The sequence below is a fragment of the Tubulanus polymorphus genome, chromosome 6 (assembly GCF_964204645.1).
Source record: "Tubulanus polymorphus chromosome 6, tnTubPoly1.2, whole genome shotgun sequence".
Taxonomy (NCBI): domain Eukaryota; kingdom Metazoa; phylum Nemertea; class Palaeonemertea; order Tubulaniformes; family Tubulanidae; genus Tubulanus; species Tubulanus polymorphus.
In genome coordinates, this window is record NC_134030.1 from 19,383,046 (window position 1) to 19,527,224 (window position 144,179).

The 144,179-nt window shown below is 40.0% G+C and overlaps 4 protein-coding genes and 1 pseudogene across 8 annotated transcripts; 2 read left to right on the forward strand and 3 right to left on the reverse strand.

Moving 5' to 3' along the window:
* Positions 1-23,840: 23,840 nt before the first annotated feature.
* Positions 23,841-33,295, reverse strand: LOC141906997 (FAST kinase domain-containing protein 4-like). The gene is made up of 7 exons (XM_074796521.1): positions 33,200-33,295; positions 28,379-29,726; positions 27,149-27,282; positions 26,436-26,553; positions 25,689-25,764; positions 24,901-25,015; positions 23,841-24,718 (listed from the first exon to the last, which is right to left on the reverse strand). The coding sequence occupies exons 2-7, from the start codon at positions 29,712-29,714 to the stop codon at positions 24,623-24,625; spliced, it is 1,875 nt and encodes a 624-aa protein (XP_074652622.1). The 5' UTR covers positions 29,715-29,726; positions 33,200-33,295; the 3' UTR covers positions 23,841-24,622.
* Positions 33,296-37,778: 4,483 nt separating this feature from the next.
* LOC141907450 (uncharacterized) lies at positions 37,779-41,411 on the reverse strand. 4 transcript variants are annotated; one of them, XM_074797096.1, is made up of 6 exons: positions 41,254-41,406; positions 40,268-40,372; positions 39,694-39,807; positions 39,282-39,411; positions 38,570-38,652; positions 37,779-38,039 (listed from the first exon to the last, which is right to left on the reverse strand). In XM_074797096.1, the coding sequence occupies exons 2-6, from the start codon at positions 40,368-40,370 to the stop codon at positions 37,831-37,833; spliced, it is 639 nt and encodes a 212-aa protein (XP_074653197.1). In that variant the 5' UTR covers positions 40,371-40,372; positions 41,254-41,406; the 3' UTR covers positions 37,779-37,830. The 4 variants fall into 4 exon arrangements, with proteins under 4 accessions (XP_074653197.1, XP_074653196.1, XP_074653199.1 ...); XM_074797095.1 differs by having other exon boundaries at positions 37,786-38,039; positions 40,268-40,410; positions 41,254-41,411; XM_074797098.1 differs by lacking the exon at positions 39,694-39,807 and having other exon boundaries at positions 37,786-38,039; positions 41,254-41,405.
* An 8,786-nt stretch (positions 41,412-50,197) lies between these two features.
* On the reverse strand, positions 50,198-116,758 carry LOC141907422 (uncharacterized). 2 transcript variants are annotated; one of them, XM_074797061.1, is made up of 6 exons: positions 116,591-116,758; positions 74,696-74,846; positions 63,088-63,268; positions 61,171-61,236; positions 59,876-59,941; positions 50,198-51,501 (listed from the first exon to the last, which is right to left on the reverse strand). In XM_074797061.1, exons 2-6 carry the CDS (start codon positions 74,828-74,830, stop codon positions 51,494-51,496), a joined length of 456 nt encoding a protein of 151 aa, XP_074653162.1. In that variant the 5' UTR covers positions 74,831-74,846; positions 116,591-116,758; the 3' UTR covers positions 50,198-51,493. The 2 variants fall into 2 exon arrangements, with proteins under 2 accessions (XP_074653162.1, XP_074653161.1); XM_074797060.1 differs by lacking the exon at positions 50,198-51,501 and adding an exon at positions 52,101-52,267.
* Positions 116,759-130,913: 14,155 nt separating this feature from the next.
* Positions 130,914-134,124, forward strand: LOC141907611 (uncharacterized). Its single transcript, XM_074797310.1, has 4 exons — positions 130,914-131,043; positions 131,414-131,700; positions 132,215-132,440; positions 133,661-134,124. Exons 1-4 carry the CDS (start codon positions 131,007-131,009, stop codon positions 133,897-133,899), a joined length of 789 nt encoding a protein of 262 aa, XP_074653411.1. The 5' UTR covers positions 130,914-131,006; the 3' UTR covers positions 133,900-134,124.
* Positions 134,125-141,354: 7,230 nt separating this feature from the next.
* Positions 141,355-141,499, forward strand: LOC141907921 (U4 spliceosomal RNA; annotated as a pseudogene).
* The last annotated feature ends 2,680 nt before the right edge of the window (positions 141,500-144,179 follow it).

The following is a 144,179-nucleotide window of genomic DNA, read 5'->3' on the forward strand; positions in this document are numbered from 1 at the left end:
AAATTGATCTATGAATCAGTTTTCTAAACACTTACAGAAAAGCAGACGCAGTTTAGGTGTATCGTGTATCACAAACTCTCACTCAGTATTTGACACCAAGTCGGGGTATAATTTCACCCGCTCCAACTTTACCACAAAAAGAGACAAAGTCTACTGTAATTCACAACTTCTCAATCTTGACAAAAACTCAGGTAAAATTTGTCTCAACTTGATGGCAGTAAGAGACAGATACTATATCGTTTAGTAGAATCCACTTCATTCGGATCATTTGGGACCAACAAAATTCATCTGGTTTACGCTAATTCTGGATTAAAGTCTAAATTTTCTGTAAAAAAGTGAACTGCAAATATTGTCCGGATTAGGCCAAAATCTGGATTGAACTGATCCGGCTTAAGCGGGTTTGACTGTATTTTATTAACTCTTGGTATTTAGCACTAATTCGGTGCTTACAAACCACGTATTCATTGCATCTAAATACAACTATTCTATTACAGCTATTCTCATGATGAATATATTCTCCTGGCGTTCATAGACATCTCAAAGTAAGTTACAACATCAGATATATCCTAATAGAATAATCGCACTCAGACGTGGTGAATGGATTCTAAAGCAAAAACCCACTATGTTTTAATCAAAAGTTTTGTGTAAAGCGGGTGACGACAAATCCAAAATTCTAATCAAACTACTAAAACAATTCTATATCAGCCACTTGTCCACGTAGCCATAAAAAACCGTTTAAAAATGATAAAACCGTCAATCTTTATTCATATTTCACTACAATGAAGTCGATGGATGCTCGATCGAAATGCCACGCTTAACGGAGAGAATAAATGCAAAGACAATTGCGAAGATCACAAACCATAGAAATAAAGGCCTAACAATGGAAGTCACAATTCAAATAAAGCTGCAGGTTGCAACTTTGACAGAGACAGAACGGCTTTCACAATGAATCGATTCAGAGCTTGGTAAATATTCGTCGCCGATGAAGAAGATTTTAAAACAAAATCTACCCATTTTGAACGGGAACAGTTGTTTCTACATATGCAGTTGCCACACAATGACTTCACACATAAATCCATTTGAGTTTTGCTCACGCCAAGATTTGCTGGTACAATAGATTCGTAGAGGCTCGGGTTGGTTTTGTTCATGTCTGAATAAATATTATTCACTACGTAAAATGTATAAAATATTTAGATTTCTGAAGGGAAGATGTAGTGTCGCAGTGTGGAGAAACAGTGACGTTTTACAAGCTACAAATTGAAGGTAAGTGCATCGACTATAGGAGTTAGTTTCATCGTTGACAGCTCCAAAGATTTGGGGTCAGTGTAAAAGGACTGCGTCAGTTCCATAGACTGCCAGTCAGTTACATAATATAAAGAGTCAGTTTCACAGACGAGAAGTCCGTTCCATGGGGACTAGGTGCCGGATAAACAGACAACGAGGCAGTTTCAGAGACTAACGGCCGGTTTTATTGACTCTAAAATTCAGTTTCATAGACTAAACGGCCAGTTTCATAGACCGTTCCAATATGTCACATAATTCAGAAACATAGATATTTCATCCATCTCTTTCAGACCGACAGTTTGTGTGTAAAGATGAAGTTGTTTTGTTTGATGGTCTTGTCGTCTGTCGTGTGCGGCGTTGCACTCGCGGATGAAAGATACAGTAAACGATATTATCCGGGTAGTTATCACCCCGGTAGCTGTGGCGTATCCAGAGAGAAGGTAAATCTTTTTCCTGCATACAATTTGATTGTCTTCACGACTGAGTTGGGGATTTCGTTTCTGGCCATGTTGACGATTGTGTTATTCAGTTCCAATAAAGCGGTGATGAACACAAACCGTGTAGGCGACTCAGGGAGCATCTCAAAACTTCTATAGTTCCGTCAATTGGAATAACCGTCTAATTGGTTTTAAATTCCCACCGGTTTGAATAGACACATGCCAGAGTTGGAACATATTGATTTTCTAATGAGATACCACAGACAAAGATAAGACGAGTGTATCTAACGAGTGTATTTCGATCATAACTTTTAATTGAAAATAGATTAGCAAAATTACAAGTGAAAACCTATTAAACTCTAATAGACTTTATAAACTAAGTCAAATATAGCTAAAATGCCAAAAGCATCTAAAAGAGAGACGTTAAATCAACTACGTGTAATATATATATATATACCACCCCCTTCCGCGATTTTTTCTAATTGAAATAACTATCGAAATGTTGAGATGCTCCCTTAGATATTTTTGAAAAAGATTTTGAATTAGACTAGTGACTAGGCTAATGGGTTCAATGGTCCAAGGCCCAATAGTAGGCAATTATTATTTTGGCCCTAGGCAAATCTATATTTACAAACTCTGGTTGATCTTTTTGGTTCATATGGAGACTATTGGTTTTTTGTTCAATGAATACCACAAATCTAACACTTTTATCGATTAATATTCATGTTGTACTTGCACATTCTCAAAAAAACACAAAACAATCCTCAATTGCCGCAGCAGATCACACAATCGTCATTCTCCTATTGCATTATTGTTTCATTCATTTTTAGCATATAATCAAAAGGGAAGCAGGAATGCTATGGAGTCGCGTCATTGATAAATTCCTAGAGGTTTTATCCTGCGACGATGGGTTAATTCTGCAGGACATCGGTCACGCTCTACGCGATATCTTGCACCAGGATAGATTCGACATGAAATTATGCAAGGTTTTCACGCATTATTTTAGAGATCCAAATGTGATTAAACACATTCCTCAGATGCTAAAGAATGGTGTGCATGAGCTGGAAAAAGAATATGAAAAGTTAAAGGAGAGTGAAAGGGGCAACAAGAATCAAGAAGGCACCGGGAAGCAAGGAGGTTCTGAGGAACTAGGAGGCACCGGGGTCCTTGGCGGGAACGGGGCCGCAGGAGGTAACGGAGGTCTAGGAGGCATCAGGTTCGGGGCCGCAGGAGGTGACGGGGGTCTAGGAGGCACAGGAGCCAGTGGTGGAGCAGTGCCATAGAAACATCATATCAACAAAATAAGAGCTGCTAAAACTGGAAGTCAAACAAAATTTAGCTCGACAATTCGAAAAAAAATAATCGTTTGCAATATGAATTGAGAAATAAATAGTCATATAGTTAGAAATTAACATTTTCTTAAATCAATATTGAGAAACGCTTCAGTTGAGATGCAGAGATTTTAAACGAGGAATACGAATCAAAACGAGTTTGTAGTTTTTCAGCGTGTACCTGCAACCTTCCAGGTCGCATAATTCTAGCTATTCAGCAAAACAATCACGACTGGTCTTGGTGTTGAGCTCATCATCGATCCAAATCCTGATATCTACGTGTATATATCTAATATCCTGCAGTGGTCAAATTCCAGCTACTGGGCCCATTACCTCTTGAAATATACGGTATCTACACGTCTGTCCTTGTCTGCCTCTGATTTCCGGGTCTGTTCTGAGGCGTACACAAAAGTCGTGGATCTCCTTTTGAATTTGTTTTATATTTGGATCCGATGGCCTACAGCGAATTACACGTATTTAGATCCGGCGATTATCGTTATTTGAATGTCTACATCGTCGGTAAAGTTCGCTAAATTTCGCGAAATCGGAAGAAAATGACGGCGAAACAATGCGAATTAGATTCGAAGAACGCTATTCGTTTGACTGTAGCCGTTTCAGTTATATTGTTGGTATTCGAACTGCCCAGTTCGTTTCAAAGCTATAAAAGATTTATCGGACTTTTCGTCGATTTGCCGAAAATGCCGTATCACGGAGCGACGAAAAGTGTGGAGAGATTTTCGTCGAGTTATTTCCGATTGCCGACTCGTCGGCGAACTTTGTTATTTATTGTTTGGTGCATGATCGGTTTAGACATACGGCAAAAACATTGATAAATATAGTATGCACAGGAGTGCCATAGGTTCGAATACATACAGGCGCTAGTCATTACTGAGAAATAGTTGACCGTGTGAATAACATATTAAAAAGATAGAAATAGGAAATGATTAAATAGACATATTCTATATACTGTATGGTATAATATGCACCTGCCGTCTGAAGTCAAAAATATAATAATAATAATAATAATAATGATAATGTTTTATTTACGAATTAAATTACAATTTAAATTAGTAGGAATTAGTACAAAATATTGTCAAATAGGACGTTGGACGACAGTTGAAGTTAAAATTAACTTATTACCTGAGAGGCCTAGTCGCCCACACACTCACATTCACGCCCCATTCATACATACAAGTTACATGACAAAAACATTCAACATAGAAAATATGATAATTCCAGGATATTCAGTATATTAGATTGATCAATTAGAAGTACATAATTTCATCTAAACATATTGGGAAATGAGATAATTTTTTACAGTATTTGCAAAAGACGAGATAGAATGACATAATTTCAGATTTTTCTGCACAGAGTTCCAGAGTTTTGGGCCTTTGTGGATTATTGTAAATTGCCTATAATCATGCTTTGCGAAAGTTACATCTAATTCCTTACATCGACGTGTATTGTGGTTGTGTTTAACTTTGTTTGTAAATAAATTATTGTATCGCTTAGGAAGTAGGTCATTTATAGATTTAAACATGAAGTGTAGAACTTGTTGATTATTGATATCGAATATTGTGACTTGTTTCGTAGATTTGAAGAATGGTCCTGAATGTTCTAGGTAATGTTTCTTATTTCTTATGCGCATACCTTTTTCAGTAGGGTATAGAGATTATTTAGTCTTGAGGGGTAGCTGTTAGCCCAGACGATATTACAGTATTGTATGTGAGGTAATGCTAATGATTGATATATTGTTTTTAAGGTGTAATTAGGAAGTTTATGTTTTAGTATGCTAAGGATAAAAAGTATTCTGCGAAATTTAATTTCAACTTGATGTATGTGGTGTTCCCATGTGATTTTGTCGTCAATTATAACGCCTAAAAATTTGGCCGCTGTCACCTTTTTTATTGTTTCATCATCAATGTTTAGTTTAATGGTCTTCGTTATTTTGATTCTTCCCGAAAATAATAAAAGGTTGGTCTTATCGATATTCAGAGATAGTCTATTTGCGGAGAGCCACTTGCTTACTAATTTTAATTCATAGTTCATTTCGGTTTCGAGGGTTTTGGGACATCTATTACTGTGCATTAAACTTGTGTCGTCTGCAAAAAGGATGAAGTCTAGGATTTTCGATGATTCTGTGATATCATTGATATATATCAAAAATAAAAGTGGCCCTAGGATTGATCCTTGTGGTATTCCCGTTTTAATGGCTTTGAAATCCGATAATGCTGAGTTTATGTTAGTTAATTGATATCTATCTGTTAGATAATTCCTAAACCATGCATTTGTGATACCTCTGATCCCATAATGATTTCATTTAAACAATAAAATCGAATGATCTATTGTATCAAAGGCCTTTTTAAGATCAAGTAGAATAAGCGCTGTAATTTTTCCATCTTCCAGGTTTTTAGTGATTTTGTCTAGTAATGTTATCAATGCTAAATCTGTAGAATACTTTTTTCGAAGGCAAAATTGTTTGTCGGAGAGAATCGCATCACAGAAGTTTGAGAGTCGATTATGAGTTTTTCTAGAATTTTGGAAATAGAGGGGAGAATTGAGATAGGACGATAATTTTTTGCTTCGCATGTGTCACCTGATTTAAAGATAGGTACAACTCTCGCCGTTTTGAGTTTACTAGGAACAGCTCCACAATTGAATGACCTGTTGAAAATATGGCATTAAGGGTCTACGATTTCTGGTATAACATATTTGATAATTTTCATGGGTATACCATCTGTGCCAGCAGTGTTTGTACTAGACTTAAGGGAGACGAGCAGTTTAAAAGAGAGTTGACAGTTTCTACATCGTAGTATTTGCACGGATTATCATCCGTTATAAATTCATCTATTGAATTAGGCATTTATTTGTAGTTAGTTAACAATGAATTCAATTAACAATTACGATGGATTGAGATTCAATTTTTAGTTTTCTTTTCACTCGGCTTATCGGCAGAAGTTGTAGTCTCTGATAGTGACCTTCTTCTGGTGCCGCTAAATATTCAGTTAGATCGATTGCAGCACCTAACGTGGCGATAGAGAAATTAATCATCGATCTTTTGTTAGATGTCTATTTAAACTATAGCGCGGAAATGTATATTGTCTTAGATCAACTCGACAATTCAATCAGTATCGAACGACGGAAGAGAAAATCATCAATTTCAACAAATGAAGCTCGCTTGTGGTAAGTTTCTAAATTGATCTATGAATCAGTTTTCTAAACACTTACAGAAAAGCAGACGCAGTTTAGGTGTATCGTGTATCACAAACTCTCACTCAGTATTTGACACCAAGTCGGGGTATAATTTCACCCGCTCCAACTTTACCACAAAAAGAGACAAAGTCTACTGTAATTCACAACTTCTCAATCTTGACAAAAAACTCGGGTAAAATTTGCCTCAACTTGATGGCAGTAAGAGACAGATACTATATCGTTTAGTAGAATCCACTTCATTCGGATCATTTGGGACCAACAAAATTCATCTGGTTTACGCTAATTCTGGATTAAAGTCTAAATTTTCTGTATAAAAGTAAACTGCAAATATTGTCCGGATTAGGCCAAAATCTGGATTGAATCGATCCGGCTTAAGCGGGTTTGATTGCATTTTATTAACTCTTGGTATTTAGCACTAATTCGGTGCTTACAAACCACGAATTCATCGCACAACTATTCTATTACAGCTATTCTGATGATGAATCTAATTCTCCTGGCGTTCATAGACATCTCAAAGTAAGTTACAACATCAGATATATCCTAATAGAATAATCACACTCAGACGTGGTGAATGGATTCTAAAGCAAAAACCCACTATGTTTTAATCAAAAGTTTTGTGTAAAGCGGGTGACGACAAATCCAAAATTCTAATCAAACTACTAAAACAATTCTATATCAGCCACTTGTCCACGTAGCCATAAAAAACCGTTTAAAAATGATAAAACCGTCAATCTTTATTCATATTTCACTACAATGAAGTCGATGTATGCTCGATCGAAATGCCACGCTTAACGGATAGAATAAATGCAAAGACAATTGCGAAGATCACAAACTATAGAAATAAAAGCCTAACAATGGAAGTCACAATTCAAATAAAGCTGCAGGTTGCAACTTTGACAGAGACAGAACAGCTTTCAAAATGAATCGATTCAGAGCTTGGTAAATATTCGTCCCCGATGAAGAAGATTTTTAAAAAATCTACCCATTTTGAACGGGAACAGTTGTTTCTACATTTGCAGTTGCCACACAATGACTTCTCACATAAATTCATGTTAGTTTTTTTTCACGCCAAGATTTGCTAGTACAATAGATTCATAGAGGTTCGTGTTGGTTTTGTTCACGTCTGAATAAATATCATTCACTACGTAAAATGTTTAAAATATTTAGATTTCTGAAGGGAATATGTAGTGTCGCAGTGTGGAGAAACAGTGACGTTTTACAAGCTACAAAATAGAAGGTAAGTGCATCGACTATAGGAGTTAGTTTCATCGTGGACTCTGCGAACAGTTTTCAGAATTTGCGATTCCAAGGATCATGGATCAGTTTTAGAAGGCGACGAGTCACAGTTCCAAAGATTTGGGGTCAGTGTAAAAGGACTGCGTCAGTTCCATAGACTGCCAGTCAGTTACATAGTATTAAGAGTCAGTTTCACAGACGAGAAGTCCGTTCCATGGGGACTAGGTGCCGGATAAACAGACAACGAGGCAGTTTCAATGACTAACGGCCGGTTTTATTGACTCTAAAATTCAGTTTCATAGACTACAGGGCCAGTTTCATAAACCGTTTCAATATGTCACATATTAATTCAGAAACATAGATATTTCATCTATCTCTTTCAGACCGAAGGTTTGTGTGTAAAGATGAAGTTGTTTTGTTTGATGGTCTTGTCGTCTGTCGTGTGCGGCGTTGCACTCGCGGATGAAAAATACAGTAAACGATATTATCCGGGTAGTTATCACCCCGGTAGCTGTGGCATATCCAGAGAGAAGGTAAATCTTTTTCCTGCATACAATTTGATTGTCTTCACAACTGAGTTGGGGATTTTGTTTCTGGCCATGTTGGCGATTGTGTTATTCAGTTTCAATGAAGCGGCGATGAACACACATCGTGTAGGCGTCTTAGGGAGCATATCAAAATTTCTATGGTTCCATCAATTAGAATCACTGTCTTATTGGATGTAACCCTATATTTGAAACTGCAATTCAGTTCAATGTTATCTTGCACCGCAATAGATCGATAGTTCGGCAGTCATGATGAATCCACAGGAGGCCTTAACCCTTTAACCGGCAATCGCTAGCGACCGATTTGAATAGACCAGCTATAGTGAATAGAATAGAAAAGTTTTGATTTCAGTGAAGCATTCTAACTCATTTTCCTATCAGCAGATGGCGACACCAGACGGCATACGATGTCTAACAAGGCAGGAAAGTGATATATCATACATTTGACATGTAGAAGGGGGTATGGAAACCACGTGTCACGTGGGTCAGATTTCCAAAATTGAGAATATCGTTAGTAGTAATTGCCAATGCACTAAAGACGTTCTCTAGTGAGTTTGGCTGATATTTTGGACATAGTTATGAAAGATTCTGATGATTTCAACTTGATGTATGTGGTGTTCCCATGTGATTTTGTCGTCAATTATAACGCCTAAAAATGTGGCCGCTGTCACCTTTTTTATTGCTTCATCATCAATGTATAGTTTAATGGTCTTCGTTATTTTGATTCTTCCCGAAAATAATAAAAGGTTGGTCTTATCGAGATTCAGAGATAGTCTATTTGCGGAGAGCCACTTGCTTACTAATTTTAATTCATAGTTCATTTCGGTTTCGAGGGTTTTGGGACATCTATTACTGTGCATTAAACTTGTGTCGTCTGCAAAAAGGATGAAGTCTAGGATTTTCGATGATTCTGTGATATATATATATATATATATATATATATATATATATATATATATATATATATATATATATATATATATATATATATATATATATATATATATATATATATATATATATATACATATATATATATATATATATATATATATATATATATATATATATATATATATATATACATATATATATATATATATATATATATATATATATATATATATATATATATATATATATATATATATATATATATATATATATATATATATATATATATATATATATACATTCTCCTATTGCTTTTTTCATTCATTTTTAGTTTGTAATTAAAAGGGCTGCACTAGAACTCGGGAGTCGCATCATTGATAAATTCCTAGAGGTTGTATCCTGCGACGATGGGTTAATTCTGCAGAAAATCGGTTACGCTCTAAACGCGATGATCTCGTACCGTTATAGATTCGACATGAAATTATGCAAGGTTTTCACGCATTATCTTAAAGATCCAAATGTGATTAATCGCATTCCTCAGTGGCTGATGTATGGTATGCATGGGCTGGAAATAGAATATGCACGGTTAAAGAAGAGTAAAGGGGGAAACAAGAATCGAGGAGGCACCGGGAAGCAAGATGGCATGCCAGATCTTGGAGGCACCGGGAGGCAAGGAGGTTCCGAGGACCTAGGAGGCACCGGGGAGCAAGGAGGTTCCGAGGACCTAGGAGGCACCGGGGTGCAAGGAGGTTCCGAGGACCTGGGAGGCACCGGGGTGCAAGGAGGTTCCGAGGACCTGGGAGGCACCGGGGTGCAAGGAGGTTCCGAGGACCTAGGAGGCACCGGGGTGCAAGGAGGTTCCGAGGACCTTGGCGGAAACGGGGCCGCAGGAGGTGATGGGGGTCTAGGAGGCACCGGGGACCATGGCGGGAACGGGGCCGCAGGAGGCATCGGGTTCGGCCGCAGGAGGTGATGGGGGTCTAGGAGGCACAGGAGCCAGTGGAGGAGCAGTGCCGCCATAGAAACATCATTTCAACAAAATTAGAGCTACTAAAACTGGAAGTCAAACAAAATTGAGCTCGACAATTCGAAAAAAAATTTTCGTTTGCAATACGAATTGAGAAATAAATAATCATATAGTTAGAAATTAACATTTTCTTAAATCAATATTGAGAAACGCTTCAGTTGAGATGCAGAGATTTTAAACGAGGAATACGAATCGAAACGAGTTTGTAGTTTTTCAGCGTGTACCTGCAACCTTCCAGGTCGCATAATTCTAGCTATTCAGCAAAACAATCACGACTGGTCTTGGTGTTGAGCTCATCATCGATCCAAATCCTGATATCTACGTGTATATATCTAATATCCTGCAGTGGTCAAATTCCAGCTACTGGGCCCATTACCTCTTGAAATATACGGTATCTACACGTCTGTCCTCGTCTACCTCTGATTTCCGGGTCTGTTCTGAGGCGTACACAAAAGGCGTGGATCTCCTTTTGAATTTGTTTTATATTTGGATCCAATGGCCTACAGCGTATTTGGATCCGGCGATTAGAAAAGTTCTACCGTTCACGATTATCGTTATTTGAATGTCTACATCGTCGGTAAAGTTCGCTAAATTTCGCGAAATCAGAAGATAATGACGGCGAAAGAATGCGAATTAGATTCGATGAACGCTATTCGTTTGACTGTAGCCGTTTCAGTTATATTGTTGGTATTCGAACTGCCCAGTTCGTTTCAAAGCTATAAAAGATTTATCGGACTTTTCGTCGATTTGCCGAAAATACCGTATCACGGAGCGACGAAAAATATAGAGAGATTTTTCGTCGAGTTATTTCCGATTGCCGACTCGTCGGCGAACTTTGTTATTTATTGTTTGGTGCATGATCGGTTTAGACATACGGCAAAAACATTGATAAATATAGTATGCACAAGAGAACCATAGGTTCGAATTCATACTGGTGCTAGTCAATACTTAGAAATAGTTGATCATTTTAATGTGAATAACATATGAAATAGATAGAAATAGGAATTGATTAGATAGACATATTCTACAACTCTATGGTATAATATGCACCTGCCGTCTGAAGTCAAAAATATTCAGCTTCGGGCGACGCTAGATATTCAGTTAGATCGATTGCCGCACCTGTCATAACGTGGCGATAGAGAAATTAATAATCGATCTTTTGTTAGATATCTATTTAAACTATAGTGCGGAAATATATATTGTCTGAGATCAACTCGACAATTCAATCAGTATCGAACGACAGAAGAGAAAACCATCAATTTCAACATGAAGATCGCTTGCGGTAAGTTTCTAACTCTCCGATGAATATTTCAACACCGAAAGCAGAATCTACTGTATTTCAAAAACTCTTCCTCAGTATTTGACACCAACTCGGTTTAGAATTGTGGTTAGTTTCTGAATTTTTCTATGAATCAGTTTTCTAAAAACTTACAGAAAAGCAGACGCAGTTTAGGTGTATCGTGTATCACAAACTCTCACTAAGTATTTGACACCAAGTCGGAGTATAATTTCACCCGCTCCAACTTTACCACAAAAAGAGACAAAGTCTACTGTAATTCACAACTTCTCTATCTTGACAAAAAGACTCGGGTAAAATTTGTCTCAACTTGATGGCAGTAAAAAGCAGATACTATTGTACAGTAGAATCCACTTAATTCGGATCATTTGGGACCAACAAAATTCATCTGGTTTACGCTAATTCTGGATTAAAGTCTAAATGTTCTGTATAATAGTGAACTGCAAATATTGTCCGGATTAGGTCAAAATCTGGATTGAATCGATCCGGCTTAAGCGGGTTTGACTGCATTTTATTAACTCTTGGTATTTAGCACTAATTCGGTGCTTACAAACCACGTATTCATCGCACAACTATTCTATTACAGCTATTCTGACGATGAATCTAATTCTCCTGGCGTTCATAGACATCTCAAAGTAAGTTACAACATCAGATATATCCTAATAGAATAATTACAATCAGACGTGGTGAATGGATTCTAAAGCAAAAACCCACTACGTTTTAATCAAAAGTTTTTTTTAAAAATCGAAAATTTATTACATCAAAAAACAAACTAAAAGAACTCACGACGTTTCGATCTCAACCTAGAGATCATCGTCAGGTGTGAGATCGAAACAGGTCGTGTTCGTTTAATTCTTTGATTAATATATTCTCGAATTTTAAATTGACTTTTAATTTGTACATAGTGACTGGGTATTGTCAGATATATCTAATTCGAGAAAGGGTAAAACGCAAAAAGGGCTAGCTACCCCGTGGGCCATTAAGGTATGAACCGATGCACAATGTTAGAAACTGCTGTTTAGCTACTCGTCGCACCATCGAGAAATAAAGCAAAATACATTGATTGATTATTGACCCTGATTTGCCATAAGTTTTTAATGAAGTTCTTTTCGTTACGCGTAACCCTTTCGAAAACTGAAATATTCGCGTCTCGGGGAGTTTAGCCATGTATCACACTGTTTCAGGATCGCTTGTAACGCTGATGATTGTCTGTATGTTCCTGAACATGAATGCATCAAAGCTGAGAGGAAATGTCAGCTTGGGCAATACTGCTGCACTAGTCATAATAATGTAAATCCGGAAGGTGAAACAATGGTAAAATCATGCCCATGCTCAGAAGCCCATTCCTATTATTGCCCTCCAAGGAAACCCGGCAAGTGAAGCATTACTACGTATCTTCTCTCTTATAAATTTCATCGCGTGATTCTTGTAAATTCTATTCTATGAAATTCTTATCGTCTTTTTCCTCCCTAAATTGGTTTATATTGCTTCCGAATCCGGCAAGTCGCATTAGCACTGCATTTCGATACTTTAGTGAGATCCGCGCAAGAACATCAGAGAATTTCGATTTCAATTCGATCGGACTTTTGAAACCGAATTTAGATTCGTATATCATATGGGTTATTAGGCATTTATCCGTTTAATAGTTAAAATCTCGTAGCGTTAGAAGAATTAATCTTATATATCATTTCTGCTGTGGATTCTTTCATCACCAAATCATATATACATGTACAACCTAATCTAAAATCAACGGGTCATCGAGTTCCTCTGTTCTAGGGTTATATGTACTCTCAATTGAAATTGTAACAATTTCCTAAACTTTGGATCCAGATCTAAATCAAGAACGATGAAGATTGATTTATGATTTTAGATTGTGGTCTATGGTATTATAAACATAATTATTACACAACCACACCACTAAAGTTAAACACAAATCAGCGACCATTTCTAGTAATGAATTTATGTACAATTTTCTGCACGTTATTTGTGTTAATAATTCTAAGATTTTGTAACGAATAAAATTCGAAGTTCAACGATGAAATCACGAAAGTTTTTATTAGATTCTGTTTTTGTTTTGCTGCTGGTTGATCGGAATCAAATACGAACAAAGTAAACGGTCAAAGGCAGTTCAATGATCATTAAATCATCGGAACGGTTCAAGCGTAGAATCCGGTTAAGTAGTTTCAGGACGAATCACGTAGTTATATTCATCCGCAGTACAGTGTATATTCGCAGCTGACTAGACTAGGCGACTGCGTGACTGGACGACTGGATGACCTTGGCCAGTTGCTCAAAACTTGATGTAAGTTAACCGGCCGATAAATACCATAGTAACAATGAACTTTCAATTGTCACTATGTCAACTATCCACTGGTTAACTCTAACCAACTTTTGAGCAACCGGTCTCTGGAGATGGATGACTGGGTGACTGGACGAGTGGATGACTAGGCCATACCGACCACACTCTCTGTTTCATGAAAATGTAGCAGCTCATACCAAGACAACGAGTAAGTTTTCTAGGTACTAACTGCTATTTGAAAATGTGTATCAGTTTTCATTATTGGCTTCACTATTATCTATTCATAACTGTGTGTCACACCCTGCTCTACGTGCGATGTTTTGTTCCGTAATTTCGTTAATAATCGGTTTATCTTTAAATACTATGCCTCAATTTGTTCAGTAAAGAATTTGCATTCAGAAATAAACTTTTTGCTAAAGTTGTTTTTGTTTTCATTTATGAGCGATAGTTTACTCAGCATACGCTCGCGTAATGCTGAAAAATCCGCACCGCGGACGCTCGGAAACGTTACAGTGACGTCATCACCTGCTCATTAACATATCAAAATACAGTAGGTGGCGCCACGTGACGGGCCGCGAAACCCGTTTTTCAGAATTACGCGAGCGTATGCTAGGTAAACTATCGCCGATAGATGAAAACACAAACAATCTTATACCAATTCATAATTTATTTCTGAATGCAAATTCCTTACTAAACAAATCGATGCCTAATATTCAGAGATTATTTTATTATTAACGAAATTAAGGACCAAAACGTCGCACGAAGAGAGGTGTGACAGACAGTAGTAGATTTGAATGATTTTATGGAGAAAATATATACGTAACAGAAATCATAAGGAGGTTGCTTAAAACATAGCCTTACCTGAGGTTTTCTTTCCTTGAACGTCTTCACCAGTAAAGGGCGCTACAGCTTTTAAAAATTGATCGCAGAGTTGACGATGTTTTAACAAGCCCGTAGCCAGGGGGTTTCGTCCGTTCGAACGAACGCCCCATTTAGAATGTTGCCCTTCATGATTTCGGTAATTTCTTAGCCTATGTAACCGGTTCAGAGGCACCACTTGAGATCGAGTGTAGGCTACATCCTACCGGCGACTCAGCGGGCAGGCCATTCGTTTATAATGTTTACAGTAACACATATGGCTCACACTAGGCTCACACAGTTGACGAATCAAAAAAACTTTGTTCATATTTCTTTGATAACATTTTCATCATAGTATTCTTTTAAATTACAATTCGGAGATTCTATAGATGTTTTTTTAAGAATATTGCTCCAGCAATTACAAAAAATACAAAAAATAATTTTCAAATTCACTACTCACCTTACGTCGGCGAAACAACTACATGCAATGTTCAATGATGTAGGGACCTCTTTGGCCTTCATGCGAATACATTACGTTGAGTATATTTAGATAGAAAAGCTATGACGAAAATATTCGCGGGATAACGCCCAAGACGAATGTAGTTAGCAAACATTTTAAACAATCCAGAGTTACTTACAGGCCCGTACCCGGGGAGGGGGGTGCGTTGGGTGCTTTGAGGATTAAGTACATTTTTTTCAGTGACATTCTTATGTGAAATATTCTAAAATCTGGCCAGATATGCATCTAAAACGTTTCCATTTTCAAAATGTTCTTCCCAAAACCCCCCTGTGGGGCTTCGCATCTGCGTCGCTCGCAGTCGCCACCCAACGCAATCAAATAAGTTCCACCCTCTCTAAATTCGCACCCAGCCATAAGAGAGGCTGCGTACGGGCCTGACTTACTGCATAAATTAGTTGTGAATAAATTTCATCATTACATTGTTGTTTTGATTGTGTGTGGAATAGCTACAGAATTCTGTTTTCAAGCATAGCCTTGGATACTGAACATGCAAATGTGCCCTTTTTTATAATCTAAGAACACCCCTTTCAAAATCCTGGCTACGGGCTCGTTTAGCGTGGAAACTGAACTAAACGCATACGATTCCTTCTTGCCAACGCTCGATATTAGCGACATACGCTATTCGACTTTTACTCTCCGATAGAAATGAGAAGTCGTTACCGCGATTGTAGATTAACAGGAACTTGGAGTGTAAAAAGAAACCAAAACGGCAAAACGTGATCACGGTTTTTCGTAAGTTGATGAGTACTACGTCGTGGATGCGAATCATTACTACTACTAATTTTAGTAGAACTTCGCCGTAAAGACGACAGTAATAGACATAGCTAACATCGACGAATATCTATTCTTCGGAATATTTGTATTTTGTAAGTGTGTTATTGGTTTTCGTAGAGTAGCCGTGTTAACCAGGTTTTGAAATAAGTAACGAGACGAGTAGTACTGTATAGGTTAACTATTTATTTTGACGCACGATTTTTCGCTTCTAATGAATAGAAGCTTCATCAGGTGAATGAGTCTATACAGTAGGCCTACTACTCGTCTCGTTACTGGTTTTCGTAGAATAACTTGAACTGTTTCGCATTTTACTCTCTAGAGAGGGCGTTATTTTCGGAGTATACAAACGTAACGTTCAACATTGTCCGAGTGCGACATAATCGATAATTTGTGAGTGAAAAAAGAAAGCGGGAGAAAGTGCTTAATCCTTATCAGGCCTCCAGAACAACCTACAGGACCGTTCATGAAATCAACCTCTGGACATATATGCCACTAGCAAAACTCGATGAGAAAATTCGTAGAGGAGCCGTGTTGACCGGGTGTTGAATAAAATAGAACCAGACGATTAGTGCGATATAGCTAATATAACTAATTTATTTGATGCACCAGCACCAATCCAGAGATATGAACGAAATAAAAAATCAAACGGGGGAAAATAGGGACAAAAAATTCAACAATGCGGACCCGGCGGGTACCCAAAAAATGGCGCCTGTAAACTGTGAAAAGGCTTATTGTGAAATTCATTTCACAAGTTTGCAACAATTGGACACCGATAACTGCCCAATTTTCGCCAAAATAACAGAAAGACAAATAATTTCACAGCATAGAATTTACTAGAATTACACGATAAACTTAATACGGACGAAATAGCATATTTACAGGAGTTCAGCCAATATGAAAAAAAATTTCGTTTCGTAATAAACTTCACTTGCCATGTGGCACTCTCAGAGGGCAATATCTGTCAGCTGGGCAAGGTTCGGATAAGACATAGCGATTATTGTTACGGTCGACTTTATTGTATTGAGTGCAGCAGTGTTCCCCCTCCGTACATTGCCGTCCAGCTAGGAGGCATCTACTTTGCTCAACCCACTCACATTGTCCGGCGTCACAAGCGATCCTGAAACAAAGTGATACAATGGTTTAACTACCCGAGACGCGAATATTTCAATTTTCGAAAGGGTTACGCGTAACGTAAAGAACTTCATTAAAAACGTGTGGCAAATCAGGGGTCTATAATCAATCAATGTATTTTGCCTCGTTTCTCGATGGTGCGACGAGTAGCTAAATTGTCTAATATTCTGTATGAGTTTTTACCTTAATGGCGCACAGGGCAGCTAGGCCATGTTTTACTTCTTCCCTTTCCCGAATTAGATATATCTGATGATAAGATAGCAGCCTACTATGTACAAAATTAAAGTCTATTTTAAGAAACGAGATCTTACACCTGAGGTTGGATCGAAACATCGTGCTCTTGTGATTTTTTTTTTGATTAACTGAATTCTCTAATTCTAAATAAGATTTTTTAATTTGTACATAGTGGCTTTCTTTTTATCCGTTCACCACGTCTGACTGTGGTTATTCTACTAAGATGTATCTGATGTTCTAACTTACTTTGAGATGTCTATGAACGCCAGGAGAATGATATTCATCATGAGAAGGGCTGTAATGGAATAGTTGTATCTAGATGCAATGACTACATGCATTGTAAGCACCGAGTAAGTGTCAAATACCAAGTCAGAGTTAGTAAATGAATGAATACAGTCAAACCCGCTGAATCCGGAACGGTTTAATCCAGATTTTGGCCTAATCCTAATAACACTGTCACCCTGATATAAGTTGCATATTCTATAATCATATATATCTACAATTTCATATCGAATGGTTCATGATATTTCATATCTCTTACTACATGGAAATGCTTAACAATAATAATAATAATATTAATAATGGAAATAACTTATGAATATAGTATCAATATGTGCTTTAATCGTAATCAACATGTGACATTACTCAATATGTTTTCATAGTAATTAGCTCTTGTCAGCGCTAATCAATAATTATTTAACGTCTTTCAAATATATCACTAGGTGTTAGTTTGTGAGTCCTGATGTCTACAACTTGTCTGATACATAGTTCTCACATTATACTCATGATTCTGTATATAAAGACTGTGTAAAGTTTTGATAATCATTCTCATTCCGGGATGCAATAAAGATTGTACATAAAAGGTTTAACTGCCTCGTTGTTCCTGATGGATGGAATCCTGTACCGCTGGTGTAAATGCTAGTTCCCCAGCCAGCCTGCCGATACAACTAGCCGGTTACAATACCTGCAGTCCTTTTGTTCACTTATATACAGAAAATGACTTTTAATCCAGATTCGTGAATTACAGTAGACATTGTCTCTCTCTGTGGTAAAGTTGGAGCGGGTGAAATTATACCACGACTTGGTGTCAAATACTGAGTGAGAGTTTGTGATACACGATAGACCTAAACTGCGTCTGCTTTTCTGTAAGTGTTTAGAAAACTGATTCATAGAAAAATTCAGAAACTTACCACAAGCGAGCTTCATGTTGAAATTGATGGTTCTCTCTTCCGTCGTTTGATACTGATTGAATTGTCGAGTTGATCTCAAACAATATACATTTCCGCACTATAGACATCTAACAAAAGATCAATGATTAATTTCTCTATCGCCACGTGATGACAGGTGCAGCAATCGATCTAACTGAATATGTAGCGGCACCCGAAGCTGAATATTTTTGACTTCACACGGCAGGTGCATATCATATCACAGAGCCGCAGAAAATATCTATATATTTCATATGTTATTCACAGTAATATGATCAATTATTTCTCAGTATTGTTACCCCTTTATAGAAATTGATATTCACTTATGAAATAATGGAAAATAATCGGAAATAATGGAAACAACAGGAAGAGGTAACCAGATATACTCTCAATCACTCATTCGCACTCCAACTACACCGGCAGGTGGTTTTTGAAACAATATATGCTACAATGCAAAGTGAAAACTCTAAGTTATCTAAACATTACTGTAATGGGCGTTTATAGATACAGTTTCTGAAGTCTTCGAATATTTTATTATGATAATTTAGAAATGATGGAACTGTGCGCATAAACGCCCCTTAAAGAAATGTTTAAAGATAACTTCGAGTTTTCACACTATATTCCATTGTAGCGTATTTTGTTTCAAAAAGCACCTGCTGCAATTGGCGTACTGTGAGTGAGTGATTGAGAGTATGTGGTTACCTGTCTTCTTCTTGTTACCATTATCTTCAAACATTTTCCATAAGCGAATATCAATTTCTATAAGGTGGTTATGTTGGGTAGTAGTTTAACAGTTAATAAATGTAAGGAAGCTGGAGTTTATGACCGGTGTTGCTATTATCAGACAAACCTGCGTTGATATTTGCGTAACTGATGAAAATAAATAGTTATGTAAAATAAACATGTCTGGGAAATGACGTAAGTATCCGCGTAGGAAAACCCAATATGGCGTGGCAATGAGCTCTGGCGAGTGCAATAGATATTTTTATAATATTGTGATGTGTAGGTACGTAAAAACTCCATACGTGGGTTGGTGGAATGTTGTGACGAATGAATGCGTCATATACCAAACCATGTGAGGTAAAGGGGCTGCACACATTACTAACCGGCAAGCGATATAAAAAGGGAGGGTTTTTAGTTTAGAAGAGAAGAGGGTTTGGTAGTTTTAGAGAGAAACAAATCTCAGTTAAGCATTGGGAAGAGATTGTAGTCAGAAGGAAAGAAAAGCAAGAACTGTTTAGATAGAATGTATATATCCGGTTAAGAAAAAATAAAGATGGATAGATAAACTAAAGACGTCGTTCGAGTTGTTTTACAAAAAGGATCAATGAGATCTATTCCAACAACACAAGTATGAAGATTTACCAACACTGCACACAACACTGGTAGACATTTGGTGGAAACACCACAATAACAGTAACAATACTGAGGAATACCTGATGTTATCAATGTGAATAAAATATGAAATAGATAGACATATTCTACAGTTCTGATATGATATACACCTACCAACTGAGGTAAAGATATTCTTCCTAACGCTAGATAGCCGATCGGCTCGTGCACCTGTCATAAACGTGGCAATAGAGAAATTAATCATCGATCTTTTGTTAGATGTCTATTTAATTAAACTATAGTGCGAAAATATATATTGTCTGACTCTCGACAATTCAATCAGTATCAAACGACAGAAAAGAAAACCATCAATTTCAACATGAACATCGCTTGCGGTTAGGTTCTTAATTATTCTATGATTATTTCGATCAGTTTCTAAACTCTTACAGAAAAGCAGATGCAGTTTAGGCTTCTGTACTTCACAAACTCTCACTCAGTTTTTGACACCAACTCCGGGTAGAATTCCATCCGCTCCACCTTAACCGCAGTAAGGCTATGCCAAAGATATCCTGTTTCTCGGGTGGGGCAATCACCAACATGGGTAGGTAGGTAGGTAGGTAGGGGATTTTTTTCTTTTTATAGAAAATAAAATTTGGGGTAAACTTTCGAAAATGGGTAGGTCACCGTAAATACATTTACTAGACTAATTTTTTAGGAATGAATATGATTAGCAGCCAGTAGATCATCATAATAAAACGGAAGTTGGGGTGTTTGTACAATTAACTATTCAAAAAACTAAATTTTGAACATATTTACATATTTCACGGAATTCCTGGAATTTTACAATCCACGGTCGCCATCAATGTCTTATTAAGCTCAGCTGTACCATTTCCAGAATCAAATTGCTAAATCCGATGTAATAAAATATATTTCACGATGTTGATCTCAGTGCCAACATCATGATTGGATTAAAAAGAAAAAAATACGAGAATGGAGAGTTTGGTAGTCGGTCGGCCACGTATATATTTTTGAAATATCGGGGCGGTCGGGCCGAGAAACAGGGTTTTCTTTTTGGAGTGGCCCAAGAGACAAAGTCTACTGTATTTCACAACTTCTCACTCTTGACAAAAAACGCGGGTAGAATTCGTCTGGACTTGACGGAAGTAGAGAGTCAGATACTGTTGTACAATAGAATCCACCCAATTCGGATCATTTGGGACCAACAATATTCATCTGGTTTACGCTAATTCCGGATTTAAAGGTCATTTTTGTATACAAGAGAACAAATGGACTGCAAATATTGTCCGGATAAGGCCAGAATCTGGATTAAACCGATCCGGATTCAGCGGGTTTGACTGTATTCATTCATTTACTAACTCTGACTTGGTATTTGACACTAACTCGGTGCTTACTATCCATGTAGTCATTGGCATCAAGATACAACTATTCTATTACAGCTATTCTGATGATGAATCTCATTCTCCTGGCGTTCATAGACATCCTCTAAGTAGAATAACCACATTAAACGTGATGGATGAATCAAAACCCACTCTGTACGAATCAAAAGTTTTCTTTAAAAACAAGACTTTGTAAAGACGTATCGACCCAACCTCAGGTTTAAGATCGAAACGTAGTGTTCTTTTGATTTATTGATTAGACAAATTCTCGATTTAGCCTTTCAATTTGGACAAAGTGGGTATTTATCTAATTATCAGATATATCAAATTCGAACAAGGGTAAAAGCAAAAAGAATGGCCTAGCTGCCCCGTGGCCGTTAAGGTATGAACCGATGCACAATGTTAGAAACTGCAATTTAGCTATTACTCGCACCATCGAGAAACAAAACAAAATACATTGATTGATTGTAGACCCTTGATTTGCCATAAGTGTTTAATGAACTTCTTTACGTAACGCATAACCCTTTCGAAAAATGAAATATTCGCGTCTCGGGGAGTTAAACCATTGTATCACTCTGTTTCAGGATCGCTTGTAACGCCGGAGAATGTGTGTGGATTGAGGAGAATGAATGCATCAAATCCAGGAAATCCTGTGCTGACGAGGAATACTGCTGCACTAATGAAAATAGGAACAATACCAGCGGGTCACGCGATGTCCGGTCCTGCCCATGCCCACCGATCAAAAGCTGCCCAAGTTTTAGACCATTACCTACACTATTGATACTTAACCGAGGCAAATAAAGTATATTTACATGTCTCTTGCAATTCACATTAGCGTCGCGTTTCAACAGTTGCGTTTCATGTACAAACATCAGAGAATTTCAATTCAAATCGATCGGACCTTTGAAACTGAATTTAGATCTCATATACATATCAGTGGTAGGCTGAGACATCTCCGTTTTATAGTCAAAGTCTCGTAACGTGATAGAAGAATTAATCTCATACATAATTTCTATCGTGAGATTGTTTTTTTTACCAAATCATGTAAAATCCAATTTAAAATCTACGGGTCACAAGTTCCACTGTTCTGAGGTTACACGTACATATTCATTTAGTTTGGATGACTACGTTTTGGTAGTTTGTTGGTGAAATGCAGGCCCGTAGTCTGCCATCTCTAGGAAAGTTGAATTGGTGCCCACGCAAATGTCAGGTGCTAACAGTACTCGCGCAGAAATGTTTTCATGATCAGATGCGAGGAGAAGCCATTTCGCTTCCAGTATATTCGGGGTGAACATTTTGCTTATTTTTCTTATCATTTGGCCGCAAATCAAGTTCGATCGTGAAAGCGTGACCATATTCCGAATGAAAAGGAACGAAAAAGCGTTACCTAGCTTTCAGAACGGGACATTTTCGGGCACGGGTCCGAGTATAGGGTATATTCTCAAGAACTTTACCAGTTTGCTCAATATCTACAGGAGGTCCTACACCGGGAACAGATGTTAGAAAGTAAATTAGCAATGTTACAACGCCTTGTTCAAAATACTCAGGAAGCGTCGGAGACAGGTTGGCAGGCTTTAATAGATGAAGATCGACTCTTGACACGGTTAGAGGTGTTAGAAAGTCAACTGCAAGTTTATGCAAATAACCAAACCGAAGATAACTTACGACAAGAATTAGTAGCTTTACAAGATGATAAACATACGTACGAAACAACAGCCAAGGAGTCGTTACGGAAAGTATTACAAGCGAATGATAGAAGCCGTACGGAAACTATCCGATCTTGAACAATCATTAAGCAATACCGAAGTTACCAATGATTGAACCTTTCAAAATCGATGCTACAATTTCTTTAATGAAAATGAAAATCCAGTTCGAGTTCTACTCCCATTTTGAACGTTCATGTTTTGCGGTCATTCCAGTCCTCTATCGGCCCATTACCAAATATCTATTGGGTGTCCAATGGGCTACTACTAAATTGAGAAGCCACTTAAAATCCTAACTATCATTGGGTGCCATTGGGATTGGGGTCGATTTCTAAGTGTTACTACTAACTGTCTGTCATCCTTTCGCTTCGTGCGACGTTTTGTTCCTTACTTTCGTTGTGTACACGATTGATCTATATTATGTATCAATTTGTTCAGTAAGGAATTTGCATTCAGAAATGAATTGGCATAAATTTGTTTCTGCTTTTCATCATCCTCGCTTGCCAGGGGTCCGGTATCGCTCGCACTCGCTTCCACCAGCCCCCTGGCCTCACGAAGCATGATTTCATTACTGGCGCTGTTGCGCATGACGTCATTTATCGATTTGCGAAATACTTCCTTGTTCGATAAAACGTTCGCTGATTGGTCCATTTAACGGGAAAACCAACAGAAGCCTAATGTTGTTTGTTACAGGCGCTATGATTGGTACGACCTGATTCTGGTCGGCTAGTAACGACTCCAACGACTCGTGAGGTCAATGGGGTTCGGGGAACAGTTTTAGCGTAGTGGGTTCGAATCCCTTGACGGGTGAAGATGGCTTTTCATCTACGAGCGATTGTTTACCTCGTATACGCTCCCGTAGTCGAAAACAGCTTCGCGGTCCGTATAGTGGCGCCGCCTGTTATGCTAATGAATGGGTGATGTCATCATATGGTGACGTTTCCGAACAGTGGCCAGGGTTTGTGTAGACGCCGTCTACGCTTGGCGATACCGCACGCCGGACGGAAACTCACACCATTACAAGCCCTCGTCGCAAACCCTTCATAGGTATATGAATGAACGGAATCAAAGACACGAAATGCGGAAACGACGCTTGGTTGAATGAATTGTTTTTATTTGCAAAACTAACAACATATTCCTTTACTTAGTTTAAGCTTCATTCACAGGTTTAACTTCGAAGGCTGCAGCGTTTAAATACACGGTTTTACATTAAGGCCACGTAGAACATGTACTTTACTATTTGGCACTTTAATTCCCGTGCAGTTTGTATCAAACGAAGCACATTATATTCAAATCATCGCATCTACATATTGTAAAATTACGATTTCAAAATCAGGGATGACCCTACCCCATCTCACGCAACATATGTGATGGGAGTAAGGGATAACGCTAGAATTAAAACTTTTTACAAGAGGCTTGCCTTAATAATCGACTCATTAACAAAAACATCACTATCATTATTTCGTCCCATTTGTCATTTCTATGAAATATATACATATATATAAATAGATCTTGCACTCATCTCACATGAAATGTGTTTTCATCTAAGCAGAATCAGACCTTTCTGTAATGAAGCTGCCTTAATTCCCAGTGCCCGGTGTTTGTAGTTATTTTCAATCAAAGATGTCTCTGGTGAAGTCCTGAACACATGTAACACATGTGAGGTGTTGACGATCACGTTCGCAATTTGAATGCATCAAAATCTTCATCAATACCAATATCAAAACGGAACTGGACACATAGCTTGAATCTACTTTACGTATTCATCAAATATTTTATTCTCAGCGCAAATTTACAAAGCTTCAAAATAAGCTTTTTAACTGTACAATATACATTAAACCAGTGGCTAAACTTGGCAGCGATTTAAATATACGTTAAACAAAACTAACAGAAATCGTGTCCAATTCATTCGCAGTTCTTGATACGATTTTTGATTTTCTCTTCCAAATATTGAACTTGTTTCACGACCGTGTTCATCTCTTTGAATTCAAAGTACGGGATCTGAAATATAGAGGGCGACGTGATAGGAGACGAAAAACAAGTTCTACACATCGGAAAATATAACTACGTCGTCTACATTTGTTTCTCATACCCGGGTTACGCGTCTACGCCACGCACGCGACACACCGGTTCAATGCCATCCTCCCTCGGCAGGGATTCGACAACGACCTTGACCTACTTACCTCGATAACCTTGTAACCCTCTTTCGCGAGCAGACGCGACGTCAGATCGTGCAGTCCGATTGGGTGATGCGTTTTCCACGTCAGATCGGGGAATTCGTAAACTCGAATCGCCAATCTATCAGATATGAAAAAGATGATATATCGATGTTGTAATGAAGGTGCGATGGCCCTGAGCGCTCACCATCAAATTTTAAGCGTAAAAAAAATCATTGAACTTAATATGAATTAATTTGGATTAGAATCGAATGCGCTGTTATGAGATAGATGGCATTGGTAGTCGATAGAATAAAACGTTATCAGCGTGTATTGCTGAAGATGATAGATCATTGATTAACGCAATCATCCGCCAAATTGATAGGCCTATTCATACGCCAATTCCATCATAATAAGTACATTTTGACAAGCGCTCATTTTGCACAATCTAATGATGACCCTGATGACGTTTATCATTTAAGTTAACATGGTGAAGTAAGTTTTTCTGGTGGAAGACTTGAGTTTATCTTAGTAAACCATTTAATTCCATGGAATCTGTGTGTATAAAAACTAGACCAAAAACCTAAAAATTTTCTAATTGTCGATTTCTCAAATTTCAAGTTTTCAAGGACTTATGCTCAAATTCAAGGATATTCAAGGACCTTGAAAAATATTTTTGGTTTAGGAGTTTTCTAGGAATCAAGGAGTTGTAGGGACCCTGCTTAATGTGAGTAGTAAACAGTGTGATTTTGGGCAGTTCAGAAGGGCTGAATGAAGGAATTATGGTAGCTACCAGGTAGCTCTTCGATTAGTACCTGTGATGCTGATTACTCGTCGTCTGTTCTGTTAATGGCTGAGGCTCTCCACTGTCGTTTACAAGCATTTCGGCATCTACAAAATAATGTTATCTTTAACTTAAAATTTAGGGTACGAAAAATCTGTTAGATTTATCATCATTGCAACCAATATGAAACTCAAGTTTGTTATATCTGAGTCCACAATGGACCCGGAGCCAAATTTTAATTCAATTACCTTCATACTTGAGAATTACACTAACTTTAGGGTGCTATTTTGAGTTTCAGCCATGAAATTTTTTTTGGGCCACTTTTTTCGCAAAAATTGTATGGCAGGTTCTATGTACCAGTACATTGCTTCTCAATGTCAAGAATCTATGGAATTTCGATTTAAATGTCAAAGTCCTAAACCATGCTCAGTGTCTTAACTACACCTAAAACCGTCATTCTAGTATGTAACTGACTAGATGCAATGGTCAAAGAATTGAGAATTTTTTTAAAATTTGAACTGAGAAATTAGGTCACAGAAGTTAGTGACCCAATAGATGGCGTCACAATATTGTACAGAATACTGTGCACTGGGTCTCAGCGGTGTAAAATATCATTTCTAAAATGGTACACAGGACTGTACGCGGGGTCCGTAGAGGATATCTGATGAATTGTAAAGGCATATCCGAGACCAAACAAACCAACACATTTCAAATTGGTTGATTAAAGCAACCCACTTCAAGACGCCAGAAAAATAAAATGTTTGAAGGATACACTGACCTATATAACAAGCGCAAGTTGACATCACTCCAGACTTCAAATATTTATCAATAGGAGCTATATTCGATAAAGCTTTTACAACTAGATTCGTTAAATAGCGAGTCGTTCTAACTGGAACCTGAAAAACAAAAAAACGGAAAATACATATCGCAGTTGTACAGGTACATAATGATTCAAACCCAACGCATTCCTACAGGAATTAGTACGGCATCACAGGACAAACATGAATCCCTTGCAATCGGCGAGTCACCCTCCTCTGCAGACGACAGAGATTTGATCCCGATGACATTGTGAGATTCTACCGCGTTCCCCCGTCTCAGGGATTCGAACCTGATAGCGTTGTGAGACTCTGCCACGGTCCTTCTCGCAGGGATTTGATCCTGATGACATAGTGAGACTCTGCAATTTCCTCCTTCACTGGGATCTGAACCAATGTGATGCTCTCCATGGCTGGGTGACCACCTTCAGTCCTGAGCGGGGAGTAACTATTATGAACTGACCTCCGTATTTTTGGCCATGACAACATTAACAATTTTCCTAATCCTTTCTTTTGTTTGTTTTGTAATCGATGCAGAAGCTTTGAAAATATTTCCGGGGTTTCCGCGATCCCATCATAACTGGTTCACCTATTCAAATTTATATACACATCCAAGCCTAAAAGGTTTCGGACTCCTCTTTCCGAAGTCCTTGATTCGCCCCGCAGAATTATTTACCTGTAATTGAGAAGCCTCGATGAAATCTTTCGACAGTTTAGCACCGGTGTAGTCCGATTGTAACATGTGAGCGGCACAGTTGATGTTGTGCAGTTTTAAACGATGCGATGTCGCCTGATGCGATTCGCAGCTTCCTAAAAATAACAAACAGCGAAAATTAATAACAACAAATAAACAGCGAAAATTATTGATTTTCACAGGTACTCATACAGCGGAACCTCGTTACAGCGATCGTCACACGACCAGATAAAATGTTCGTTATAACCAATAGTTCTTAACCGTTTCAGTGCGTCTACACCGCCGTGCGGTGTATGAATCGGTGATGGATTTTGCTAGTACACCGCACCGCGGTGTATTGATTTAATTAGTAATTAGTAATTATCTCTATTGAAAGATGGCAACACCTGTCAAACATAGTGAAATATTAGTAACTAATGATACACTGCGCCGCGGTGTAGACGCACTATAGTGGTATTCTCGTTATTCAACACACTAGGGTGGAATTTTTCCAAATTTCTGAATCATCTCCAGCGCTATAGGGTATTGATTAGTCAGCACTGAAAGGGTTAATTATATCCAGTATGAAATTGATTTAGTCAATTTTAGGGACGAAATTCGACGGTTGTTATATCCGATAAATTGTTAGTTCGTTATAACAAGGTTCCACTGTATTCAGTTTTACGATTCACTCTTGAATCGCTTTGATGTGGTTTATTCGGCTCATCATTTATCGATTAAAGACTTCAACCGTTTTTGATTAACATATATTCGAACTAATGACTTTAGATGACATCGTGAGACTCTGCCACATTCATCCCTCGCAGAGATTTGGATTTGATGGCATCGCGAGACTCTGCAACATTCCTCCCCTCAAAGAAACTCGAACCTGACGACATCGCCAGACTCATTCCTCCCTCACAGCATCGGACTCGCACGGCAGGGATTCTATTTTCTCTAACTCGGTTCTCCACACTTTCCTTGCTTTGATCAAGGTGATCTCTCCCGGCGGGGAGGGGTGCATCCTCTCCGCCAGGGATTCGAACCTGATGGCATCGAGATTGCCACGGTACGAAACCCTGCCACACTAGACCGAGTGTGCAGCTTCGACGATGTCATTATTAGCCAATCAGATAAGCCGTTTTACTTAAGCCCGGATTTTTCCGGCATTTGTAGTAATCGCCTGATGTACCGACCCATGAATGTTGCACCCAAAAACTTCGAATTACTTACCGTCTTCGAGAAGTTGCGATATGAATTGCGAATCCAGTACGGAGTTGATATCTCGATTACTCGCGATCCCGAGCACGACTTTCGACCAGACGACCGACAGCCACAGTCTCGGGTCGGCCATACCCGAACACCGATCAGTCAGTTCGTTCAACGTCGCCGCGTCATCCGGTTTGAAATTCAAATTCGCCAACGTCAACAGCATCGCGGCGACGTCGCGTTCCGACAGCTCGTCGGCGCGCGACGCCAAAAACTCGACGTACGCCTCGAGCAGGCGCTCGTCGCGCCAACGCAGCACGCTGAACGACGTCATCAGCCGCGTGACGACGGCCACCGAGGCGGCGCGCGTCGTCAGCGAGTCGGCGACCGTGCGCGACACCTTCTCGAACAGATTCTCGTCGTACAGTTTGAACAACGCGCACGCGTACATCAGATTCTGCAGCTGAACCGGGTTCAAGTTCACCGGGAACCGGTTCATGTGGTAGAGCAACGCGCGCAGCAGCGGCGTGTTGCGCGTGCGCTTCTTCGCGAGTATGTAGACGACGCGGTAGAGGTCCTTCCAGCCCATGCGGTCGGCGACGTCCAACGCGCGTTCCTCGAGCTTCGCCATCAACGCGCGATCGTCGAGCCCGAATCGGTACATGAGCGTGACGATGTCGCGCGGGTTCGCGATCTCCGCCCAGCGTCGGTCGAGCGTTTTCAGCGCGGCGTCGTAGACGCGACGTCGCGTCGGCGTCGTACGAGCGTCGCGGTGTGCGTCCAACGCCTGCACGAACAGCGTCGGCGCGACGCGCGGCAGCAGCCACAGCACGTGCTGTTCCAACGATTCGATCAGGTAGTCGTCGCGCGACGGGAACAACTCGAGCAGACTCTTCAACGCGCGCATCACCAACGCGGCGTCCAGGTCGACGACCGAGCGGTCAACGACGGCGGCAAGCGTCTCGTAGTTCGGCGACCGCGTGATCGCGTCGATGGCCGCCGCGTCCAGACTGCCGGTGCGCTTGAAATCGACCAGTCGTTCGAACGTGAGGACGACATCGCCGACCGACAGCTCGCCGACGAGCGCGGCGAACAGTTCGCTCGGCGTTCGAGCCGCGCGAATCTTCTCTTCGATTCCGTCAGTGACCGCGAATTTGTAGCCGAGGCTCTTCGTCGATAAAATCGCAGGCGCAGGCGACGACAACGCGGCTTCCGCCGACAGATCTTCCGTTAAGCCGACCAGCGGACGGACTTGCGTCGGACCGGCGGAGTAAAATGACACGGGCGTCGTTTTGGCGCGGTAGAAGCCAATGGCGCCACGGCGGACCTGACGCCCTCCGAGCGACAACAGTCGTATCATACCAAACTCAGTCTGTAATCGATAAAAAAAACATTAGATCTCATCAATTTAGAAACGTCGCTCCCTCGAACCTTAATCGGTCTAATTGTAACTTAGCCCAAGCAACAAGCAATGAGCCAAAATCTTTGTATCGTCAGATCCCCATCTGACCTACGACCAGCCTAAATCTACCCTAGAATCCTTACCTGACATCTAAATCTACCCTCAAATCCTCCTCTAACCTCTCATCTGCCTAAATCTACCCCCAAAACCTTATCAAACCTCTCACCTGCCTAAATCTACCCTCAAATCCTCATCTGACCTCTCACCTACCTATATCTATTCTCGAAACCTCATCAAACCTCTCACCTGCCTAAATCTACCCTCAAATCCTCATCTGACCTCTAACCAGCCTAAATCTACCCTCAAATCCTCATCTAACCTCTCACCTGCCTTAATCTACCTTCAAAACCTCATCAAACCTCTATCCTGCCTAAATCTACCCTCAAATCCTCATCTAACCTTTCACCTGCCTAAATCTACCCTCAAATCCTCATCTTACCTTTCACCTGCCTAAATCTACCCTCAAATCCTCATCTTACCTTTCACCTGCCTAAATCTACCCTCAAATCCTCATCTGACCTCTCACCTGCCTAGATCTACCCTCAAATCCTCATCGAACCTCTCACCTGCCTAAATCTACCCTCAAATCCTCATCGAACCTCTCACCTGCCTAAATCAACCCTCAAAACCTCATCAAACCTCTCACCTGCCTAAATCTACCATCAAATCCTTATCAAACCTCTCACCTGCCTAAATCTACCATCAAATCCTCATCAAACCTCTCACCTGCCTAAATCTACCATCAAATCCTCATCAAACCTCTCACCTACCTAAATCTACCCTCAAATCCCCATCGAACCTCACCTGCCTAAATCTACCCTCAAAATCTCATCAAACCTCTCACCTGCCTAAATCTACCCTCAAATCCTCATCGAACCTCTCACCTGCCTAAATCTACCATCAAATCTTTGTTGGTAAGCTTTGATAATGCCGTGGATTGTGAAAATATCCAATCATGAAACAACAGCTAAGCTCAAATTGACTTAGACACAATCATCTCGTTGGAACAATCGGCGATTTTTTTCATCGGGAACCTTTTCTGCAACAGACCTAGTTACTGTCTGTCACGGCTGCTCTCTGTGCTACGTCTTGGTCCGTAATTTCGTTAATAATCTGTTTATCTACCTTTATTACGCATCAATTTGTTCAGTGATGAATTTGCATTCAGAAATAAACAAAAAATTTTACAAATTTTACTAAAGTTGTTTTTGTTTTCATCACAACTGTTCCAGGCCGGGGTTCAACTACTGTCTGTCACACATGCTCTTCGTGCGACGTTTTGGTCCGTAATTTCCTTAACTATCGGTTTATCTGTAAATATTATGCATCAATTTGTTCAGTAAGGAATTTGCATTCAGAAATAAATCATGAATTGGCATAGATTTGTTTGTGTTTTCATCCATCAGCGATAGTTTACCTAGCATACGCTACCGTAGTCCTGAAAAACGGCTTTCGCGGCCAGTCGCGTGGCGCCACCTACTGTATTTTGATATGTTAATGAGCAGGTGATGACGTCGCTGTAACGTTTCCGAGCGTCCGCAGAGCTGATTTTTCAGCATTACGCGAGCGTATGCTGAGTAAACTATCGCTCATAAATGAAAACAAAAACAACTTAAGCAGAGATTGTGGTTTATTTCTGAATGCAAATTCCTCACTGAACAAATTGATGCGTAATAAAGGTAGATAAACCGATTATTAACGAAATTAAAGAACAAAATGTCACACGGAGAGCAGGTGTGCCTGTGAATGAATGAATGTGCAATCGACAGGTTTTTAGGCTTATATCTATTTCAACCTGACTTGAGAGCATTTCGGGTGGCCTAGCTCACTAAGTTTTGGTAGTACATACCTGATAAAGGTCTTAATAGGACCAGAAAGGACAGGCAATCGACCTAAATCATCATTTTTTAATCCATTTGAAACTGTGTTGAAGGATATCCAAAAAGTCTTCACTGAAAGGGGTTAAATGAAGAGAAGTGACTCCATGATTTGAAAGTTTAACAATATGTTTTCATGCCTACGTACCAAACTTCAGTTGGTAGGCATGGAGACATATTGTTAAACTTTCAAATCATGGAGTCTCTTTTCTCTCAGGAACCCCTCTCAATGCACAGGGGTTTGGCGATGGGCTTGGATTTTATTTCCGGGTTGTTGATAATCTCGCGAGAATGGCGCTTAATATGAACTGCGAATAAATTCAAAATATCACGGAAATACCTTGTGTTTATATTGTTTATTTATCCGCTATAAAGTTCTGATAAACAATTGGTCGTTAAGAATCATTATCAGACGGTCGTCACGCTTTACTATATAAAATCACAAGGGATGAAATGCCAGGCCTCCGCTGTACTTAAATTTTCAGCCAGAAAGTTGGGACAGTCACGTGACATTCTGATGACGTCATCGCATTTAAAACTTCAACACGAAAAGTTAACATATTCACAGACCGATATCAATTGTCAGATTATGATTCATATGAAATAAATAACTTATAAGTAATAAATTATGACGAAATATATAATTCATAGTAAAAAAATGCATTTGAATGTAAGTTATTCTCAAATATTTTTCGTATCATAGTTTCCATCTTATATGCTTCAGGTTCGCGTTCAGTCAAATAAGAAGCGTTAAGTCACGTGACTGTCCCAACTTTCTGGCTGGCACAACTCTGAAGGCGTTTCATCCCTTGTTCTTTTATATAGTAGCGTGACGACCGTCTGATAATGATTCTTAACGACCAATTGTTTATCGAAACTATATAGCGGATAAATAAACAATATAAACACAAGGTATTTCCGTGATATTTTGAATTTATTCGCAGTTCATATTAAGCGCCATTCTCGCGAGATTATCAACAACCCGGAAATAAAATCCAAGCCCATCGCCAAACCCCTGTGTCTCAATGCATACTTTTTGGATATCCTTCAATACAGTTTCAAATGGATTAAAAAATGATGATTTAGGTCGACTGCCAATGCATTCTGGCCCTAATAAGACTTTAATCAGGTATGTACCACCAAAACTGACTGAGCTAGGCCACCCGAAATGCTCTCAAGTGAGGTTGAAATAGACATAGGCTAGGCTAGTGGGCGGTCGTAGGCTATGACTTCAACAAACAATTAGTCAAAACAATTAAAAGGTCCTTGTATAAATTAAGGGTAAAAGTGCAGATCCGCACCTCTCGTGATTGATGCAATCTACAGAATGACAGAATCCAGGCTAAAATCTTTCTAGTGAAGATATCCTAAAATTAACAGTGGCAATGTACTGAATTGCTGAATTTTGAATCTGAAACAATGATATTTAATGTAGTTGATTGAACCGTTTACGCGGAGATTTGTAGATCTGCACTTTTACCACATTCGCTGACATCAAACACTAACCTTAGTTCGATATCTTACAATGATAGGACGCGTATTTTAGTGGGATTTGCAGGTCGCTAATTTTTTAATGCGGCTAGGGGTTTCCCAAGGTGTCTAGCGACGTCATTTAGGGATTCCCGGAACGGAATTCGGCACCGGTCCTGAAGTCCGTATCGACGTCTCAACGAGCGGGCCAGGTTCGAACCCCGAAAAAGTTTCACACCATATATTATAGTAGAACGCGGTTTAGAACCTGGTCATAATAATTAGCTTCAAGTTTAAGTTCAAGTTCAAATTTATTTCACAGAAAGCATGACAGGCTATTTACACAGGTTGAGAGAAAACAAACAATAAAATTTACAATTAAAAAAAGCATAATTATAAAAAGAAATATAGCCGCAAAGCAGCGGATAACGGCCGGAATGAGTGAATGGTGGCGCATGTACGAGGAGGGTCCTCTGATAGCCCGGCCCATGTGGTCTACACCGGGACTATTCATGATTATTGAATAATTTATCCGTTGAAGCTTAACGCACACGGCACCAAAAAAACGTTTTTTCCTTGTGAAAAAAAAACGTTTTCGCTGTTTTTTGCTATGCCGTGTGCGGGGGAGGCGAAACACAAAACGCCGAGCTGAAAAACGTTTTTCGCGAAACAAGCACTGCTTGATTTGCGAATAACGTATTGTGTAGTCGAAAACGTTTTTCGTCCCGTGTGCGTTGGTTTTATCTTTGCGGGCAAAACGTTTTACGAACGTTTTGTGAAAACGTGTTTTCTGTTTCAGCGAAACAAATGTTTTGCCGTGTGCGTTGGGCTATCGTTTACATACAGATTAAAAACAATCAGTGATATTCATTCCTCCTCCCGGTTTCGAATCCGTAATAATACAGACAATTAACTACGTAACAAACAAGATTAATCTTGTATGGTAATGTAATGTAATGGTATATGGGAGGGCGGTAAATCTGGGGAGTTTTACTATGTATTTATATTTGAGGAAACCTGGTAAAATGAAACTCGTAACTCTTCTGTTGATATAGTGTTTTCAGTAGCGAAACTGTGCGTTCACGGTTTTGATTGGCCCAGAGATGATGAGAAGCTCAGAGAAACATGCAGCAAAGCGTGTGCTCCGATAAGGAGACCCGCGAACAGTGCATTGAGGATTGCCACTACGCGGTGACAGCCCAACGTGTATGCAAGAAACATGAACACTCTGTCGATGCTTTAGTCGCCTGCGCCGGGTTCCTTATGGCTAGGAGGTTTGATGATGCGAGCTATGAAATGGCCTCGAAACAATAGATTGACTTGGATTTGCCAGAGAAATAATATGCTAGGAATAAAGATATTATGGTGAAAAATATAATCATAGCAATTAGTTCGATTATTCTTTTAATGCTGCAGAGTTTACTCTGAATAAGTATCAGTAATTACGGGGTCCGAACCCGGGACACCCCTGTACATCCTCTATTCAACATCAGGACCACTCGGAATCAGTATCAGTAATTACTGGGTTCGAACCCGGGACACCCCTGTACATTCTCTATTCAGAATCAGGACCACTTTGAATAGGTGTCAGTAATTACTGGGTTCGAACCCGGGACACCCCTGTACATCCGCTATTCAGCATCGGTACCACTCTGAATCAGTGTCAGTGGCCTGACCTCTGAATGATTTATCTGATATTTTATCATCAGACAAAGCGAAGTGCTACAAGAAGGCAATGTTTCGACTCATGAAATCCAATTTTAGAAATTGCTTTGAAAAAGAGAAGGAAAGAACTGGACCATCAATATTCATCTGATATAGGATTAGGGATAATCCGACTTACGACTTACGACTTTACTGTATATTCCATGTAAACTAATCATTATCGTGGGATTCAAATCGATATTTACATCTGAGTCTGTGCTATTTCACAATCTCAGTACATGTACTACTTATGAAACTTCGCGTTACCAAGGTGAACAATGATACATAGTTACATCCCCTGTTTGAATACGTAAAACTATCCGGAGTCGAACCCCCGATAGAAAGGCATGAACTATTCCATCGAAACATGACCAAATATCGTGTAGACTGTGGATCGATTAGATATTTAAACCGCGCACACTGCGCGCGTGACCCGTCATTTGAAAAACATATTACCATCTTGAAGTTTAATACGTTAATTTTCGAATTTATGCGGACTTCAAACAAATATTGAAACTAATTGTAAACAGTTGAGCGCTCACTAATCCTCGACTGATGACCGAGCCAGTAATAGTTTCAAACCAGCTCGCCTGAAATTGGAATTTGTTATGCTGTAAAGGAGGAAGTTAGCGCACGAATCTACCACGGTCAGTCCGATACCCGTTTTCCGTACAACCATTCCATATTCGTATTTGTAGTTCACTTTTATATAGCCCCTAGAAATGAATAGGTGAATGATAAACACCGACTCGCAAACGATGTAATTAGTCACAACAGTTATAACCATTCTCAACACTCTTTTCTCTATCGAACTCGATTCCGTTCGTTTTTCAGTTTTTTGCGCCGATTGCAGCATCTTACCTCGTGACTTACGTTTGACAAGGAGATTCACGATTAAGGCCGTGTTTGTTATACAAAGGAATATCATCGGAATCAAAACCCCGAATATGAAATCGGGCCCGTTAACGGTCGTCTCGATCCATTTCAGAAGCACTGAGAGTAATTCCGGAAAATGCTGAGTGGAATCTTTTTGTTCATACTTATAGTCGGTCCCGATTCGCCGCATGGTTTTGCAAAAAGGATAGTCGATCTGGGGATGAGTTGAGGAAAGTACATGGCTACTGAACCGAGGTGTATCATCGCTAACCACAAGTTGACGACTTTGCTCGTCCAAAAAACACGTGATTTCAAAGGAAACAATACAATTACAAACCTCTCAAAACTCAACAAGAAAACACACCAGTTCCGAGTGAAAAGAAATATGTAATAACATCCGTGAGAAACTTCAACAAATGCCCTTCCGAAATACCAGTCATCCACACGAAAAACAATATCTCCTAGAAGTCGGTAAATATGAATGGTCCTAAGCGGGTACATGACAAATACAGAAAACGAGTACAGAACATCATTGACGGCAACCGCTTTTACTAAGTAATAAGAACGACTTTTCATCGTGTTCAAAATTACGAGGGTAAAACTGTTGAATAGTATACTGAAAATCGTTGCCGGTCCGAAGAAATATATGTACGCAAATACGCTGAACTTAAAATCCCATCTGATCGCTCTCTGTTTCCATTTCTCGCAATCAGTCAACTCAACGACTGCACCGGTCGTGTTTAGCATTGTGTGTTCAGCGATCCTGTACGAGTTGAAGAGGGAGAGAGAGAATGGCTTGTATATCAACGTTTTGACGCCATCCACCGTACGTACCAATTACCATACTGGTAATTAATCGTGTTATAGATACATCGAGACCATCAGTAAACTCTGCCGTGTTTACCATACAATCTTTAAAATCACATTTCATAATTCTAGCGTTGCTCACTCGACACAAAATGAAAGACACAATTAAGTATGACTTTTTTTCAGGAACGACATACATTTCCATCATGTTATAATAACTCTTCGATTGTTAATAGTTTAGTTTACAGCAGCTTTTTCACCGTTGTAGTTTTCAGTGGTTCATGTGATAGCGATTTAATTAAGGTCCTATTGGAAAATAGAGTAGAGGTTCTGGATAAATGAGGATATATGAACATTAGTAAATTGTCCTAGTTTATAATACCCCAAGCACGTAATCTGGCTTTTTCTATAATTGATGTATAAAATAAATATGATTAATGTTAAAACCTTCCAATCGTTTCACGAGATTTTTTAGCAACAATCAATGTTGATTCAAATGAAGCCCTTGGGCTTGGTGCTGCTTTGTTTATTTCGTCGTTATTTCTACCATGAGTTTTTTCGAATAAATGATATTCACTTTTATCCGTGCCGACTAAGTTGGAGGCCCATGAATTGAAATGCTCTCAAATGCAAATGTGATGATATTTTTCAAAATAGAAGTACATTTTTTGCTCATTCGTTTGTTTATTTGCTTATTCACTCATTCAGAACTGTTTGTTTCCCAATTCTACACGGTTGACACGGTTCAGTAATAGTCCTCGGAGTAATCCGTAAGAATAGCCTTCGGAGTAGTCCGTACGAATCGTCGTAACTTTGAAGCAAACTCATAGATCAACTGCCCTCACCGGACAAATTTTCTATAATTATTGATAACATCTGAGACATTTGCATTCGTCGAACCGCCATCTTGATGTCCGATTCTGTTCGTTTAGCCAGTACATCTCGAACACTGGCCGGAGTACTCCGCAGAGTGAAACGAGCAGACTACTGGTAGTACTAAACACCGACCAAAACCGTCCAATACAGACCAAAAACCGTCCAATACCGAGACACCGACCAAAATCCTCCCAGCCGATTAAAATCACTGGTCACACTGTACATTTCTTTTGAAAAGAGAACGACAAATCGGGACATCATCCTTTCATCAGATATAAGCGATTACGCCGATCCGACTTTATTAACTCGTCTAGGTTAACACGCTGGCCGCTCTTCTACGAATCAACTCTTAAGAAAAGCACTTTTGCGGAGACTAAAATAACTATTTCATTTATTGGATTCATTCAGTTATTTTTATTTGCGCAAACTTTTTCCAAAACGTCTAATTGTCCTATGTTAACACCCGTTCCGGTGTCTATATTACCGCGCCTATCCGAACAGAAGCACTCCGACCCCTTGCATTTGGTCGATTTGTAATCCCCGTCATCTCTGCAGTCGAACAGTAGACCCACCATTCCGGTCAAACAAAATGAAAATTTTGCCCTGGCACAAACTGAAACAAAAAACAAACTTAAAGGGGATATGTCAGGATATTTGAAAGAAAATTATATGGGGTCAGGAGGATTTTATACCCTAACAATGTATAATAGAAAAAAGTAGAAATATCTCCTACGGCACCGGAGTGTATCGTTAACATTAGCCGATTCAGATCAGCCTCGGATTACTAAGTATTGTAAATAGTACGAATTTGTATTGAAATAACGTTGTAACGTTATGTTTTCAAGCTGAACATTTGATACATTGTTTCAAATTTCTGTTGAGCTTAAAGTTGACCTAGTCGGCCCGGCTGCCTTTCCAACTCTTACTTTCTTTTCAAAATCATCGAGCTAACAATAACAGACCCGGCAGTTATAGAAATGAACTGATTACAAATTGTATTGCAGTTTACACGAACTGACGTCGGCCGATTGGGAGGAACGAGGTATTTGTTTAGCTTAAAACGCTTGTATTTTCTGTTTTTCGTAGTTGATCGTAAATACACATTTTCCTCAGTAAAACTGAGGAATACCAGCACTCACTTACCGCAGCTGCTTTTAAGACGCTCGCTATGAGGGAATTGATACTCGGGCATCTTCAGGGAGGTTCCCGGCGTCAAACAGTAGCAACTGAATTGAAGAAATACTTCGTCAATAGAATAGAGGTGTTTCAAGATTCGTTTACTCGGGGATTTTTGAATGCAGAGGGCTGTTGCTCTGCGATGGCTTAGATTTTAGACGATTCGGGAGAGCTAGGCGACAATTGGTCTTTTATATCCCTAACGTAGCATCCAATCTTAAGAGAAACTCCTAGACAACTTTTAAGCTGCTGCAACTGTGTATTTGGGGCCGGATTCTCAAACTTAAAGACCAGGGGCCGGTTGCATAGTCATGGCTTAGATTTAAGACTGGTCTAAGACCAACTCAGTTCTATAGCTAATCTAACAATTCAAGACCGGTTTTAAGATTTAAGACCACTTTTGGACTTAAGTCACGACTGTGCAACTGGCCCCAGGCGCCGGTTTTATAGACTGGTATTAACTTTAACCCGGTTGAGTTAGCCCCCGGGTTAAAGTTGATACCAGTCTATAAAACCGGCCCCCGTATTTTATGAATAATAGCCAGGGGCCCAGATTTCGAATTGGCTAATAATGATATCATCTAAGCTGCTGCCATTCAGGCAGAGTCTGATCGTCCCTTGACAGATTCCTGTGTTGCCATCAGGTTCGAATCCCCGCCCAGATGGGATGGGTACGTGCCTGCGATTTCCACCCGATGTATTCGTCGAGTCACACGTGTAATTTGCGCTAGTAACGCCATCTTTTAACGTTGCCGGTGACTGCACTCGCGCAGTAACGTTAGCGCCGCATCTCTCGTTTTTCTTCTCATCTAAAAAAGAAAAACGTTTTTTTTTCAGGGTAAAATGCATATTCAAATAGGATTAACAACACTAATTTCTATTGGCTTTAGCTTATGTACCAACTCCCATTGATCCCATCGACTTCGATTGTAAACTAGAAAAAAAATCGACAGATTGTCGAATGCCAAAACAACTGCTAGCGACACCTACTAGATAAGTGCCCTAACCGAAAATCCTGGATTGCGTGCTCGTACACCGAAAGGGGTAAACGCTCGGACAGCATCTCCACGCGACCTCGAATTGATACGCACCTATTAACAGAAGTCGATTGCAGGTCGTATCGACCGGGTCACAATAAAGATCATCCCCACATATAGGCGGCGCTGACGCCTGGAGCTCAGTCCCAAATGGAGAACAGTGGTCGCCTAGAATATTTCATCAAGTAAGTCGAATTACGTTTTCATAGAATGATCCTCTATAGGATGAGTAACCCTATCATCATATCGCGCAGTGATTTTGATATCCAAGTAACGTTCGGAATAACAAATGGCCATCTCCACACTGCCCCCATATGACGTCATCAAACTTCCCTATTTAATGATTATGATTGGCTATACGTATTACAATGCTGCTCAAAGCGCTTTAAAGATGATGAAATAATCCCTTAGAACTGAAACGAATGGAAGGAAGAGAGTTCGTGTGCTAGCGAAAACCGATTGGCTAATTCAAATTAGTTTAGCTAGTTTAGCTTGACATTTTGTCTAGAGAAGATGACACCCCCAAATTCTTCCCATATGAGGATGTAATAGAATTACCATAATTCTGATCTCTTATATATTTCTTTCTCAAAATTCATGAATTATTCTACGAATGAACTTGACCTACCCAGCTGAGCTTGCGTTGGTGTGGTTCCCTTGACGTCACTTGCGGACAACGATATCATCACCAAAATTAATGAGGCAATCATTGGCGTTTGTAAGGAATCCATCACTATAGTTAATTAGGATAGAAACCAGAGTCAGGGAGGCCTGGAACATAGATCATATGCATGATTACTGCAAGTACCCATGGACACAATTCATGCAGATGTTATATGTCGCTACATCCGCTCTGGATGGGTCGAATTTAGGGAATGCTCAAATATAAGCAAAGAAGGAACGTGGCAGGGTATCACGGTGCTATCCATTGTCACAATCCCTGTGAGGGAGGTACATGGCGCTGTCTCGCGATGTTATCAGGTTCAAATCCCTACAAGGAGGAACGTGGCAGAGCCTTACGCCAGTTGCAAATTCCTGCGAAAAGGAAATGCGACGGCAGAGTGTCTACATATTCAAATAATCAAAATGTGACGTATAGATTTGCGGACTTTCACCATGTTCAAGCAGTCAATATGTGATGTAGTTTTGTAATGGTTATTTCGGTTCGATAGAAACGACAGTAGGACAAACTCCGTGCGTCCGTTTTCGACCGATATAACATTTGAATAGAAAAAGAATATTCAATCAAAGAGGCAGGGGCAGGTTTAGGTTGGAGGAAAGGGGGTCACCTCACACAAAGAACACTTCTAGCCGTGGCGGGAGTCCCGGTTGTAACTGTCTGGGGTCTACATTTTTAAAATTTAGGTTACATTTTTGCAATGTTATCGTGTATAAAGGAATACTTAATATATCAAGTCGGGTGAAATATATCACTTGTGATTTTCTAAAGGTCACCTTGCTCAGAAGGTGGTTGAGTGGATGTGAGAACCCCCCCCCCCCCCACCCACTTGCACGGCTTACCCTCTAAAAATCTGTTCGAGTATAAATACATGTATATGCCTATGGTTCGATCGGATGAGTATCAAATATCATCCTTTAATTCTAAAGGCCTACCTTCGAATCGTATTAAGTTGAAAATACCGATCGTTCGTCGAATTCCTTCATTGCGTCGTGTTCTTCGAAGTCACGAGATTTTATCCGATATGCTTATTGTGTCGCATCGCAGAACGCCAGCGCGTCGCTCTGCTATACATAAATTAATAAGTATTTTCTGTACGTTATAACAGATGTCACATCCATTCAGCATATATGTGCATGTATAATATAGATTATCAATACTCTCGCCCGCGCCTGTTTTGTTTGTATCAGTGTTGAGTTGAGTAGTCAGTGCTCGGCTGAGCCGCGGTAGATTCGAAGCAGTTCAAAATCCTTTAACCCGATTTCTTTTGTGTGTATCCGCCCTCTCTATCTCTCCCCCGCTTCCCAAATCCCTTTCAGTATATCGACATGACCTTTTCTACACAACCCACTATTCCATCTGTTATTCCTTTTCCTTCCGTATCTCCCCCTCCCATTTCTACACTCCTATACACCGACACCCGTGCCCTATTTTCTCTTTCAGTCATCCTATACCGACGCTACAGTGGCACTGGAGGATTCCTTGACGAGCGAGAATCCTCGAGTTTTCGATAGTAGTAACTCAGTTTTAACAAAACCCCGGCCCAGTTTTTTTATGACTACTCAACTCCCCCTACCCTCATCTGGCCTTGGATAATTTCAGTTCAAATCACTAAACTGCTACTCACCACGCGCGCTGTCTTTCACGCCGCCATTTCAATTTGAATCCTTCAAACATCCTTGATATTAAAAAACAACCCAAAGTGAATTCATTAAAACAGGCTTAGATGCATGTAGATCCCCCAATAGTATATTTTGTAAATAGCTGATGAAAATTTTTTCAGTATGGCCCGAATCAGCCACCATACAATGGTTTAAGTGTTATTTAGTCAATTTTTGATTTTGTACTTTTTCGTAAAATTTTTCCTCCGTTACTATGTTGTTTTAATGGTTTCCAGCTAGCTTTTTTGCGGCCTTTGAAATAAAAAGAAAAAAAACATTTCACAGCTGCTAGCCGCCATTTTGTTAGGGTATTTTAGTTCAGTATTGTTCGGTAATCTTTTTCTCTTTTTGAAAAAAACTATTTTTTAACGATAGGTTACGATTTTGTGAATATGGTTGCAGTGTAAATAATTCGTATTCGTATTCGTGCGGCCCGCACGCTAAGCACCGCTCAACCCGTCACCACGCACGCTGTCTTCCGCCACACCACGATCTCTCTTCTTTCCGCACACATATTTCAATTAACCGATCTCATATATTAACCGACACAGATCAAAGCGCAGATTTATTTGTTGAGTTGATGTCAAGCGCCTTTTAATTCGCAATCAAACCACTTCAAACGCGACACTCGACTTTCCCGCGGATATCTCCGCGAAAGCGGGGCCCGGGTTGTGTATGCATTCGTCGTTCGTCGCGTTCCTTTCATCTGCGCTACGGAAAAAATGCCGGAGATTTATAGCGAAAATCCTCGGATTTATAGCTAAGCATTAAACGCGAGTCGAGAGACACTGTATCGATATACATATATAGCAAAGACTCGACCTGTTTGAAATGGGAAATGTCACCTCCAAACAAATAAATAAGCGCGACAAAAATATGATACTTTTTGACGCCGTAAAAACCATCATCAATAAAGCCTGGGTCGGTTGCAAAGTCATGGCTCGGGCTTAAGACCAGTCTTAGACCAAAGTTTATAGCCCATCTAACAACTTAAGACCAGTCTTAAGGTTTTAGACAATTTTTGGACTTAAGCCTCAACTAAAGAACCAGCCCCTAGGGGCCGGTTGCATAGTCGTGGCATAGACCAAGGCCAGTCTTATATAGCCCATCTAACATTTTAAGACCAGTCTTAAGATTTGAGACCACTTTTGGACTTAAGTCACGACTGCGCGACTGGCCCCTGGCTTCCACGAGCGGTTTCCAGGTAGCTTTTTCCTGCTGCGCCATTTTGTGAAACATTAGTCGAAGTTAGAAATAATAGTGTTTTACAGGTTCTGCCCAATGAACGAATGGTGTAGATGTCACTAGCAGATAGCCAGTATTGAGAAATGAAAATTATTACATGAAAAAACGCCAGAACATTGAAAACGTGACCTATGTCCGGAAGAATAATAGTAAACGCTACGTCCGATAGATGGCACTTAAGTATCCATGGAGCATCGCCTGAAACTTCAATATATCGTTGGTACATAAAAACATGGGGTAAAACATCAACCGATCACACCAGTGTTATTAAACACGTTTATGCACAGGTAGGATTTTTCATATGCCGTATCCCGGTAATGTATGATACCCCTTTGCGACATCATCGCTCATGAAAATACGTACCCATTGGGAGCTGATTATGATTCATACAATTACAGCCTTAGTTCATTAATTCGTCGATTCCTCTAAAATTTACCACCTAGCTCTTCGTTCAGTTAGAAATTGGTTAACGGGTGTCCGGATGACGTATGCGTATCTCCTAGTGCTAAGCGGATCGGAATCGCAAGGTGCTGGATTCGTTTTCAAGTTCATATCGCATTTTCCTCGAAAGTAATAACGCAGGGCTTTTAATTGGACTTAATTATCGGGACTTTCCTCTTGCGTCAGCGTTACCCCCGGTGCAGGATCTACCAAAAGATTAAAACGTTGTGTAATCCATGCTTGGAGATTAGTATATAATTATATGAGCTGTTAATAATTTGGACATTTATCGCTTTCGAGGAACACGCAATAAGAACTCGAAAACAAGTTGACCTTGAATGCAATAAGAACTTGACCTTGAATTCAAGTTGACCGGCAACCAGAAAACAACTTGAAAACAATCGATTTTCTCGATCGAATGTAGAATCATAATAGCTCGATTTCGATGTTGATTTTCACGTGTTACTGGAATAGTTAAGTTGGCCTTCTGTAGTACATAAATGTGATGTTTGATTAGTTCTTCCATTACGAGGACGACGGAGCCAAAATCCACACAAGACGATTCGTTTAAAAACCGGAGCTAGCTCGACTAGAGTGCAAAAATTAGATTTATTATTTCGCATGAGTATACGTTATTTAGCCAATTTTCGAAGAGTATAGATAAAGAAATAAATATATGAAATATGGCTGCAAAGCAGCGATAACGGGTTTTCTGGATGCATGTGATCGAAAGGAAAAATTAATTACCGGGTATTCGATGGAAAAATAGAATGAGATGATTTGGATATTATCGGAGCAATCCTCTTTTTGGTTGAATGGTCTAACCCCAGTATAGTCCCCCGTGATTTGGAAATTCTCGGAGCCCTCCTTTATTTACTTACTAAATGACGTCACAAACTGTTATTTCGCCGGTGCTTGTTGTCTAACAATTCAATTCAATTGTTTATTTACAGTAACCTAATAAGTAATTTTAAGTTTCAAATAGGATGGAAAGTACATTCAGGCAATCTGTTGGTTCAGAGAGACCGTTATTACAGTATCAATTTATACATTTCGTTTCGAAGCTGTCAGTTGCCGAATCTGAATGAAGATGAATTTTATTTGACGAAATCGGCGGAAAATATATAATAATAATAATCAACAGAATTTCAAGAGGGTTTTCGATGAAAGTCAGAAAACTCTAATAAAAAACTAAACCCCTCGATGTAATGGTTGTTAAGGTGTTATATTATTAAGATGTATATTCTTGGAACTGTTTTGAGTCATATACAGAATTTTGGACTGCTGTTGAAATGATGACGTTCTTCAACTAGGGGTAAGAGGCTGTGGACATCGGACCATCGCTGGTTCGTACGAAACTCCCGAACCGCACGCCCCCACGCGAAAAGCTATTTTCTTGTAAGTCGGTGTCTTTATGCAGGCGGCTTGGAATCTATCTATCGTACATATAGCTGGTAGATCTTAAAATCCCGTTTTTGGACGGCTGGCAAATGTGAAACACTCGGAGTGTTTAGAGAGGGTTAACGCGTATCCGTCGTCGAAAGTGCTCTCGGTGTAAGACGATAAGACCTCGCTGTTAAGTCGTCTTGTGCGCGGCGGCTATTTCAATAGACACAACTCTCCACGCCGCTCAACACCAGTAAAACACGTTAATAGTTCCATCGATCAATACGCGCTCAGAAACACACACACACACACACGCATGGACACATTAAAGTGAATGCGCGATTGTCAGAGACATTTTTTTCCTCACTCACGATTTCTCTAAAAAAAAAAACGTTACCTGCTGCTCAAATGAGTCCCCAGAAAATGGCCATTCCGCATTCCACCGAAGATTTCGCTTGTGGCAAGTGTGGATCCACCGGAGGGGGCGCTGCTGTATGGTATGGGATATGGTTCTGGTCCAGACTGAGGGGGTTGCAATGAGGAATTCAAGCCTTGTAGCCAGGCCAAGAGGGCGTATGGAGGCTGAGAGGGGAGGGTGCAGGCTCTGAGAGCATATTTCCATCGGCTTAGGAGTGGGGCTAAGGGAATGGGTTTTACAAGGCCAGGATATTAGGCCAGGCGGAAGGGTGCTTTGGTCCTCGGCTAACGACATGGTTCAGGTTCACGCTTAACGGATTGTTTGAGATACCTAATCTTTAGGGTCCACGGTGAGTAGCCTACCGGGGTCGAGGTATGATGTGGTGGCGCTAGAAAAAGGGATAAACCCAGGCTGTTGGAACTGTTCCAGTCTTTATTGGTTGGATGAATATGGCTCCAGTCTTTATGGGTTGGTTTAGAGATCCGGCGGAGGGAAAGGAAATAGCAGAGCTTTGAATGCATCGCTAAAAATCGGCGGCGAATTTTTCGTGTAATCACGCGCTTTCGCTAGGAAGCCACCAGTTTTCCGTGTGGAGTCTGCACTTAACAAACAGATAAACAAGAAACTAACAGAGCGACGCACAGACTAAGAGGATTTCGCGGATACTCCTTGACGCGGTCGACAAAGACGAGAAATTCGGTCTTCGGGTGTTTTTAAAAACCGAATTTACGGAAGGGCTTTTAGGCCCACGCGCGTCGTAGTAATACGATGATCTATATAGCGGGGCTACTTCGCAAATAAGGATGGGTTGCCGAGTCGAGAGGCGCGCATAACCGCATCCCAATACATTAGTCTGATAAACCGTTTTAGATTAGTCATTACGCAGACAGTAATCAATCAATTTAGTCCGCGCTTGCAGGTTACGCTAAAGCATATCGGGACGCATTTTCCGAAGAAAGCAGACACCTCTAAGAGGAACTTTTCAAACGGACTTTATAGTGATTGCATAATAAATAGACATAAAGAGCCCGTGTCGAATTAAGCCATCGTAACCGTGAAAATGGGTGCAGAGCCAACTCACTACGGATCCGACACGACCGTGAAATAAAGTCCATGATAAAACCCGTACATTTTTTTCAATACCCTCAACCCGCTAAGCGCCACGCAGGGCATTATAATTTGGTTCGCTGTTTCTTTTTTCCCAATGCGGGAGAGACCGGAGAAGAACCTTCGACCAAGAAACCCTGTCGGCACCAGGGTTAGAACTCTGAATTGATGAGACCAGCGATGAATTGATGAAACTCGTATATTATCTGTGAATCAAACTCGGTTCTCCCATCTCGGATATTCATCTACGTCTTATATTATGTGTGCACAGTTTGGTTCCAGTTTCGTGCGAGTTCAAACGCGGTTCGCCGCGCGCGTGTTTGTTCGAAGGGTCACGGTCGCGTGACCTATTTTATAGTCGCCTCGAAGCGGCGTCGTGTAGGCCTTTAATTACATCCGGTCTGCCGCCATTATAAAATCGAAACGCGATCGCGAAACGGCGTCTACCCTGCAGCTCCCTCCACCGATTCGTAGAAACTAAACGCTTGTTATTTGTTCTCGAAAAGATTTTTCCAAACCGAGTATCTCATTATAAGTGCTGTTTTCTTCGGATGTCAATCGTCGAAACAAATTCGCTAAATGGCGTTTAAAGTTTCATGCACCGGTGACTTAAATCCTCCTGGGAGCTTGGGAAGTGAAAAACACGGAATTGAGGAGTCGAATATTAAAAAAGAAAACTTTTGAGGCGTTTCCCATTTGATGTATACAGTAAACAGTATACTGTAAATTGTATTACGTTTTCATGGACACAAATAATTATGCAAAATTATGGATCCGCACTGCAGTTGTGTAGATCTAAGATGTCTCCGTACCAGGTTCCACAGCGTTGCGGGTGTATAATTCGCTTCTGAATCCAGTGCGCCGCGAGTAAGTTTAAATTGACACTTTTAAAGCCAGTTCGATCCGATGGAAATGTCAACCGTCTTGATTTCGGCTCGGAGCATAGTAATCAACTTTCTATTTCGGCCAAAAAGAATATATGTTCTGTTTCTGGTCAGGTCCTTCTGCACAAAATGATGCGGTTTTTTTCAAATCCTACATTTGACTATCGAATGTGATGGATTAGTCGACAGGGACAGATCCGAACGAACGTATAGTAGCCGGCCCTTTCAAAATTGATATCGATATCAACATGCTTTTGGTTTTCGTTTACAATCAGATAAAAGATGAATTGCTGGACTAAACTTCCGCGTTTGACGACATCGGTGACTAGATGGCGCTAGCGCACGGTGCGTGAATTTTGGAGCCGACTTTTGTTTCCGAAAAAAAAATTTCGAAACGGCGTTTCTAGATCGACGTGCGTGCTGAATAGAAACAGAATACATTTTTTGTTTGGCCTTATGTCAGCACAATATACATCAGACTGAAAAACCCCTCAAAACACATCTGAATCAGAAGGTTATTTTAAAGAACTTGAATAGATACATGGCAAGTCGCGGTACTAGGGGTGACAATCGTTTTCTATCTTGACACTATTTCCTCATGGATGTATCCGGTAACCGCGTTACCAATTACTTCGTGATATAACTACATGGATTTGACATTTAGATGTCGGTGCTCCATTTATCCGCATCTCGAATTTCTTAATAATCTCATGTAGATTGTATCAATCGGGAGAAGGGAACCACCCCTCAAGACGTCAAGTAACGAAGTCTGGACGGCGCTCAGTTCTCGGAAGTGTGCGGATAAAAATGTTTAATGTCTGCTACTTCATTACAATTAATTCCTAGCTGAAGCACTGAAAACATGTGAAGTGTGGAGGATCAGTTTTTAAAGATGCCCTGATAAAATGTCTAATATCTGGTGTTTGTAGTTCATTTTCAATTAAAAATGTCTCAGGCGAAGTTCTGAATACATTTGAAGTGTGGACGATCAGTTTTTAAAGATGCGCTGGTGAAATGTCTAATATCTGGTGTTTGTAGTTCATTTTCAATAGAAAATGTCTCAGGTGAAGCACTGAACACATGTGAAGTGTGGACGATCATTTTTGAAAGTTTGCTGATAAAATGTCTGTCTGGTGTTTGTAGTTCATTTTCAATTAAAAATGTCTCAGGTGAAGCACTGAACACATGTGAAGTGTGGACGATCATTTTTGAAAGTTTGCTGATAAAACGTCCAAGGCTAAACAAAAATGATACCTTGTTTCTCCGCTGTGGTCGGGTCATTTTTGTAAAATATGATGAAAATTGTAATCAGTTCATTTCTATAGCGGCCGGTTTCTTGTGGTAAAATTGATCACAATTCAAAAAAAAGTAATGTATAGGGTAGATAGGCAACCGGCCGGGTCAACTCAGCAGAGCGGAGAAACAAAATATCACTTTTTAGCCTAATGTCTGGTATTTGTAGTTTATTTTCATTTAAACATGTCTCAGGTGAAGTACTGAACACGTGAAGTGTGGACGATCAGTTTTGAACTGTTTGCCGGAGTGATTAAGGTTTTGCAGGTTTTTATGAGTGATTAAGGTTTTCGTTTTTCGATTTCGACATTATAGGTTATACGTGCACATACGCATGCATAACGCTTATTGAAAGGTCATTTCAACCATTACTCGCCGAAGCTATGTGTGAATGAGGTTAAAATCTGATATTTCATAAAATGGGGAATCGGTACAAACCACATCACACTCAGTTTAGAAAATACGTAGTAAAAATTAGTTCATTTTCAATGAACTTTGAACTGGATTTTTAGGCTCCCTAATGGAAATATCGCCAAATAAGTCATCGAATTGTTATACGACTGACGTTTCCAATAAAGTGTATATGGTATAGTTTTATTAGAAATTTATTTACTAATCAGAAAAGTTGACTCGAATTTAATTGTAATGTAGAATAAATTGAAGCGCGGTAACCGAATAACCACTAGCGAACCTAGCGGATCCTCGCCTGCCGTACTTGGAATCCTCGATTGCCACAGTTAGTAGCGGTGCCGGCACCCCATTGTGCAAATTCAATCACAATTTCACGCTAGTTCTGTTTGATTCTTTTTGGTCTTGAGGTATTTAGATACCGGCATAAATGGAGAAATAGATGTAAAATCACTGTCACTTGTCCATAACAACACAGGACACTGGCTGTATAGATTAGCTCTCCAGAGGCCTCGGGAACGAGTCCCTGACTTCCCATTGAGGATATCCTTTTTGTCGAGAGAAAGATTATCAAAACTTGCAAAGTAATTGACGCTTGTCTTCCCTGAAACTGCATATCTGTGGATGTATTTCTTCAAGAATTTCCTATACCCGTCCCTGCCCTATGGACCCAGTTTCATAAAAAGGATTAACTCCTGAATCGATTTAAGATAAAGTGAATTGATGAAGAAATAAAAGTCTAACTTTTTGTAAAACTGAAACCTGAAGGCTTCAGGCTACGGACTTTTGCTGCCAAACACCAACAGACCAGATTTTATATGAAATATACCTTTTATTTTGAAATTTTCATCGATATTCACAGAAACATAGATTCCTATAGAGAAAGTAAAAACGACTTTTGTTCGAAAGATCGGGAACAGATTATGTTAGATACAACTATGTATGTAATATGTATATATATATATTTATATATACATATATATATATATTTTTCAAATTTAAACAAAATGAAAACTTTTCAAATTTAATGCAAACCTCATTCGACACTTATTGTTCTCAATATTACATATTTCTATTTTCCAACCTCTAAAATAAAGTCCCTCAGTCAAACAGGACACATACGGCGATGATATATATATATTTATAGATGTTGTTTCGCGGAGAGTTCCGACGTTTTTCCGAGTTCTCTTGTTGGTTATCAACACCGTTCAGCCTTAAGAGAACTCGCCATAAGTAATATCAACAGGCATCCAGCGATGGGGTACAGGCAACTGTGGCAAGTGAGCAGTCACTAGGTGTCGCCAGCCGAAATAAATCAATCTTGAACATTTCAATGAAAAACGTATGCACTTTTCGTATCTCTGTCCTAACATATCAAATATCGATAAGAACTATGCAAATCTTCGGGTAGAAAATTATAATTGAAAATGAATCATTTTTCGAGACTCATAATCAAGTTGTAAGTTTAGAAATCTAGGGCCAGGTGCTCATAAGTTGGTTAAAGATAACCGGCGGATAAATACCATAGCAACAATGATATTTCAATTGTCACTATGTCAACCATCCACTGGTTAACTGTAACCAACTTTTGAGCAACCTGACATCAACGGTTAGAATTTAAATGTAACTGTTCTAACCGTCTGTTTCATCGCGCCATCTGGCGGCATAGTCGGTACCACTTAGTTGAATGGGTAACCGGAACTAAACAGATGGCGCCATGAAACACTGGGTCAGACGTAGTGAAAACCAGTTCATTTTCGATGAAATTGGAACTTGTTTTTTAGGCTTACAAATCTGAAAACTATCAAACAGTTCATGATCGAATAGATATAAGATTCACTTTCTTGCTTAGCTCAATTAGTTTACGGTTCTTGCAGATGACGTCGAGATTTGATTTACTTATGTGAAATATCAACTCGAATTTGATTGAAACGTTGAAGAAAATTGAAGCGCGGTAACCGGATAATTACCAGCGACACCTTGCGGAACACTCACTTGCCACATAATCGAGGCCGGTACCCCGTTCTTTTATTATCCGAGAAAGTAAAAACTGCTATGCGAAATATCGGATGCTGTATTAAATCCATTGAACGTGTTTTAGCGTCGACGAATCCGCTTCCGATTTTTGTCTTGTTTCTTTTTAATTAAGGCGAATTCGCTATATTGCGAAATTATCAGCCGAGAAATACCATCGTTGAAAAAAAAAATAAAGCGTATCGATTTTTTTCGACGAAGATCAGGTTGCTATCGTCGAAATGAGTTGCATTGTTGTCGACTATCCCCTGGCAGACGAACGAAACGTGCAAGTTAAGTTCAAGGTCGTCCGCGTTGCTTACATTTCTGAAAAACACAAAAACAGAAACCGTTGAATGAAAATACAGTTGATTATCCATTTCGAAAAGTAAAGTTATTCGAGCAGCTATAAGCTCGGATTAACAGGACACACGAACGCGTCGAGTTGTGAGATACCGGTATACACCACCAGATGGCGTGAATAACCGAAAGTGTTCAGATTTTATAACGGGTCCATAATCCAGAATTTAGATTATTGCTCGCCCCTCGAAAACAATCTCAAACATAAATATCGTCACCAAATCCTAGAACGATAAATGCAATTTATAACACGGTTTTTGGAGTAGTTTTCATCGATTTACTTCGCGAAGAAACATTGAATCGATTATAATCTGCAAAATACGTCGACAACTGAGTGTATACCAGCGACACCTAGAGTCTCATTTACCATAAGTAGAATCCTTCAATTTTTCGCAGTAGTTGGAGTCCTACTGCACAGTAGCGACAGTTGATGGATCCTTACTTGCCACAAGTGGAATCCTCCATCCATTCTTCCGCAGTAGTTGGTCCTGCTGCCTACTAGCGTCGCCTTCCGGATCCTCACTTGCTGCGAGTAGAGACCTTGATCCCCAAAACAGCCGTCCTATTGCCCTAATGGATCCTCGCACGTGCGCCCAGGATTCCAGGAGTCGACAACGCGCAGTTGGATGTTTACTACTGCGGCAATCGAGGATTTCATTTGTGGCAAATCAGGAAACACCAGGTGTCGCTTGTAGTTACTCGGTCTTCCACGCCACATCTAGTAGGAATACCACTAAGATGAAATCATAAAGAGATAACTTCTGTTGTAAGGCTAAACAAAAATGATACCTTGTTTCTCCGCAGCGGCCGGGTCATTTTTGTAAAATATGATAAAATTTATAGACAGTTCATTTCTATAGCGGCCGGGTCTGTTATGGTAAAATTGGTCACGATTTTAAAAAAAGTAATGTATAGGGCAGCTAGGCGGCCGGCCGGGTCAACATTTAAGCTCAGCAGAGCGGAGAAACAAGGTATCAATTTTTTTAGCCTAAGCATGCCAGATACTGTTGTATTCACAAATATCTGTATTTATCGCGGATAGATTTCGAACAGCAGTTTCCTCGTAATCTTCTACGATATTTTACGTTTTACGTAACTTTTCAGGATTTCAGTTCAAACAAGCCTTGATTTTATTCCGAAACCGCGAGTGTTATTTTACAAGATAATGTGTCAAACACATTGTTGCAATTGTTTCTAAAATAAACAAAGAAACTATAGCGGGATAGCTGACGCCACGTGGCCTCGAGATTAACGGTTAACGGTACCGATAAAAAAGTTGCGATCCCAATCATTCGCCTGCCGGTTCAGAATGAATGAATGATTGTTTGAATGAAATAGAACCGACATTTCCAATTATGTACTTCGATTTAAACAAACTGTTGTAAACCCGACCGCCGATCACACAACAATATCTGTACTTCGATTTCCGTTTCAAAATCAAACCCCCTGTTTCGCTCCCGGCAGGTGTGGTGGGTTTGTAAGGGACACCAAAATAAAAAAATTCAAACAAAATTTTTCAACCAAATTACTAACAGGGTCAATCCCTATTTCAAGACCAAAAAGCTGCGATACGGCAATGTACCAATTAATATTGCCGATCAGTAACCGAGTCTAAAACTGCTATCGCGTCTCGTGGGCGAAAACCGTTCCAGCTTCTTGAATTAAACGCAAGCTATTCGAGAAGCAATGAGAACTTCTCCCTCAATATGAAACATAGTACGGTTTTCATTCGTTCGCAAAACACATTTCGAAAGATGATTCCTCGAGTGACCTTCGATGATCGCGGAAACAGGACTCGTTTTCAAAGCGACGATTATTTCGACGTCTCACCTATTACTTGCAACCTGAACCTATAGATATGAAGGCTTAACGCCGGTTATATATTTCCGCAGGGGGAGGGGATTAGCCAGTCGACGAATGTTTTCATATTTGATAAGCTTCTTTCCTCGGGTGTGTTTTATATTGCACTCAGAAAAACAATAGACAAAAGGTTTGCATTCGGTTTTTTGAATAAAATGACTTTTCCGAACGCCCGTCAAGGCTGGTCAGTCGCTTGCCGGTTCAGTTCAGTCGGACGATTATCAAAACGAACCAGAACCGAATTTACCGATTTTGTGCTTCGATGAAAACAAAACATTATGTTGATCAACTATATGTGTACTTACATTTCTGGTTTCGAAACCAAACACCCTATTTCGATACCGGCAGGTATGCTGGGTTTGTAAGGGACACCGAATAAAAAAAAATCAAACGAAATCTACCAGGATCGACCCTAACCCTATTTTGCGATAGAAAAATACTAACTAGCTGACTGAAAGTCAGAAAAAGTCAAAGATTTCGGTTGTATACGTCTCCTCGGTATAGAATAAAACTCAACAAATTCTAGATTGGAGTAATATCCATGGTTTTAAGGAATGCTGTAAAAATCTAAACGCGAGCGAATCTTCCAAATAAGTAAAACATGTTCCGGGTATTGTTTGTTTCAGAAATGTTCCAGAGAATCATTAACTAATTTTTCGCTAAAAATCATCATCAATTTTCACAGTTAAATGGAAAAAATATCATTTTCAATTATCTGTATCAAAATTGTGTGGAATATGTACAGTTAAGAAAACAAAAATTTTATCGAAATGTTAACCGATAAATGATACGCAGAAATTGGGTAAACCTGTTTAATTCCGACGTATTCCGCGCCGATTTTTGAATAGATTTTTTATCAGGATATGCGCAACGCGCCGAGGACGCTGTCAGTTGGATAATGTCACGGAAAGATGAGAATCAAATTTCTTTTTCAACGAAATTCGTAAAACCTTACGAGCAGATTGCGAAGACGCGTCTTCAAACAAGAGCGGAGTAAATTTCCAACATTTCCGACGTGGCAAAAAACACCCCGCTCGTGAAACTTTATGTGAATGCCGAATGCGGGCGGCTCCGATTACATTAAGGGGACTGGAGGTGACGACGAAACAGGTTTTTATCAAACAAAACTAAATATACGGATACTTATATTCTACACCAACATTGTTTGAATTATTCAGCATTACCGAGAATTCGAAAACGTTCGTTCGTAGAGGTGGGCGTGCAGCACTTTCGTATCGGGTGACTTGATCAAGGGGTCTGGCACTAACCTCAAAGGCATAAAAATGATTCATGAAGTGAAAATAGGTGCAACTGATTTAGCGGTGGAAATATGTCGTTTTACGTTTTTGTTGTATCTCTTAGTGATCTTTCGAACTGACAAACTTCGTTAAACATTTGTAGGTTGAACTGGTAGACTTCAAAAGTACTTTTAAGTTCACGATTGATAGAACACTATATCCGTGTTGACGCGATGTGGAGAGAATCCCACAATTATAACGAAAAAGTCCGAAAATGAAACTTCGAGATAGTAGTTTATTTCAACGTTTCGACTATATCCTAATAGTCATCTTCAGGAATAATGATTCCTGAAGATGACTATTATTCCTGAAGATGACTATTAGGATATAGTCGAAACGTTGAAATAAACTACTATCTCGAAGTTTCATTTTCGGACTTTTTCGTTATAATTGTGGGATTCTCTCCACATACTTTTAAGTTGTATGCGATTAGAACGCGTAACCTCGGGGTGGGTTATACATATATAGAGCTATGTTGTAATTAGAGAACTCTAAGTGGTTTTAGAAATTAAAATTCCGAAGTATCTCTCACCGATTGGTTGGTTGAAATGATGAACTTAGCGAATTACTTTCCAATGATTCATCAACTAATGAAGTACTAAGCATGTGATTCGTGAATTTCATAAACTGAAGTACCTTTAAGTCATTCGTCGGTTAGACTTGCAAATTCCGTAAGTGTTTCAAGTGTATTGTGATTTTACATATCATATACTACACTTCCGGTTACTGCCAGTAGGTTGAACTGAAGTAAACTTTTGGCGGTAAAGGTCCTGCAAGTGATTCGTCGGTTAAATAAGTGTACTTCTAATTGAATGGTGGTTTTAAGGGTTTGAACTAGTAATTTGCAGAGTACTTCTTTTTAAAGTTTTCGGGGAGTATAACTGATATCCTGCTGTTGAAGGACTTTTAGTTAATTCGTAGCCAAGCGATAAAAGGGTTCAATTTGCAAAAAGAATAATGAACTAGTTTTGAGCGAATCTCGGGATGGACTGACGAGATTAGAATATTGCAACTAAGCTATACTGAAATGAACACAATTCGTTCAGCCCCCGTAAAAACGAAAACATCTGTAACTGGGTCATGTGGAGCGTTTGAAAAATTTCTACCTGAAAATTAATTCTGCGACCTTTAAACTCCCCCCCTCTCTCTCTCTCTCTCTCTCTCTCTCTCTCTCTCTCTCTCTCTCTCTCTCTCGAGATTAAACGAAAAAATCTATACAACAACAAGTGTTTTGTAAAGCATCGCGGGGGGATTAAAATAAACCGTGTGTACGGCGTAATCTGCTTACGTCAGGGGAGTTAGTAAACAAATCAAAAACTTCGTGCGTCAATAACTTTTAAATCATCACCGCTTAGGAAAATACTATTACTAATGATAATGATGATACTAACTATAATGACAATAGTCATATATGATTTAGCGCAGGTATCCAAACTAAGAGTCTGTTCAAGTGCACTCCAGATTTGGTATTATTACCCCTAGCCTATAACTCTGTTTATGCATCATTCATCTCTCCCTGGGGAGAAGTTACATCCAAGCAGCTGCTAAGTGACAGGTTGTTTACCAGGTTCGAATCCCTGCGACGGGGGTATGTGGCAAAGTCTCACGATGTCATCAGGTTCAACTCCCTGCGAGGGAGGAACGCGGCAGAGTCTCACGATGTCATCAGGTTCGAATCCCTGCGAGGGAGGAATGTGGGAGAGTCTCACGACGTCATCAGGTTCAACTCCCTGCGAGGGAGGAACGCGGCAGAGTCTCACGATGTCATCAGGTTCAACTCCCTGCGAGGGAGGAACGCGGCAGAGTCTCACGATGTCATCAGGTTCAACTCCCTGCGAGGGAGGAACGCGGCAGAGTCTCACGATGTCATCAGGTTCAACTCCCTGCGAGGGAGGAACGCGGCAGAGTCTCACGATGTCATCAGGTTCAACTCCCTGCGAGGGAGGAACGCGGCAGAGTCTCACGATGTCATCAGGTTCAACTCCCTGCACGAGAGGAACGTGGCAGAGTCTCACGATGTCATCAGGTTCAACTCCCTGCACGAGAGGAACGTGGCAGAGTCTCACGATGTTAACAGGTCCGAATCCTTGCGAGGCTGAGTCGTCCAGGGCGTTCATCCTATCAAAATGCAATACTTCACGCTTGTGCGTCGTCGGTCGGTGGCAATCCTAAGCAATCCTGGGCAGTAAGGTAGATTTTTCTATGGCAAGAAAGTGTGTTACAGACTCTTAAGAATATTATCTTCATTTTTTCTTAGTCATCGGGTTCGAATCCTGATTAATACACACAAGATCGCGTGTTGTTTATCGCGAGTTCCGATTAGCAATGTTCCGGCTGGCTAGTCAAAGCTCAGACGATCGGAACCGATCGATCCTCGCTTGCCGCAGCTAGCAGCCACAGAATCGATGTAAGCTTATGCGAAAAAAAACTAATTATTGTAAAGCTACGAAAAGAAATCGGACTATCTGTTTTTCCTATCGGATAAACGGCCAAATATCTACGGGCTCGAGAGCTCCCTTATTTCATCGTTCACTTGGCAACGATAATCCGTGAGCTCCGATCGATTTTCAGAAATCGGCAGGTGATTTCAAGATGATTGCTATGAAATCTTTCCGCGTGCGTGACGATCGAATAGTTGACGTAAAGAAGGTTTATATCAATATGCAGTCAGAACCCGATATATATATTTACAATGTTATTCTACTAATCTATTACCATCTAGAAAACACATACGTATTGCCTCCATGACTTCAGGATACTTTTATCAGCGCACTTTCAAAATTTGATCGTTCATACTTAGTTCAGAACTTCGCCCGGGACATTTTTAGTTGAAAATGAACTATAAACACCAGACATTAGACATTTTATCAGCGAATCATCGAAAACTAATCGTCCACTCTTCGCATGTGTTCAGTGCTTCACGTGAGACATTTTTAATTGAAAATGAACTACAAACACCAGACATTAGACATTGAAGACATTGACACAAGCAAATTATCGAAAACTGGCCATCCAAACTTCACAAGTGTTCACAACTTCATCTGAGACATTCGTGATTGAAAATGAACTACAAACACCATTAGACATTTTATCAGCACACTTTTGAAAACTGATCGTCTACGTAGGGACACTGCAAGTCACGTGACCGGAATTAAAAAGGAGTTTGAATTCCCTATGTCAGGCTAGGATGACAAGCTTCATTGCAGTTTCACAAAACATATATCCCTAATCTCCTATCAAAAACTATAATTCCAGTGGTGCCATCTAGCGGGGAAGTGGGAGGTTATATGCGATCAACAAGGTGGGCGGACGAGTGATTTGATGTTCGGTCTCGGAGAATTAATCAAAATAAATCCCTCCTTTGTAAGATTAGCGGTCGCGTTTCCAATGGCTTCAGCGAATTAATGAATCCATTAATTTTTGCTGGATACGCTTTTTAAACGCGGCGTCGCCGGCGACGGCCGGGGGTCTTCAATCCATTGATGTCACAATTCAGAAATATTCCAGGTTGACTAATGGCCTACGTTTTAAGACTACGTTTTAAGTCGGTTTGTCGGAATCATTTGAAATTAAGACATTTATCATAAGCGAAATGCACCGATATTTTAGTTTTGAGTTCAGATTTGTCGGAGTCGGTCGTCCGCACCCGGCAGGCCTGTAGTGAGGGAAACGCGAGGGCGGATTCATTTTTAGTTGGGCCAAACTGAACGGGGGTATGTGGCGAGGCCTTCTCCGAAAGGAAAGAAATCTTTGAGAATATCCTTTCTGGAACAAAATGAGGCGGGACCCTCGTAGAGGTCATCTATCAGGCCGAGGATAAATTAATGTTCCCGTTGTTCGAATACCTGAGGTCGTGTACGTATCGGATGTTGAACAGATCCAAAGAGAGATTGAAAATATTAGATTTTACGTAACGATTCGATCATACTCATCAACCTAAAAATATGACGAAACATATGAAATGTATATAGCGAGAAAAGCTGTGCTTTAAATGGCAAGGTCACTTCGGCTGTAGCTGGAGATTTCTTGAGTTTCGAGGCCCAAGCAAGACGTTTTATGACTGTTTGGAGCTACCTGGTCTGATAAATGACACCTACGCATCGAGGTTACTTCTCTTCTCTCGCAACCTAGGAGAAACTGAGGGTACCTGACAAAAGATGACCAGTCGCGAGGCCTTAGTATTGTAGCTCTAAAGTTTTTTTCCGCTCTTTCGACCCAGGAGCAGCGTCATTTAGTCCCAGAAGAGACCATTGATACAATACCATTTACGATACTGGCGCATTCATTCACGGCATATCGTCGTAAATTAATCTTCCACAGATTTCGATTTACTTAAGGATGGAAATTTGGACTAATAACATGTTGGTGAATCTTCTGAATTAACGTCGCCGAGAAAACGGACTTTTTTCTCGGCAACGGGATGATCATCTTTTCACGAAGTTGTTGTCAACAGTTTTTCTTACTGTGAATTAATTCGGATGAAACCGATCGTCTGGCGGCTCGGAAAATGACGTCATATCCATAAATAATGTTTCGAGAGCGAGACATGCTCCAAACCGCCCACCATCCCCCGTACGGCCAAAAAAAAAATCGAGCACAATATGGCTGACTCATGCCAAAGTTAAATCAGTCCAACTTCGATTATCTGACTTCATTAGGAATCACAGGTATCTTTAGACCACGACGAGTCTATGATGTAACAACTAAATACCAGTCTAACCTTATTTTTGGTTCTATAACCAAACTGATATTGAGACCAGTCCATGCTTATTTTGGCTCAATAGCTAATCTAACAACTTAAGTCCAACCAGTCCTAGATAATTTTGGTTCTATGTGTTATCTAACAACATAAGACCAGTTCCAGTTCATTTTGCTTTTATGAACACTTAAAACTAGTCTATGCTCATTGCTATTCTATGACCTATCTATCAAATTATTACTAAATCTTTTATATTTCATCACAATTTCAAGTTTAAAGTGGAAATAGATAGTTAAAATAACTTAGGATAAGGAGTTCATTTTAATTGAATAGAGTGAGAGGTTCCCCTCGTCGACTACTGACATCCTGAGTTGTTGTTAGATTGGCCAGAGTCTAACCGCTGATTAATTTTCAACCCAAACTTACGAGACCGAAGAGAACTCACGAAACATTATACGAATTGTCGATAGTCTGTTTAACTTACCTACAGAGGAACGTTTTCCGCGTAGAGCGTGGAATCCCGTCGGGGTTCGTTTTTCCGACAATATTTCTACAATTAGAAACAGCGTAAACACGATAAGATTATAGAATTTCAAACGTTCTCTATAAGACTCGGAGAGGAGCCGTGTTAACCGGGCGTAGAGTGAAAACAACAAGACGAAAAGTACTTTAATGGTGAACTATTTAAATGAGGACTTCGTGTCACCGGCTATCCCGCTAGATGGCGTGCGTAACAGTGCGACAACCCCGTCAAAATCTAGTTCATTTTGAATGAACATTCATCTAGATTTTTAGCCTCCGTCGTCAGAAATTAGGCAAATCACTCCTCTTGATAAACACAGATGATCTTAGGGTTCATATTTAAGGTGGTTTTTAACAAATCATCATTCAAGGAATTTGGGAAATTATGGATAGACTTTAATCTAATACGAGAAGAAATCCGGGAGTTGTTGTTTGAGCGCACACTAGCGAACCTGGTGAATCCTCGCTGCATCCTCGCTTGCCACAAGTGGAATCCTCGATTGCCACGGTCGAACGTAGAGTCCCCATGAAAGCTCGAGCTTTCACTACTAGTGTATACTAGCTTCATCGGGTAAATGAATGAGTGACTTGATGAAGCTGATGAAACTTCTTTACTACATTAGTAGCGAAAGCTCGTGCTCCACATAAAATAACTAACTTTAGCACTACACATCTCCGAATCTCTGTATTCAAACATATCCAAAACAGATTTAGAATGTGAAAAAGCCTAGAGGGGCGGATCCATGAGCCATATCCCATTGTATTCCAGATTCAAAAGGGCCCTTAATTATTCTATACCTTCAGTACACTGAGTGACAGGGAATCATCTGATGTCATAGATCTATGATCTATAGATGATCTTTTTTTTTTTTCTTTCTATAAATTCTCTTTGTTTTGTTTCTTTATCTTGTTATCTTTGTTTGTTTGTTTTTTGTCTTGTTTTGTTCGTTTTTTCTTCTCTATTATAACTCAGGAGGGCGGTACATAACACAAGCACCGAGCTTCCTTGTACCGTCCTCGCTGGTTTGTTCTTAAAATACATTCTATATTTACATCATTGTAACAATACAAATGTACGTATTATATAACCTATTGTATGAATATATAATGTAAAAACAATCGCAGTAAGTAAAGTTATTACTAATAAATAGGGCACCTCCAGTATGTAAAATTATGAGGGGATTCGATAGATGTTGAAGACACCGTCGCCATATTTTCTAGGAAGGCAAAATCTATCTTGAATATCTTGAATATTACCTTGTGAAGCACGCTTTCCTCTAACTGCATAAAAACCATTTGGAGGCTGCCGTTTGACTGCATTTGCTGTAAAATATTAAAACGAACGCATGTTTAAAATGATAGTTGTTTTCACAGCGAAATTTCGCTATGAGCAACTTCAGGGCGCCAAAAAAAATATGTTCGTTATAGCCGATAGTTTCCTAGACAGCGGAACCTCGTTACAACGAACTCCAGGGGCCAGTTGCAGAGTCGTGACTTAAGTCCAAAAGTGGTCTTAAATTTTAAGACTGGTCTTAGGTAGTTGGATTGGCTATAAAACTTAGTTGGTCTTAGACTGGTCTTAAGTCTAGGCCATGACTATGCAACCGGCCCCAGGACACCAGAAAATCTGTTCGTTATAACCGATAGACTTTTTAGACTGTGGAATAACCCCGTTGGAACTAACATCAGGGTATCAGAAAATATGTTCGTTTTAACTGACTGTTCTATCAGCGGAACCTCGTTACAACGAACTTCAACGATCTGCTTTGATTTTTTTTTCTACACAAAAATGTTTATAATTAACAAAGTATATAAGATTTACAATATGGTATTTAGACAATACAATCTGGTTAAAACGAACCTTAGGGCACAAGGTAATCTCTCCATTATTATAACCGATATTGTTGATCAGACAATATATTGTTCCTAGGGCTTTATTTAATCTTCCTACATCGGGTTTTCTACGCAGTCAGCTTTAGCCGAAACATTATGATAAAAGTAAATGGCTAAAAAATTGATAAGTTAAAATTTTTATTACGGACATCAAGGCACCAGAAAATAGATATAAACCTATTTATTCTACATCTGTGGCCACATGGCGGAAATTGAAAATTGATGTTCATCCCACGTGGGGAAAGAAATACGATAGTTTGCAAGTCGTGTTTCTGGTAGACTTCCAGAGATAGAGTTTCAATTTTTCAACTTAATCGCCGCGGTGTCTGGCTGATTCTAGTTCCCGGGAGCCGGTTACATTTCACTTCACTTCTCTTCGAAATTTGTCAATTTACACGTAAACCCAAGGGCTGCTTTTATGTTTGGTCTTGAATTCACTGTGACGTTAAAAGAGGACCTGAAGTGTTTGAACATCGCACTACTTTGACCAGACTTTATTGTATAGAAATCTGTTGTTTAGAAATCTTGTTCATTGTTTCGTATAAGTCCCGTTGGGTCTGATTCTAAAACTAAGTTCACCAACTCAATTTAGCTCAGAAATCCCTTTATAGAAGTTTAGTAGGTTTTTTCGCCTAGTTCATGGAGTTTTAAGATTTAGCCATTCCTCGAGAATTAAGCCCAGATTAAACGTTAGTTTTTCCAGATATCCCCCCGAACTAGGGTTTTAGTCTCCATAAACCCCTAGAATTCGCTGTTTCAATCGCTCTTCTCATAGAGCCCGTTATCTCACCTTTCCATCGAGGTCAAGTCATCCTCTTCCCCGATAATCCCAGTTTTCACAACCCTAAGAGCGCTGAATTTCCCATACACAATGCCCAAACAGCTCGAGATTTAGTTTTTTCTGTAACTCTTATTTTAATTAGGTCCTTTCTAACCCACACCTTTTATTATTATTATTATTATTATTATTATTATTATTATTATTATTATTATTATTATCATCATTATTATCATTATCATTATTATTATCATTATGATAACTATTATTATTGATGTAATAATTATCATTGTCATTATCATTAACTTTTTTCAGGGCATCGGCAGCTTCTATGAGTTCAGCCACTAGGCTTGTCGATGTCCTCTCTTTGCATTGATTGCCATTATTATTATGTTAATTAATCAATATGTTATTTATAATGCTTAGCTAAATAAAGATAATTATATTATATTCTACCCCTACGGTTCAGTTTCAATCCGAGAATTATACCATTTCTAACTTACGTCGGTTGTAATCACTGCCGTGTTTGAGTTCCATTAGTCTCGTCAGTTCGTTAAGTACGAGTAGATTTTTGTTTTTGTCGTTACTGAAAGCGGATGACCGATCGATCGTCTCTTCAGATGAGCCACTTCTGTCCCGTTCAACGGGCGAAATGTCAGCGTTGAATATCGAGCTTAACATCTCCTGTAACAAAACAATACGATGCAAAAGATGAGCGCCTCGTAGCTTTGAGAAATCAATGGCTGCGGTAATAATGCAGCTTTTTCATCGGCTGTTCAGGATTTCAGACTCATCTAGCTGAAAACAATACTACAGTCACCAGACATTAGACATTTTATCAGCACACTTTCAAAAACTGATCGTCCACACTTCACATGTGTTCAGTACTTCACCTGAGACATTTCTAATTGAAAATGAACTACAAACACCAGACATTAGACATTTTATCAGCACACTTTCAAACAATGAACATCCACACTTCACATGCGTTCGGAATATCGCCTGATGCATTTTCAATAGAAATTGAACAGGCATTATAAATCATATCGGTGCACTTTCAAAAACTACTCATCCATAAGTTCAGAACTTCACCCGAGACATTTTTGATCGAAAATGAATTATAGACACGAGACATTAGACATTTCATCAGCTCAATTCAAGGATTTTACCAGCGTCCATAGCATGTATATGAATATCCAAACCTAATGATAAAATCAGTCCATCTAGCGGATGAATAGGTTAGTAGGTCAGTCATCTGTTAGGTGACCTTGCCCATACTCCAAGGTTTTCATTGTCACCACACGATAGGAGAAGCTGTTCCTATAAGTAAGTTCTAGGTGAATTTGAGATATTTTCGGAGGGCTTCAATTTGCCCCCAATACATGTAAAATCGCTGCTTTCATACAGGTATTCCTTTAGATTCGAATCTTGTTTAGTATAAGCCGCCAGAAAACGCTACTTTGCGGCCATATTTAATATGAAAGATTGACATCGGATCACATCCTGCTCGCGAACCTGTACCGAAAGACAAAAAATCAATAGAGATCGTCGAATTTGAAAATATCATATTAATACATTGATGAATATATGAGCTCTGCCTCATGGCTATATTCGTGGCCATATATCGGTATTGGTATTTTGGATATATTCTTCAAAACGATTTTTGAAGAAGACTTATTTAACCAGTCGATTTTGCGGCTTCTTTCAATAACGATAGTTAGAAATATCATCTTGATTTAGAAAGCTCGCTTATTGGAACGCTGCCCATTGCCGTTTTCAGTGCGTAGGTAGATTGGCACAAAACTTTCATGGCACTCGGACGCCTTTTCATGTAATTGATTCTTCTCAGATTCTGTTCTACATCTTTTATTTCTCGAAGAATTATGTAGCACCAGACATAATAGATATTTTATCAACACACTTTCAAAAACTGGTCGTCCACACTTCACCTGAGACATTTCTAATTGAAAATGAACTACAAACACCAGATATTAGACATTTATCAGCACACTTTCAAAAACTGATCGTCCACACTTCACATGTGTTCAGTGCTTCACCTGAAACATTTCTAATTGAAAATGAACTACAAACACCAGGCATTAGACATTTTATCAGCGCACTTTCAAAAACTGATCGTCCACCCTTCACACGTGTTCAGTGCTTCACCTGAGACATTTTAATCGAAAATGCCAGCACCAGACATTAGACATTTAATCAGCTCACTTTAATTCGAGAATCACTTTCGACTTTAATTTTCATTAATAATATCAGATTTTCTATATCGTCGTCACGACACAGGCCAGGTTTCATCAATGAGAGATGATACAAATTACAGGCAATTCATTAACAACAATTGGCATAAAGGATGACTAGAAAGTATCTCAGTAGTTATTATGAATAAATGAATAGCAATGTCAATCAAAAGTTAAGCTGATACAATCGCATTCGCCAGAAGCGTACTAGATTACAGAGACGACGACGTCTTCTATAGGGTTCACTACTGCGGGTAACCGAACATCTCAAAAAGCAATTACGTCATAGATCTCATTTTGTGATGAGTATAATCAGTTAATTTAGCAGAAACGCTAAAAGGTTGGCTGCGTTCCCATTTCAAAAATGAAAGTTATCCTCGAGTTTCTTGATAACACGATCGGTGAAATAAAAGCGAGATGGTTTTTTTTCAAAAATAAATATTTACACCGTATTTAGGCTAATCCGATGCCTGGGCGTTGTGTCACAAAAGACACGGCGAACTGGGGCCGCTGTGACGGATCCTGCGAGTGCAATTTCGCGGTCGCTTCCTAATGAAATTGAACGCTATTCTATTTTTCACACGTCGCGGGCAATATTTGCGGAGATAATGGATTAGAAGTTCTTCACAGACACAGGCGCACACACCTGAGTTGATATCGAAAAAATCTTCCCTCGACATCGGCGAACCAATTCCGGAGAGAGCGCGCACGCAAACCCGGCTCCGTGCCTGCAACGAGCTTGTCGGCGTTTATTTCATCTCAAACTTTTAGAGGAACCTCAGTAATCTAATCGAAATGTTCATTCGCTCGAATGAAAGTAGATAACTGATAAAATTGCAAACATAGCATCCCTCGTATTTTTATTTCTTTTTTATACATAAAAAGCGTGCATTAAAATAAGTGATTCGTTTCGTCGACGTCTCGCGAGTAATTTTCGTTTTACGACCGATCGGCGACCGGTTGGTCGTTCGCTGCAGTTAAAACACGAACTCGACGCCCGACGAAGCGACGGCGCCGTTTTGTGTCAAATCATCATCAGACGTTCGGTCGAATAAAACCAATCTACAATTCAAACCGAGACGCGTAATTCGATTTCTTCTTCAACTGTTTATTTCGTGGCGTTTATGAAAATTCAATCAACGAAATGTCAACTCGAATTATCAGCAATTATTCGCCTTTTCCACGGTTGGAATTTTGATAATGGTCGGTGCTTTAAAAAAGTTCAGACCAGTCGCGATAATGATAGTAATAGCAATAATAACAATGCTGATGATGAATAAAGATTCAGTGTTGTAGCGATCACGGGTTTTCTGCACATTTCACATTCGAATCGAAGGAAATGATATTGTAAAAGTTAATATCGTCTGGCATTCGAACCCGATATCGTAATTGGAGGAAATTGAGAAAGTTACGGAAATTGATGCGTGATCTGGGTATCTCGGAGCCATCCTCTTTCTCTGGCACGTAAACGGCGCCACAAAGAAACGATCTAGCTACGCCCGATTTCCTTCAGCAATTAATGCGTACCACACTATTACTTTATCTAAACAACGACTTTAAAATAGCATGGACAGCACATACATAAAATCTACTGGGCTTGGAAAAACTGATGTATTTCTGTCATAACTTTTCATCAGCTTTTTAGTAGTCGAATGATGGGTGAGAGATCTTTTTTTACGTTAACTGGAAAGGGGAAATAATATACACGGGAAAATAACAATATGGGTTTTTTTGCGGGATCGCTAATAAAGATTTCGGCCAGTCTCTCCGCAGGCACGTTATTCATTACAGAATAGAGCATAAACATCGTCAATTCAATTCAACATTCATTCTACACAACCATGCATTATACATTTAGTTATGACACCATTTCAACTATAAGCCATCTAACAAAGCCTCATAAAGTAGAGGCCGAACCTTCTCTCTAAGTGTCTGAATATAAGGTCAGTAAGTGTATTCCTCGTGAAATTAAAAAAATTTAAGATCCATAGAAGCTAAAACAGTACAAATCTCATTTTCTAATGAGTAATATATATTCATTAAGCGAACGTTTTCGGGAGTTACATTATCTCCTCTTCGGGCATAGCGCAAGTGATTAAATTTACATATCATACTGGTACTTATATAGAATAAGACGAAGCTATTTACAAACGATTTCAAATTACTGAGTGACAAGATAATTACAATTCAAAGATAATTAATTACACACACAATCTAAATTACTGAGTGACGATATTTGACTAGTAGTTAATTATCTAAAAACATTGAGAATGAATCCTGACCCGTGTTCGAATAGTTGTTGATTAAGGGAGGGCTGTTGAGTTTCGATAAAAAGTGCTTCTCTAATTTTGCAATCTAAATCAGAAGATCCTTTATCTAAAATTTTGATATTCTTTTCGCTAAACGAGACCTGACAGTCACGGCAATTTGACGGATGTTGGCCAATTGCTGAAGTCTAAATATATATTACTCATTAGAAAATGAAATTTGTATTGTTTTTGCTTCTATGGACCTTAAATTATCTAGACTATCTAGCTGAGATCTAATTAAAAAAATGGTTTGGATACCGAGCCTTGACTGTGCAGCAGGGCCCTCAAACATTTGGATACCGAGCCTTGACTGTGCAGCAGGGCCCTCAAACGAAATGTGTCGAAAAAAATAAACAAATATGTATGTTTTGATGAACAAAAACTCAACCATTCGAAGTCATTTGTTCTTTTGAAAGCGGAAATGCACACAAGACGTCAACGACGTCTTTCAAATGTCTGGCAACGACATATATTTCATCATCAATGAAAAAAACCAAGACAAAGTTACTGCACTCAACGACTAGAATAGAGTCTATTTTTAATCCACATGTTCAGAAAATGATCTCGGTAACGTTTTTAAGCTCGTCTCGGGTTGCAATCCCGCACCGTAGCATTCAAATTACGTAGTCGGCCGAGTTTTGAATAATTAATCAAAACGGCTGAAGTTAACGATTAAATATATGCGTATGTATTCAGAATGTGCGTGATTTATTAAAATCTTCCCCGCTGTAAACGGACGCCGATTCAACTGAAAGCGCTGCTCGGTGTCTGCTCGGTCCGTGTTTTCTACGGACTATTATTCATATATCGTCAATTTTTGGCTGCATAAATGAATGGTTACGACAAAACTCACGCACGCACGCATGCACGCACGCACGCACACATACACGCACCGTGGGTTAAATGCCAGCCTATAAAACTGGGCCCGGATGGCCCCATTCTTGAACTATTCAGAAAATTTACATCTTTACACTCGACCTAGTTTCCTCATCGCGGGCCTAGTTTCCTCATCGCGGGCCTAGTTTCCTCATCGCGGGCCTAGTCGCCTCATCGCGGGCATTCTAATCCGATGGGGTCGCGGGACAATGCGTCATCCCGCCCTCGCAGGGATTCGAAACTACCGCGAGACTCTGCCGCGTGCCTCGTTAGCGGGCATTTGAAAACTGATGACATCGCGAGACTCTGCCACGTTCCTCCCACACAGGGATTCGAACCTAATGACATCGAAAGACTCTGTCACGTTGGGTAACATGGTAAGTCAACTTGAGCGGAACCACTCCTCTTAAGGTCGAAAGCTAAAAACAGCGTTTAAAGCGAAGCCCTTTCAAACATCACACGATTCTAAATGTTAAACGCTCTTTTTAGATTGTTGCGATTTCCTTTAATCACAAAACATTGAACAACGCGGATCGTCCCAGCAGTTTAGTTATTTGCCTTTGAAATTCGGAAAACAGGAACGCGATGATTAATACATCGACTTGGCCAAACCGAGTTTATCCGGAGCCGCTCACTTGGGAAACGAAAGATCACCCTTCAGCGCAATTAATTTTAGGAGTTATCCTTTGATATAAAAAGCGGTTCATATAACCGTTTTTGAAGTCAATTGGACCAATCATAACTCGCGTGTTGACTTGTTTATCTGAACGTAACTGATTTTGATCAACTACCGCGCGATGAACTCGGTCTGAAGAATATTCGCGTCGATACAAACTGCGACCGTACATCGACGACTTTTAAAAACGCGCTTAACAAGGTGACAAAATATCTTAGTTTTTTCGCCGAACGAAATGAATTATGATCTTTTCGTTCTAACGGAATGTTTTTCGCGTCTTTTGTAGAGACGAACGTTTATTTCCGAGAAAAAAAACCCATTTCGCAAAAAGAAAACATGTCACATATTTGGATCCAAGGAATCAAGTATTTTCAGCTTGTAACCTCTCCTGTCGGAATAACTCAAACCTTGTACCCAGTTCCAAGTTATGAGTTAGAGTTAACTCTGAGATAAAGTTAGTTCATTTTCAATGAGTTTACTCAGAGTTAAATCTTAATTCAGAACAGTGTAGTGTGAAACTGGGCCCAGGGGCCGGTTGCATAGTCGTGGCTTAGACTTAAGACCAGTCTAAGACCAACTTAGTTCTATAGCCGATCTAACAACTTAAGACCAGTCTTAAGATTTAAAGACCCCTTTTGGACTTAAGTCACGACTGTGGAACTGGCCCCAGGTGTACAGAAAAAGCCCGTGACGACCGTATAGGCGACTAGCGATTGGTCCATTAACCTTGTCGAGAATACAGTACGTTCCATTTTAGGAAAAAGAACAGGAACTCCCAGGGCAGAGGCTAGGGGTGGGGTGTAACATTTGAGAGAAGTGATTTAAAAATGATACGCACTCGTGCGATTCTGTCTGCCGGATGATGGAAGGTCATTATCGACGTTGACAAAACCTGGCAAATTCATCATTTATTCAGATTATAGAAATAGACTGCGCTTATTATCGATGACGTGTAGAAATTGTAGGCTAATTCTCTCTGAGTTTGCAGCGTTGACTGGTGGAGAGGGAGAGGTAGAGGTAGAGGTAGAGGTAGAGGGAGAGGTAGAGGTAGAGGGAGAGGGAGAGGGAGAGGGAGAGGGAGAGGGAGAGGGAGAGGGAGAGGGAGAGGGAGACGGAGACGGAGAGGGAGAGGGAGAGAGAGAGGAAGAGGGAGAGAGACAGGGAGAGGGGCAGGGAGGGACAGGAAGAGGGACAGGGACAGGGACAGAGAGAGGCCCAGGGACTGGGATGGGAACGGGACAGGGACAGGGAGGGACAGGGACAGAGGCAGAGAGAGGGACAGGGACCGGGACAGGGACGGGACAGGGACACGGACAGAGACAGGAACAGGGACAGGGACTGGCAGAGGCCAAGGGGAGAGTCAGCGCCTAGCTATCCAACACGACAGTTTGTTCCACGCGAAAATAAGAATTAGCTCATTTTCATCTTTTTTTTCACCGCCATAGTTTTCTTATTAAACTGAAGAACCCCAAAACACTATCACACGCGAAGCCTTTCAACAGATATCAGATATTTTACTCATCTTTAGTCGGTTTCGGATGCCGTTTTCGTTGATACTTGATTCACGAGTACAAACGAGAAACAAGAAACGTTCATACGATTTTGACTGAAATGTCAAACGAACTGAAGGACTGAGGAACGAGTTAACAACTAAACTAGCTACACCTGGTGAATCGGGCAGATTTTCGAAATTTGAAATGCGAAAAACGGCTAACGATAACTGACCGAACTTCGACTGCCAGAGAAGTAATCCTGAATTTACATTTACTTATGCACACCATCCACTGGTCTTGTTAACCTTCATTTCAAATTAATTCTAATATTTTCATCATTTTTCCTAAGATTTGCTCCGATTCGTTTTGATTCGGTGTCCAAATACAAGCCTGCGCCACACCTACCGGCAGCGAAACTGAATGGGACGAGGCGCTGCGGGTAACCAACGATATCATAATAGAACGATAACCACACTCAAACGTGGTGAACGGATAATAAGATAAAAACCCACTATCTACAGATTAAAAGAATCTAAAAACAAGAATTTATTTATTCAATCTAAAATACATAGAGTACACAACGTTTCGATCTCATCCTAGAGATCATCGTCAGGTGTGACAACGCACCTGACGATGATCTCTAGGGTGAGATCGAAACGTCGTGGCTTATATATATTTTAGATTGAATAGAAAAATTGTTGTTTTTAAATTCTTTTAATATGTAGATAGTGGATTATTATCTTATCAACGATATCAGAAACTGGAAATAACGTTTCGCGGGCCTTTGTCCCAATGTCGGACAGAGCTGGCGAGCGATGAACTAAACCTAGTGACGTCACCGTTTTCGCCGACTTCCTAATACGGGCATGTTATTGTTTCGTTGTTCCGTTCGGGGAATCGGATATAAACTGAAAATTAATTCATTTCGTCTCCCCTGAGACGAACGCAATTTGGCGGCGCGAATATCGATAACATTTTAATAACCGACTTTTTATGACATTTTTTACGGCGAAAAAGATATATTGACGGACAGCTGAAATTTATCGTACTAATTACGAATTTAATTGCTCTGACAATCGTAGAAATGACGGATACATTCTGCGCGTACTCAACCATGACTTGGGAATAATGAATAATTAATTTCCTTTTGGTTTGGAATAGAATTTTGATAATGAATTTTGAAGTGTTTTCAATTCTATCATTCTCACTTAGGATGTCGGGTACTAGAATGTTTGGGAGTAACTACAGGTTTGCCGCCAGGTGGCGTGATGATCATTCCGCAGTGTTATGGTGTAAAACTAGTTCACTATCAATGAACTTTGAACGGAATTCTTAGGTTTCAAAATCGATACATTATCACATGACCCACACCCAGGTATTTGATAAATTCATAATTTTGATACTGGCATATCCTTTATTGTACTGCGCCGATTGAAGGTAACACAATTGTGTCGTATCTTGATTATACCTAAATGATTACAGTTCTGGGTCCAGTTCCACAGTTCCGAGTTGGTATTTAACTCTGAATTGACTCATCGAAAATGAACTTACTTTAACTCAGAGTTAACTCCAAACTCATAACTGCGGCACTGGGTCCCGATGATAATAATGATAATACCAATGTTTAGAATTCAGTTGACATCGAATTTGAAAGAAAAAACTTTATACTGAGCACGTTGTATTTAGGTAGCCCGCATGACGTCATACGCATAGCAAGTTGTCAGTGCGCGTTCAGAAAATTCGTGCACCTGTTATTCATTTTTCAAACCCGTATATTTATTCAAGTTCAGTGTTTATCGAAAAACTAACATTTATTACTGGTACGTATATCGGTTAGTAAACTATTGAATGAGATCATAATTTGAACGGATTCGTTCGTTCGTTCGTTCGTTCGTTCGTTCGTTCGTTCGTTCGTTCGTTCGTTCGTTCGTTCGTTCGTTCGTTCGTTCGTTCGTTCGTTCGTTCGTTCGTTCGTTCGTTCGTTCGTTCGTTCGTTCGTTCGTTCGTTCGTTCGTTCGTTCGTTCGTTCGTTCGTTCGTTCGTTCGTTCGTTCGTTCTATCGTTCTATCGTAAAAATTACGACATCTTTCGCACAAGATCGAAAACTCTTTGTTGTCACACCGCGCAAAAAACCGGCTACCAAAAGTATTTGTGTCTCATTAATCATTAAACTTCAACCCTGGAAAAGAATTTTGAATTAATTCTTGGATGAGAATGGAACAAACCGCACCATCCTTAGAATTTTTTTTCGCGAAATCCGTTGCGAGCTCAGTTCGGAAATGCGCACTTCCTTTGGCGGACAATCGAACCACGCGAAATTCAGATCAAAAGATTTCTTATGATATCGTAATCCGAAGCCGATCCAAAAGGTTTTAGAAACAAAGTTCACAACTGGAGGATCTGAAAAAATCGGAACTCGGAATCGAGAAGGAAAATAAAATGAAATTCGCGGATAAAGCTGCACCGCATAGGTCGCTCTGCGTTGAATATCTTTGAAGAAAAGATTCAATTTCCGAGTGGGTTAGATTTAAATTCGTTCGTTTTACCAATCCTTTGTAATACGAAAAGCAACCTCGATAAGAAAACAGGTAATTTGCACACCCGAGCGACACCCAACAGCCTCTCCCCTCAATCCGCCCGTGAACGCGGTAAGATACCTACTAAACACAAACCCTTTGTTTAACTGTTCATTCATTCTTACATTCATAAATTTGGACGTTAACGAATCTGGCCGTCTTCGAGCCGAATTTCGTCCCGAAAAAGATCTACCCGCCCGATGTTGGGAAACCGTTCTTTCCTTGGAGATAAATCATCCTTCCAGGTTTATCAACTTGCAATTGCTTGTAAACTAATAGAAATTGACTAGCAATCAAGTTACATTAGATTACATAAGAGATGAGGGAAAACCCGGTTTAATTCAGCCGAAAAGAAGAAAGTTCTTGTGAAAATTGATTTTAGCAACTTTTCGTTTATAGACAAACAGCTATAACCAACCATACTCAGTTCTTAATTACCGAGATCGCCCGATCAGTACGATGATGGCTATTAGTATATAGCCGAATCATGGTTCAAATATGTAAAACCTTTTCTCGAGAACTTTTCATGTTTAGCTGAAGTGATGTGGGTACTCATCTTACACGGATATGTAATGTATTTTTTTCGACTCGGGATGAGTAGACCTAAAGCTACTTCAGGGCACGGTTCAACAGATCTTCGGGCTCAACTTTTCGTAAACTCGTCCATTCAAATCAATCCATTTCTAAACAGTTTATATAATGAACATCGTCGATTTACGAGTTTTTTGCATAATTTCGTGAGGATCTTCGGGGCTCGAAATCGGCAGGAATTGGATTTTAACCCCGAGGTTTCCGAGAATCAAAGTAATTTGCATCCGGGCCAACTGCTATGACCACATAATTCGTTAATTTCAGTTTTCTCTGACTCTGGGGCACGTTTTCTAACCTGGATGACGGAATTGGTGTAACTGCTTTGTGTACGAAATGAATGTTATGCTCTTTTCTAAAAATTGTTTTCGCTCTATCCCATCTGCAGGAACCAAACGGATTCTGAGTTAATGGCAAAAACACGTCTGTTAATACAACGGTGTGTAGGGTGAGCGGTAAAAATGTCTAGATCATTTTCAAATAATTCTCTTTTTATTCTATACGGGTTCGTAGTCCGAACGAATTTAAAAATACGAATCAGTTGAAAAATCGATATTTATACGAAAGACAGAGCACCGTCCATCACGGCGAAAACGAGGTTGCATACGGCAGACGATTTGTTAAATCGAGCGCGATGCGGTGACGAGCGAGATTCGGCGAGATTTGACGAGGAAGGGAAATACGCGTGAACTGATGTCGTAAATAATACCGCAATTTCCGGTAACGATTCAGTCGACTTCCGGTCGGCCTCGTCAACTTTTTCTGATTGATTGCTACAATTTATACGATGTTACTAGTATGTAACGTGCGTGCATTCTATCTAATCAATATCGCCTCCAAATGTAAACAATAGTTATGTACCATTTTGCCCCTTAAAAGTCGAATAGATATCGCGTAACCGCTGCCCTGGTAAGTTCAAAAAGATGTTGGGTACATTTTCTGCCCTTAATCTAACGTCAAATAGGCGTCATGTGATTGATTAACCTTACCAATAATAATCCTTCACCAAAGATTTCAAAAAGAAAGTCTATCGCCACTTCGTGAAATCATTATTCATAATTAAATAACATTATTTTACTGCAATTGTTTTTACTGAAATATGAAACAATATTATGCAATAGTAAATTCATATAGTTACAATAATGTAAATATAAATTGTAAAGTAAACTGTAAAGTTGCTGCCAATATTTTATTGTAAAAATACAACAATATTTCTAACAGTGTATATCTACCAACGAGTCAAAGTTTTGAACTTTTTAAAAATTTTATAAATTTCGATAACTTACACACGAATGAGTCAATAGCGACCGAGGATATATCACGATATATTTATTCATTTACCTTTACGTCGATTAGGTTACGATTCAACTGCTTCAGTTCGCTGACGATATCGTCGGTGTTGAATTCCGTTTCCAGTCCGGCTGCCGTGCATAAGATTATCAAAAACACCCCCATAACACTTCGCGTGTAATCCATTTCGATTCTTCGGTGGCTGAAACGAAAATGTTGACGATATTGAGCTTTATCCGAGATATATTAGTCATATCTCGGGAGTTAACAGTTACTAACGGAAACACAGGAAGAATGCACGGGTCTCGTGCGAAGAAAACAGGAAGGGACCGCCGCAACGAACGTAATCCCAATTCCAATAACAAATTCCATAGAATACATGGGGAAGTGTACAACACCATCTCTACGATCAGTTAGCAATTCATTTATGTTGGCTTAGAAATTCTGAACTTAGTATTTTCTTCATACAGATTGCTGAATGCTTTTAATGTAAATTCGCATATGTTTAGTTAATGTATATTGCTTTCGTTATGATAGTCCCGAAATCGTCAATATACCGAAATCTTTGTTTAGGGTGTACAACATTACTAATTTATTGCATTGCAACGTATTGAATCGATTCACTTTTCATTTCGGTGAAGGTGTTTTTAATCATCGACCTTCCCGAATTTACGTTTTTTTTTTAACTCGCGAATCCAATCTAGCCTCGATAAAGATTTACACTTTCTACCCTCGGTTTTATTATAGTTTGCTTTGATAATCAATTTCCTCAAAGAGAAGAAAAAAATCAATTTTGAATCTAAATCTACAATAATTTGGTGAGTAACTACTAGCGACACCTGGTGGATCTCATTTCGCCCTTTTCTGCAAATGTAAGTTAAAAGTCAATCCTCGTTTCGGAACTGAATCCTCGATTGCCACAGTAGCGCTGCGGGCACCCACGCGGTTTTACTAGCGCATACGGTAGATTTTCATATCTTCGCTTGCCACTGCAGTCGGTTCGTCAACAGTGCGTTCGATGCCTTTTTTCAGAATAATCGAGTAAAAATATTGCGTCGTCACTACCTACAGAGACTCGAAACTACGATCGACAATTCGCCACTTACATCATCAACGCGATCTTGTTAAGAATAGCAATCGAATCGATCTATGAATTTGTAAGACGCGTTTATGTCTTTCAGGTCACACCAATCGATAAAATCCCTGTATCTAACAATTAATCCAGGTCAGGACAGGTAAACCAATCATGTCAGTCGGTAAAAAATAGCGCTTATTGTGACGGTAAGTATTTTGTCACAGAATTTCACAATATGAAATAAATATGACTAATTTTTTTTTTCAAATCGATCGATTTGATCAAAATGACTGCTTTTGCAGTCTAAACCGCGAAATCGAAATATTGACTGTTGAAAAATCTAGATTTAATTGTAATTGAAGCAATAAAACTAACATCGACACGCACGCCGAACCCGTTAAATAGTGCAGGTTTGGGTTGAGAAAACAACATATCAGCGTCAGAGCAATAATAAAAAATTACGTACGTCAAAAACTAACTCACTGGTAGGCTAGAGGCTAGTTCACTAATTACCTCGTAGAAGGAGACATCTTCCAAAATGGCTGATGTTGTCTTGATGATTAATAAATTTTGTTACGCTTTTTTCTTTTATTACATCTAATGCCACCTTGTAATCATTCACATTTAAAACCAACCCTTGTCACATCAACATGAAGCACTAAGCCCAATAACTGTGATGCCCGTCCTTCAAAAAACTCCAAACAATTTGGTTATCTAGATCCTATGGTGGCTGATAAGGGCCAAATGCATTAATGTTTACACGACCTCGATTATAGAAAAACTCAAAACGAAACCTATATAGCAAAAGCGAAAACTTCGTTTTTGCTAGGGCGAAAAAACGAAATATCATAGAGCATTGCTCTATGATTTTTTGTTTTTGCTCCATGATATTCGTTTTTGTGCCCTAGCAAAAACGAACTTTCGTTTTTGCTCTATTGAGTTATTTTCATATGACCTCGATTATAGAAAAATGCAAAACGAAACTTATAGAGCAAAAACGAACTTTTCGTTTTTGCTAGGGCACAAAAACGTATTTCATGGCGCAATAATGTTTCGTTTTTGCGCGGTAAAACTCGTTTTTGCGCGGTTCGTTTTTGCTCTATAAGTTTCGTTTTGTGTTTTTCTATAATCGAGGTCGCGTGAAAATTAGTGTATTTGGCCCCCTAATCAGCCACCATAAGATCTACACATCGTTAGATATACATTCGTCGTTGTATCGGTTTTTACGGCCTCAAAAATGCGTATCCCGATTTTGTAAATTAATTTTCGTATTGGATTGTCAGTTTTTTTTTATTTCCAGTATCGGAATAGTGATAATTGCGCCAATGACGATGAAATCTAGAGTTGGATCGTTTTTTTTCGTTTCGTTTCGTGTCGCGCGCTGGTATTTCAAACAGTTCTGTTTCGACACGAGCCGCGCCGCCGAAACGATGTTATTTACTCCGGGAGTAATCGGTTTTCGTCGTCAGTTATAACGCAACTCGTCTATCGTTAATTAGCCGTAATTTCGTAGTAATTATAGTCCGGGAGTAAAAATATGGATTTGCACGTACGTGTGTGTGTTGGCAGTTTGTCGGGCCGCGGGGTACACGCGACGTGTGTATCAACGAGTCCGCAATTAACGTTAGATTCACGCGCTGTATGATAGTTCAGATACGAGAGAGACTCAGCCGCCTATGATCAAAACAAAAACTCTTCTCGTTCGCTACTGAAACGGCCATCACTGTCAATGAAAAGTCCATCGTAACCCATCCTCCCCCGGCTGGGATTCGAACCTGATGGCATCGTGATTACCAAGGTACGAAACCCTGCTACGCTAGATCGAGTGCGCAGCTTAGACGAACTTCGGTTATCGGAGTTAGTCGACCTAAGTCGAACTAAACGAAACCGAATGTCAGTTAGTCGGAACCTTGGTCCGGAAATGGGCGACCACGGTCGCTGTAGTTCCTTTGAGCAACTGATCCCAGACATTTTATCAGTGCAAATTCAAAATCTGATGCATTCAGAACTTCACCTTTAAATTGAAAATGATACTAAAAAACCAGACAATTGACATTTACCGTGACGACTAAGTTTGGGAAAAATAAATAAAAATATTTCCACTGTGTCTAAAAGAATGCTGCTGGGCTGCAGATTACCTGGTTTAAACGTTTTTAATTAAGTCATCACGTGTCTCTCAGTCTGCCAGACATTATCAACCTCACAAAATCCCCGAATCCCTAACTTAAAAAATGTTCATCTTTCTGCCGCCAAACTTCGCATTAGTTCCCACAAACAACGACGATGTTAACATGGCGGCGGTTTGAATCAGTGGTGCGAAGTGCTTATTTTATGGCTACCATAGCATCAACAAGGCACAACGAACGAAACAGTAAAAATTGTTGGACGGTAGAAAAATGCTTTGCTCGGATTTTCTCCCGAGACTACTCATTGTTAGATAGTTTTCAAAGCAACGCACGGAACACGTTGATGTTTTTTGCTATTAGTTCAACTAAGCCATTTTAACTTGAGACCGATAAGCCTGCGATTTATGTTCTAGAAATACGTTTAGATACGTGAACTCGTTTTCGGACGACTTGTTGTCCAAAAACGGGAGTCGAACGTTCTCATTGTTATCTGCACTCCGAATAAGCGCCGTCTCTCGAAATAACCACCATCCGTCAGTACAGTTTACCGACCAGGAAACAAAGGACAATATTCGAATGAAAATGCGGATACTCTCGCGAGAATTCCCGTGAGGATTGGATCTTGAATGCACGCGAATAAGCAGTTGAGTAGTCGATTGCTGCGGCGTGTACCCTCGAAACAATAGTTCAAGTTCAAGTTCAAATCTATTTCGCAGAAAGCTTGACAGGCTATGTACAGAGATTGAGAGCAAAAACAAACGGACGATAAAATTTACAAATTTTGAACAAGCACAATATTGTGAAAAGGGAGAGAAACGTAGTTTTTTGTGTGGGCCAAGCAAAGCCCTAAGGACTCGGGAAAAAGGAAAAGGGAAAGGAAATGAGAGTTGATAAATTTCGTTAATGTCAGCAGAGTTTATACGCGTAAGCTAGAAAGTTCAGGAGAATGAGCAGAATGAATTAAGAGAAAGAGCCGTAGGTTTACAGTGAACACATTGTACGTATCTGTAAACATGAGATATTTTCCATCTCAGAAAATGAATTTGTCATTTACGTGGAGGCGGCGGTTCCGATATGCGAAGAGTCAGTTTACAACTGGATACTCGCCTTCCGTATTACCCCTTATTTGTTAGTTTTATTATCTTTATGTAGCGCAACGTTCGCACACACATCTCCTCCAGTTTTTGGCTTTCTGTCGCAGACTCTCTTCTTTCGGGTTCGAACGACCTTCACAATATGTGAGCACCAATTTACACGTCTTATTAGTAAGACTTTTCATCATAGGCGTCCCCGAGAGGGGTGTTGGGGTAGCGGGCGCACCCCTTTTCGAGCTGAAGTTACTATGTAATCAATGTTCAAGATTTGTCTTCCCAATTTGACTAGTCTTTTAGGTCTAAATGGTTCATTTACAGCCTCGAAAAAGCCTTCAATTTTCAAAAAGTTGTTTAGGGGAGGCCAACCAAGCACCCGGTTTTTTAATACGTTACACTTTCAAATGAAAAATCGAAATACAATTGCAGATCCCCCGACCATAGACCCGTCTAAACTAGACTGGTCTAATTTGGAACGATACTTTTGTCCTCGTGAACGCTTGGTCCGGTCTAAATTGGAACGGACCAAATTTAGACCGGTCTTAATTTCGTCGTGTGAACGCGCCTCATATTTGTAAAATAGAAAACTCATTAACTAGACCTAAAAATGCCATGTTAGTTTAGGCTATATCGAGTGATCCCTTTCGTCTCTCCTTTTCTATCTGACTGCCTCGCCCACCATCACTCAGCCACTTTTCCGCACCCACCTCAGTCTATCAAGATCAGTCTCCGATTTTTATCGAGCGCAATCTTAAAGATTCGTCATTCACGCTGTATTTTCGATTTGCAAGTCTATCAACAATCGCTGAAATTTTCTTTTCCCGTCTCGATCGGAAATATCAAATTCGAAGAAAACCCGCAAAACATGTTATTGTCGTCCGTAGAAACGAGAAAGAAATTGTATTATCAGAAAACTCCTTCAGATTCGAATCCCACTTCATAACCTTTAGATTGTGAAGAGAAATATTTGACCGTTGGAAGATCGTATTGCCGTCTGCAGTGACCAGATTCAGCGGTTATATATTTGTGGAACTTGGCGCGGCGTAACTATATGGAGAATTATCTAAGTCGACATCGTATTCTACGGAAGCCCCTAAGTGAAATACGAGATAATTGTTTCTCAATGTCGAATTATCAATCCCAAATTCGACATAATAAGTCGAAATTCACCATAATTAGTCGAAATTCGCCATAATTAGTCGAAATCATGTTTAATTCGACTTATTTATGTAGGAATTCGAGTTATAATGTGGAATTTCGAGTTATTTTATGTTGAATTTCGATAATAATGAGTCTTTGTGAAAATAAAACGAAATTCGACATAATCAACTCGAAATTCGACATTATAAGAAAACTCTTAATTCGACTTATTGAATCGTATTTCGACTTTCTTTATGTCGAATTTCGAAGAAATAAGCTCAGGGGCCAGTTGCACAGTCGAGACTTAAAAGTCCATAATTGGTCTTAAATCTTAAGACTGGTCTTTAGTTAGATTGGCAATAGAACGAAGTTGTCCTAGACTGGTCTTAAGTCTAAGCCATTACTATGCAACTGGCTCCAGGAGTCATCCAACGGACCAGGCGATAGGTGTCTTGCCCGAACACACTACGGGCTTCGAACACTAGACCTGGCTTCCCCGCAGTCGGGTGCTCTAACCACTCGGCCACAACGCCTGCTCGAACATCCCAAACAACAAGAGCACTGTCAAAGAAAAAAAAACTGTTCTGTCCTCAAGATGATTTGTCAATAACTAGAATGGTGTTGATATTTTGGGAATTCTAGGACGTGGATTCAGCGATTAATTAATTCATGCAGTCATTCAACACTCACACAAGCTGACGGTGTTACTCGAGTCATTGCCATCTTTAAAGATGGTCCAGTGCCGTGTCAGTGTCGATGTTTAAGTCACTCACTTTTACAAAATGGAATTATCGAAATCATTAAATATTTTGGTGGTCTATGCGCAAAACGAGAAACGCTTCTTTAAGCTCGGAATACAGCGGGAAAAAATGGAACTCTATGCCTTGACGTTTCTCCACCGATTGCCCCGTGCGGTCTGGCGTTTGGTATTCACTCGAAATCGTAAATCGGAAAACGCATAAAAAACCTTCAAATTTTAAAAATTCCCACGGCGCTCGTGATTGCCGGCAAATGAGTTTCAGCGATGGTATGTACGTACCCGCTCAAAGTTCGCCATCTTTTGAATATTGATTGGAATATTAACCGCATTTTACGTGAATCGAATAGAGGCGCAGTAAGTACTATAGGGTTGGGGCGAATGAAAGCGTCATCGTCACTTGGTTTGATCACAACAACTACACGTGACGGATGTGACATTGCTATTATGTTCGCGGGAAGTGTCAAGACAATCAATTACTTAAACATCTCTATTATATACTAGCTAACGTCGCGCTAGATAATACGATAATATACTACTAATATTCTCTACGAGTCCCGTTGGCTCACTACTGGTTAACATGCTTGCTTTCTGTGTGCGAGACCCGAGTTCGAACCGCGTAATTTCAACTTGATTTAAAGTAGAGATTCTTCGATAGTATATCGATATTCACCGAAATTATTCTACTGATTTGAATTTTAGTTTAGCTCAGCTATTCGCTAAGAATTGGAGCCTTTAATCACAGACATTCCCGTATTTGTACGGAGGCATATCCATCGGCAAGGATTCGAACCTGATGGCATTAAAAGTATCACGACAGGTTGGGAACACTGCCCGCGTAGCCCGAGTGCGCAGACAGCGCGTGGCAGTCTCGCGGTGTCATCCGGTTCGAGAGTGGATGTTACGCAAGGACACTTAACAACAAAACCAAGGCCCTCACCTCAACCCTATGACTTCGCAAAGAAACACCTCAAAGCTTCGACAACAAAGGTTTAACAATGTTAACCGTTTAGAAAAGTTTTCCCGGCTTCGCTTTTGTTTTCGACGAATAGTTTTATATTGAATGAAGGAAAAAATTGACATTCGGTTAAATTCGAAGTCTTCGGCACGATGTATCAAAAATCGATCGCTTATATAGGGCGCATTGGTTGGCGCAAAATGTTACGCAAATTAAGTCATTCTCGGAAAGACGGCTTCGCTTTGTTTAGCCTCGAAGATTCATTGCTAGAACAGATGTTTTCGCGGCAATATATCCAATCGACCAGGGTTAGCAGAAAACGACCAAAAATGTAAAAAGGAGGAAATGATCTTTAACCTTGTAACATAGTTATTTCCAAAATATCGGATGTATTGAATTAGGCAGCGAATAAAATTCACCCCAATCAGTCGCTTGCCGGTTCAGACTGGTTGGAAGATTGTTTGAATGAACCGGGTCCGAATTTCACAAATCTTTGATCTAACTCTTTGAATGCGGGTTACTTGACCGCCGATCACACATTCCCATATCTGTACTTCAATTTTCGATTTCGAATTCAAACCCCCTGTTTCGCTCCCGGCTGGTGCGGTGGAATTGTAAGGGACACCGCGACAAACCGACAAATCAAACGAAATCTACCAATTTAATAAATGACAGGGCCAACCCCTATTTTAAGATAAAAAAAGTAAGTTGAACTTTCGAGGAGGGTGGATATTCGCGACAAGACGATTCGATTATGAACACAAGTTCCAATCGCGTGTCGCAGTAGTCGTACTAATTTAGAGATAGACCCCACCTTCACCTGGGGGCGGAGAGATACAAAGAAAAGATCTCGATTAAATACTTCAACAGTTTCGCTCGTCGTTAAGTCATAATGATAGCACACATGGGCGGAGTGCGAATACGATTTACGTTTATCCGTAGACGCAATAAGAATTTCAAAATTAACGACGCAAATTGAATGTGTTCTTTTGGGTGGATCCAGAATGTATTGGATTTCTAGATTTATTTTCAGAAATGCATCAGACAGTTGAATATCAATTTCGCTTACAGCATACTGTAACTCGAGACCGGTATCAGCTCGAATTTCGGCATGAATCTGGTACTGTCTAAAATCTGACCGTCTCTGATTCGCAAGAGCAATCAACGATCATTTCGTTCTGTTCGACTCAAAAAACTGCCAGCTCATACGTGCATCTTCACCCGTCAAGGGATTCGAACCCACTACGCTAAAGTTTTTCCCCGAACCCCTTGACCTCACGAGTCGTTGGAGTCGTTACTAGCCGACCAGAATCCAGTCGTACCAATCACAGCGCTTGTAACAAACGACATTGGGCTTCTGTTGGTTTTCCCCTTAAATGGACCAATCAGCGAACGTTTTACCGAACAAGGAAGTATTTCGCAATTCGATGTATGACGTCATGCTCAACAGCGCCAGTAATGAAATCGCGCTTCGTGAGGCCAGGGGGAAGCGAGTTCGGTAGTGATACCGGACCCCTGGCAAGCGAGGATGATGTGCAACCAATCCACTTGACTGTAGTGAACTGATATAAGTCTCATTACGGTTAACGAATAAAAAACCACAGAGAGATTTGTAGAAACAGTTTATATCCTTAACAATTTCGAGGTTAAAACTTAACCTCCTCTTCAGAGGAACAAAAAAAAATAAATAAAGTGTTTCTACAAATCTACTGTGGGTTTTTTTCGAACCAATCTACTTCTTAAGACAACGTTTAAGCTAATATAGGTTCTATAAATATTTTAGCAACTTACGACCATTCTTAGATCAATTTAGACCCATGGTCAACTCGATAATATAAGACTAGTGTTGTAGGTACAATAGCCAATCTGACAACTTAAGACCAGCCCTTGAAGCTCATTTGGTTCGACAGCCAATCTGACAACTTAAGACCAGTCTTAACCTCATTTTGGTTCTACAACTAATCTAAAAAAAGACATAATACTAGTGTAAATTCATTTGGTTCGAAAAAAACCTAAGACAAGTCTAAGCTCAGTTTGGTTCTAAAACCATCTAACAACTTTAGACCAATCTAAGCTCAGTTTGGTTCTATAGCCAATCTAACAACGTAAGACCATTTTAGGTTTATTTTAGTTCTATGGCCGATCTGATAACTTAAGACCAGACTAAGCACACGTTGGTTCAATAGCTAATCTACGTTACAACCTAGAGACCAGTCTAAGTACGTTTTGGTTTTATAGCCTCATCTTAAAACTAGTATCAGAAACCGCGAAGGTATATTCGCGAAAATATTTCGGGCTCTTTTTGTCGTCATTCAGGTATATGAGAACTATCGATCGCTGGTCTAATCGCAGTTCATGCATTATGTATGCCAATCATGACCTGCGATATGCGCGACATTCCTTTGGAAATTACAACCGGGAATCAATTTGCGACTGATGCGGTCGCGTCCTCTCGGCAAATACTCTTGAAAGTTCAAATGCGGTTTTGATGAGCTACGACATCCCTCACGGTGAACGCGTTCGGGAAATGGATTCGCGCGATTGATACATATCCGAGCACTTAAGTTATATCTATATACGCGTCTCGGAAATCGACGCTGTATCTATTTCAAAATAAACTCGTCGTTAATCCGATAATGGCTAATATATCGACCGTTGATGAATCGTCGACGACGAACGGAAATTCGGATATCGCGTCTAAATCGATCAGTATCGTCACAGAACGGCACCGCCTCCTACCGATACCCGACAACCGCCTCCGACAAGCGTGGGCAGGCGAGGAGGCGTGAGGCGCGTGCTTCCGATGACGTCATCGATTGTAGTGCTTTTGTTTTTCTATTCAGTTCACGTTATTTACGAACACGATTTAGGAGGAAACGCGATACGAGAATTATTAAATGGCCGATTCATTTTGATATTCGAATATATGTCTCTCGTCAATTCTTGAACGCATGCGAAGTGGGGGTGATTAGTTTTAGAAAGTGCTCCGATAAGAAGTTTTATATTTGGTGTTTGTAATTGAAACGAGAATTATTAAATGGCCGATTCATTTTGATATTCGAATATATGTCTCTCGTCAATTCTTGAACGCATGCGAAGTGGGGGTGATTAGTTTTAGAAAGTGCTCCGATAAAAAGTTTTATATCTAGTGTTTGTAGTTGACTTACAATGATAATGTCTCAGGTGAAGTTTTGAACACATGCGAAGTGTGGATGATCAGTTTTAGAAACTGTTCTGATAAAATGTCTAATATCTGGTGTTTGTAGTTCATTTCTAATTAAAAATGTCTCAGGTGAAATTCTGAGCGCGTGTGAAGCGAGGACGATCGGATTTTGAAAGTGTGCTGATTAAATATCTTTGTTTTCCATTCCATTTTCCGTGGAAAATATCTCGAAAATATAAATTGTTCTGATCAAATATCTTCTGGTGTTTTCGTAATTTTCATTTACGATTTAAGGCGTCTCCGATTATTTAATGATTCGGCCTCATGAGAACCGGATTAAGGTATATACGTATTTTGAGTTACAAACTCAGCCATCGGGATAAAGTAAACGTGATTAAAACCTCGCAGTCGAGGGATCGCACCGAAAGTAAAGAGATGAGAGAAAATATGTTATGAAAAAGCCCGATCGCAATTCAAGGGATTCCAATGAAATACGGATAGGATTTCATCCTGAACCATTGTTAGAATTCTTATCGGTATTTCCTTGCATCTCTGAAGATAAGGATAAGCATTCATCCGAAGCGATTAGGATTTACAGGTATCGACTACTAGCCCCAGGAAATAATACAGATCCTATTCTTAATTTTTTGACACCGTTAAAACCAATATCGTCCGTTACTTAAGCTTAAGGAGTATTTTTGAGTCGTTGTGCAGTACGTCACCTATTTTGGAATTTCGAAATAAGAATTATAAATGCTTACAAATTTGTCGTCATTTTTGACCGAATGACTGTACTTTAACAACTCGTATTTTGATTTCAATGTTTTTTTTTATACAAAACAATGAATTATGGATGTGTACTACGTCATCAATATTGGGCGGTGGTCAATTCAATTCAATTCAATTCAGTCGATATATTCAAAAGCAACATAAGTTTGTTGACCCAGCCTCATCATCATCGATATCATATTATTCTTTTTCGACAATATCGAGCAAATGCGAACATGTTGTTTTCCAAAAACGTCTACGGACATTCAAGTCAGTTTTCGCATCGTATGAGTCTAGCATCGCCTATCATACAAACTGTTCATCCGAGTGCAAGCGCGCTACCGCTGATATTCCAATTTCAGACCAGCGACGGTCGCCTTTTGGCTTTTAGTCGGATTGGTATTTCACGCAATGTTGACGGGGATTTTTTTGCCAGCGCCATCAACGCGAGAAAACACGCAGAGACCCGAGGCAATGTCCTGTCGATGATGAATTATTTTTCTACCGTTGTTATTTTCGACACAATTTCAGAGATGCTTCGTAAGATACCCGAATTGAAAGGTGGGCGATGGTTTAAAAATTCAAATCAGATTAGCAGCAACTGTCAGCGGGGCAGAGAAACGATTCTTCTGTTAAGAACCTAATAAAAAATATGTTAGGCCTAAAATGCTTGTCAGTCCTTAGTACGAAGCGTCCTGGGGACATAGTTATTTTTTGTTTAAATATTTTGCTGATTGAAAAAAACTAGTCAGCCAGCCAGCCAGCCAGCCAGCCAGCCAGCCAGCCAGCCAGCAAGCCAACCAGCCAGTCATTCAGTCAGTCAGTCAGTCAGACATTCAGTCAGTCAGTCAGTCAGTCAGTCAGTCAGTCAGTCAGTCAGTCAGTCAGTCAGTCAGTCGGTCGGTCGGTCGGTCGGTCAGTCAGTCAGTCAGTCAGTCAGTTAGTTAGCAAGCCAGCAAGCCACTCATCAAGGGTTCCTGTATTTGAATCCATAGTAGTATGCCTTTGATAACAGTCCAAGATTATTCAGAATGGACCCACTAGTTAGAACACTCTACGACGTAAGCCTAAATTGGAAAAAACCGAAAATGTCTACAATTGTTGTTAATCATTAAAATATGATGCCGGCGACGATTCTAATTCCGCTCGCGTATCGTCGTCGTCGAAACCACGAAGCCATAATTCCTAGTCGAGCGGAAGGTCGTGACTCACCGTTTTAACAAACCTATCAATTACAAGATGCAACATTGTCGCAAACGACAGCAGACGTATTTTGTCAATGGAGCTAATCTAACCGGCACGCGATTTTCATGTAGCCATTTTGTCGCCGCGGTGTTTATTCCGCGTGCGAATTTGACGAATTAATAACAATAATGATGGCGATATTTCTAGCCAGGCAAAAGCGGCTTTTTCTTTCTCGGCAGCCGGTATATGCTATTTAACACGCGTTGTAATAAATAGTAAAAACACGAAGCGGTTCGACGACTTCAGAATACAATCGACACCCCCGTATTTCGCGCGGGATTCTCATGAGGTTTTCTAGCAGCAGCAGCAGCAGCAACAACAGCAGCAGCAGTGAATAATTCAACTGACGCAGCTGTATCACACATCAGACCGATGTTTAACACAGCAAAAAAACTAATTTCACAGTTTTGAGCGTAATTAGACTTTGAATCCAGTTCCGTAGTTGAGTGGCTCTAATTTGACTCGAAACCCGGTGTATTTTGATCTAACTCGAAACCCAGTTCCACTGTGTCAGTTGGTTTAACTGCAAACCCGGGTTCCACGGTTTTGTGGCTTTAATTTGGCTCTCGGTTCATTCCTTATGTCGCGTGGGTTTGATTTAACCCTGAACCCAGTTACACAGTTGTGTGTGTGTGTGTTTAGTGGTTCAGTTCCACAGTTGTGTGGTTTGAATTTGAATATAAACCCAGTCCCACTGTGTCAGTTGGTTTAACTGCAAACCCGGGTTCCACGGTTTTGTGGCTTTAATTTGGCTCTCGGTTCATTTCTTATGTCGTGTGGGTTTGATTTAACCCTGAACCCAGCTACACAGTTGTGTGTGTGTGTGTTTAGTGGTTCAGTTCCACAGTTGTGTGGTTTGAATTTGAATATAAACCCAGTCCCACTGAGTGGGTTTACTTCGACTCTGGACCCCGTTCCACATGTCTGTGGGTTTAATTTTAACTCTGGATCTAGCTCCACAGTCCTGTGCCTTTTTGACACTGGATACAATTCCACAGTTGTGTGGCTTTAATTTACTCTGGATCAGTTCCACAGTTATGCGGTTTGAATTGCACTATAAACCCAGTTCCACTGTCTGGGTTTAATTCGACTATGGTTCCAGTTCCACAATTGTGTCGGTTTGATTCGAGCCTGGATTCAGTTCCACACTTGTGTGGGTTTAATTTGACTGGAAACGCAGTTCCACTGTGTGAGCTAAATTAACTCCGAACCCATTTCCACAGTCGCGTGGGTCTGCGTAATTTATTCCATTTGTACAGGGTTTCTGAAACAAGGCCGTGTACTTGGTGGATTAAAACGGATTTCTAGGCTTAATCTTGCGTTCTAAATTCCAACCAATTTCAGTTGTAGAAGACTGGACAAGAAAACCAGATATGCCATCGGAATTTACTGCTTAAGATTGTTGTAATTTTTTTGTTGTGGCTTTAAAGGTTTTCGGAGGTTGCTTCAGAATTTCTTTCGAGACTTTCCGCGACCTACCTAAGGCCAATTATTGGAATTTCCATCCCCTGTTACATATTCTTGCACTGGTATCATCTATCTCTTTTGGCGAGACAAGACAAACGGATCATAAAAGAATCATTTTCTTTTTCATAGTGTTTGGTATTGCTTTCATTAATAGTTGATTAAATTGAAATTTATGATATTGGAGAGCGCAGGAAACTGGTTGACTACAAGCGACAACTGGTGTGGATCCTCACTTGCCATAAGTGTAATCCTCTATTGCTGCAGTAGACAATGTCGCACTGCACACTAGCGACACCTGGCGGATTCTCACTTGCCCCAGGCGGAATCCTTTATTTCAACAATAGCAAATATCCAATTGCACACTAGAAAACCTGGTGGATCCTCACTTGCCACAAGTGGAATCCTATATTGCCGCAGTAGTATATATCTTACTGCAAATAAGCGACACCTGGATAATCCTCACTTGCCACAAGTGGAGTCCTCTATCACCGCAGTAGTTGATATCCCTCTGCGCACTAACGACACCTGGTGAAACCTCGCCTGCCTCAAATTGATCCGTCTATTGCTGGAGTGAGTATAGTTGACATCGAGTTCTCGATCGGTCAAATCCGTGTCTAACGTGTTGAACATTTCAAATCGCAGGCCGTCGTTATGAATTTACATAATTATTAATAAACGCAAAAAACGGATAGAAATATCAAAATAGAAATGCGCGCGAGCTCAATCAACAATCCGCCCACCATTGATACGCCAAAATCCAGCACGATAATGGCAGCTTCGTGTTTGTACTTCGAGGGTTGAGTCGCGCGGAGGCTTATTAGAAAATAAAGTAACAATTACCTCGGTAATTTCGGCGTCGATCGTCGGCGCAGCGCGCGGTGGCCCGATTTATTTCGACGCGAAATTTCTGATTAGAACCGACCGATCGGCGACGTGATTATGTTTTTAGCTTCATTAGATACGGTGACGTACGGATGACGGGTTAAATAGAATATGTCAAGTTGATTTGTGACGCGCGCTGCGCCGGCAACTGAGCGTCGCCGGCGCGCACTAATCAGTGTCAATAGATGAGCGTTTGTTTGACATTAAACGCCGCCTGCGCTGATTGTCAAATAAACAGAGTTCGCGTAAAAACAATCATCTGCGTCGACTCTATACACAGTTAACTCTATATATAGTGTGACATCCGATCGTCAAAAGGCCCAGCTAGTCGAAGCTTAAAATTGAAGATGTTTTTGATCATTGAATCGGGATTGAACGAGTTAATCATTTGATTGGCAGATTTAATTATCATAATGACGATGTGTGTCTTATATAGCGCTAAATCCAACAGAGCCGTTTACATTTTTCGGTTACATTATAACCCCAGCCATTTGACTACAAGCGAAAACTGGTGTGGGTCCTCACTTGCCACAAGTGTAATTCTCTATTGCTGCAGTAGTCAATGTCGTACTGCACACTAGCGACACCTGGCGGATTCTCACTTGCCCCAGGCGGAATCCTTTATTGCAACAATAGGTAATATCCAATTGCACACTAGAGACACCTGGTGGATCCTCACTTGCCACGAGTGGAATCCTATATTGCCGCAGTAGTATATATCTTAGTAGTAGTATATATCTCTTAGCAGTAGTATATATCTCTGTACGTATCAGCCATCTTTTAAGCAACATCCAAACACCGAAAAGGCGCTAACATGCGCCCAGGTGTCATCTATCAGGCCAGGTACCCATTTACTTCTGCTCGAGGATACGTAATGTACGGGGTTCGAACCCACACGAATTGGCTACCCAGAGTCGAGCGCTCTAACCACTCAGCCACTCCTCGTTTGATTTCGATTTCGATTTCGTTTCATTTAGTTCTGATTTGGTGTCCTTTACGAACTAACCGGCGAACCAGGGGATTCGATTCTGAAATCGGAAATCGAAGCGCTGAGTGAGATCACGGCTTTATTCGAGCATGGAAAACGCATCTGAGGCTTCTTGATGTCCCGCTGCACACTAGCGACACCTTAAATCCTGGATCCTCAATTTCCACAAGTGAAACCACGTTTCAACATAGAATCGGTGTCCTACTGTACACTAGCGACACCTGGTGTTTCCTCACTTGCCACCCAGTGAGAACCCACGACTGCCACTGACAGTAACGTCTCTGGATCCTCATTGATTTCGAAGACTGCCATTCGAATCTTTAATTGACAATTTCCTTCGTGCGATCGAGAACTGCCACGGCAGTTGATGTGCACCGGTATATAGCGCGCGGCGAGTTGTTTATCTCAATTTTATCCGAAATGAAATTCACCATATTGGCGTTTGATCACGAGCCCGAAATGTCGAGGGTTCGTGACGATCTTTTAAGTTGATTAAGCGTGCTTCTGAAAAACCGTGGTCTAGCCCGGAGCGTAATGTAAACCGGGCCTTCAAACAAAACACGTACGCCTCGGATATTTGGTTTTTGCGACGCGCTAAAGCGTTCTCGTACAGCGGAAGTCGGGATCGACGACCTTGAAGACGACGCGGCTGAAAGAAATTCAGCGCTGGCTTTCAATCGACGTTCTCTCCAAACAGATTTTTGGGTAGACACAAAATAGATGTTTGCATCCCTTCAGGCGAAACGCGGCGTATTTCAACTGCCGATCTTTAATTAGATTCGCGGGGATTTAAGCGAAAATTCGGTAGTAACGCCTCGGTATTTGCCTCTCGCGAGTATCGCGTGCGTGTGTGGAATCGTCATACGATATTTTTGTGTCTTTTTTTTGTAAAACGAAGATGATTGAAGCGAGAAAAGATGATAGCTCCATAATTGAAGATGTTATTAAACCCCGGAATATTTCACCTAACTAATTGCAGATTGAACTCAGTGCATCAGATGGATCTCCTCCTTACTTGCCGCAGGTTGAATCCTCGATTAACTTAATTACTGGCGCTGGTACCGTTCAAAAGTGTAGCTGTGGTACATACCCATTCACCACCAAGGAATCCGTTTTTGCTGCAGAAGTTGATGTCCTACAGCGCACTAGCGACACCTGGTGGATCCTCACTTACCACAAGTCGAATTATTTCTGACGCAGTAGTTGATGTCGTACTGCACACTAGCGACACCTGCTGAATCCTCACTTGCGAAAAGTGGTATCCTCTATAGCCGCAGTAGTTGATGTCCTACTGGACACTTGAGACACCTGGTGGATCCTCACTTGCAACAAAAGAAAACATCTATTGTCACAGACCGCCTACGGTAAGATGTAGCAATACGCTGGGGCAGGCGGCGGTGTACGGGGACGCTAGGACTCGGGCAGCGGTGTACAACAACGGCTCTTAACGACAGCCATTTGATGTTGTCAGACCTAAGACCCTAACGCAGATCAAGGCGGTACTAGCGGCGTGAGCTATACTCTTACTGCTGAAATAAGCCCCCAGCGGAACCGGATAGATAAGGACTTACGGTGACACGCGTCTTCTAAAAGCGCGATCGAAAATACTCTCTGGGAGTAAAAGATCAACGTATAATAAGATTAGGAGACGTCTGCGTTTCACTGCGGCAGTAGTAATGCACCGATTTCACTGTTTTAGACCTATTACTCACGCGAGAACTGTTCAGGTCCAACGAGTTCAAAACAACGTCGCGGCAAGACGCGAACTTAACTCAATTTCCTCGTTCTTTTGTAACCTCTTTTTCTAATCGATGACAGAAAACGTTGGCAGATGCACTGAGTATATATAACCGCGGCAGATCCGCAGTGATAAGAACACTCCATCCTTTGGAAGATACAGTCGGATGCGCTCAAGTCGAATTTACCGTTCAGTTTTTGAAATCTTTTGTGATACTTACTATTTATGAAATACATCACATCCGGCTCGGGTATTACTCGAGTCAGACGGATTTTTACGGTGCTGAAAGATCCGAATTCAGCGAAGTCTATTATTCAGCACACTTATCGGGTACATAGAATAATAGATAAGTAATAGACTGTCTGAGGCCACTGTGGTTTCATAGCCAAACTAACGATGTTAGGACACGACCAAGTCTATGCGGTACTTGGTTCTTAAGGTAATCAAGCGAATTAAGACCCAACTAAGCTGATTTGGTTCTGTATCTAACCTAACAATCATTCTGGGGTCGTCTAAGCTTCTTTTGGTTCTATAAAACAAACCAAACAAACCACCAAACAACTCAAGATCAGTCTATGCTATATTTGGTTCTTTAGCCAGGCTAACAAGACCAGTCTCAGCTCATTTTGGTCCTTTAACCAACCAAACAACTCAAGATCAGTCTATGCTATATTTGGTTTTTTAGCCAGTCTAACAGCTCAAGACCAGTCGCAGCTCAATTTGTTTTTATATCCAATCTAACAATTTGAGACCAAAGCTAAAGCTCATTTGGTTCTATAGCCAATCCGAGAAATTAAGACCATTCTAAACTCATTTTGTTTCTATAACGAAGTTCATCTCGCTTTTATAGCTAATCTAACAACTTAACACCAGTCTAAGCTCATTTTGGTTCTATAACCAATCTAAGAACTTAAGGCCGGTCTTAGTTGATTTTGGTCCTACAGCCAATCTAACATCTTAAGACCATCAATCTAAGCTCATTTTGGTTCTACAGCCAATCTAACATCTTAAGACCAGTCTTAACCCATTTTGGTTCTATAGCTAATCTAAGAACTTAACCAGTCTAAGCTCATTTTGGTTTTATAACCAATCTAAGAACTTAAGACCAGTCTTAGTTAATTTTGGTTCTACAGCCAATCTAACATCTAAAGACCAGTCTTAACCCATTTTGGTTCTAGCTAATCTAAGAACTTAACAACAGTCTAAGCTCATTTTGGTTTTATAACCAATCTAAGAACTTAAGACCAGTCTTAGTTAATTTTGGTCCTACAGCCAATCTAACATCTTAAGACCAGACTTATCCCATTTTGGTTCTATAGCTAATCTAAGAATTTAAGACCAGTCTAAGTTAATTATGACTCTACCGTAAATCTAAACACACCAGTGAATTCCTCAGTTCGATTCTATAACCGATCTAACAACTTTTCAAGTAATTAGATAAACTTGCATGACTATACAACTAAGACTAGGCCAGGATGCAGCTTACGTATTCTAAAAACGTGTATGTTTAGTAGCAAAAAAAAAATCTTAAGACGAATTGGTCGTAAATTATGCAGAACTCGCTAGATTGATGTATTCTAGGAAAATTAGATTTTGCTGCCTTTAAATAATTGAGTGCGAGATTTATCAATTACTCATTAGTTAATTGTCTAATAAGTCGCCAACGAAGATTAATTTGTTTTTGATGTTGTTAAAAGTAATCATTAGAATGTCCTTAAAGCGCGTAAATTGTCCTTTTATACCGGTACGCGGGGCGTCAATGAAGCAGGAACGATACAAGCAGCAATCGATAATTCATTATATATCTCTACGATATATAGCATCGTCTGCGAAGTAATTATTCCAATCATCTATCTAGCGTTCTAATTATTACACGAAACGTATTCAAAGTGCAAGGTGCTTACATAAATCGTGTAAGTTTAGCTACCGATTGCATCAGAAATCCCGCTTTCGCAATTAGTGCAAAGATACTTCAACAAGTCATCCGAACATGCGAGCACAACATTTAATTCGGTACCAGCTTGATAATGATAATGATAATAATAAAACTGATAATAATACTGGTAATCATAATTGACATTTATTTAGCACAGGTATCATAAGCAGTGTCAAATGCGCTCCAAATTGGCATTATAACTCTATTCCATGTATCAGTCATCTCTCCCTGGTAAGAAGTGACATCCGAGCAGCTGCTATAGGCGCTCAGGAGACATTCATCAGACCAGGTAGTTATTTACTCCTGGATGGAGAGAGGCAATGAGGATGAGTGTCTTAGGTGCCAAGAACCTACGACCTGGCTTGCCACAGTCAAACGCTCTAACCACTCGCCTACACCGCTAGCTTTCGATAATTTTCGATAACATGTCTTCTCTAGGCTCCAATTTCTGAAAAGTGAAGCGAACTCTACGCGGAATAATAACAAAAACGAAACAGGAGAAAGGAACTCGAATCATCGTTTCGGGAAACGATGATTCCTCGATCAAACGCGGTTGTTTCCATGTTTTTTTCTGCGTTTCCTGTTTACCCGCGTCGTGTGAGTTGTCGGCTTTTGGTTCCCCACACGAATACGCCCGCTCATTCAAATTTTAGAACGTTACCTTTACGGTTTGCCATTATTGGGATTAGATGATACCGATGAAATCATGATGTCGGATAAGGAATCGTTAAAATGTCAATAAAAACCATCGTATTAAGCGCAAAATGTCGCATGTGAAAATAACCGAGTTAAAATGCGATTTGTACAAACTACCACGAGAAAACAACCGAGAGAAGCAATTACTGATAATGTCATCATAAGCGCCATAGGTAGAAAGTTAAGAGGTAAATATAACAGAGGGCGAAACACTAAAGATGCCCGATCAGCACAATTTCGAATATGATCATTAACACTTCACATGTATCAAGAACTTCAACCGAGAGATTTTTAATAGAAAATGAACAACAAACATCAGACATTAGACATTTTATCAGAACACTTTCAAAAACTGATCACCACACTTCACATGTGTTCAGTGCTTCACCTGAGACATTTCTAATTGAAAATGAACTACAAACACCAGACATTAGACATTTTATCAGCACACTTTCAAAAACTGATCGTCCACACTTCACATGTGTTCAGTGCTTCATCTAAGACATTTTTCTCTATTAACGAACTACAACCACCAGACATTAAACATTTTATCAGCATACTTTCAAAAACTGATCGTCCACACTTCACATGTGTTCAGTGCTTCGTCTGAGACATACTTATTTGATAATGAACAACAAACACCCGATTTGACAAGTCGTCAGTACTTTTCGAAAACTGAAAGTCCAAGCTTCACATGGGTGAGTTCTGGATTTCAGAAGCATGTTGATATCAGGATACAATTGATAATCGCCATAGAATTTAATGCAATAATTTTTTTCTCAATTATTCACTTTTTTCCGAAGCGAGTTGATAACCAATCAGCTAGAAGAGCTGATAGCTACCGATCCTTGGTGCCCGCATCGGAATCCCGATTCTGATTACGATGACGACTCGGTTATCGTATTCTGAGGTCAGAAGAGAATTCGTTCTTTCAAATAGATAAATGATTAATTTCACAACCCTTACGGTACCGCAGCAACTGTATATTGCAGAATCTAAGCTGTCAGTCAAATTCCAACCCGAATTAACATTAATTCATGCACGGTAAGGGCGTGGCACAATCTTACAATGTCTGAAGGTAAGATTCTAACGACAGAGTCTCACGACGCTATCAGTTTCGAAAGCAAGCAAATGAGAACGTTTTCGGACCAATAGGTCAAATCCAAGCGAGAGAGGAACGTGCCAGTCTCGCGTCATCATCGGGTTAACCTCACGCAACAGAGGAACGAGTCGTACGATGGTGTCAGGTTCGAATCCCTGCGAGACAATACAACTCGCGGCACAATCTGCAATAGAGGACAAAGCGCGGGGGCTATCTCGCAGTATATGTACTATTACAACTATTGACGAAAGACTATTCAATCCGTGTGTTGTGACGATACAAAAGCCGCGAACACACGGACACGCATTTGGCCCGAGCCAAATTGGCACATCAGGTTCCAGCCAAATTTGGCCCATCGCTAATCGGAGCGCGCGTTCACACGTGAACCACTCACTAGTAAACAATGCTTAAACAAAGCGATCTGAGTTCCGGAACCAGTTGCAATTCAAACGCAACCGTTTGTCCCGTGCTTAAATTTGGCGCGGGATTGGTCCGACGTTGCTTGGTCGAGAGAAATTTGGCCCGGGGCCAGAAATACTCGTGTGTGAGCGTGGAAAAAAGAACATGATGTTGAATTCAGTTAAAAAGTGCGTCTTGCGGCTCGTCAAAACAGAGAGTTTCAGCAGACCTTTCAAAAAAGGAAAATTTAGTTTGCCGCGCTAAAACGGACTTTTTAAAGAAATTCAACAATTTGCGTGCTGGCGCGCTCGTTCGCATACCAGGGCCCGGTTTCATAGACTGAGTATGAAAATTATTCCTAGGGGTAAATCCTCGATGCGGGTGACAAACACCGTAGTCACAATGAGGAACCGTGATTTTAACTGAAAAATTTCCAAAATGATCCCTGGGATTATTTTGCTTTCACATTTATGAAACCCGGTCCAGGAATCTGACGTTACGACGGCATTATAACGATGAACAGTAACACAAACTAAGCAACGCCTTGTATTGCCTCGCTTTCTATTTGCCTCGGTTATCTAAGACGTAGCTGCCGTCGCTACCGTTTTCAAAGCGATTTAATTTCAATTATCGAAAGGTCGATTCATCACCGAGGCTCTACTATTGAAAACGGTGTAAAATGATACGATATGCCCCGGTAGCGCGTCGGTACATGTACACACACCCCCGCGGCCGCTTGCCGTATCTTTTCGACGAAAAAGACGACAGTAAAGGTGGGCTAATTAGTGGAAAACGGGGGTTAAGAATCTGGTGTTGTTGTTGATCCCTACGGGAGTTTACCGTAATCTGAGCAGCGCGTACGTCTCTGAAAGCGGTTCCTCTACAATTAGATTCGACTCCGGGTTCAAACGTTATATAAATGAACACGCGTTCACCTTAACCGAGATGTTGAACGAGCTCCGATTGAGAGAGAACGTTTTTCGCTCGATTCAAATTTTTAACCGGCAGCGTCACCAATACCCGAGGACAAAGGTCGCCTAGTTGATTTTTTTTAAAGAGATTAGGAACCGAAATTTTTGAAATTCATCCTGATTCAACGATGCATCGCTTGATTATGTTCGTGTTCGGCCTAGAAATTCAGGGGCGGTTGCTCAAAAGTTGGTTAGAGTTAACCAGTGGATAGTCGACATAGTGACAATAAAAACGTCATTGCTACTATAGTATTTATCCGCTGGTTATCGTGACCAATATTTGAGCAGCCCCTTTATTTTTATGTGCAACCTAGGAGCCAACTGCATATTAAGTTGAAAATGAAACCAGTAATAAATACGAATACGAATATCTATTACGCTTCGACCATCTCCATGGTATATGGAGGAAAAAGCGTATTTTCAATTCATTATAAACACAGAATAAGATAAAAGCACCTTCAAACAGAACAAACGTTATTTGACGTTTTACAAACGGCAGGTACATGCGACACCTCTCGGTCGGATATTGACTTAGCTACCATTTTGTATGGACGAAAGATGATCGTTTGATTCCGATGAGTAAAAGACTACTTAATCTCAATACGACGACAGTTGACAAAAGCCAATTTAGGTGAAGCCGACGGTCTTTATATTAAACCGGTATTTTTTGCCGACTTGTCACGTTTCGATGTCGACGTCGAACTATGATGGATGTTTTCCGCGAGCCCCGCGCAGAGCTGCGTGAGTTTTGGCTAACAGAAATAAACCGCCATATATAGAGCAGATATCGATATCCTACAGGCGATCGCTTCCAGGAATCTAAACTGTTGGTTACACCTCCGCCGCCGCAATGACGTCATTTACTCTTTCCATTGACCTTTACGTTTGTGCCACATCTGTAATGTGTTGGACGGGGAATGTCACTTTTTGTCCCATTGTAAAAGAGTCGCTAATCTGAGAAAGGAATCAAAAACATCTATCTTAGACGTAAATAGTTTAATCTCCACTTTCGACAACCTAAACCCTACGACCAGTATTGTTCAGCTAGCAAAATTTATCAAACTCGGTTTGCCATTGTCCTAATATTTCTTCGATTAATGTTTTGTATTATGTTTTTCCTCATCTGTCATTCGTGTTAATTATGTCTCATTTTATTATTGTTTATCTCCTATTATGTATATACTTGGTTTTACCGAAACTGTCTCAGTTGCAAACAATGTTTCTTTTTAAATGTTTATGCCGAATAAAGATCGAATTGAATTGAATTGAACTACGGGCATCCACAGCTACTGTTTAGATTATATCTGGTCCAACCGAGAGCTGCTGTGGGATTTTACCCGGAACGCACAATATACACGATATCACCCTACCCGCGACCGAGTTTCATCCGGTAGTTCCAGAGCCCGTTGCGGTTGCAGACCAGCTTAGAGGCAAAAGTGAATCGAAGTCGGTCACAAGTTGACATTTTTCTTTTTAAATTAGACCAGTCGAAAACTGTATCATCTACCCAATCACCAAATCTCATAATTCCCCAAATTTCTTAAAACTTCGATTTCAAATTTGCAATTCCACATTAGCTTATCCCAGAAATTCTACATTTTTTCGCAGGCGTCAAATAATTTATTAAAGTTTATTTTCTTGTTTCTCTTGGATTTGGGTCTGAACTCGGTTCCGCAATTATGTGGGATCATCCCCGACCTCGGGACCTTTTTCAAAATTTCGCTTATACGATTAGACTTTGTGTCCATCAGTTCCACAGGTGGATTTTGATCGATTCCACAAGTTGCGTGGATTACTATATACGGACACGTTTTCACAGGTATACAGTGGAACTTCGTTACAGCGAACTTCACGCGGCCATAAAATAGGTTCGTTATAACCGATAGTTCGTTACCGGAATTTGTGATATCCGATTAATCATTGTACCCGAGTTCGTTGTAGCGAGATTCCACAGTATAGGATTTCATTTAACACATGATAAAGTGGATTGTAATTAGTAATTAGTAAGAGAATATCACGCAGATATTATCTGTAATTTGTAATAGTACACTATTGTATAGTTCGTATCTATTCGGAAGAGATGAATCGAAACCGATTGAAACGAGAATCGTTTTAACAAGTTCATAATCATCACGAAGATTTTGACAGTTGCGTTAATACTATTATTTATCTGAATGCTCTTCCGAAATTATATTTCTATACAACTGCCCTGTCCGGTATCTCAGCCCACAGATTCACAGATGCTTCGTACGGCTCTTTCAAGGAAACATTTCATACTCTGTTTACTGTATATAGCGTGGGTTTTTATATCATCTTTCGACGCAGTGTTTGGTTCAATGGCAGCGTTGCGGTGCCCATTATTGCGGAAAAGACTCCGCCTCCCCAAACACCTCGATTGGCTGTTCTAAGTATTCTATCACAGAAATATGTCGACAGAGAATTTCTTCCCAGCAAACACTTAACCAAAACTCGACGTTGGATGAACAGTGAAAATATAACAAACAATGAAAGAACATAGTCGTTGAAATGCCCTAACACAATAGATCGTGGAACTTTTTGAAACATTTTCTTTTTTAGGGAAAATCGCCAAAATCCCTTATATCTCGAGCTAATTAGGATCTTTATTCGCCGAAGAAAGGGTTGATCGAAGCTTCTTAGATGTGTATTTTAACGGTACATGGTCATATAGGGCAATGTTATTCCTAGAAACGACGAATTTACCGTAGTGAAGTTAAATGACAAGGCCTGTTTTCTAAATCCAAGCCAAACATTATTTTTTCAACATTGACGAAACGTGGAAATTTCAACGTTGATGCATGGTTGAAATCGCGACCAATTGGCAAAATTCGTCGTCTCGGCTCAAGTACTGACTGAGCGAATCGCATTGAAGACGGTGCATTAAAAGAAAATCAGTTAAAAGTAATCAGAAGACAGATTCAATCTAAGTAAGTTTGCTGAAAATTTGGCTGAATCGTACAAAAAAAATAATGTTTTACTTCTTAAGGGTTCCGATAATCGAACATCGCATCAAAAACGTCTCTGCAATTATCATCGAGTCAGATCGCTTTTAGAAATATTTCCAACATTCGCGCGCGGAGTCGAGATAGGAAAAAGTTCGACGTTTCCATTTTGAAACGAATCGACGAACGACACAATTAATGCCGATAAACTAATAACATGTACTAATTCGCGTTCAGTTGAGCGCGTGTACAGATAGTCTGAGTGGGCTGCGTCGACGAGTCAGCGCTTCGAACTCGTGTTCAATTACACGCAAACCTGACTCGAACAACGAACTGTTCACGATGTCGCTCGTCACTGGACGGTTTCAATTCGTTAAAATAATCACCCATCGATTTTACTTCGGAAAAAGATGTTACGGTGCCGGTGTCCTTATAGTCTTAAACGAGGAATTGCTACGATACTGAGAAATTTCAGAAAGTATTCTTATTCAGTTGAGATAAAATCCTCACACGGCGGGGATTCGAACCTGATGACATCGCTACACTCGGCCACGGCACGAAACCTTGTTCAATTCAATTCAATTGAATTCAATTTTTTCATTTGCATCGGATGAGGTAAACATATATACAAGATCTCCCACTGCACACTAGTGACTCGTGGTGACGCTTGCAACAAGTAGGATCCGCAGTCGACACAGAATGTCCTGTACACACAGCAGTGTCCTCTATAAAGAAGTTTCCAGTTTCTAGGCGCCATTTTGTGGCGGTCCCTCGAGGTCCCCATTGTTGCGATAATTTGCGCTCATTTTCAAAACATAAGTTTAGATTGAATATCATATAGTACTGCAGTCCCTTGCTCGACGAAATCAATTTATACACCATTTTAAAGGAAATGAAATGCAGATATTTGCTGGCGATTCTTGGAATTTTTGAACGCAACAATTGAGAACAGTGACGATGTGAAACCAAGGACCGCATATCTTAACTGTGCGTAAAAGAAATCGCAATATTTATTAATTTTAAAATATCTAAGTATCTCTTAAAGCTATATTTCCAATTTTCACAGAGGTTAAAGAGGGTTATTTGCAGTTAAAGCCTGCGTTGAATTTTTTAAAATATCTTTCCTGACGACTGATCTGTACCCGCTTGAGTTTGAGATTACGCGCAAAAGGGGTCTCCCACTGCGCATTGCAATTTCACTGAACATTGAGATTGCAAAATGGCGCCTAGAAACTGGAAACTTCTTTATTGTCACATAGCAGTCTTCGTCCTACTGTACGCTAGCGACACCTGGCGGATCCTCACTTGCCCTAACTGGAATCATGAATTGCGGCAGTTGTTGATGTTTGTTTGTTTGTTTGTTCGTTTACTTGTTTGTTTTGGCTTAAGGTCGCTTGGATCTTGGTTTCCCGAGACTAACCCTATTGGATTATTCATTTAACCTCACGCCGACGGGACGGCGGCCTTCGGAGTGTTGACCGCACACTGTAAGCAGCCAGCAGGACTCGAACCCACTTGTTCTACTGCATACTAGCGACACCTGGTGGATCTTCGCTTGCCATGAACGGAATATTCTATTTCACGCAGCAGTTGATGTCCTACTACACACTAGCGACACGTTGTCGATCTTTCAAAATAATATTAGTTAGAAACATCCAACATTTTCATTATATTTCCAAAAATTCGTTACATTTACAAAAGAAAAGAAAAGAAATAAAATGAAATTATGTAAAATGTAAAATATCGAATCATAATTGCGATATCCACCGTTCGTTCTGTCGAGTACTGTACAGATGTACTACTCATCAGTCGGTGGAGTTCAAACTTTAATTAATATCATGAAGATTATTCATTAGACACTCTATACCGATGGGATAGTAGGCGACGATAGTTCTCCCGAGGCCTGTGAGCTATATACGATTTCGAAATAGAGTTTAATTGGAATGGGACCGAGAGGGTTGAAATGAGTTCATGTTTGATAATTCGGTCAATTTCAGGAACTGCTGGATGGGGATTTATCGGCGAGTTTTAACGCTGTCAAAGTTAGAGTGTGTTTAGCGCAATGTATGTCGCGTAGTCAGGGTTCGAACCCCCGCATCTCAAAACAGGTGACGTGCCAACCAGTAAACCAATGAAAGTAGTCCATTTAACCAGTGGTTATGCAGCTTGCCGTTCGTGAAGAATTATCGCTTGTTACGACATTGTTGCACTAGGTTTTAAGGATAGGCCTTTCGCATTCAAATCGCTGGAAAGAGCGTGGGTTCAGGCGAAACACGCCGAGTGGTTGAAACATTCGTATAGGTGTAAATGATTCAGGGATGGTGAAATAGGATAAATCGTATAGTCGACTAATGGTCGTTACGTCATAGAGTCGACTGTCGTTGAACCGGGTCCGACCTACAGCAACCGTGCTCGATACCGTGGTCGACCGAATAACTGACATGATTCGGTTGATAAATAGGCGAATAGACTCTACCAAGTTAAACACACCATTGAAACTAACTGAGTAGAATAGCCTCGCTATATGAGATCCTGTAATGAAAAACTTGAAAAATGTTTCACATTTTATGAGAGTAGTAATTGAATGAGCTGCATGAAAATACTAGACATCCAAACCCGGCACTCTAATCGATCAGGTTCTGAAAGCGTGCGGATAAAATGTCTAATGTCAGGTGTTGCAGTTCATTTTCAATTAAGAATGTCAATTAAGAAAAGTGAAGTAATAAATGCATAGTGTGGACGATCAGTTTTTGGAAGTGTGCTGCTAAAATGTCTAATGTCTGGTGTTTGTAATTCATTTTCGATTGCAAATGTCTCAGGTGAAGTTCTGAACACATGTGAAGTGTGGACGATCAGTTTTTGAAGATGCGCTGATAAGATATTAAATTCCTGATGTTTGTAGTTAATTATCAATCATGAAAACAGTTCTGAGTGAAGTCCAGTGAGTGTAGCAGACAATCACAATTTACAATGACTAAAGTATGAAATATCTGAGTTGTCCGTGTGCTGAAATTGCTAATATCAATCGAAGGGTAAATAGAGCCCGAAACGAAATGGTCCTTCTGTTGGGTACGTCGTTTTTTTTTCAAAAATAAGATATAGCTTAGCGATAATTGAAATATTACACTTTTGATTAGTGGGGGAGAGTCTACATTAAAGACCGATGTATCGTGTATACAATATAAATAAACCTACAGCTGCCGTGTGAATGCTTCACGACAAATCGCGCAACGACAAAAAAGGAAATTCATTAGTAATTTCACAATCAGGCCTCCTCCCGGCGCGCGTGGTACAAACTATCGAGATGCAGAAAATTAATTTCTTCGTATGGCACTAATTAGGAATCGAACGCCTACGAACGGCCTGTATATATCGTTTTAATCATGAACAGAACTTCGCTACTCGAACGAACAATGTAATAAACTACTAAGCGAAAAACAGCAAACTCTCAACGATGTATATTATAGAGAAGTCTATTATCGCCACTATATTAGTTCGTCGACGTGTTGATTGTTCGAACCTAGAAAGCGATAACCAGCTTCTTTTCAATACGTAGATCGACGTACGAACGGGTATTGCCTCAACCTAGTCTGCCAAGTTACTTATTGCTTTGTCTTTATCCTGGCCCGATCATAACCGTATTTCTTTTTTCAGCTTTACAACTGATTCCACGAATTTAATAATTCCATTTTCGAATAATAATGTGTTTCTGACTATTTCGCATGGCTCAGAATGACCTTTATATCAAACTTAGAAAATTCCAAAGAAGAACAACGATAATTGGGATTCGGCCGCAAAAACATCGGGGTCCAGTTCCACAGTTCGGAGTTAAGATTTGATCCTGAGTTAACTCATTGAAAATGAACTAATTTTAACTCAGAGTTAACTCTAACTCACAGCTGTGGAACTGGATCCAGCGTAACGCTCTACTAACTGAGCCACGAATCCGAACTGCCGAAGCGTGGCCTTCCAGTTCAATCTTTGAATATGTTTTAGCCCGTTTGTTTCAGTTATGAGCTGGCATCTGACTGCAAGTGTTTTATCTGAATATATCTAGTCGGGAGACTTCATGTGAATAACCATGTCTTTTCCGAATACAAAATTTAGAAACACATTCGTTTTGCTTGGCAAAGTGGAGACCGACTGTCAATATCCTACCCGAAATGGTGAAATGCGATAAACTCGATCGTTTAATCCGTACAATCCTGACTCGTAAACTCGGATGATCTCGAGATTCAGATATAGGCTGGACTTATCACCATATGCAGAATTTGAGAAATAATGGATCGATTTTAATTGAATATGAGAAGAAATCCGGGAGTTGTTGTCCGAATGTGCACACTAGCGAACCTGGTGGATCCACGCTTGCCACAAGTGGAATCCTCGATTACCACAGTCGAACGTAGAGTATAAGCGATATGCTACATTGCTTTGTTTTCCTCGTATTTTGAAAACGTAGAATATAAAGGAGTTAACGTATTATGAGAAAGGCGTGATCGGTAACTAATGCTGCCGGTGTGTACACGTAGCCCGCACAGCGTGCTGTTTGAACTGTGCTGTATAGATTATTAGTTATTCAATGATATAATATCTGCCGTTAACGAGCTGGATAAGAGTTTGTACATGTCTTGAATCGGAAGTGTTAAATGCGGTTTGATAGTGCGTCCGTCTACTTCAGAATATTGCATCGCATCTAGAGCGCAGTGTTACAATACAGAACCAAGAAACGGTGGGTCGGTGGGTCGGTGGGTCGGTGGTGGGTCGGTGGTGGGTCGGTGGGTCGGTGGGTCGGTGGGTCGGTGGGTCGGTGGGTCGGTGGGTCGGTGGGTCGGTCGGTCGGTCGGTCGGTGGGTGGTTGGCTGGGTCGGTCGGTGGGTCGGTCGGTCGGTCGGTGGGTCGGTCGGTGGGTCGGTCGGTCGGTGGGTCGGTCGGTCGGTCGGTCGGTCGGTCGGTCGGTCGGTCGGTCGGTCAGTCGGTGAATCCTGGTGATAGAAGTGCGTCAGTGCCAGTTGCGCAGACACCAAAATTCGTTCTTCTAAAATTCCAATAGCAAAAATACTCGCAAAAATACCAAAAACTCGCATCAGAATGAACCTGTTCTTTGTAGAAACCAATTATTCAAATCGCTACATACATCATACTTCATGTATTCATAGCGAATGAAAAAAAAAAACATAACAGTTACCATCACTAATTTGAGGTTGATTGATCAGCCTGAGTAAGACCACGCGCGTCCCCGTTGGATCGACAAAACCCAAACGCACTTAAATTGATTATAAAATAAGCGGCATGTTTTCGCGCGTGGTCACTAAACCGCGATATTAAGCGGAACAGTTACGAAACGAGCAAAACATCTATGAATCGTTAATTAAGACGAATTGTTCGCCGGCTGGAAATACACTAAAAAATACATGAATATACGCAAGGATCTCCTAATGGATTTGGATTGCTGGTTCTGTAGAGACCGCACTGGGGATTATGTTTTCGATATTTTAAGCTTTTCCAATAAACATACTTCTCATTCCAAACAGACAAATATGGAAGAAGCATCACGAGGCCTACCTACACAACCGTGGAACTGGGCCCAGAGCCAGAAAGAGCTATATACTCAACTGTGGAACTGGACCCAGTTCCGCAGTCTGAGTTAAGATTTGACTCTGAATTTAACTCATTGAAAATGAATTAATTTTTAACTCAGAGTTAATTTTTAAATCACAACTGTATGTGGAACTGGATCCTGGATCAAATGTGTGAAGAACATGATTTTTTTTCAGACGCATTCCCAAATTGTTTTGATACTTTCTCAGTTTGTATCGAAAATAGTACTAACCTAATATCCTACTGCACACTAGCGACACCTGGCGGATCATTTCTTGCCGCAAGTGTATCACTTAATAGCTACAGTAATTGATGTCATTCTGTACACTAGCGATACCTAACGGATCCTGACTTGCTGCAAGTGTATTACCTATTTGCTACAGTAATTGATGTCCTTCTGTTCACTAGTGACACCTGGCGGAACTTTAATTGCCGCAAATGTATTAGTTAATTGCTACAGAAATTGATGTCCTTCGGTAAACCAGCGACACCTGGCGGATTCCCGTTACCATTCACATGGTCTATCATCACTTACCACCTAATTGCTACAGCAGTTGACCTTCACATTAGCGCACTTGGTCTGGTTGGTACTCGGTCGCCGCTCTACAGCATTGTTAGGATTGCGTCAAAAGCTGCCGAAGGGCACGGACCGGAGACACGAGTACGTACGAACTTAGATGAATTAATCTTGCGCTGGAGTAAGTCATCGCGTGGGGACGAAAAATTACTCGCCATACCCGCAGCCTCGCGGGATCGAGCGAGTTGATTGGTAAGACGTCGGCGGCTGGCACGCATTGCTTAGGTGACCGGATGCCTAATCAAACGTTAACGCCTGGTTGCGTTAAAAGTGGACGTTTTAATAATGCGATCGACGAGATTTTTGCGCCGTTGTCGCTGCCCGTTTATGTTCATAAACACGAAGTTATCTAAAGTTGGCATCGAAAACGTGATTTAACGATAAAATGTCTAATACTTAGTCAGACATGTTTTGGTTAGTCACCGGGGACGAGTTCCTTAAATAGCAACTTATTCGATATGTTTTTTAAACGCCGAAATCATTAAGACAGAGAGGAGATTCTCGTTGTTTTCGTAATCTCAAGTCATCGAATCAAGAAGGTTGTCAAAAGTCAACTATCATAATTTCACTGAATTATTGAAGTCTTTGAAATGAGAAGGTCGATATCAATAACTTGTCTTGGCTTTTTTTGCTCAACGCATCATTGGAAGAACGCCCATCAAAGACAACAAGCCGTCGCCATTAACAAGGAGAACGCGAACCCCTTTTGAAATTGAGGTTAAGAAGCTCGCTTTATTCGTCCTTCAAATGGGGAACCGGCAACACCCGATATGCCACCAGATGGCGTGAGAGAGCAGTAGGTCTTCCGGTGTCAAAATGTTCATTTTCGTTGAATTTTGAACTGGATTTCAAGACTCCCGAATCCATATACTATCGCAGGACCACCAAATATACGATTTATTCACTTTTCCACCCATATCGGTACTGCAATGTAGAAAAATCGAACGCGGTGACATAATAGCGACACCTGGCGGATCTCCGCTTGCCATACGTGGAATCCTTGATTGCCACAGAAGCGGTGTGGGTAGCCCGTTATCAGGCATGCATTCCCGAGAGCTTTGAAATATAAAAAAAAACGTTAGTCATTGCGCCAGATGGCGTGGCGAGCACTCAGTCTCATGTTGTCCGATTTATTTTATGTTTAATGATCTTTGAACTGAACTTTGAGTCATCGATATCTTCATTATCAAAGGACCCGCCAAATACACGTTAAATTATTTTGCTACTCAGTAATTAGTAAGAGTTTTCACCAGTAAATTGAATTTTTCGAGAGAAAATGTCACTTCCGTTTTTAACGGAAACGTAAAATGAAATCGAACGCGGAAGACCGAGTAACTACTAGCGACGTCTGGTGGATCCAAACCAGCCATAAGAGGAATCCTCGAATGCCACAGTAGCGTTGGCAGCCCCGTTTTTCAGTGAGGAGCTTAACAGTAGAAGTGTTGACGAATCCCCGCCGCAAGAGCACAAGCGACCGCTCATTACAAAGTCATCGCGTCCGTTACGAAAATCATATCGACTCCGAGACAAAACGTATTAGCGATTCGTCCCCGCCATCCAGGGCAGCGTCCGCGCTGACGCTTTTAGAAACGAAGGTCTTCTCCAATCTAGCTATCGACCGCGGCACTTAGTAATCCGCATGTCTGCCAGATTACGACCTGTTCGGTAGCGACTTTCCACCTTCCTGTTATCATTATGAATATACGGCGCATTATTGATCACATCCAGCGACGCTATTGTTATTTATGAATTCGGATATATCCGAAAATTCGCCGAGTCTCGAGTCTATCTAATCCGCATTCGAATTTTTCAATAATTTGTGTAGTTGAGTTGCGGCGATTTTATGGTTCGAATTACGTCGTAGATTTCAATGGAAAAACATCTTCAGATAGTTTTATCGATGCAAATAGTAAAAATTGGTTTTCTAACGAGACAGGTATAAATATGTATTTTCGATATCATAGATGCGAACCGTGTATAAAACAATTCAGTCTACTTATCAAGATCCGCGCTGTACATTGCGTTCTTCGGTAAACTACTGGTTTTCTTTAAGGATTTTTAAAAAGGTGTTCACAATCAATACAAGTGGAACTTTACCCCATATTTGGCGCCGTATCCACCGAGCGTCGAAAGCAAACGAACAATTTTGAATCCTTGAAATCGCTCGGATTTTCTTGAAATTGTTCTACGTACGTTTGAGATTCGAAGCTTGATCGGGTCATTATTTTCTGGTCCTTTTAATGCGAAATATTTATGAAATTTCCGGATATTGATAAACAAGATTCTGAACACTAACCCCCGCTGTTGTCGCCCAAATGTTTGTTTTCATTTACGTCTTGGTTTTCAAAGACTAACCCTATTTGCTTTTTTCATTCGACCTCACGACGGGATCACGGCCTCTAAGCATTTTTCACGGATTCTAAGCATTTAGCAGGACTCGAACCCGCTTGTCACATGGCAGCGCTGATGCGCGATGCGTCACACCTTATCCCGCTAAGCTACCGAAACAATGCGCGCTCTCGACTGGTGTTAATCGCGCGGAGGATCGAGGGATTGTATCCAAACTGAAAATTAGGAATTTCGAAATTCAATCCGCCAAAGAATGACCTTCGCGGATGTTGTTTACATCAAGTTCGGAGCTTAACCCACGCAAGGTCATCGAATAAACGACGATTAAAACTGACTCAAAATAAAAACAGCAAATATAGGTCGACAAATAGGTCGACAACTTTTTTCCCAAATTTGAAATGATTTCTAATCGGATGAAAGTTAAACCGCGTAACGGGAAGGTAACGAATTTCGACGTAATTCGCTTTATGAATATTTCACACAGTTTCACGGAAGCCATTCAGTTATAGGTTTAACGTGGTCTCTGTAAGCCGATTATGTGGCGGATATAATATACGTTGTACGAGACGCTCACTCGCGAGTCGGTTTTTGTTCTTGGTAAAAGGTTTCAACGCCACCACTCGCTATTGTCAGCCGAGTTTTAGATGAAATCGTATAAATATATATATGACGTTCCGAACGTATCATATTCAGATATTTCCAGACGCAAATGTCAACGATTGCTTGGTTATATCCCCCCCCCCCCAAAAAAAAAAAAAATTGTCTAGTTAAAAAAAACGTGATGGTTCTTTCGGAAAAGTAGCGACAACAATTTCTTTTTCGGTCGGTAAAAAAATTGACAAAACTTTTCGCAAGCACAACGCCGCGCCGATTGGTCTTTGCTGAATACATGACATATCCGATTCAGTTCCTGAGAACGGCTCAGTCAAAAATTGCAGCACCGCAGAGGCACCACATAAGGGTCTATCGGACTATCTCGGGAAATCTTGAAATAATATCAACGCCCCAAATGCAATGAGAGCGTTTGTCGGTGCACGTAAAGAAATGTAGGTACTCAATTTATGCTTAAGTTTCGTTAAGTTTAAGAGTTCCGAGACCCCGAGGAATTTGGCATCTCTACGAGGACTCTACGTTTGAGAGTGGCAATCGAGGATTTCGCTTATGGCAGGTGAGGATCCACCAAGCGTCGCTAGTGTTTATTCAGACGAAAACTCCCGGATTTCGTCTTTTCGGGTTCAATTAAAATCTATCCGCAATTTCTTAAATTTTGAGAATCAAACGGTGAACAAGCGAAGTACTATGAATCCAAACGGTCAAACAGTTTATCAAGACGAGTGATTTACCTAATTTCTGATGAGGGAGGCTAAAAATGTAGATGGAAATAAGATGAAAATTAACTAGATTTTGACGGGTTGTCTCAGCGATACGCACGCCATCTAGCGGGAAAGCTGGCGGCACGGGGTCCTCATTGCCCTGACGCTGAAACCGAATTGCAACTCAATATTGATATATAAGAAGAAAAGTTCACAGATTTTCAAACGTGGCTCCTGCTAGTTGCTAAATACACTCAGCACCTGCTGTGCGCGAGGTGTCTTTTTTTCGGTAATCGATTTTAAGAAAAGTTGATTCGAAACGTAGGATACGACGAAACACGTGGAGCGCAGCTGCTGCAATCCCACGCAATACTCACTTGCCACAGCTACGCGTGATGCCATCCTATTCACAAAACTAAATAGGTATTTTGTTATAGCGACAATCGTAGAATCGCAACTCTCAATTTTACTCACAAGTAGTTTTTTATTTTAAATTGAGTGACCCTCATCAGGCTCCAGGTAGCGCTGAGGTAGATATTGCCAGTCATGCCGTCACCGCACACCAGATGGCATTGACCAATTACGTATTTAAATTTTTTCTAAATCCAATTTTAAACTGGCTAAATTTATCAAATTAGGTCTAGATGTAATAGATCCACCCGGTAGTGTGTGTAAATAGTATGTTGTAAATAACGTTTGTTATGTTTTGAAATACTTTTTCCCTGTTTTTGTAAATAATAGTGAATACTGTTTTACCATGGAAATGGTTGGAGTGTAATAAATATTCGTATTCGTTTTCGTATTTGTAAAATCGGTTAAAACATTTTGAACTCTTTCGGCAATATTGACATTCAAAATAATACTACAATTTGCTATGTTTATAGATCCATCTAATAGCCAGTATATCGTATATAGTGTATGTTAGTAACGTTGTTATTTGTAAGACAAGTTTAGATTTTCATTTTCTGTTGATTGTAAATTTATATACTTTAATAAAATATGGAATTGGTGACGAGTTTGACACAATTTAATTCATACCGCCGAGTACGATTTAGACAGGACCTGGTATAGGTTTCTCTCCAAACATAGATTTAGTCCGCCGCAAACCTGATTCGCTCTTTTAGGTCAGTCTAAATAGGTGCGTTGACGCAATATTAATTAGATAGGTCTAAATTTGGTCCAATTTGGACCAGACACAATATATAAGCTTTCAGCTTGGATAATTGACCCCTAAAACTTAGGTAACCCTAAAATTCCCTAAAAAAACCTTAAATTATGGAAAGTCCAATCTGTAGGAATCCAGAGGTAACACTATAAATCATAGTCTTCCCTCCGTGTACCATAGAAAGGGTTGGAATGTTAATAGAATCCCAAGCCTAATCCAAACTAGCGAGATACTTCGCTCAAGAGAATAAGACAATGAAAAAACTATTGAAAATTTCACATCAGCGCCATCTATTGAGCGTGAATGTAGAAAATACCACTGAAAGTGCCACCTGGTAGGTGATTAACGCATCAGGCGTCTAACTCCTTCCTCGTGTGTATCGTCGTGGGCGTGTTGATTATCACGCATGAAAAACGCCGTGATTGTTATTCTGCCTTGTAATTTGGCGCAGACACGAGACAATCAAAAATCATAACTAGTAATTGCAGCGTCTTCTGATGTCTACTACGACAGCTTGTGTAAAACGTTATTTGCAGAAAGAAACCTGAAGAAAAACCTATTATCACGATTTCCTGAGAATTTGATTCTGGATCCAGTTCCACCGTTAACCGAGTCTAATACGACTGTGGCATCCGAGCTTGTCAAAGGTCCGGTATCGCTCCCGAACTCGCTTCCACCAGCCCCCTGGCCTCACGAAGCGTGGTTTCATTACTGGCGCTGTTGCGCATGACGTCATATATCAACACGCGACAATACTTCCGCATTCGCTACGTGTTCGCTGATTGGTCCATTTACCGGGAAATTCCATAGATGCCTAATGTCGTTTGTAACAAGCTTTGTGATTGCCCCGACCTGATTCTGGTCGGCTGGTAACGACTCCAACGACTCGTGAGGTCAAGGGGTTCGGGGAACGGCTTTAGCAGAGTGGGTTCGAATCCCTTGACGGGTGAAGATACGACTGTGGTGACATTTCCACAGTTGTGTGTGGATTTCAACCCAGTTCCACAGCTGTGTGAGTAATATTTTGCTCAGCGCCGAGTGGTTTTAATTTGAGTGTAAACCCAGTTCCACAGTTGTCTTGTTTTAATTTCACTGTGAACCCAGTTCCACAGTTGTCTTGTTTTAATTCGACTCTGAACCCAGTTCCACAGTTGTCTTGTTTTAATTCGACTCTGAACCCAGTTCCACAGTTGTCTTGTTTTAATTCGACTCTGAACCCAGTTCCACAGTTGTCTTGTTTTAATTCGACTCTGAACCCAGTTCCACAGTTTCGTGGGTACAATTTCAATATGGACCCAGTTCCACAGTTTCGTGGGTACAATTTCAATATGAACCCAGTTCCACAGTTATGGAGCGTTTAATTTTGGCTCAGCGCCCAGTTCCACAATTGCGTGGTTTAATTTGAATGTGAACCCAGTTCCACTGTGGTGCGGGCTTAACTAAAATAGACTCTGAGAACCAACCCCACTAGGTTTATCTGACCCCTTGTATCCTAGTAATATGTACACGCGCAAGTCGGCCTCAGTTCCCGGAAAGTTTGCGTAGTACTATTAACATAACAGTACACAGGTAACCACTTATTAAGCACGATCATTAATCAAAGTACCCGGTAGATGCGCCGCGAGCCGAGCGCCGAGCACCGCCAGTTTATTTCCTGAATTCTGTATCAAATATCAATATCATCAGTGGCTATCAGTAAGGTGCGTGGATGGAACTGCCGCGACACTCCCTGACGATATGAGTCAGGTCACCTCGGACATTATGCGTTTAATTTCGAGTATTTTTCGAAATGGGTTTCGGCTAATTTGGTTCCATTTCGAATTCTATTTGCTCGTAACGGTCATAACTGGTCGAAAATGCCAATATTTGTTCATTTGGGTGCTTGGAAACCGGTTTTGAACTGTTAATTTGGTCAAATTGAAGACGTGATGAGAAGGGGTTGAACTAAAAATTAAACGCCTACTCAACTGGATTTAGAGACAAATTTAACCCATGCAAATGTGGACCTGGATTCAGAGTCACATAAAACCCACAAAACTGTGGAACTGGATTCAGAGTCACATAAAACCCACAAAACTGTGGAACTGGATTCAGAGACGAACTAAACCATTAACACAACTGTGGAACTGGATTCAGAATCAAATTAAACCCACACAACTGTGGAACTGGTTTCAGAGTCACATAAAACCCACAAAACTGTGGAACTGGATTCAGAGACAAACTAAACCATTAACACAACTGTGGAACTGGATTCAAAATCAAATTAAACCCACAAAACTGTGGAACTGGATTCAGAGACAAACTAAACCATTAACACAACTGTGGAACTGGATTCAAAATCAAAATTAAACCCACGCAACTGTGGAACTGGTTTCAGAGTCACATAAAACCCACAAAACTGTGGAACTGGATTCAGAGACAAACTAAACCATTAACACAACTGTGGAACTGGATTCAAAATCAAATTAAACCCACACAACTGTGGAACTGGTTTCAGAGTCACGTAAAACCCACAAAACTGTGGAACTGGATTCAGAGACAAATTAAACCATTAACACAGTGTGGATCTGGATTTAGAGTTATATTAAACCTACACAACTGTGGAACTAGATATACGCAGAGCCAAATGAAAAATGAAAGGGATATTTTGGCTTGAAAAGTCAGTATTTGCCTTTTTCTTTATTTCTAAAAAGCCGATTTACACTTCAAACGTCATTTCAAACGAAACTCGATGATTGGCCACAATCCACCGACCGATCAACCGTCAAACAATTCAAATAACCAGGTCAATCGGTTGTTTTCGGTACTTTCCAGAAACGATCGCGTTCGGGATTGTCGGAAATCATCGGCGAAACGCCCGAGGAACCGACGGAAAGAAACGCCTTTCAGTCCGACAAAAACGGAACAGTCGCGCACCGGAAGTACGCTTGAAGTGCCTCGTTATGGAAACTGATAAACGGATACTTTACATCAAAGATCGCTGCGGTATGTTTTGTGCGCGCCGTCGGAAGACGCACCGGCCCAGTCCTCGAATTACCGCCGTCTAAAGGAAAATAGCTATTCATTTACTCGACGTTTCCCAAGTAAGCGCTTTCAAAACGCAAACACCGAGGAGCCTTCAAACGCCTAATAGACCGTTCCTCTGTTCAGAACTGTGGAGCGTACGTTTTGACGGGTTATCAATAGCTCAACGGGTTTCACACTCGCAAAATGCCGAACGTGGAATAAAGTAATGAGGATATCGTTTCCGTTTTTTTTTCTTCTCATTTTTGTCGGCCTTTTCAATGCATCTACAATAATTAACTTGCCGTAAAGCCGGTGACGGCTACAATTTGTAAAAGGCCTATGTAAGTTAAACTTGCTACGATTCGGTGAAATTATGATTAGAAATGTCTCGTTGACGATCACTACTTGAATTACCGCGTTGAAAAATACCGCGTGGGGACAAATAATTTCGGGAAATTAGGAATTTTGCTGTGTAGTTGACCAGGGTGGTTTGATTTTTACCAGAGAATGAAATGTTAAAATCATCGATGGTTTGATTTTCACCTGTGATCGAAATCTTAAAATCATCCGTGGTTTGATTTTCACCTGTGATCGAAATCTTAAAATCATCCGTTGTTTGATTTTCACCTGTGATCGAAATCTAAAAATCATCAATGGTTTGATTTTCACCTGGGATTAAAATCTAAAAATCATCAATGGTTTGATTTTCACCTGTGATTGAAATCTAAAAATCATCAATGGTTTGATTTTCGCCTGGGATTAAAATCTAAAAATCATCAGTTGTTTGATTTTCACCTGTGATCGAAATCTTAAAATCATCCGTGGTTTGATTTTCACCTGGGATTAAAATCTAAAAATCATCAGTTGTTTGATTTTCACCTGTGATTGAAATGTTAAAATCATCCGTGGTTTGATTTTCACCTGGGATTAAAATCTAAAAATCATCAGTTGTTTGATTTTCACCTGTGATCGAAATCTTAAAATCATCCGTGGTTTGATTTTCACCTGTGATTAAAATCTTAAAATCATCCGTGGTTTGATTTTCACCTGGGATTAAAATCTAAAAATCATCGATGGTTTGATTTTCACCTGGGATTAAAATCTTAAAATCATCCGTGGTTTGATTTTCACCTGGGATTAAAATCTTAAAATCATCATCGGTGGTTTGATTTTGACCTGTGTGACTGAAATCTCAAAATCATCGATGGCTTGATTTCCATCGATTCCCAATTCACACGTAGATCTACCGGCGATAACTTTTCATCAAGTTGTGCCGATATAATAATTTCTATGTGCCTGAATATCTGGTGTCCATAGATCAATTTCGATGAAATTATGTCTCACGTGAGTTCTCCGAACTCTATCTCGAAGATAATATCTTTCGTTTGAGTTGTGACGCTAGGGTAAAGGTTATTCGTATTAACAGTTTAGTGCTAATTAGTTGGAATACTTGTTAATCATTCATGGTTTAGACTCTCGGAGGATGCGATCCTTCAGCCGATGCCGACCACGCAGACGGTTTCGACGTCGAGACGCGGCTAGAAATCGAGAATCATCGCACTTCGGTGGCGTTTTCAACAAAGATTTCGAAACGGTTTCGACGAAAAAGTCTCGCCTAGAAATCCAATTTGAAAAATAATTTCGCAACGGCGCGCCCGAGAAAATAACTCTGTTTCAAGATTTTTTCTATAAAGTTAGAATTCGGGATTGACAAATTCTGGGGAAAGATTGGCTCATTTTCATGCTCGAATTCGAGTCCCGCATTCAGGTTTGTCTATAGGACTTACTTATTGAAAATAAACTTTTTTTTATACATAATTCATAAAGGCATAATTCGGAATAATCGTGAACAGTTAAATCGATATGACGAATTTCTCATTATCGAAGACTTCAGCGATTCTATGAAATTATGATTAGTAACCCGAGCTTATTTTCACACTTTTAAGAAGGTATCGCGTATCTAAGCTAAGCGATTTACATCGTTGAAATTCAGTCGTTCCCCGAATATTGTCATATATTAAAGCTAAATGCATTTTACATAAAATGAGACACATTTAAAAAAAAAGATGCTACAACCCTCATCCGTATATTTAGTACACATGAAATCACCGATTTGCTCTTAGAAGAAACTAATGGAAATAAGTTCGTTGAAAAATAAAATTTTTCAGTTTTAATTCAAATGATTTTAAGTAAACCTATACACTGATATAACTAGGCAGAACACGTATACTTCAATGCGGGTACCGCGGATTTTAAACCCCTCTCGGCAAATTTCATTTTGCCGTTTGTTCGATTAAGAACCGGCTGTAATCGAAATCCGGGATTAAATCCGAAATGAATTCGTTCCCAATCGCTTTCGGAAATACAAAACCGATTCAAAGTAACATATCGGAATTAAGAAAAAAAAACTCGGAAAGTCAGGGCTGAACCCGGGATAGCTGCCGTGAAAAGTAACGTTTTTATTTTCAAATCCTACCTGTTTTTCTTTGCAGAATTTTATCCTCGACGATAACTTGTTTTCGGCGAAGTTTTATTCCTCGTAGCGAGCGCGCGAAGACGTTTGGAGATCGTTATCGATATCTGACGACAGAGCGGGAAAATGATGTCGAGTAAGAGAAGTTTTTAGTGGCGTACGCGTTGCAGGGTTGGTGGTCGAGTGACGAGTTTGCGCGGTGAGTCAACGAGCTCTCCAGGTATCGGCGATGTGGAAACGTATGAAACGCGTCGTACGAACTTGCGCGCATTCGACATCCGTTTGCTACTATAACACGTGCGTGCTAACTCGCTTTGCTCGCGTAAGATTCAGAAGAGATATTTCTAAACGATTGAGTTTAAGGTACTTTGGTTTCCATAGACAAGTGGCTGTCCAATATCAATATTAGACAAAAACCCACAATAAAAAAGAAAAACTATCTGGCAGCTTAACGTTTCAACTCAATTCTATGAGCCATTTTCAAAAACTATTGAAAATGGCTCATAGAATTGAGTTGAAACTTTAAGCTACCAGATAGTTTTTCTTTTTATCGTGGGTTTTTGTCTGCTATAAAGGTACTTTGTTTTAATGTAAAATTGAAAATATATTTTCATTCAAAGAGACTTCCGCGTGATATAAATGCATCTTCATTTTTCATTATTTCATCCCTTTTCATTTGTTTTTTTTTTCTTATCATGTTTATGTCACGGTGTCTGAACATCTTCTTGAATATACAGCCTTTATCGCTCTGCTCAGCTCCTGTAGCCTTATTGTCTGTAAGCTATTTTGTTATCTATTATTTTATATTGATGGTGACAAATAAACCACTATATATACCTCGCTGATCGCTCGATCATGACTCTTCTGAACTCATTCTCCTGAACTTTATAGCTTACTCATATGAGCTCCCCTGAAATTTACGAAATTTACTAACTCTCAGTTCCTTTCCCTAAGTTTCTTCATTCTCCTTTCGTTTTTACTGGGTGCTCGCGACAGCGGGCTTTGCATGGCCCACGTAGAAAGCTACCATTATAATTGTGTTTGTTCAAAAATTGTAAATCTATTGTTTGTTTGCTTATTCGCTCAATCTCTGTACATAGCCTGTAAAACTTTCCGTGAAATAAATTTGACATTCAATGACAACTTCAACTTGAACACTGAGAGCAACACCTTTTCATGGGAGGGGCTTGTTGGAAATAACGTCATTATGATGATAATGATATAATAATAGTTATAATAGTATCAATAATCTATTTGTTCGAATAGCGCTATATAAGATAATCATAGCGTATTACAATAGTAATAGATTCAAATAACCGAATAACCATAGAAGCGATAACATTAAAAACCTCATTTTCTAATGAGTAAATACAGTTTATTAACACGAACGTTTTCGGGATCATATCCCCTCATCAGGTGAAATACAAGTGAATCAAATGATTAAACTACAGGTTTATATAACCTAACGTATAACGTATAATCATTTGATTCACTTGTATTTCACCTGATGAGGGGATATGATCCCGAAAACGTTTGTGTTAATAAACTGTATTTACTCATTAGAAAATGAGGTTTTTAATGTTATCGCTTCTATGGTTATTCGGATATTTGAACTCTCTTCCTAAGATCTAGTAATAGATTCAATCATGAAATTATTAAAATGTCATTTTGTAAGTAGCAAGAGACATTGTACGTGGTAAAAGCTTTTCTAAATAGATATGTTTTCGGTTTTCGTCTAAAGCGTCGACAGATGGGTATTCCCGAATACTGAACGGTAAACACTTTATAGTGCTGGAGGAGTAAACTGCCAAATGACATTTTGGAGACAGGTTTGACCAGACGTGTGAACCGAGTGCCCTTGTGGGTATATTAACTGTTAAAACCGACCTTATACTATTCAGATGCAAGATGCAGATGTTTAACCCCTCAAAAACTAGGTGTAAAAATTTGTATTCAATTTACAAATATGGGGCGGCGTGTTAAACAGTTTTTTTACAGATAGGTTCAAAGGGAGACTTATCTCAAGAATATATTGCTTAACAACACGTTGGAATTTCACACTAGAAAAAATATCGGGCAACCTGTGAAAACAGGACAGCAGTGAAGTTGGACGATTATCTTAAAGTAATGCTTTATCTAACTAGAACTGTAATACGATCGACATATCATTGACAGTGTCGTCGTATATGGGACAGTTTATGGAGGATCTCTTATTCATTCTAGGTACTATTTTTGGGGTCCGGCTCTACGCATCTTGGAGCTACTAACCTAGTGTGATCTCTAAGCCTCCTCGATTGGCTGAGTAGCGTCGGTAACCGCCCGTCAGTTTGCCTACTAGAAAATTAACTATTTCATGTTTATAGATAATGTATGATTTCAAACTTACGCGGCTGGATGCTTGGAAAACCAATAAAGGCAATAAAGTGCCCATTAGGAATCCAAGCACCCAGGATTATTATGCAAATTATGCCAAATCTGTCAAAATCGATTCACCAAAACACCTGATCTGGTAGGGCAGACATTTTCCAACATAAGAAAATGGTTGAGTTGATTAAAAACTTATTTCTTAGAAACCTAGATGTTTAAGCCCACGGTGTTATCATCATCGACAAGAGGCTTGCGGAATCTAATTTCCCTTTTCCAATGAGTACGAAAAAGCGAACTCAGAGAACGCCACATTGTCTGAAAAACATTTCAAATTTTTAATCAAAGTTATCGAAAATAAAAAACGAGAATGGTCCGAGAAAGCGGCCCGAAAACTAGTTCAGATTTCGTGATTAAGCGACGTGGTTGAAAAAAAAGAACTTAATTACGATAAAACGTTGCATAAATGCAAGCTAAAGGTCACCTAATCTATGATCAATGATTCTCGGTTCTTGCAGATAGGTGAAGTGCGATTAATCGCCATCGCTACGAGTTTGATATTTGATATTCCAACGCGACTTAAGACACATTTTTCTGACACGTAAGCGGGTCACACCTGAAAACTGACGTAACCACGCATTTCACCGTACGTTCGGGAAGCTGAGAAAATCCGTGCAGCCGCAGTAGCAGTAGCAGCACTGATGTTGCCGGTACTTTTAAAATCTACACATCGCCAAATACGACCTCTTCGAAATACACTCAACCACTCCCCAACTAGAACTGTAACTCAACCCACGGTGAATTTCGGTTATCTGAGTTAGTCGACTATAGTCGAACTAAACGAAACCGAATGTCAGTTAGTCGGAACTATGGTCCAGAATTGGTCGACCACACGATTGACCACGGTCGCTGTAGTTCGGATACAGTTCCAAGATGGCCGACACTGTGAAATACGTTCTGACCGAACTATACTGCGTTCGGTTATTAGTTCCGACCTCTCAAGTCGACTAGCTACGAAAACCGAAGTTCACCCGGCTTGAATTAGTTTTCTTCCGTATGTTCGACGGGAACCAGTCTAATAAACCATTTTACAGTTGCTAGCCGCCATTTTGTTAGGGTACTTTTGTCCCATATTGTTGGGTCATTTTTTTCTCTTTTTCAAAAACTATCCGTGATGTGTATTGTATCATATTTCATCTGTCGATGGATGGATTTTGACAACTTCAGCAACATTCAAACCGCGTGAATCTCTAGTTTTCAGTTATGTTAAAATCATTTCTCAAATTTACAACAATGCGACATGAGAGCGATATAAAAATCGGTGGTCAGTTTTTGCCGTGCGCATAGAAATCCAGGGTACTGAACTTTGAAGTTCGTTATTTTCAGAAATAATTTTCTAAAAAATCCAAACATTTCAAGCACTGTGCGCATAAACGCCCCCTTTCAGGTGAACTTTGAAATTTTAAGATATCTTGCCTAGTTTTTTTCCTATGGCTCTTTAACTGCAGCGCGTGTATTGTCATTCCGAGATTTGGCGCTGTTTTCTTTGCGTGTATTTCAGTATATGGGTGTTATTTCTTCATTTTCACTACACTTGTCTCTACGGAAAATGGTTTTAATTGTTGGTACGAGTATCAGGTTTAAATATTACGGCATTAATACTGTATTCCGTTCTCCGGCGCTAGTTCGTAATGGCTGTAATGGTAACCGCTTTTACGGCAGGCAGAGGCTTACGTACATGCACCCAAGAAAACCCAAAATATCACTCTTTTGTTGTAAATGCAATCCACACACTTCTTGCGTTTTTGGTGATGGTAGATGTCACTTTTTACTTTTTATCACCTGCGTCTGACATTCGAAAAAAAGAAAACGTTTTCCTATATTTTCTTCCCAATCTAATCAATCTTGAGTGTACTTAATAGAAAGTATTCATAGAAAGAAGCTGAATATTTGCCCCACCCCATTTGTCCAGCTTTTTGACCACTTCTCCATCCATCTAATTTCAGTAGATTTTTATGTAAATTTATTGATAGACTACTGATTTAAATGGTCATCATACTCGATTTTGAGTGCTATATTTCCTTTCTTCTTCCATCTCAATATAGGCCCATATATTCTCTTCCCGCGCGCAACTTCGAATGCGTGATCAAAATGCCGCTCAGTCTCGCTGCTAAAACTGGTCAGAAAAATCCCTTAAACCCCAACATCTCTAATGTCTCCGATCTATTATATTGCATAAACGACGTGATATTTAAACCTGATACTCGTACCAACAATTAAAACCATTTTCCGTAGAGACAAGTGTAGTGAAAATGAAGAAATAACTCCCATATACTGAAATACACGCAAAGAAAACAGCGCCGAATCTCGGAATGACAATACACGCGCTGCAGTTAAAGAGCCATAGGAAAAAAACTAGGCAAGATATCTTAAAATTTCAAAGTTCACCTAAAAGGGGGCATTTATGCGCACAGTGCTTGAAATGTTTGGATTTTTTAGAAAATTATTTCTGAAAATAACGAACTTCAAATTCAGTACCCTGGATTTCTATGCGCACGGCAAAAACTGACCACCGATTTTTATATCGCTCTCATGTCGCATTGTTGTAAATTTGAGGAATGATTTTAACATAACTGAAAACTAGAGATTCACGCGGTTTGAATGTTGCTGAAGTTGTCAAAATCCATCCATCGACAGATGAAATATGATACAATACACATCACGGATAGTTTTTAAAAAAGAGAAAAAAATGACCCAACAATACGGGACAAAAGTACCCTAACAAAATGGCGGCTAGCAACTGTAAAATGGTTTATTCAACCGACACGACAAAGCGGCAGATTGTACCACCCAAATTACAACCACAGTCTAGAAAATCTATTGTTTATCCCGACCCATGAGGGCGCTTAGTAAGACATAATTCGGTGCCTAGCAGATTTTTCGGGAGTCGGCTTTCCCCGTTCGCTTATAGTTCGCTGGCTCCTACATTGACTGACTATATTGGATCATTTAACCCCACGATGACCTTTGAAGTGTTGCCCGCTCATTGTAAGTAGCCTGCAGCCAGATTCGAACCCGCTTACTGCCATCAAAACCAGGGCCGATTAATGCTGTTTTCATTAAGTCAATTTTCTATGTTGCTTTTACTTCATTCGGATCTTGGTTTCCTAAAGTAAACCATGTTTCATTGTTCATTTTAACTTCACAGTCGCTTTCGACTGTCTCGACTGGGTCTAAGATCAATGTATGAATGAACAGAGAAAATATAGAAGAAAAATCAAAACTGATTTTTCAATTCTTATTTATTCATGCAATTTGGAAATAAATGATCTGTTCAGTGGAATATTACGTAGTTTTATAGAATCGTTTAAGCGAACGCGTTATGGTCGATCGGGAATCCCCGTCACCGTGTGACATCACGGCTGAGATGATTTTCGGGACGATACTTTCGATTTTCCAAATTCGGTCAAAAAACTTCTCAATCCATAGTGTGATTATTGCAGCCGTTCTCACCGCAACAGTGGTATCTTTCTAGTCTAAACCCGTCGTGGAGTCTTTCTATAATCGGCCGGAATCGAGCTTCGCTCATACAGCCGATAGGTGCCATGCAAACTCGTTCGTACATTTTGACATCGCGCCAACTAGTCAACGCCTCCTGGTGAGTAAAACACGATCCAATATGGCCGCTACCCTTGGAATGTAGTGACAATGCGATTGTTAAGTGAAATTTCGCGCGTATCCTTAGCGACATCTTTGAATTCACGCGCAGATTATTTCGAGCTTTTCGAGTAGAATTCAAGGTATATAAGCTACTATGCAACTTACGGCACATCTAAAGCCAGTGGGGCACGTCCGCAAGAAGTGCTTTTGAGGTGTCAGACAATCAGCAGTTACCGGACTCACAGTCCACAGATGAGCCAAATTTTCAGGCATTCTTGTATAATAGCCACAATGGTAACATTGCAAACCGGTCGTAGTACCTGGAAACAGTATTCAGATCACGGAATACAGGTATATAGGCCCTATCAGACCCCGAACTTGAGTTCTGCAGTCCAGGGGGCGCTTCGCGGATGATTTGAAGCTCCCTTAGGCCCGAGTGAACTTCAATTCATTTGTGAAGCGACCACCAGGTGTCTCTTGACTGCGCAGCGTCGACCCATGGTTTAGAATGTTTATGTAAGATATCAATACTTTTTTTCACAGATGATTTAAAGCTCACATAAACCCGAGTGAACTTGAATTCATTTGTGAAGCGACCGCCAGGTGTCTCTTGACTGCGCAGCGTGGACTCATGGTTTAGAATATTTATGTAAGATATCACTACTTTTTGCACAGATGATTTAAAGCTCACTTAGGCCCGAGTGAACTTCAAGTCATTTGTGAAACGACCACCAGGTGTCTCTTGACTGGTTTAGAATGTTTATGTAAGACATGAACACTTTTTTCTCACCGGTTAACGTCAAAAACAGGAACATCTGAAGACGAAACATTTTCCGGAGTGCTCCAAAAACTGGTGCCGTTACCTACGAGTTATAGGACTATATAAACCTACAAGTCATTATTATACGATGTTTGATTGAGCGCATAATAATTAGTAATTTCCCGTCAAATACACTAGCAAAAAACACTTGTATTTCTATCATAATCCAATTAATTTCTAGTTATCAAAAACAAAAATGAGACACTCCAGTAAATTACGATATATGTTTTTAGGAGCCTGTAAATGGTTGTGTTATGTAATACATCATTTTGGTCATTAAAAGTACAAATACCAGCCACAGACATCACCCGTACGCGCTGGGGTATCTGCGTCAATTACGAAACCAGAATTAACTGACAACTTCACATTGTATTTAACCTCATCACTGAATACGTTTAGAAAATGAGATTTATATTGTAACCGCTTGTATGGGTTATCGTTCTGTTACCTGAGCTTTACGAAACGTGTACACATTTGAAACATCTTTGGCCCGAATTTGGCCCAGAGCCATTGCTCACACGGGTGCCAAATTTGGCCCGACCAAAATCTTCGGAGCAGGACCGAACCGAATCTTAACACGGGTCAAATTATTGCGTTTGAAACTGGTACCGGAAATGACTCACTTCGCTTTGTTTGAGCATTGTTTAGTATCGAGTGAGTGGTTCACGTGTGAACGCGCTCTCTAATTAGGCACGGGCCGAATTTGACCAGGGCTAAATTTTCACCGCATGAACGATCAAAGGGCATCAACGGTTTCGACGCAAACAGTTTAAAAGTCATGTACTATTGCTATTGGTATCACTACTATAACTTTTACTATTTCTATTACTATTGCTACAACTATTGCTATAGCTCAACGCTAATTGCTAATTACTAGATTGTTAATTGCTTGTAAACTCATTACTATGACTACCATACTATCGTTCTTATTAGAATTCTAATCATGATGGTTATCAAATATAATTCATTCAGTTGCATTTAGCCTGTCATCTGTTTCAAATTTATGAATCCACACACTATGGCATAATTGGCTACTAAATTAATCATAACACTGATGAGATATTGTCTGGTTTATAAACAAGATCTGCGTATAATAATAATCTATCAGTTTCTAGATGTTCAGTGAAGATGGTATTGTTTGCGATCACGCCCTTCTTTAGTTATCAGCTTGATATTGATTTCTCATATTTTCAAATAATTGGTTTTACGGAGGAATCGTATGTAATATGTCGTAATGAAATACCGTTAAGAATAACAAGGTCTAGGGTGACCTTTCGATTTTGCGAGCATATTAATCGCGTACGTGATTCTGTAAAAAAAACTTAACGGCGAGTGCTTAAAGATAACACCCACTCTTATGAGGTGTAGTATTTCAACAATTGCCCACTTCAAACCATCTTCACCTTAGAAATGTCTCAGACGAAGCACTGAACACATCTGAAGTGTGGACGATCAGTTTTTGAAAGTGTGCCAATAAAATGTCTAATATCTGGTGTTTGTAGTTCATTTTCAATCAAAATATCTCAGGTGAAGCACTGAACACGTGAAGTGTGGATGATCAGTTTTTGAAAGTGAGCTGATAAAATGTCTAATGTCTGGTGTTTGTAGCTCAATTTCAATTAGAAATGTCTCAGGTGAAGTAATGAATACATGTGAAGTGTGGACGATCAGTTTTTGAAAGTGTGCTGATAAAATGTCTAATGTCTGGTGTTTGTAGCTCAATTTCAATTAGAAATGTCTCAGGTGAAGTAATGAATACATGTGAAGTGTGGAAGATCAGTTTTTGAAAGTGTGCTGATAAAATGTCTAAAGTCTGGTGTTTGTAGTTCATTTTCAATTAAAATTGTCTCAGGTGAAGCACTGAACACATGTGAAGTGTGGACGATCAGTTTATTTGAAAGTGTGCTGATGAAATTCCTAATATCTGGTGCGTAGATAATTATCAACTGAAAATGTTTCACGGAAAGTTCTGAACACCTGGTGATGTACGTTCGATCAAGTTTTGAGAGTCGGCTCAAAAAAATCTCTCATGAATTTCGCACGATCAAAAGCGGAAGAAATGCGATTTAATAGTAATTTAATTCCTATTACGGCCCTTTCGCTGTAACACAATTTTCAAAATACTTTTCCATTAGATCGATGTCATCAGATTGTGAACTTTGTGCCTTTTTATCCGAAAGCTATAAACGGATAAAAAACAGTTTTTAGAACAGTTCCTCTTGTGTATTTAGATCATCTAAAGTCAATAACGATTACGTGTGACGATTTAAAGATATCCGACAACATTCGTTACGAAATCGATTGCATTCTAGTGTTTGTATTCGGAATACTTTCATGGTCACACGAGAATACATTCTAAACTATTAAATTTCGCTATGTAGCGCCAGCGGCAAAAACGTAATTTGTCAAAATCGAAGGGTGTGGTGTAAGTTTAATTAGCATGCGATCGAGCGAAATATTATTTTGAAGTGACTCGTATTTCGATTTTGTAATCGCTGAACTGGATTTGGCCTTTTAAAGACCTTCGACAATCATGCACATGATGCGTATTTCATAACTTTCGTTATTGCATCGAATAAGTGATGTGCGTGTTCAGCACTTCACCAGAGGCAATTTCATTGAAAATGAATTGACAAACACCTGCCATTTGACATTTGATTAGCATACTATCATAAACTGATCGTCGACACTTGACATTGTGTTCAGAGCTTCATCTGACTCGACATTTTAAAATGAAAATGAATTATACAGACATTAGAAACTTTATCAGCGCACACAGAATTATCGCCCCCCCTTCCAGTGACTTAGACCAGCACTTCATCTGAGGCATTCTAAATTGAAAATGAACTACAGACACCAGACATTAGACATTTTATCAGCATACTTTCAAAAACTGATCGTCCACACTTCACATGTGTTCAGTGCTTCACGTGAGACATTTCTAATTGAAAATGAACTAACACCAGACAGACATTAGACATTTTATCAGCACACTTTCAAAAACTGATCGTCCACAGTTCACATGTGTTCGGTGTTTCACCTGAGACATTTTTAGTTGGAAATGAACTACAAACACCAGACATTAGAGATTTCATCAGCACACGTCGTTAATATCTATTAACACCCTGCGCTGTAACATCTATAATCGAAAATTGAAATCATATATTGTCAACTGGGTATACCTGAAATACCTAGGTAAAGAGGGTAAACGTATTAAATAAACGTATTTTGCTAATTACCTCATGGACATGTATTAAATCGTATGTATTTGAATTTTCATCGATGAAAAATATTGTTGATGCTTTTAAAATGATGCACTGTTTTAAATGCACTGTGCACTAATTTGTATTCGCGATAGAAAACAAAAATTTTCAGTTTTCAGTACAGCCCGCCTCCCCCTGTACCACCTTTGTACCAAATTCACTGACCCCCCCCCCCCCCTCTTAGCTACGTACCATGGCACCCATGACCACCCCCCACCCCTAATTATATTGATGCAAAGAATAAAAATCATAACAAAATATAAATACCTGATTCCATTAAAGCACACACGGAACAAAAGTCCGATATGAAATAAATGACACAACATAAGAATAAGTATTGTTGTTTTTTTTTATTTTATATACTCGGTACTAAAAGCCGACAAAACACCAGTATCGGCTATTTTCATTTGAGTTTGGTGCATAAAGTACGTACCAAGATTGATTAATACCCCCTCCCTCAAAGTACGTACCTCTTTTGCTGACCCTTACTCCCTATGTACTACTTGTAACAAAATTCAGTAACCCCTCCCCCCCCCAGGTACGTAATTTGTGAACGTTCCCTAAGTGATTTCACAAAACACCGGCTTGTATAATATAGACTGATAACCCAAATTTCTTCGCAGCGAAAACTGTTTGCAGGCTTGGTCCGAACACGAACATAAACTGGCGCTTGTGTTTTAGATCAGCTCGGTCGTGTTTCGAAACTACTTTCATTCGCGCTCATATACAAAATACGAACGATTTAATCGCATTACTGTCCATTCATCGAAAACTGAATCAATTGTTACCCGAAGAATGAACGAATCATATTTTCCGGTGCTTTCCGCGTGGTACAAACGCGACTAACATAATTACGGACGCGGACTAATCTAATAGAGTCGTTGATAAACAGATTGTCTGCGTCTTCTTTCGTAGTCATCGAATATCCGAGCGCCGGGGAAATGGCGGCGAACTATACGGATGTCTTGTCGTACGCCGTCGACCCCGATCGGCCGCGGCCGCTTCGCCATGTTGCTTCGAACTAACGATTCTATCGTATTTAAGCGTGACCAACCCAGGAAGAAAGACACTAAATATTTGGATGGATATATGAAAGCTGTGGGTACTGGAGTGTGTAATGGGTATTGTAGTGTGATCTGTGTGCATTTGTGGCCAGCGCACAGATCACATTGTTCATTGGGGTTTGATCTAGGACTCGCGAGATTTTCAACAACACGGAAGTAACGTGTAATAAATGATGACTTGAATTGCATGACTACCTACCACCCCTCATTATTGTTGGAAAACTAAACGTTCCGCACTGACTAAAAATTAGTAATAACATTTTAGAAATGGCCAGAATTTTTAACTTAGGCTCTATCTAATTTTTATTTTACAATTGCGATTGGTATAATGTTTTTTAAACGGCCGTTAAGGCTTCATGTTTCGTCTGCAATTCAATGCAAATAGTTACGCAACTACGCACATTTCAGTGTTTTTGGCCGCTGTACACTCAATCGGCACCGTTCGTGACTAGCTTCACTGCGGAATTATCATTAATTAACATCGCCATATCACATCATGAACTTATATTGTGCCTTAAAACCCTAACAGCCGAAATAATTGAAATGCACACACGATTTCTATCATTGAAAATTGAGAGAGTGGCCATGTTTGTGTTTGCTGCTTCGCGTAAATCCCGCGCGGTGGCGCAACCGCGCGGAGTGGGGCCGATACGTCCAGAAAACCATCCGCAGTGAATGAACAGATTTTGACATTTGAAATCGATCGGTTTTTGAAACTGTGCTGATAAAATGTCTAATATCTGGTGTTTGTAGTTCATTTTCAATTAGAAATGTCTCAGGTGAAGCACTGAACACATGTGAAGTGTGGACGATCAGTTTTTGAAACTGTGCTGATAAAATGTCTAATGTCTGGTGTTTGTAGTTCAATTTTTGAAATAATAAGAACGTCTCAAGCGAAGTCCTGCGAAATGTGGGTGCGCCGTTTCGAAAAGCGTGACGATAAAAAATCCAATGTTGTCAGCTCATTTACAATTGGAAATATATCGTGTGAAGTTAGTGAAGACACGGTTAAATGTAGGTATTCCGACAGGGCACTGGCTGAGTATTCATGACATTGCATTCGTTCGTAAAGGACAGAACGCGGTTAGTTTTCTGACGGCGATCCTCGAAAAATCTCGCGCATTTTCTTCCCCTTGCTATGCGTTCTTTTTTCTCTCTAATGAGGTTATATCGGTTATATGGAAGTCTGATAACTACGCGGGCATTTTCACGGGCATTACTACGGTATCTGGATAGCGCTTATCTCTGCGCGGAGCCATTTTTTCCTTACCCGAATGTCTATTCAACGTCGAGGAGTTAGTACGTTTCTTTTTCATCGGCAACTTGGTATATCCTTTAAAGGCTTTGGGATGCACTATCAATCATGCGGGACACGCGTTGGCAATTTCAGAATCATAACATATTGTACATATATCGATGAATAAGATTATCTGACATTCCACTGATACGGGCCGTAGCCAGAGTTTTTTCGGGGGTGTTCTACAAGCCCAGTTTTGCGCGTGGATAAGCCAATAAAAGTAAAAAAACATATTGCTAAAAAAGTGATACACTGTTTCTTCTTACTGCTGAGCTTAAAAGTTGACCCGGCCGGCCACCTATCTACCTTGTAAAATATTGCTTTTTTAACTGTGATCAATTTGACAATAACATAACCGGCAGCTACTGAAATGAACTGATTACTGATTTTATCGCGGTTTGCAAAATGACTCGCTCGATTAGGAGGAACACGGAATCATGTTTAAGCCTAATTTTCACGAAAACGTGAACGCCCCTTTCGACGAGAAGTTACGCCGTTTTCTGTGTGCCCCCGCTGCGGCCATGTCAAAGTGGATCCCTGTTGCCACAGCAGGTACGTACGTGATGCGCGCACCTTCTGTTGCGCGGTGGTTGATTTCACATAGCACGCCACTCTAAACTGTCTTACAGTCGCTTTTAGTAGAAAGTCGGCAAACCCAACCTACTTGAACAATCAACTACAACGGCGGAGTGTCAAACACTTGCCTTCTTATGAATTTTATCGATTCCGTATATAGTGCGTTTGAATTTACTAATCATTTTGTGTCCTCCGCGTCTGAGCGTACGGGCTATTCTACCGTATGACTCATTTTTGATAAATTTAGATACTCTAAAGTATCCTAATGTTTCCATTAGGAAGTTGATCTTTTAACTTATTCCCATTTTAATATTTTAATCACTTACTCTGTTTATATTGTTTTGGTCTTGTATGAATATATTGTAATATTCTCCTGTTCTCAGTACGCCTGGTGATGGCTAATAGTCTTCAGCCGAAACGTTGCGCAAATATATGTATACTCTTCTTTTCAAGTTTCTCGTTTTGGCTTAATTTCTTGTGGGATTTCTCTCGTTATCATTTTACACGGATATTGTGTATCTTCCCGTCTCATCCTTTGAAGTTATCGTTATTTGGCTCCAAACAAAAATGTCCGAAAGTGTCACCAAAATGTCAAAATGTCACCGCAGTTCTTGTGAGCTTCTGCAATATAGCGTTTGCATTGAGTTGAAAGGTGTTATGAATATGTTATTGATACCTGTCCAGTTTCTATTGCGTTAATTTCAATTTAACCCCTCATTGTGCCCTCCAGGATGTCTTAAGTAATTTATATAGGTTTTTGTTGATGCTATGGAATAATCTGTATGGGCTGTGAGAAGCTCTATAAATATTGTATCGATACCTGTCCAGGTTGTATAGTGTTGTTTGCGAGAAGATATCGATCTAAAAGGTCATTGAATTAGTATATCTCACCGCCAGGAGTTCTACAACTTAACGATGTACGAGGAGATGTCTGAAGACGTCATAAACTAAAGGCTTGTTTTACATTCTAAGACTCTGGCATGCGAGGGTGAATTTGTAAAACCACATAAAACAGCTCTCTCGAGATATTCGCATAGAAATAACGTGCATGTGGTCTATATATACTAAACAGTAACGGAGAATGCGCTCAACGACACGGCGGTGACGCCTCTGAAGGAACCGATGATATTTAACTTTATTTGCGGCGCGGTTCCGGATTTTCCGAGCATGCGCCCGCACACTACTCACTAAACTGCGACCCGGCACCGGACGACGTATCGGACGTAGAATACACACGCTTAGCTCGTTGGAAACTGAGCCTGCTACCGTTTGATTGTCGCAACGGTAATGCCTCAAAGATAGGTGTAAATAATTTAGGCTAGTCCTGGATTATTGAGTCGATGTGTCTTTGCTCGCTCGCAAGCGAAAGGACAACATGTTCGTTACCATCGTACTAGTGACAATATCAACAAGTAAGTCGTTAAGTGATGTATAATTGATTTCAGCTGTATGGATACCCTTTGCTTTTTCAAGCTTTATTTTTGCTATCTCCTTCTTGGGAATAAAACATTAATAACAAATTAATACGCCGAATAGAACATTCACTGCGGCATCTACACAACATGCAAACGCAATGCCCGAACTGGTCTGAGCACAAGCTGCCACATTCAGAATTTGAATTCATGTTTTCCAGGAGTTGTCGCTCAAAAAGTAGTTAATACCAGTCGATAAAACTCGGTTGTTTCATGAATAAACTGATAACATATTCTACAGCTGTTCACGCAAAATGTCCCGACAAGGTATATATAAATTTTTAACCTAATCATAAAACGGTTCATTTAGATGTATATGCCAGTGGATTCGTTAAGGTTGGCGATCCCCCACAAGATATTGGTGATGAGGGGCGACTGCAAGCAAATTTGATGTATAACGTGACATTTCCTGCTGATGGTACAGTATACGGTTGGGAGTTCTACGTAAAACGTGTCGCCCCCTGTCGGACGTGGATAACGATTTGGAGAAAATCTGATGTCAGTGAACTGAACGTGACACTTGTCGCAAAAACACGTTTACAATACGCGGATCAAGGAGTAAAGACTTTGTTATACAACTCTGTTGACAGAATACAGGTAATCTAGATAGAAATAAGCTTTACTTTCACTATACCTAGTAGTAAAAACTTGATTTTATTAAGTGTTTGCACACTTCCGGCGATGCGGGAAAGCCTGTCATAGTTTAAAACTGTCAAAGACTGATCATTTTCCCATTCTTCCCCAGCAGGGATTCGAACCTGATGGCATCGAGATTGTCACAGTATACGAAACCACGCCACACTAGACCGAGTACGCTGCTTAGACGATGTCGTTATCAACCAATCAGATATTCTACTTTGTTTTAGTCCGGGTTTTCCTATTTGTAGTTCTTCGGTGAAATTTACCTCCGCGATGCAACGAGCAATCTGATTGTTGCGGCAAACCTGCGCATGTACCTGCACACTCGGTCTAGTGTGGCAGGGGTTCGTGCCGTGGCTGAGTTGGCGATGCCATCAGGTTCGAATCCCTGCCGAGGGAGGATGATCATTTCCTCATTCATAGAAACACATCATTAATTAGCTTATCGCTAAAGGCTAATTCATTGATTCAGGTAAAAGCCGGCGATTTCTTGGGAATTGGCCACAAGATCCCCGACGGTAAGAACGAAGGACACTGCATTTCGAACAAAAGATACCACACGAATCCATGCACGCACGTTGTGAATACTGGGAATTTTGGTGTATATTCAAAATCGATTGGATGGACGACCACGGTGTCACAAAACGAATTTGGATGTCGACAATATTCAATAGCTGCATTATATATACCGAGTGATGGTAGGTCAAACATCGTTTATTGCCTATTAAAACTTACCTTTTCAGGGGCTATGCTGTATGACACGTTTTGACGCCGCAAAAGCTGTTCCTGTTATTGCATTTGATAATTAGGTGGAAGGGAGTTTGTGAGTTTTGCCCTACACGTCATCTATATCGGGAGCATTCATACACAACTGCCTATTATTCAATCGAAGAAATGCATTCGCGTGTGTCTCATCGATCGATAGCCGCTAGCAAAGATATTTTCAATTTTTTTCGAATACAGGTTCGTCTCTGGTTGAATGTTAAGCGCAATACTTGGTCCCAATAAGTCTTTAAAAAACCTTTCCACCGGTCAATAGGAAAACAAATTCATAGAGATTCCGGGGAATCGTTTTGCGATTTTTCGAAATAAAAATTCAAAATGTCTCGCATTCTATCAGTGTATTGGCATTTCAACGACTGTAAGACAGCTCTAAAGCATGCCATAGTGCAGTTAGAGCAGCCACCTCCGACTAGTTCGCCATCTAACGGACAATTAGGTCAGAGTAGGTCAGTCATTTGTGAGGTGACCTTGCCCATACCTCGAGGTTTTCATTGTCACTCCTACGCGACATCGCCACGGGGTGTACTCATTTATCAGATCGGAGAATCCGTTTGCCTCCAATCATACTTTATTATTGGTCACGTGACCTTTTGGAGAGTCCACGACCTCCTTTCTGTCGAGGTGGTGCGATTCGGATTTTGTGTGGAGCCTTCGTAGGTCATAAACGAGTGGAGTGGAATTGGCACCTGTTTCAATTGCTCCGACCCTCTAAACGTCGTCATCAGGACGAAGAGTTTGTCGGTCCGGTGACTCACCACAATGCGCGTACACGAATACGACGTAGAGAAATTCGCTGAATGACCGGCGGGTTCGGTCCAGCTTGCTGCTTGCAGTAACACCTGCATTAATGTGGTCCGGCTGTAAGGGTTAAATGACGAGTTGTAGTTGGGAATTCAAGATCGGAAAACAAAACAAAGAAATATTTCAAGTAACGAAATTTAGTCTTCGTTTCCGCAAGCTGCGATGGGCAATTGCACTACCTAGCTATTATCCGAACCCTGTCATAACGCTCCTAACCTATAAACCCTGTTGCCCCTCAACCCTGATTTTCCACGATTGAAAAAGCCGCCATTTTTTCAAATTATGACCATGTGTAGTTTGAATGATATTGCAATATAAAATGAAACACTTTCAGATTATCGATCACCAGCGCTGTATACCGAATATGAATACACTACGGCTTCAAACGATGTGATTGAATCGGCTGCTGGACACAGTTTGTTGACGTGCGCCGCCTGGTGTGCCAGATCGCAGCTGTGTATGTCGTATCAACATTTCGACGCGCAGAAGATATGTCAACTGATCAACAGAAAAACACCGCGAGCTCAACGAGCATCAAGCGATTCCCGATGGAAGGCTTATGGGTTGAATTGATATCGAAACATACGCGTTCATCTTAGAGGCGTAGAGTTGAAGTAACCAAATATCCAAAGAAGCATGAATGAAGGAAATATATTTCTCCATCTGAATTATCATTGCAGACACATAGATCATCAGGACACTCACGCATAGCACCAAAATGTCCTTGCGAGTTAGTTTGCAAAAGTAGCTTTAAATCACCTATAGATTTCACTAACTTCCCAAGTTTCCCTAATAAAGAAAAACTAGTAACCTATAAAACACATGTACAGCTGTCGATTTGTTTTTTTTTTACCAGCGGTGGATCCAGTGGCAGATTTCGACTGGCAGGAGCATAAAGACATGAAAAGGCAATATATACGTAAAAAGGGCAAGATAGGATCCAAGTAGCCCAAACAAGGGTCTGGATGGTTTTTTAGATTTCAGTGCATTTTCTCACAATTTCTAGGCACATGGTGGACGTTTAAGAGAATATAAGCTAACCCATGTGCTGCTGACTGTTATCCTATTAGGTTGGAAAATGTTCCCTGAAAAACACTGCCATCGTATTTCCAAAAGGGCGTGGGAAAACTACGACAAGAGCGCCTGCTCTGTGTGCACCCGTCTGGATCCGCTACCCCCCCCCCCCGCTTACATTTTACCGAATCCCGTGTTCAAGGCCACACACAAAAACACGCTTGTTTTCAATCGGTTTTATTATCCGCGTGCGTCAAAAAAGTTCGTCTCTGAAAATTAAACAAAATGTGTATCCTGCAATTTAATTCAAACTTAATTTAATTTTAATTAAAACTTTCCCTCTTGCATCCCGAATAAAAACCTGATAACACTTTTTTATGTGTTTGTTTCACGGTCGCTACCCGATTCTTACTGTGGTAAGTGAGTATTTCCATCCTGATTGAAGTCGATGACGCCTAAATCTATCCATTCGAACCCCAGGGGCTCGTGTCTGAAGTTGGGGGGGGGGGCGAATTGCATACTTGATGATCTAAACTACAGTTCACCCCAAAACTTCAAATACGAGCCCCTGTGATTGGAACTAGCCTGTCGTTGCTATACGTAATAAGACAAAATAAAATAGATACAATTAACTTGTACTAGAACTGGAGAAAACTCGAGGCACGAATGTCACATGATCGTTTTGACTTTTAGCGATAAACATAGGTGTAAATTATTCAAACAAAAATACCGTTCAGTCCGGATAATGAATCGACAGTGCTCGGTGTCTCTGCTGACTCGTAAAAAAACGATAACATGCTCGCTACTGTCGTACTCTTGTCGCTATTGTTGACCGGTAAGTCTTATTTAGTTATTATACGATTTCGTTTTTCGTTAAGTTAGAGGAATCAAACGTTTATCTTTTGTTATCTCAATGTTGGGAATGTACTATCAAAACCTGGTTAATCGGTCAATTAGATCATTCGCTGCAAATATGCAAAACATACAAAAACGCAATTCCGAAGAACTGGCTTCATCGCGTTATCTGAAACAGATTTCAAATTCGATTATTTCCAAGCTGAAACGCGGTTATATACGCCTACAATCAATACCATCTCAGAAGTATAATGGTAGCAAAATTTGCAAACGGGTGGTTTTCGAAATTCAGAAATAACACTATGGCCGATCTAAGGAACGGGGCAGGTTTTAGTCATACGTAGCAATTGGCGCACACTAATGTTTTCTTTTCTTATTTGATTCAACTATTCGATGCCAACATCCTCCGAAATCAATCAATTTAGTGGAAACTAATACCTTGTTTCTAATGTCTGCAAAGCTTAAAAGTTCACCATAGCCGGTCGCCCGCGATTTACTTGTAAATCACGATCAAGCTTACAATAACATACCCAGTGGTTGTAGAAACTAAACTGATTAAATATTAAATATTGCGGGTTTTGAAAAATTACATTGTGGATAATGAGAAACAAACCTTTTTTTCCCAAAAAATGAAATAATTCATCAAGATACATATTTAGGTTTACATTTTTAACATGGAAATAAAATGATGACTCATTTAGGTGTATATGCCAGTGGATTGGTTAAGGTTGGCGATCCCCCACAAGATATTGGTGATGAGGGGCATCTGCAAGCAACTTTGATGTATAACGTGACATTTCCTGCTGATGGTACAGTATACGGTTGGGAGTTCTACGTAAAACGTGTCGCCCCCTGTCGGACGTGGATAACGATTTGGAGAAAATCTACCACCGATGAACTTAAAGTGACACTTGTCGCAAAAAAACGTTTACAATACGCGGATCAAGGAGTAAAGACTTTGTTATACAACTCTGCTGACAGAATACAGGTAATCTATATAGAAATAATCCTTTTGACACCATTTTCCCTTGGCATCCAGACTTGCCACGGTACGAAACACTGCCACACTAGACCGAGTGCGCAGCTTAAAATAATGTCATCATTACCCAATCATAGCTCTCGTTTTATTTTAGGCCAAAAAAAAGATGTCTTGTTTCTCATGATTTTGAAATCCCGCCCGCATCGGAAAAATCATCGGCAAATTAGCGATAAAAATAAAGTCCGCCCTCCCGCATCATAGCTCGAAAATAAATTTGTTTTTTATAAAAATTAAAATCCGCCCGCCCGCATTGATATAATACGCATATCGTCATCTTCTTATCATTTTATTTCTCTATGAACGTATCGAGAAAAGTTGATCGTATAAATATCATCGGCACCGCACTGGTGACTCGAACCCATATCAAGTTTACACTTTTTTTATTTGAGGTGTTGCAATGGATTTTCAGGATTCACCAATCATTTTCAGGATTAAGCAGTGATTTTCCAGTTAAATAAAAATAAAAAACTACCTCCCGCATCTGAAGAAAATATGTCAGAGGGATATTTTTATTGATATAATAAAAATAAAAAGACACCTCCCGCATCTCCAAAAAAAATTCAAACAGTTCTTTTTATTTCTACTTTCTTTTTTAAAAAAGTACATAAAAATAAAAACCGCCCGCCCTCGTCATGGTAAAAAACAAAAGTGTGATGAGAAACAAGGCATCTTTTTTTGGCCTTAGGCCGGGTTTATATTTCTTCCGTGAAATTTACCTTAGCGATTATACATCGAGCGATCTGATTGGTGTCGCAAGTTTTCGTGCGGCAAACCTGCGCATGTACCTGCGCACCCGGTCTAGTGTGGCAGGGTTTCGTGCCGTGGCTGAGTGTAGCGATGCCATCGGGTTCGAATCCCTGCCGACGGTGGATGTATTTTCACTACCAATTCATCCGTGAAAAAATGAAAATTCTATATAACTAAGCGTTTGTTTTCCCAGTAATGCGAGAGAAAACGCTTAAGTTGCAACAGATCACCAATCGCTAGGTAATTCCTTGATTCAGGTAAAAGCCGGCGATTTCTTGGGATTGGGCCACAAGATCCCCGACGGTAAGAACCAAGGACACTGTATTTCGAACAAAGAATATTTTACGAATCCATGCACGCACGTTGTGAATACTGGGAACTTTGGTGTATATTCAAAAAAGATTGGATGGACGACCACGGTGTCACAAAACGAATTTGGATGTCGACAATATTCAATAGCTGCATTATATATACCGAGTAATGGTAGGTCAAACATCGTTTATTACCTATTCACGTCTCCGAAACTTTACTTTTTTTGGCGCCGTAAAAACCGTTTCATAAGCTCAAAAACGCTCTTTTCATATCATATTCATAATTGTTGTAAGCTGGTAATGCGTGCGGTATCCATACGTCATCGATATAGGGGGCGTTTATTTCGTAATCTACTCATAAATAAATACGATTTCGTAATTTTGAGAGGCGCAGTGGCCGAGAGTGGTTTAAGCCGCCAGACACTGGTCTCGTCAATCCAGGGTTTATTGGTTCAAACCTTGGTGGCGACAGAGTTTCTTGGTCGAGGGTTCTTCTCTGGTCCCCCCCCCCCTTAGGAAAAAGAAACATCGAACCCGCTTATAATGACCTGCGAGTCGCTTAGCGGGTTGGGGTATCCAAAAAATCGTAGTTAACTGAATTTCGCTTCCCTCCTTTTCTGTTCGGCGAATATTTTCATGCATTTTAGGATAACAGATTCCAATGGCAATCAAGCAGAGCATTCATCCACTAGTGTCATTTATTCAATTCAACTTTCGATGTGAACTTGTCATCGAAAATATATGTGGCCAGCGAGATCAAAATGTCTGGTGTTTTACAGTGGTACGTCCGCCCTGTAACGACAATAATGGCGTTAATAAACTGTCAAGGTTTTTACTTGTCGATAGTTTTAAAGAAATATGCGTGCAACAATATTCATCGAAAATGCATCCTAATAGCGTTCAGTGATATTTGCTTGCAGAAACAATATTCCGTTTTTTTTTTCAAATACAGGTTGCATTACATTTCGATATTGTTATATCGAATAATTGTCGTGTTTTTCTCAATAGTCCCATCCTTGAATATGCCATTTCGATGATGAATTATGTATTCTGTTGTGGTCGTCATCGGTTCCATCATGAATTGTCGATTGCCCCATGCACGAGCGCGAGTACGATATAGAAAAATTCCCTGAGTGTCAAGCGGGTTCGAGTCCTGCTGGCTGCTTTCAGTGTGCGGGCAACACATTTAAAGACTTCGGTCCCATCGTGAGGTTAAATGGACAATCCAATAGGGTATAGCAATACAAACAAACAACCAAAAAACCAATAAACTAACTCGACCCTATCATAACGCTCCTACTCCTAAACCCTTCCCTCTAGTCCCCGAACCCTAATTTCATTTCTAAGGTTGGAAATGCCACCATTTTGATTTATGTTGTTTCGGCCAATTCGACTTGGAACTGGATTACGAAATGCCTGCGGTTGAAAAGGCCGCCATATCTATGTATCGATAAACTAGTCTCGCAATGAATTATGACCACGTATCAGTTTGAAAGTCAATGTAATTAAGTTTTAAATCTTTCAGATAATCGATCACCAGCGCTGTATGCCGAATACGAATACCCTACGGCTTCAAACGATGTGATTGAATCGGCTGCTGGACACAGTTTGTTGACGTGCGCCGCCTGGTGTGCCAGATCGCAGCTCTGTATATCGTATCAACATTTCGACGCGCAGAAAATATGTCAACTGATCAACAGAAAAGCACCGCGACCTCAACGAGCTCCAAGCGATTCCAAGGGATGGAAGGCTTATGGATATAGTGAGATTTCAACATTCAAAACAAGAAATGTGGCTATCCTGGTACTAGATGGCCACTGAATACCTGGTAAAAATCGTTTATGTTGCAGAAATGTACCGTTTGTTTGCACTGCTTGAAAAAATCGGTCGGGTTCCCGAAAAAAATACTGGATTAACCCTTGCAAAAACATACTTGACAAGATTTTTCCGTTCAAACTATCAAAAATTACCAGCAGAAAAATTATCATCAAACTCAGATAGATATATTCGAATCCTGGACCCCGTCGGACAATCGGGTTTGAATACTAAATACTTTGAATAGTTTGAATACTCTAGACCAAGGAACAGCTTATAGTTATATAGCAAAAAAACAGCTTACAGTTAGTCTAAAGCTTCAAGACAACTTTGAACTGCAGTCACAACAGTAATCATCTAGATCTTGGACTGAGATGGATTAGATCGGTAACCATTGGAGAAACACTATTCCGTGTTGAAACGATTTAAAGAAAATACTACTCTAGTAACACGAGACAGATGAAGTCCGAAAAGTTCCCTTCAAGTTCATGACTTATGGATCTAACGTTTCGACTATAACCTAAAACTCATATTCAGGAAGATTAGTCGTCTTTTCATGATGATTCAGTCATCTTTTCCTAAAAATGACTGGGGTTATAGTCGAAACGTTGAATAATTCAGTAGCATAAGTCAGGTGACTTATCGGACTTCACCCAAACGTTTTATTGGTGTGCGATTTTCGATACATGGGTTGATACATGTGGTTTTAAAGATCAGGGGCCGGTTTCATAGACATGGAATAAGGTTATTCCCTGGTATCAAATCACTAATCCCAGGGATCAAATTTAGTACTAGGGAAATTTCTGTTTCATAGACGCGGATTTTTTTATTCCCTAGCAATAAGTAGTTTATTCCTAGCGGAAAATTTGATACCTAGCTACAGCTAGGTATCAAATTATATTCCTTAGCATCAAAATTAACAAAATGACCGATGAAATGTTCATTCGTCAACGAAAAATAAAAGAATATCGCCGCTTGGACCATCCTTTTGATGTTTATGAGGCTAATGAAATCCTTGAACGATTCCGTTTCACACCAGAGGCTATTTTGGTAATTACACGACTTATAGCTAGAAAACTTACAAAAATAACGGAAAGAGGAATGCCAATATCACCTATTTGGCAGGTTATGATCGCTTTGCGATTCTATGCGACTGGTTGTTGTTTCTATTGTCTCATAGCAACGAAATGAATTATGGGATGAATTTTGTGAGGATCTGAGTTTCCATGACATTGAACCTAATTAGCATATCTTATTGCTAGGATCAAATATATTCCCTTGGAATAGTTATTGCTAGCAACAAAGTTTGTCTATGAAACAGAAATTTGGTGCTAGCACTAACTATTCCCAGGGAATATATTTGATACCAGAATAACCCTTATTGCTAGCACCAAATTATTCCATGTCCTATGAAACCGGCCCCTGTTCTTTACTTAACTTTACTTTACTTTACTTTACTTTATTTCCGATTAACTTACATATGACAATAAGAGCTTAATACAATTACAAAGCAAAATAGGAAAATAGTACATGTATGATTGCAGCTAGCAGAAACTTTAAGCGAATGTTTTCATAACGGTTGATACAAACATACATAACTCTTTTTATACATATTCATTTTTCTGTTGCATCAAAGCTCTGAATTTGAAAGTATTTGGATCAATCACAAAAATATTGGGGGATAAGGCGCATTCTCACATCGCTAAAATAATTGCAATAAAAAAGATAATGATATTCGTCTCCGACACAATATTGTTACAAATACGTTCCTCTCTATTTGTCTTTTCCCATCTCCCAGTTTCTACCGGAAACTTGTGGTTGCATGTTCTGAATTAAGTCAGGTTTATAATAAGTTTATCTGGTATATTACTTATATTAGGATATATTGGCAATATCAATGATAAACAACCTGAGTTTGATTTTTCTATCTTAATGAACTCGATAAGGTTGAGTTCTATCTGAATCCAGGCATTTTAACCTGTAGTAATATTAGTCTATGAACCTTTTATAAATTGATATCCTGTTCTCGGGACATTCCGCGATGTCAAGTAACATTGTCTCTAACATCGCTTCTGCGTGTAATGTGTTTCCAATAAACATATATACATATTTTAAACATCGACCACTTAGTCTAGGCTTCAGTAAATTACATATTGGAATTTCTGGTCGTATTCGCGTATTTCGACTCCTGTGGCACCTATTTTCACAAAAAGACGATTTTGGTGATGATTGGATCATTAATTTATGCGCTTTGCGCAGTGGCGTTACCATAGCCAATGAGGTTTATCCGAGGCGTGGTTATTGCTTTAAATTCCCTTACTGCCCAGGCACGTATTCCGTGGAAGTAATGCAATTTCATATGTCCAGTAATTTTTACCGATTTACCGATAGGCTCGCATGCATTTCCTATTTGGTCTATTTTGATATAAACCAAACGGGCTAGTGCTATCGCCACCAGGCCCAGTCATTGATGATATGTAAGTAACGCAGTTCCTACCCTTAACAGCCGCTGAAGCTGCTTTATCACTCATAACCCACGAACAAGATGTTCTTACTTACCAATCTCAATTCGTCAGACTGTTTGGCGAAATGAAATGACTCGCAAACACTCTCACTGCGTCGACCTGAGGATTTTGATTGGCTGATAGAAGTTTCTGACAGAATGACCCGATCTACTAGCAAGATCGAAGCGCCCCTAGGACCAGGACCCCTCGATGATATTAACAGGTTTGACAGTTATGTAGAAGTCACCTCGCGCCTTCATATTCCTTAATTACATCAATTGTTTAACGCTCGAAAAAGCGTAACAATTATGATTTATACAGTAATAACTACTAAATGTTATTTATCTAGGGTGTATTGTCTGAGTTGATGTGCGCTACGCATTCAATATTGGCTTTGCAAAGTAGTGTATTTGGCGTTTATTCCGCAATAGAATACGATATTTCAACACAGTAAATCTCATTGTGACTTCGATAAATTTCCATGTATAATGGGTTCGTTTTTAGGATATCATCGGTCATCGATATACCTTGAAATAAGGTCGAGTGTTATATTTACATGTTTTCATTGAATAGTCAGATTATTATGGTGGCTGATTCGGGCCATACTAAAAAAAAATTTCTGTACGGCTAGAGCAACGATGAAAAAATTTTCACAGTGGCCCTTTTTTGGTTTTCTCGCGCGAGAATTCAAAAAGTTTGGTTTTCTATTTTGAATAATGTTTTGAATCCTCGCGCGAGAAAACCAAAAAAACGGGCCAATGTGAAAAACTTGTTATCGGTGCTTTAGCCGTACAGAAAAGTTTTCAGTATGGCCCGAATCAGCCACCATAGATTATCGATAATATAATGAACAAAAAAACATGTATATGAATGAATTTATTAGTTTTTTTGAACGGGATTGAGACGACTATCGCCGACTAGCAGCAAATTGTGACCGCTAGTTAGCGTCATTAGTAATTAGTCATAAACTTTCAAATCAAAAATTCATTTTTTAAACGCATAAAAAATCCAAGCATGGTAGATAAGTGGACAGAAGATTATCGCGAATCGCAATTGGTAGAACTATGATATGTTCAGAGCTGACACACGCCTTTCTTTTCAGTTGGTTGTTCCTGATTAAAAAGAAGGGACCAGGCCGAAAGTTTTGATTCATCTCTAGCGGAATCTCTTCTGGCGCGTTCGTTTCGAATACACTCTACCTATAATTCTGCAATTATAGCATCACCGTGTAGAAGAGGCTGGTAGACAAAAATGGCTCGTTGTTAGAAGACGGGGCTGATAATTTTCAACAAAAAAGCACACCATTCTTTAGGATTTCATCTCTATTGCCTGGAAACTACATCTCAGTGCGGTTTATTTTCTAGAAAACTCTTTGCACCAGGACTTCATTTATATACCGCTTGGAAAGAGCACGAAAAGCAGTAAATTTTAAAATCGTTCCGGGGGAGATCTCCAGACTTCCACCGTTTGTCGTGGATTTTACCCTTTTTTAGTTGCACTACCCTCGTCAGTAGTCACTGGACGCGCTCCTGGTAACCCGGCCCCATTTACAATTCTCGGAATCAACCGTTTTCCTTAGCACAGCATCATCTCGAATGCACAGTATGGTAGCTACGTAGATTCTTGACTGGCTTATACGAAACACAATCAGATCATTACCGCGTTTAACTTTAAATTACTAACTGCCACAGTAAACTTGTCTCTTTCTTGTCAACGTTCAAAAATACCATGCATATTCCGGTTTGTAAAATGGCTCTTGAAATCTTGGCTGTCAGTAGCTAACAAAATGCCTTGGAATGAAGGCAACCTGGGTTTACTGAATGAAACATGTCAACATTTATATACTGTATACTTTGTCATGGATATAGCAAAATCAATCAAAATGAACACTTTGGCGTGTTCTTTATCTTCGAAATAAATACCACCGCCGTCAAATATCTCCTCGAATTATTCTTTCATTTTTCTGGAAAAAAAAGATCACTTGCCTCCGATGACATCCTAAAAACAAGAAAACAATAATTGAAATCTAAACCGAAATCCGATCTCACCTTCGCCCACAATGATAACCTCAACTTTCTACCATACTCGCGGTGTCGTCATTTCGCGGAATCACGGAATCGCGAAATTACCCAAAGCCACGGAATTTTCACTAGTAACCGGGTTTTCCCGCGGAGATGCCCGCTGTCTGACCAGGCACCGGACCAATAGATGAGTTAGCTTCGAATCCCATTATTTGCACGTAACTTTATCTAAAATTATTGATGTCAACACCGCCTTACTCATGCACCCTCTTTGCTAAATTTATACATTTTCATCTTTACTTCTGTTCCTTCATTTTCCTTTCGGTTAATTTATTGGGTGCTGGTGACAATGGCCATTTAATATGCTGTAAGTGCTTTGGAGCATGTATTTTTAGTTTGTACAAAGCACTAAATATAGTTATAATAACGATGATAATAATTTTTCTCTTTTCATATAATTGTGTGCTTGTTTAGAAATTGTAGGCTTAATTTTTTCTCCCAGTTGAACTGTGAGTTTAGCCTGTCGTGCTTTCCGCGAAATGGATAT

Excerpts from the sequence above, each read along its gene's own strand:
- LOC141906997 (XM_074796521.1), bottom strand. The coding sequence starts at position 29,714 with ATGATACGACTGTTGTCGCTCGGAGGGCGTCAGGTCCGCCGTGGCGCC. Across the intron at positions 26,554-27,148 it reads TCGAGGCTTCTCAATTACAG|GTTCCAGTTAGAACGACTCG; the intron begins GTAAATAATTCT and ends TTTGTTTTTCAG. Across the intron at positions 24,719-24,900 it reads AGGGTTACAAGGTTATCGAG|ATCCCGTACTTTGAATTCAA; the intron begins GTAAGTAGGTCA and ends TCTATATTTCAG.
- LOC141907450 (XM_074797096.1), bottom strand. The coding sequence starts at position 40,370 with ATGGATTCCTTACAAACGCCAATGATTGCCTCATTAATTTTGGTGATG. Across the intron at positions 39,412-39,693 it reads CAATCGACTTCTGTTAATAG|ATGAGAAGAAAAACGAGAGA; the intron begins GTGCGTATCAAT and ends TTTCTTTTTTAG. Across the intron at positions 38,653-39,281 it reads ACATCGGGTGGAAATCGCAG|TTGCTACTGTTTGACGCCGG; the intron begins GCACGTACCCAT and ends TCTTCAATTCAG.
- LOC141907422 (XM_074797060.1), bottom strand. The coding sequence starts at position 74,830 with ATGGATTACACGCGAAGTGTTATGGGGGTGTTTTTGATAATCTTATGC. Across the intron at positions 63,269-74,695 it reads GTAACCTAATCGACGTAAAG|GAGATGTTAAGCTCGATATT; the intron begins GTAAATGAATAA and ends GTTTTGTTACAG. Across the intron at positions 52,268-59,875 it reads CGGAAAACGTTCCTCTGTAG|TGGTATTCCTACTAGATGTG; the intron begins GTAAGTTAAACA and ends ATTTCATCTTAG.
- LOC141907611 (XM_074797310.1), top strand. The coding sequence starts at position 131,007 with ATGTTCGTTACCATCGTACTAGTGACAATATCAACAA. Across the intron at positions 131,701-132,214 it reads ACTCTGTTGACAGAATACAG|GTAAAAGCCGGCGATTTCTT; the intron begins GTAATCTAGATA and ends TCATTGATTCAG. Across the intron at positions 132,441-133,660 it reads ATTATATATACCGAGTGATG|ATTATCGATCACCAGCGCTG; the intron begins GTAGGTCAAACA and ends AAACACTTTCAG.